This window comes from Passer domesticus, chromosome Z (genome assembly GCF_036417665.1).
Source record: "Passer domesticus isolate bPasDom1 chromosome Z, bPasDom1.hap1, whole genome shotgun sequence".
Lineage (NCBI taxonomy): Eukaryota > Metazoa > Chordata > Aves > Passeriformes > Passeridae > Passer > Passer domesticus.
In genome coordinates, this window is record NC_087512.1 from 20,676,063 (window position 1) to 20,810,756 (window position 134,694).

At 39.2% G+C, this 134,694-nt stretch overlaps 1 protein-coding gene and 1 long non-coding RNA gene across 8 annotated transcripts; one reads left to right on the plus strand and one right to left on the minus strand.

The window, feature by feature from the left end:
- The first annotated feature begins 5,533 nt into the window (after positions 1–5,533).
- Positions 5,534–120,458, plus strand: ZSWIM6 (zinc finger SWIM-type containing 6). 7 transcript variants are annotated; one of them, XM_064404160.1, is made up of 14 exons: positions 5,534–5,670; positions 71,682–72,038; positions 81,252–81,400; positions 81,916–82,066; positions 97,268–97,465; positions 99,012–99,188; positions 99,486–99,632; positions 102,426–102,572; positions 104,742–105,002; positions 108,775–108,910; positions 113,353–113,510; positions 114,020–114,183; positions 115,942–116,023; positions 117,852–120,458. In XM_064404160.1, the coding sequence occupies exons 1-14, from the start codon at positions 5,658–5,660 to the stop codon at positions 118,712–118,714; spliced, it is 3,003 nt and encodes a 1,000-aa protein (XP_064260230.1). In that variant the 5' UTR covers positions 5,534–5,657; the 3' UTR covers positions 118,715–120,458. The 7 variants fall into 7 exon arrangements, with proteins under 7 accessions (XP_064260230.1, XP_064260226.1, XP_064260227.1 ...); XM_064404156.1 differs by lacking the exon at positions 5,534–5,670 and adding an exon at positions 12,174–12,850; XM_064404157.1 differs by lacking the exon at positions 5,534–5,670 and adding an exon at positions 12,174–12,850 and having other exon boundaries at positions 97,286–97,465.
- LOC135290263 (uncharacterized) lies at positions 39,484–44,343 on the minus strand. Its single transcript, XR_010352998.1, has 2 exons — positions 44,248–44,343; positions 39,484–40,295 (listed from the first exon to the last, which is right to left on the minus strand). It is a non-coding gene; the product is annotated as an uncharacterized LOC135290263 (long non-coding RNA).
- Positions 120,459–134,694: the final 14,236 nt, after the last annotated feature.

The following is a 134,694-nucleotide window of genomic DNA, read 5'->3' on the forward strand; positions in this document are numbered from 1 at the left end:
AAAACATTACATATTACAGTATTGTCATGTAAACACTATTTGGTGTGTTAGTGAAATTGTAGTCAGATCTGTTTCTCCTACACTCATATTGACAAACACTAGCTCTACTGATTCCTTTAAAAGCTTATATATCAGTTTTAATTTTTTGCCTACATGGATGCTACCCAATAATCATCTGGATTATCCTCTTTACCCTTTTTACTGCTAATTCTTTTAACGAATCTTCTGGATTGTCTTTCCTGGTTTCAAATTTTTTAAAACAGACAGTAGCAATACAGATAGCTGCTTGTTCAGTGTTATTATAAACACTGAATTAAAGTTATCTGAATGTGTTATTTTAAAATTAGTTTTGATGGCTAACACATTCCTGAGTTATTGCTGGAATAGGATGTGTTTTCTCATTTTGTGAAGTGATAAAATTTTGGTATTTCCCCAGATGCTTCAAACACACCAGGGCATTCACAAGCCCTCGTCTTTATGGGGGACTTCAACCACCATAATACTGGTTGGAGGAATAACCAGGAGGTTCCTTGATGTGCTGATAGTAACCTCCTTCCCCAAATGATAGAGGAACCAATGACAGAAGTGCTATGCTGGACCATATTTTTGCTGACAAGAAGAGAATGTGAAGTTCAAGCACAGCCTGGGAAGTAGTGACTATGAAATGGTGGAGTTTGAGTGGGAAGGAGAGGCAAGAAGCTCGCTATGCTGGACTCCAGGAGAGCAGACTTTCGCCTTTTCAGGGGTGTGCTTGGTAGAGTAGTAGGGCATAGAATCCTGGAGGGAAGAGGGGCCCAAGAAAGCTGGTTAATCTTCAAGGGTCAAGGTCCTCCAAGTTAGGAGCAATGTATCCCAACAAAAAGGAAGTCAGACAAAAGTACTGGGAGACCTGCATGGATGAACAACTTGCTCCTGGGCAAACCCAAACACAAAAAGAAGCCTGTTGAGGGTGAAATAAAGGACAGGTGCCCTGGGAAAAACATGAAGAGATTGTCTGAGCAGCCAGGGATCAGGCCAGATTTTTCACTAGCATCATTTCTATCATTTCTATAGATCCATGATTCTGAAGACTAACTTAATGCTTCCTAAATGTACCACATTTACCTATGAGGGTAGCAAGGGACAGGAACGATGCTGTGTTTTTTGCAGATGTGACTGTCATCAGCACTGTCTTACGTTAAGTAGCAACTCCACATAAAGTATTTCATATTTCCAGACTACCTGATATGTCATCCCAAGATGGTGTGCTGTAGCAATAAAGAGCTGTCACTGCTCTGAGCATCTGTTTAGAGGGCAGGGTCAGCTTAAAATCTAGCCAGCTTTCAGAAGTTAGGTCTGCAGTTCTGCATTTTCCCTACACACCTCCTACCTGATCTGTGGAATTTATTACTATAAACATGCCTGTTGTGCTAAGTGACAGATGCACACAAAAGAAGACATAGATTTAAACAGTGATGTTAACCACTGACAAAAGTGCAGGCAGAATAACCACATAACTATTTTTGTTCAGTATTACTTGCAAGAGCTGGCATGACTCAATGACAAAGGTGTACTTATGTTGACTCTGCTTCTTCCAGAAAGCAGTGACCTGTGGAGAAACATGAAGAAGCAAGCTGTAATTCAGTCAACTTTAATTCTGCCAGACCACAACTTCCTGTATAAAGGATTTTTGCAAGGACATCATAACATGCGACAATTAAAAATATTTATTAGACAAAGTTTAACTGGGATAGCAGGGGACCAACTCAGATCTAGAACTTCCTTTTATGTAATTCTCCTTATTTCTCATTCATCCCACAAATTTCTTCTTTATATGCAGGAAGTAGAACCTTCATCTTGTCTAAGAATTGTCATTTACTTTTTTCCCCAAGTGAACTTGGAAAAAAGATTTCAACTTTTATCTTTGTACTAATGTTGATCATAAAAAGCTAGTAGTATTTGTATTTTTAGGTATACTAAAAATATAGCTGTTATGTGGTCTGAATCACCACTGGATATTAGTATTTATACCATTATGCTTTCACCCATCAAAGATCTATACAAATGGTCTCCTGCTGAAATCAGCATAAAGTGAACTGGTAAATTTTGCATAATTTTCATGCTGCAGATATGAAGTGCATTCCTGTATGGACTGTAGTCTGAAACATTCTTTTTCAGTTCTCAAGCTACTTTTAAACAGTTGCCTTCTGAATGCTAATTTCAGAATTGCATTGGCAAATCCTTACAGATCATGTCCTGAATGTTGCCATGGTTATACTCTTCGTTTAGTAAACAATATGGAATAAACCCTCATTCACAGGCAGTAATGCAATTTAGCCCAATCCCCAGGTACTGTTTAAGTGGTTCCTCTTCATTTACACTTCTTAAACTCTGAGTAAGCAGAGATTGCAGGTTTCATATCCAAATAGTGTAGGGGACACCATGCCTCTAAGAAGTGCTCAAACTTAGCAGCAATTTTTCACTCCTAGGACCACCACTGCAGACAAGGCAATACATTCTGAGCAAAAGGAGAAGTTGCCTTCTCCCCCTTAGTAGATGTGGTGACTGCGACTCACGAGTAGCAGGTGGTTGTCACCACAGTATCAATTATTGGAACAGAAAACTGCAGCTTTTGCAAGGCTTAGAGCTATTTTTGGAGGATTTTCCTGATGCTACAATCAGTTCAGGGTGGATCCAATTTCCCTGGTGGTAAATACCATTTAGAGGGTGGAGCTGGTAAGGAATTGTGTCTTTACATTTATCCCCTCAAATCTTACTCTAGTTCTGCTCTTCTCTTCCTCAGTTATTCCACTCCTCATATCCTAGTAATTTCTTGTTTTCTTTTGAAAGAAAAGACCTCTAGCTTTTCTAGTGAGCTTCAAAAGCAGTCATTCATCTGCAGAAAGCAAAATTTTGTTTTAAAAGCATCAAAGACTTTATGCTTGCAGAGATAAATTGACAATCAGAACAGGGTGCAAACCTGGTTATCCAAGTGTGTAAGTGGTCAACTTTTGGTGCCGGGACTGTTGTCCCAAACGTGGTGCAAACCATGCTCAGGCTGTGCTGCTGCTGCTTCTCAGAACCACTGAAATCACAAGAACAAAATTCTTTTGGTGCTGTCTGTAACAAAGCTCTCAGAATCACATATTAAAATTGCTGACTGGGAAAAAATTCTGAGTTAGAATATTCTTCCTTGGGATAGTCTGCTGTTGTCTTAGGCTGGAACAGTAATGCGACACTCGTACTTTTCTACGACTGGAGAATTCAGAGGCTTTGCCCAGGTCTTTGCCCAGAGGCTCCATTTTTGGAACCACTAGAAAATACATTTTATGTGAAACACCAGAAGAGATTTCTACCCCTCCTGCTCATGGATCATAACATCTGCAGGATGACTGACGGAGACATCTGCCTAAGTTTGCAGACACTGACTCAGCATCTCCTGCAGTGTTTGAACCACACCACACACAGTGCCTGCATCTATTCCCCCTGAAGGACCCCAATACAGTCCAGCAGAGGACAGTGTCTAGCAATAGGACAGCTGTCCCATGAGTCCTGCATAATTTATTAAAGCAAAGAAGCATGGGGACATACTAATTACCAAGGGGTCCTTTCCTTTTCAGTGGTAAACCTGCCAGATTCTTGGAACTCCTAATACTCCCCTAGAAGAGGCTCAAAACACTAAGTTTCCAGAAGTGTAAGTCTACGTTGTGCCACTATTATCGTGGAGCAGAAAAGGAAAAAAAAAAAAAAAAAAAGAAAGAAAAAAAAGTTCTCCCTTCCCATTCAAAGCATCTTCAAAAATTACATTTTTTTATTCAGAGCAACTTCAAAAGTTAAATGTTGTTGTCTAGTCACAGACCAGTAGAAAAAACCCTAAATCCCTGCTCTAAGAAAGGGATTCCAGTGAATCCTTTGAGGCTAGTGAAGTAAAAGGAAGTACTGGTTTCTCTGACAAAATTTTACTGCAGGCTCTAACCATAGCTTATCTCTGTCTTCTGAATTTGATTAATTGATCAAGGCTTAGCTTGACATATTAGCTCCAGTACAATTCCAAGATTGCAAGATAGGAAGAATAGGAAGAAGGAAGGCAAGTGGTTGGAAAATTTACCCATTTTGTCTCTTTAATAGGGACAGAGTATACAGTGGACTGGCAACAGCAAAGTACAGTCAAAGGAATATGGGAAAGAAAAAGAAGGGATAGAAACAGGTAACCAGATAATGAGAATACTTTCAGCTGGGATACAAAATACAAGTGGAAGTGTATCAATGTCACCCAAGATATATGTTAGTAAGCTGTGTTTAACCTTCAAAGTTGACTGCCCTGAACAGATGCAGTGCTCCACAGTTCAGTTTTGCAGGGATAGATTGGCAAAACAAGTACACACCACTCTAATTAGCACTTGGACTACAAAATTTCAAATATTTTCTAAAGTTTTGGGACAAAAGCTCAGGTTTTATAAATATAAGATATAATCTGGGTTGAGAAAAAGAAATTTGGAAAACAGCCCCTCAAAATAGAAAACCCTTGATTTGGTCTTTATTAACTATTCCTCAGTGTACAGTCCTTTTTGACCAAATAAATGACAAGACAGCACCGTGTAATTCTTTCGTCAGACATAAAACCTTGGTCTCTTAATTTTAAAGGGTGTCTTAACTCTACAGAAGCCCTTGTACTCAGAGCACTACTTTGTAAGTTTGTCTCTGATACAGCCCAAGAAAAGTTGTCTGTAAATCTTGATTGAGTCTTTCAGTCCCAGCAAAGCTAGAGACAGGTTTGCAATATTGTTCAAATACCTGTAAACTAAGAATTTAAGTATCAGTTGGGACTTAATTTCACACAAAGACCATAAAGAAACAAAATTATAGTCCAGCTCATTTTTTCCAGCTTGCTAAATGCAATCACTAGGGAAACAAGTAAGAGGAAGCAGATATTGTACCTGAGCTTTTTAAAAGAATGACAACTGTTACAACAGGAACTATTAATAGTGTTGCTTAGCCATCTCAGCCTTTTCTTTGCCTCCATACTTTCTGCAAGTCCTCAGTTATAATTCATGAAGGCTGAGAAGTTCGCAGAAAATTGGCACCTGGAGAAATTGCTGTCCAGCTAGCTACATTTTCCTCTTCCTAGGACTGCCTTGGCAGTGCTACTGGAGACAAAGGTACACCAGCACAGCACAGATCCTACTGAAAGGCATCCCATCTCTATAGCATGCAGGAAGGAGCTCCAGGCTTTGGCATATTCAAGCTGTCCCCTTGTATGTTCAGCTCTCTTGCCATCACACCTTAATCTGGACATGGACATCTTAGTCATGGCTAATCAGGGAAATCTGGAGATGTCAGAGATGACTGGAGGCTGGCCAGTGTGACGTCCATCCACGAGATGGGCTGGAACTCGGATCCAGGCAACTACAGCCTGTCAGCCTGACTTCAGCACCCAGCAAGACTATGGAATGGATCATCTTAGATACAATCACATGGCACACACAGAATCACCAAGGGGTCAGGCCCACTCAGAATAGGTTTAGGAAAGGCAGGTCCACCTGACCAAACTCATCTCCATTTACAACCAGTGACCTGCCTAGTGGATGTGGGAAAGGCAGTGGATGTAGCCTACTTGGACTTCAGCAAAGCCTTTGGTTCTGTCTCCCACAGCATTCTCCTGGAAAAGCTGGCAGCCAATGGAGTGGACAGGTACTTTCCTGGATTGCCAGGCCCAGAGAGTGGTGGGGAATGGTGCCAGTGGTGGGGCCAGTTCTGTTTAATATTTTTTTGATGATCTGGATGAGGGGGTTGAGTGCATTCTCAGTAAATTCACGGATAACAAGTTGTGTGCAAGTACTGATCTGCTGGAGGGTAGGATGGCTCTGCACAGGGATATGTACAAGCTGGATCATGGGCTGAGGCTGACGGTGTGAGGCACAACAAGGCCCAGTGCTGGATCCTGCACTTGGGTCACAACAACCCCAGGCAGTGCCACAGGCTGGGACAGAGAGGCTGGAAAGGACCTGGGGATGCTTATTGACAGCAGCTGAACATGAGCCAGGCTGTGCCCAGGTGGCCAAGAAGGCCAATGGCATCCTGGCCTGGATCAGCCATGGTGTGGGCAGCAGGGCCAGGGCAGGGATTGTCAGCACTGGTACTCAGCACTAGTGGGGCTGCACCTCAAATCCTATCCTGGGCCTCTCAGTTCAGGAAACACATTGAGGTGCTGCAGCAGGTCCAGAGAATGGCAACAGAGCTGAGGAAGGATCTGGAGCACAAGTCCTGAGTGGCTGAGGGAGATGGGGTGTTTATCCTGGAGAAAAGGAGGCTCAGGGGTGGCCTTACCACTCCTGACACATGCCTGAAAGGAGATTGCAGCCAGGTGGAGTCGGGCTCCTCCCCCAGCCAACCAGTGGAAGGACAAGAGCACAGTCTCGAGCCGCAGTAGGGGAGGTTTAGGTTGGACATTAGAAAGAATTTCACCACTAAAGGGCTGTCAAATATTGGGATGGACTGCTCAGGAAAGTAGTGGAGTCAACATCCATGGAAGTGTTCAAGAAATGACTGGATCTGGCACTTCGTGCTATAGTCTAGTTGACAAGGTTGATCATTCAAAAGTGTGGACTTCATGACCTTGGAAATCTTTTACAAACGAAATCATTATGATCCTTGAAATGGGAGAAGGAAGAGTTTTGACTTATTTGGGGTTTTCCCTTTTTTTATTTAAAGCCATTTAAAAAATCATTCTACCAGCACTGAGCATGTGGAAAAGCTCTTCTGAAAAATTTTAAGTTTATGTAACTTCTCTTCCTTTGCTACAGGTTAAAATTTAGGTAAGCAATGTCTTTTACTTCAAGACAATATCAAATTGAGGTTTTCATGTCCTTCATGCAGAGTTTCTGCCCAAGAATTACTGGGCCTGACACTGCATAGTTCCTTGGTCCACTGCAAGGAAGTCTAAAGTGCAGCTAAAAGGGAGAAAGCCCAAGAAGATAAAAAGGGGGAGTTGTTAATGTAGGACGCTTATCCACAACAAGGCAGTGCCCTAATGTTCCTTTTTAAATCACCAGCCTATTCCACCTTCTATAATATTTGTATTCCTACATGTGCTGGTAGACCAAACAATTGCACCTGATAACTTCTAGACCCGCCTATCCCATTTTTGGTGGAGAATAACCAGAAGAAGATGAAGTTTTGAGGAACTTTTTTTAAAAATCACTGAATCACAATTAATTGTATGTATTTGCACTAAAAAGAGAGAATAAATGAAGAAAGATGTTTTAATATCCAATATTTTCATAAAATTATTTTATTTTTATATTAGAAAAAAATAGTACTTTAAAAATAACATTTACAAAGACCTGTGAGGGTAATATATTGCTTTTACTTTGAGTATTTATACATTTTGTAACTCAGATCTAAATAAGGTCACAACAAACCCAGAGAGACATTAAATCTAGAGTTCCCTCTGAGACAAGACTTTCTCCTTTTGACTTTATGCAAATGCTAAATCTGAAGAAAGGTGAGACACTCTTATTCCTCTAGTCTTCCGAGACCTCAATATTCTGAGCCATCTAAATGACTGCAACACATTTAATTTTAAGGCATTTCTTGCACACTATCATTTTACTTGTAACAGTGATGCTTTTATCCCTAGTGACTTAGTGAGCTAAACTGCCCCAACAGATATCTCAACACAAGGCTCCTTATAAGGAAGAAATAATTCATTCCCAGGATCTATTCTCAATAAATGTAAACTGAATGTGCTCAGTCCTTGAGGAAATACAGAGCAGCATTAACTCACACAGCACTGGGACTATGGAACAAACAATGCCTTCCCCTTCAGTCCATCTGAGAATGACTTAATACATTAAGTATCGAGCCACAGAAAGGCAGAGGACACAGAAATAAATGCCAAGAGGATTTAGCCCAGTTCTAGATGTTTGTTTCTTTTAATTGTAGAAAACTGGCAAAGTACGCTTAGTATGTTAAGTAAATTTTCCTAAATGCTTTTAGATTGTAGTGTCTGACTCCAGTTTTAGAATTAACAAGAAATTTAATAAAAATAAAAAGCTGTACTTTGAAAGGGCTCATTTGGTGCTGCCAGTTTATTCCACTTCAACAGAGAAACTCTAAAGAGCTGGCAATATTTATCCCAGAGTATTTGATTTAAAGGGCTAGCAAAAGGCAAAAGTTGTTTTTTTTAGGCTTTAAATTAAAAATTGCCTCTGAACATAATGAAAGAAACTGTTTTATGAAAACATTGTAAAATTGAAGGCAGTGACCAACTACATTATTCTCTCCACCAACCAATCTTAAGATGGTAATTTCATCAACACTCATCACTTCTGTCTGCTTTTCCTGTGTTTGAATTCCCAGCTTCACTACATTGCAAAGTACAGTGATATTCACTGCCTTTACATACAGCAGCGTTTTTTAAGCTTTCAGATGATGTTAGAATACATTTGTTATCTGTAAAACCTACAGCCTTCTTCTAAGAAATGAAACCTCTTGTTATCTAAAAAGGCACACAGAAACAGGTTAAAAAAGATTTGGTTTAGCACTGTAAATCCAGTTGTTTCAGTAGGCCTATCATTCTTTCTTGTTTTCATTATTTTAGTCCTGTCTATTCAATTTTTCTTGTTTTTTTTTCCTCACAGCTTTAGCTCCAACAACCCTCCATCCTCCATTCCCAAGTCCCCTTCTCTGTCTTTGACCACCTACCCTCTGAGAGTTTAGAAATATTTTATGCCGTGCATGAATCCAGACCCTTGTTCAGCTTTAGTGCAGGAATGCCAGGACTCATCTTTCCTGATAAGATTTAACCACTGGGGTGACTTATGTTGGCCAGCATTATGTCGCCTGCCATCATTTTTCTACATTTAGACCTTGGTCTAAATGTAGAAAAATGTTTCACACAAAGACAACTGTGCAGCTGTATGTGACTTCCTTTTAGATCAGCACAACTGGTGGAATGCTCAAGCCTTTTATACTTTACTGGAATGAGCAAAACTGACTGCAACTGGCCTAATGCTCTGAAAAGATTATTAGGAAGGAATTTCACTGCATAGTGGCCAAGGGTGCTTTTCCAAGCAGCTCACAGAACAGCCTTCTATTACATGCAGGAAGTTAGCCAAGTTAAGTTTTGCAGCCATTCCTGCCTCTCTGTGTTGCTCTGGAATAGAAAGATCCCAAAATGGTTAAATGGAAACACAGGCAAGAAATGCTCAGCTCGGTAAGGTCTTCCCTCAAGAACATCCACTGAAAGAAAAACTAACTAGCAATTAAAATAGCTTAGATATGCCTTTAACACTTCCTAATTTCTTTTCTGGAGTTAACACATCTTCCCACTTGATTTCAGAAAGTGGAGGGAACTTGGGGCAAACCTGGCAGGACAAAAGTTCAGCCTCAGATGAAAATTTGCAAGTTGTTCAAGTGCTATGCCAGTGCAGCTGGAGTGGAGCCTAAAGTGGAGCACATCTGGTGCCTGTGGCAGCATGACAAGAGCAAGGATGCCTCTTGCTTCCTTGTCTGCTTCCTAGCCCAGAAACCAAAAAGATTCACCAGCATTCTGTGTATTTGTTAATATACACAGACTCAATAGGAAGTAGATACTCCAGATGAGGGATAGAGAGATGAAAGAGGTGGATCCATGAACTCCTCCTGCTTGTCTCTGGGATTTCTTTAGTGAATTTAAAAATTTCTGCCCAGATCTGTAAAGAAAGAAGAAAGACTAAGTTCAGATAACTGACACATAGGTTAACTTATTATGATGATTTGTTGTTTATTGTCACTCTTCTCACTCTTTTTGGTTTTTACTGTAAAGTTTCTCAACTATGACATGAAGAATTCTTCCAGTGGCATTAGTGTTATTTTTATTGCAGCAGGTGGCTAAGACATGGTAAAGAACAGCCATTACCCCATTTGGAAGAGTATTTCTACTGACTTGCTAGATGCTTATTTAAAGCAGAAATAGTGGTAGAACAGAGAATAAAAATTGCTTTGACATGTGAACAATCATTACTCGTGAATAAGTGATGGAATGAAGAATAATTTTCTTTTTCTCTCACACACATGCAATCATGAAGTTCTTTTTTCTTTCCTTTTTCCTACTGTCTACATATTTAATATCTCTGCTCTCAGAAATGTTGAGATGAAAACCACTACTAACAGTAAAAGAAAGTACTACAAGCTCATCTCTGGTCTGCAGCATTCAGGCTTCCTAACACTTCCAAAATTCTGTTAGAGTTAAGTTTATAAATCCAGCAGAACATTTGTAAATCATGCCTAAAATGAGAAGACAGTTAATATTACAGCAAGCTATCTATGAATTTATGAAATTGGCATCTCAAGAGTAACTATTTTGTGAAGTCCATAGCCAGAAACACAAGCATCAGTTTAAACTCATTTCTTACACAGAAGGTAGGTTTCATGATCCCAAAGAAAAAACCCCAAATTTATAGTATGTACAAAAGAAAAAAAACCAAAAACCCCACCAAACTCTGCAGAAAATATTTCTGCAGTTTAAACTACTTGGTTAAAAATAATCTGTAATTTTCTTAGCATCAGCAGCTGGCAGCAGAAAAATAATAATAAAAAAACCCAACAAAACCCAAACCAGAAAAAAACCCCCAAACAAACACAAAAGCAAAATACCAGCCCTAGCCCCCCCCCCACACCAAAATCTCAGGTCTATACCTAGATGTAAAAAAATTCTCTACACGTGAAATTTCCAAGTACTGTTACTGTTTAGAAGTTTAAAAGCATTCACTTCCCCCCTTCCCCAATATGTGCAAATTCCAAACCACCTCAAGGTTTCTGCCAAGCTTTCTTTAAAAATCAGTCAGCGAGTCTGATAAGTTTCATTCAATTTCCCACCTACTTTTAAGGGGAAATGCAGTTTCTGCAGCGCTTTTCAGTCGCTTGACTACAAAATAAGCTCCTGTTCCAGTCGGAGGTGGAGGATGGGGGTTGGTGCAAACAAAAAGGAGACGACAAAGTTTCGAGCCAAGGCGATGTTGTTTGCACCTCTCAGATTTTATGCCGGGCACGCTTGACATTCCTCCGCCGCATTCCCTGACGGAGCCGCCTCCCCGCTGGGGGCGGCTTGCGCTGCATCATGGAAAATGTAGTCCGTCTGGGAAAACCAGCCTGCCGCAGGGAAGCCGCTCCAATTCCGGCTTCTGCAGGGCACGGCGTGCGAGCTAAGGGCTGCTCGCCGGGCGAGTAAGTGCTGTGTGCAACTGCAAGCCGCCAAAAAAATGCCTCTTACAAGCCATAGATCCAAAATATTTTAATTAATAACAACAACAACAACAAAAAAGTTTTAAATTCCGTTAATAAAAAATGGCGACTGCTCTACCACGAAGCATCAAGGGGTAATCCCATTTCCGAGACAGAATGCAGAAAGTATTTGTTTTAAAACTGAATTAGCGGAGCAGGAGCCAGGCGCAGCTGCCAATCCCACTGGCCGCGCGCCACTTCCATGCGCTCCCACCTCGGCGCCCTCAGCGTGCGCACACATCTGGCTATCCCCACGTACGTGCTGGAGGCGCCGGCACGGACCAACGGCACGGTTTTTGGGGATCACGGAAAACGCCGTGACGCTCCGCTGTGTCGCGACCCACCTGGGTACACACGGCGCCTTCACCGCCTCCCACAGACTCGCCGCCGCTCCGCGCCGCCCTGGCCCGCGCCTCGGCTCTCCCGGAGCGCTCCCAGGCCCTCTGCAGCGCCAGCCGGGCGCTGGCACCGGGATGACGACCTTTACCGTACTACGGCTAATAGGAGGAAAGTGAAACTTCCCACAAAACTCAGCACCAACACATCTTGGAGCGCGCCTCACTCATGCAGCTCAAGAGCTTGCTATACGCATTCATCGGGGCTCCTGATCCAGGGGCGGACGGAAAGGGCTTCGCCCGCCGGTGCCGCACTTCCCGTCGGCGCGGCGCGGCCCGCCCCCGCGGCTTTCCCGGCAGGGGTGACCGGGTTCAGGCCGCGGCGGCGGCCCCGCCCCCGCATTCCATTCCCTACATGGCGGCAGAGCGGGGGGCGCCGCCGGCCACGCCCCCCTTTCCCACCACGCGCGCGAGGGCGCGCCCGGGCTGGCGCGCGTGACATCAGCGGGAGCAGAGGCCGGCGAGGCGCGGGGGGGAAGCGCGCGCCTCCCCCCGCGCCGCCGTTCTATTTACGTTGTGACGCCGATTTGCATAAGGCCCCGCCCCCCGCGGCCGGCGAGGCCGCGCGGCCCCACCCTCTTCGCCACATAAGGGCAGAGGGGGGCGTGTCCCCGGGGGCTCGCGGGCCCTCGCTGCCTTCCTGGAGCCGTTTATAGGGTACAGCCACTTCCGCTGTCGGCTTAGAAGCGGCGCGATCATGGCGGAGCGCGGTCAGCTCCCCCACCCCGCCAAGCGCCTCTGCTGCAGACCCGGCTATGGCTCGGGCTGCAGGCCGGGGCAGCGGGCGGGCGGCTCTGGGCCCGGCGGCGGCGCGCTCTGCGCCGGACCCTCCTCCGCAGCTGCCGCCGCCGCCCTGGGGCTGCTGCCGCTCGGCAAGACCCAGAGCCCCGAGTCCCTGCTGGACATTGCGGCTCGCAAGGTGGCGGAGAAGTGGCCCTTCCAGCGGGTGGAGGAGCGGTTCGAACGGATCCCGGAGCCGGTGCAGCGCAGGATCGTCTACTGGTCCTTCCCCCGCAGCGAGAGGGAGATCTGTATGTACTCCTCGTTCAACACCGGCGCCGAGGATCCCGCTGCCGGTCCCGGGGGCGCCGCCGCGCCTGGCGGGGCCATGGACGCCGCCGCCGCCGCTGCCGCCGACGAGAACCGGCTGCCCTTCCGCAGGGGCATCGCTCTGCTCGACGGCGGCTGCGTCGATAACGTCCTGCAAGTCGGTGAGTCACCGGCCGGTTCCGTTCCCGGACCAGGCCGCCGCCGCTCGGGGCCGCGGGTCTCCCCTGCGTGTCACCCGCTTGCCGTGCCTCTCTCTCCGCCGCAGCTCACCGCCTGCGGCCCGGCCCGTGCGGTCCCTTCACTCCCCGGCTGCACCGTGGGCCGGGCAACTTCCTCCGCCGGTCTCCTCCCCCTCGTGCCCGGGACGCGCAGTGGCTCCCTGCCTCCGTGACACGGACGCGGCTCCCGCCTGTCCCTTTAACTTGCAGCCCCGCATCGCGCCGTGCCCGCTCCCGGTAATCCAGCCTGTGTAATCCCGTTTGGCTCTGCCCTCCTACCAGCGTCCACCCCCGGTAATCCGGGTCATCGCTTTTCCTCGAGCCACAATAGCGAGGAGATGCCGCCCCCCCATCCCGAGGGGGACCGCCGGTGGAAATGAATCAGCAGAAGGGCGGCCGGCGGGGGAAGGAGGGGGGGCGGGATGCGCTGCCGTCCAAAATAAAGACATAAAAGCGGTGCGAGACCCCGGCAGCGGGAGTGCGGGGGGGATCCGCGAACAAAGGCATTTCTAGGGCAGCGGCGACGAGCCGGAGGGAGGGGGCGCGATTCGCCCCGCCGGGGGTGGTATGGCTGGGGGCTTGCTTTAGGATGAGCGGCTTCGTGACAAGGGGGGGAGAACGAAGCTCTTCCTCCTACTGGAACAATACCCCCCTCCTCTTCCTCACCCCCAGCCCAGCCGCTGTTCTTCACCCGCTGCTGGCTCCCTTGGTTAACTCCTCCCTGCCAGTGTTTAAAGGGCTGCAGAGGTGGGTATTCCCCCACTTTTGTGGGGGCTGTCTGCCGGGGGCGGCTCCCCTTCCATTCCTTGAATGGAAAAGGAGCCGCCCCCGGCAGATAGTCCCCTCCGCCGGTGGTGATGCTCTTTGTGCGACCCGGCCACTTTGTTCTCATTTTCATGTTTATTTGCGTCTTTCTTTTTTTTTTTTTTTCTTTTCCTTTTTGTTTCCCCCCTCTCGGTTTTCTGTCGTTTCCCCTCCTCCTCCCCTTAAAAGGGGAAGACAGACAAAAGAGGCTGCTGCTCGCCTTTTGTTGACGGCGGCGGCTCGGGATGTGTGTTTGTGTGCGTGTGGGGCGCTGGGATTCCCTCCTTCGCACTCCCCCAAATTCTCGGTGGTGCCTGCTGCGGGTTTGACTTGGCGGGCACCTTGCAAATGTGCTATCAGATATTTTTTTTTCCGAAGGGAAGATGTGACCCTGCTCTTAGGCTTAATGCTCCTCTCTTCTGCCTACGGGGACTTTCTTTCTTTTTCCATTTTTTTTTAAGTTTATTTTTTTTAATCAACTTTCCTTTAAATTTAATCTTTTGACTTTCTCTTTCCAAGGGGTCTGAGGTGCATCTGTAGTTTCTCAGGACTGACAGAACCAGAAGTAGGGCTTTTTAGTTTGGTTGGCAGTGCTGAGATTTTTTTCCCTTTTGCTTTCACTTGATTCTGTTTGCAAGCGATTAGGAATGACAGGAGTGCACATAGGGAGGGTTTCTTGGCTGATTGCATTTAAGCCAGGAATTCACTGTGAAAATAAAGCCAAGGGGCAATAAATAAAAAATGCAGTCTTTTCTAGGAGGCAGACACCCAACGAGGACTTTGCTTTGCTTGGTTTCAGCAGTGGAATAGGCCTCAGTGAGTAGTTCTGAAAGAAAAAAAGTAACTTTTTGTGTGTCTTCAAATGTGAGGGCATTGAGTAATGTTGGCAAGGGTCAGTAAAGAAAGAAAAAATACGCATGAATGTGACTTAAGTGTTGACTGCTTTTTCTGGAACCTTTAAATGCATTTCAAACAAATACTGTACCTACTGCTGAAAATGCATTTGCTTTGTTATATTTCCCCCCACTCCCCCTCAACCTTATGTGAGCCTCCTTTGAAATTCTTGCAAAAATAGTAGTGGAAATCGGTGATACGAAAGATGTCAGTTGTTTTGACAGAGGCCTTTGGTGAGGGAGTTGTGGAGTACTTGGGTAGGTCCTGCTGTAATTTGGGTAGGTAGCTGTGCAATTAAGAGCAGGGTCTTGCCGACAAGATATTCCTAGTGAAACAGAAAGGTGCAGCTGTGAAAGGCAGTTCCCGTCTAGAGTGAATTATGTTGGGCAGAGAATGGAATTGGTTCCATATAATACAGCTGAATATGTAGCATTGATGAAAACTTAGAATTAAGTTTATGTAAGTGCATGTTTAGTGACCATATAAATGTGAACTTATGTTCTTTGCAGTATGAGTAATGGAAACTCTGTAAATGTTTACTGTTGAACTATGGAAAAGTGCAGTTGGACAAAATGCATTTTATTACATATCAGTTCTAACAGCCCTACTTGTAACCTGAAGTATTACTGTAAACAAGGAATGTGGGACTTGATTTGAGAGACACATAAATTTCAGTTCAGTGGTAGTTAAATGGCACATTTGCTTCTGAATTTTGCATTTTAAGTTTTTCAGTCTAGCTCTGAATAAACATTCTGACTATTTTATCATGGTAAATAATCTTAAGCAGGAAGATTTCCCAAACCTTGTATCTAAGGTTTGCTAAAAATCTTCATGTGATTCTCCTTCATGCCTGCTAACTTAGTCTCTGGTGTGTTACCTTGTTGTAAAGAAAATCCGAAATCTGGTGTGTTACCTTGTTGTAAAGAAAATCCAAAATAAAATGAAGATGATGTATTAGTGATACACAGAAATAACATTCTTGGTAATCAGGCAGTACAGTTGTCTGGTGGCCTATTTTGTAGTTTATTGGTGCTGTCCTAGCATAATAATTAGCATCACTTAATTTTGAAAGGCATTTCTCCAAAGAAGATGGTTTCAGAATTCAATTTGCATCTAACTTATTGATGTATTTATATCTTTTTGATATGCTTCAACTGGACATGAAAGTTTTTATTTTTTTAGTTTATTTCAAAAGAGCCAGAGAATGCAGGTTCCTAAAGCAAACCTTCCCAACAGCACAAAACAACTCTTTTACCATGCATGTGTTTAACTTACTTCAAACCGAGTATTTTTAGTAAAAATTAAAGTCTAAATAAGGAAGCACTTTGTGAGTAAATACAATAATCTGGAAGGAAAATTAGAAATTGACTGTGTTTCATTTGGCCAAATTTTGAAAATGCCAGGAGCCAGCAGACCGTTTTAGATGGTGAAGTGTATATTTGGTTTCTGAGGTTAGTCCTGAATTAGTACACAGTACTGTATTGTCGTCACAGCTGTGGCTGTCAAGGTTAGGAAGAGGTGTGATCCCTCAATAGCACAGCTGACCTGGCGAGAGCCCTTAATGCAGCTATTCTAGGAGAAGAAATAAACCCCTGTGCCTCTGCTGGTATGACTCTTGCTTGGGGAAAGACAGAGGGTTGCCTTGGCTGTAGTGCTGTAAAACTCCGCTTCACTGCTGCAGCCACAGTAGAAGTACTTGAGAATTTTTTGATATGTCAAACAAGGACTCTTACAGTATCCCTGTCTGTTGGTAATTTGAGGTAGGTTTGTCTTTGTTGCATAGACCCTGTTTGCTCATACGGGCCTTTCTTAAAGGGGTTAGAGCCCTTTCCATGGTAGCATAAGGCTCTGTGACTGTGGTAAGTCATGCTTTTAGGTATGAATGGTAAGGGAGTGAGTTGGAGGGAAGGAAAATATAAAGAATTCATTGACTGGCACTCGCCACAGCTCTAGAATATGATGTTAATGTTAGAAAGCTGCCTTGTCTGTAGGAGGAGGTTCATCTGAAGAGCATCATTTGCTTGGAACTGCAGGCTCGTGTTTTGGAAGCCCCTCAGGGGTACCTGGTTGGGGGATGTAACCAAAATGCTTTTTAGAGAAAGCAAAGTAAAATTTCTCCTTCCTTAAATAGTGGTCGAAGGTCACTGATATTTTTTTAATTTGTTCTTAAGTTAAAGACTGGAGATTATTTTGCTTTCAAAACCAGGAGACGCCCTTTTTGTCCACCAGGAGCAAGAGAAGGCTTTAGAAAACCGAATTGGTGGCTGCATGTAATTTTGGTGGTAGTCAGCAGATTTCAGATCCTTTTGGTGGACAATGATTTGAGGCAAATTTTGATTCTTCCTAGCCATCTTTACTGGGAAAAAAAAAACCCAAACCAAAACCAACCCCAAAAACTTCCTGAAATGTCAGAGCAAGTAAAACAAAACTAATTTCTCTTCTTTTGGGACTCAGTTGTTTGAGTGCCAGTGGGATAACATGAAACACTGTTTTTTTCCTTGCAATAAAACCGTACCAAGTATTTTATTCACAAAGGTGACACAAATGTTGTGCTGTGCTGTGAGGTGAACTGAACATTTAGCAGATATGGTGATCTTCACTGGTGCGTGCTATATATATATAGTTGTTGATGAAACCTGTAGGATAGATGGGTTTAGTAAAAGGATTTACTTAATGAAAGTAATACCAAGTTGTGTGACAAACCTAGGCTGTCATTAGCGGCAGTGAAGTCACTGTGTTTAGTGTCAACTTTTATTGACCTGTGATACCAAATTGTTCTGGTACGTGTAGTGAACTTTTTCCAAGGGGAAAAGGTTGTATTAAATTATGCCAATTTAAAGAGGAGAGTTTTGTGTGCTGACATGCTGAAACAACAATCATGTTCAACTTTTTTGGGTTTGGTTAAGAATGTATGAGTAAAACAAGTAATCCAGAATTTGTTAATACAATATTGTGGTATGGGTGTAAACAAATGATGTCTGATTTTTTGCTGGACTTTTTTGACTTAGTTCCAAGCCTAGTAGAGAGTCTTGTGAAAATGCCTTCATTGATTCCAGTTTCAGTTTGCTCTAAGAAATAACTACTGATATTTCTAAGTTTCAGAACAGAAACTAGTAAGCTAATTTTTAAATTATTCTTCCTGAAAGGCAGATATTTAATGCATTCTAGTTTCCTTGTAGGATTTGGAATGCAATGCGTTAATTGGCAAATATGCAAGCCATTTTCTATGTGTCTACTCTAATAGACTATCCTTGACCTTGAATAATTTCTTTGGATACCCTGAAAAAAAACCATAGAGCTAGATAGAAGCAAAAAAAAGCTGTCTTTCAAGACCAGATCACTAAAGGTGGAAAAGCTTTGTAAATCAACTCCTGCATTTAATTCAGGCTTTCTAAAAATATCTATTCTTGATTTCAAGAGAGTGTAAGTATTTTAGAGTGGTTTCAAGATACAAAAATAAAACTTGTATATATTATCTTCCTGTGTAATTATGAATAGTAGGATAGATCTAATTGGACAATGTTAGTACTACTGTAGAATTCATTTATTTTTTAAGGAAAATAATTGCTAATCTCTTGCCATTACAAGTAGACGAAGAAATCTTGTTTTGTACAAGAGTGTTGTATTTGGTTCATGTAAAAAATTTTTTCATTGTGTGTTTTAGGTCAGTTTTCATGTTTCTTATGTTTTATTTTCCTCTTCATTTTAAGGCTTTCCTTACTTCCAAGAAAACAATTTTCATTTTCAAAGCTGCCATTCCTTTTAGAAAGTGATTCCATCTTTGTATATGATCCGATGCTTTGGTATGTAGCAATGTCTGAATTTGAGCCACTTATCATGCCAGCAGTTGATGCCTGCATTTACTTTCTTTCCCTGTGTGCTGACTTTCAGAGGTGAACTATTAATTAAATGGAAAATCTCTGTGTGTGACAGAGGGCTATTTAAAAGGCATTATCACACAAACTAGTTTCCTTAAAAATCATTTGGTAGTTGCTGCATTTTGCTGTATCATTTGCTTTTATAAATGAACCTGTTAAATCATTACTTAAGACTCTGGTCAAGTTCTAATTTTAAAAATTCAAGTGAAAAAATGTGTGAGACTGTCAGGTGTTGAAGGATGAACTGTAGTAGATGGCATGCTCTTAGATATGTGTGTATGAGTTCAATTAAGTGTCACCTGCTGTCTAGGTAATCTCGTGATGTCAAGATAAATTGTGAAGTTCTGTAGTAGTGTAAATATGAGTGCAAAGTTTAGGAAAGCTGCTGACATTCCTTAACTTGCTTTCTCTTTAGCTTATTTTCTTAAGGGGTAAGGTAGGAGAATTCACTGCATCTTTAAAAAAAAAAAAACAAAAGCCAAGTCAGAAAAGGACCACACTATTTTAACTGACAAAAGGTATCCTAATTTATGAATATGCTGTCTGTGACACGAACTAATTTGAAACCTTAAAAAGCTTTCATGTGTAGCTTTACAGATTTAATGTGAATTCTGATTGCCTGGAATGCAGACAGCCTGACAGCACGTGAATACTTGAGTGCTGTCCAACAGCTGCAGTTGTTCTGAGAGATCTGTCTCCTTGAACTTCCAGTTTTTGCTGTTGGTTTACTGTCCAAGACAATGTATGTAAAAAGTTCTCAGCTGGGTATGTGTGCAGTCCTTGACATGGCTTCATAACCTTCTGTGACCGGGATCATTGGCAGTGTTGGCTGGTGCTGTACACTGGTTTGCATTCTCCTTCCAGCTGCATGCCAATTACCATGATTTATGTGATGGCCTTGCGGCACATTACCCTGCTGTCCTCTGAAACAGCAACATGCATCCAGTCTTTGTTGCCTTGGCTGTGCTGTGGAGGGCCAGGAAGTCTGGAAAAGCTGAGATATAAATCACCATCTTAAAATAGATGTTTTCTGACTGAATTCTGCAAATGTGCAAACAGACTGGAGGAGTTGAGCCTTCTAATAGTAACTCCACTGTAGAGGATTCCTTTGTGATTAAGTCAGAACTGATAAAAGGCCTGCTGTAAGAGCTGAGTGGGCATACAAAAGACTTTTTCTGATGTGACACAATTCAGTATACACTTAAGAGTCTCCTAATGTAGAATTTATACCAGCACTTTATTAAACACCTCTGAAAAGTGAAAACCAAATATTCAAAGAGGGCAGATTTCAGCAGTGTTTATATTGTAAAGTAATTGTGATACACATCAGTACATGCTTTAAAAAGGAGAGTGTATTTTTTTATTTGGGGTTTTCAAGGTTATTTATTATTGTTATTTTTTACTGTAAGCCTCCATTCGTCTTTGCAAGTGAGTGTATTTGACAGTTGAAATACCTGGAAGTTTTGCTTTGGAAATGCAAGGGCAGTGGCTGAGAAAGTCTGATGCTAATTGGAAGGATGCAGTTAAAACCTGTCAATAAGTTTAAATTTGCACTAGTAGAGCTAGCTGATCAGATAAATAGGAAGCTCATGTATTGAATTAATGTTCTAAAAATTTAAGTGATTTATCTTTTATCATAGTTTATTTAACAATCCACCTGTTTACATAAGTGATCTTTCATAGTTAATTGGTGTCAGACCTTTAATACATTTTGGCATCGCTGGGAAAGTAATGTGGGAAATGGTGTAGTAAGGTATTTCACAGACTTACATGTTAGAATATATTTTTATTATGTGTTTTTTACTTTATTTTTTCACAAAAGTTAATTGCATTTAAATGATTCTCTTAAAGGCCTGAAAAATCAACTGTTTCGTAGCTGTATGACTTCTAAGAAATGAGACACTTAGTTGTATGTGTGCCAAATTTAACTGCTAACTGGTTACTGACAACCGGTAGTAATGCAGTGGCAGTGTAGGAACTATGCAGGAATTGTGCGGCTGACTACAATATTTAATTTACACTGACTAATGAAATTAAAAACATTAAACCATCAAGGCATTTAAAATTGGATAAACCCTTACAGAATGTTACAAATGTACAGCTTGTAACAGAGTAGAGGATCAAGTTTGCATGTATTCTAAGTATTTAAATGTTTATAAACTTGTGTTAAAAGCTTGGCTTTGGGTTAAAGGCTTCAGCAGTGGCTCTCAGATTTGTTTCTGTGTGTTTAGAGTTTGACTCCTTCTTCTTTTATGCTAGTGTCCTGCATAGCAGTGTTCCACAATGTGTGCAAGGCAGCACAAACTTTTCAAACTCAAACACTTCAGCTTCTAGCTTGCTCTTGTCAAAAGTGGCTCTTAAGCTTTATTTTTAATTTTTAATTTCTGCATTCACCTTTGATATTTTGACTATGCTGATGTGCATGGAGCACTGATCCATATTCAGTGATTGATATGTTTGTCAGTAGTATAAATAAATACAGGTAGTGTGATTTTCAGCGTTTCATATGCTTGATGGTTGGTCCTTTCTTTGACTTACATGCTGCTGTGGCTATGAAAGGATAGCAGTTAAAATCTGTGTTAAGAATTCATTACCAAATACACTTACACTTAATCTTGGGATCTTCTGGAAAATGTGAGGAAATCAGTTCAGTGGAGGACTGTACTGTAAGTTGTTGGTTGCTTCCACAGCAGTTCCATCAGACTTTGCTTCTGCTATTGGTGGAATACAATGCAGTATTTTGGGAGGGTGGAAAGTAGTCTTAGTAAAATACTCATTTGCATATTTACAAAGCTGAATTTAGTGACAATACTTACTGGATTAAACATGGCTTGTTCTTCTTTAGGACAATTCTGCAGAGTCTATTGATTTTAAAAGTTCAAGAACAGGGAAAAATAAATAGTCTGAATTGCTTAATATATTAGCTCAAAAAAAAGAAAAAAATTGAACACTTTTATTCTGAAATGCTGTTATTACTAATGACATCTGGCTGTGCTGCTGCTGTGGTATATGCAAAATGAGTCTCAGTTCTTCCATTGATTTAGATCGTGAACTGAAACCTTGCAAACTGTCTACAGTTAGTGCCTTGGGGATAAAATATCAAGTACATTACATTCTGTTTCTGGATTTAGTGTAGCTATATTATACAGAAGCCCAAAACTTCAATTTTGCTTCCTCCACAGCAGGGGGATGAGGATGACATAAAATGCATGGATCTTTTTTATCTTTTTGTTATTGCAAGCCATGATGTGTGAGTGCACCATCATGCGGCTTTCCTTGTCAGATTCGAATACCCATGAATTAACAGAGGTGACTTCAGCTCAATGTGCTAATTCATGAATGGTAGGCAGCGACTAGGACTGGGACATGATGTAACAGTTGCTGTGAAAGTCTGATGGGATAAGCTGAGAAAAAAATTCCTCAGTCTTGTGTATAAATTTTAGAAGTAGCATACCACTTAGTTTTACTGACAGTTTTGGGTGATCAGTTGTTAAATTGTCATGTATCCTGGCAGTAGTTTACAGGTTTGATTTATAGGTGATTTAGTAGATGATAAATGTAAATTACTGTTTGGTAGCAGGGAGCAAAGATGTGTTTAGGAGTAAACAAGAGTTTGTTTTATTAAATACACTCTTGAAGAGAAGAAAGGTGATAAAATGCTGAGTAAAATGCTTTATAGACGAGAGGCCAAGAGAGAAGTGGGGAAGTGGTACTTCCTGAGATAGTACAGAGGTCAAAGACCTCACTGGATATCTGATGAGGTATATTTAAGGAGGATGTAGTCCAAATGACTGTTCCCTCTATATGATCTGCATTTAATGAGTATTAGCAAATGCATGGAAGCTAATAGACTTTTTGCTATAAAATGAAACACAGCTTTCAAGATGAAAAATAGGTTAGCAAATGGTAACTTAGTTGTTCTGTAGCTTTGGAAATTGTAAAATAGTTTTGAGTTATGAAGTGGTTGTCCTCTCACTCTTTTCAACCTTTTGTTCCAATTTCAGTTTTATAAGTAAGATGTATCAGATGCACAAATGTAATGCTCTGATTTTTCAGATAATGGTGGCTTTCTCTGTGTTTGAAGGGTGTTTGTCAGATTTTACTTTAGCAGAAGCTGCTTCTGTTCAGTCATGATGGAAGCTTGGCCAGTGGTATAACAAAACTATTGACTTTGTTCTTATACTACTGTTTCAAAGAGATTTTTTCATATCATTATCTTTGATAAAATTGTAGACTCTAATTAAGTTTCATTTACTATAAGTTGTTTCCAAATTGTAGCTTAATTTTCCTGAATAGACATTAAATGGCTTGGTTTTAAAACACTGTATATTGCAAAAGGAGACTTGTTTTTGTATTTTGGTCCTCTACCCCCAGTAGTGAATATGTATGGTACCCAGACTTGTGAAAAACAGATCCCCCCCCCACCCCCGCAGAGCCTATATATTGTCCTGACCTGGGACAGGGAGTGCAGACAAGGATCTGATGAAGAGTGATACACAGTTCATTGGACAGTTCTTCAGACAAAAAGTAGGAAGGGGAAAGAGGAAGACAACTGTCAGAGTTGTGGCAGTGGTGATCAGAAGGAGTAGAGATGCTTTTCCTGCTGATAAGAGGTCATATGAAATACAAACTTAACATTTGTAGGGGTATAAGATAAGTGGTAAAGACTAAAAACATAGGACAGATGTGAGCATTGTAATCTCAGTACCAAAGAGATCTAAAGTCTTGTACTTAAGAGGAAGGACTTGTGTGTGCTCAACAGGACAAGGAAGGGTGCTACTGTTGTCAGAAAGCTGAATATTCCTAGTATGTAGCATATGCTTAAGGGAGTAAGATGTCAGTAGGATCAAAGCCGCTCCTTCCTGATACTCAAAGTGTGAAAAGATAGCTAGTGAAATGTTAGAATGGGTGAGTGGAAAGATCTGAATCATGGGTATGTGCTTCAGTGGATCCTGCCTGTTACAAGGTCCATCTTCCCCTCCCTCATTGAATAACAAAAGGAAGTTAAGAAGTAGAGATCAGATGTTGAGAAACATCTGAAAGGCGGAAGCAGAGGAAGATGACTGAGCAATGAGACACTAATCTCTGAAAGGAAGTAAAAGGAGAAGCACAAAAATCTGTAAAAGTTGAAATTTCTGGGAGGGGAATCAACAATTTGTGGAAGTGCTGAAAGGTACAGGAACTTGAATCCAGAGGACATTTTCACTGGGGACTATGGTGAGAGCCATCCCAGTGTGATGCATTGGAGCCAGCAAGGGTCCAATGGCAGAACTACATTCCAGACAAGGGCCTTGGTGTAGTCAGTGACTTCGTTGTGGGATCGAGAGGGTGATGTGGTACAAGATGGTGTGATATAATGGAAGCACCTCAGGCAAAAGTTAATGGGTGAGGTGGGAGAATCAGCAGCATTAGAGTGCAAGGAGTGTCTGTATGTTAGCCTGGCATACATGTAGCTTGATTGGTAGGCATGAGGGGTTTTTATAGCTGTGTTTTGTTCCAGGAGCCCAGGACGTATAGCATGTCGTGCAGCCTTGGTGAAGCAGTGTCATGAGCCTGGGGATTGGGCTGTGTGGTGTTTGTATATTACAAAGTCAAGAGCAGATCCACTTGTATTGCAGTTGATGCTGGTTTGAAGTATCAGAAGCAGAGTGGGGATATTGTATTTGTACAGTGGGATGGAGGTGGGACTGCTGCAGAAGGAGCCTGCAATTTAATCTTCCATCAGTAGTTGGTTACAAATAATGCGAGTCAGCAGCAGCACGTTCAATGCAAGCTGGACGGACCTTTGACCAGCTTATTCTCTGCAGAGCACGCTGCCCTCACACCATACTCTCTGCATTGACCAGCTCTTCTTGCACGGGTAAAAGCAACTTTGGTCAGCTGCTTTCTGACAGGAATGGGTGTATTTGCAAGCAGGGGGCTATAGCGATGTTTGTGGGCTGTCAGTGTCTAACAGCGGTGTCCAGTGTGGTGGTGACAACTCGCAAGCCCTGATGTGGTGCAGCAGCACAGGGCCTTCACTGACTTGAGTGATACATGTCAGCTGTTTGGAGCCTCTTTTGCAATCTGTGCAGATGTGGTGTGCTGAACAAGGTAGGTAGTTTCTGGTCTTTGTAAATATGGATTTCAGGCGCAACTGCAGGCCTGATGTCTGTCTTTTTCTTAAGACTGGTAACCTTAGGTTGCTTGAGAAAGGTTATAAGTGATGAAGGCCTTAAACTCTGACAGAAGTTGTAACTATATTTCCAGTTATTCCTTTTCTTAGGGAGGGGTAATATTTCTGGTTGACCAAGCCTGGTGCCCTAAAGAATGCTGCTGATACGGAAGCACAGTGTGGCTGTGAGCATGGGAATTCTCCAAGAGCTTGTTCCAGCAGGGTTGCAATCTCTTGTCACTCAGTGAACTCCTCCAAGGACAGACTACAAAACAGGCCTATCAAAATAATTGTTTTCCATGATGAAATACTTGTCATGAATATGGTAAATGAAAGAACTGGCTCATTTGCTGAGCTATGACTCATTTACTTCTCTGCGCCTCATTGTGTAACTCTTAGAACAGAAAATGCACATTGCTGTGCTTATAAACTAGTATTTTGGAAAGGTTTTCTATGATTGCCATTTGCAGACTTCACCCACTGTGATGACCACTGTGTTATTAACCCTGAAGTTACATCATTGCTTTAGGCTGGCTTAAATGTGGGCTGCTCTTAAAAGAACACTGCAGTTCTCAAGCTTTCAGCTTGTGCCAGGGCTTGTGGAGCTGCATGGTTAGCCAGACAACTGGCCTGCTTACGAATTCAGCTCTTGCTTGGTGAGTTTTACCTGGTTTATTGGTGAAGAAAATGCTACTCTTGATGCCAGGGAAAGAAGATTGCATGAGGAGGCACTGGGAAAGTCAGGGCTCCTTTTTGTCAGTCACACTTTAGACTGGTCTAAAGGGGACATGAAGCCGTAATTGCTGCCTGGGGAACGGAGGTAGCTGCTGTGTTTGGGAATTAAACTCTGGCAAAAGGCAGCTTGTTTGTTTCAGTGCTATCAGGACAGGCCTTTCCTGAGCTCAGATGCTGTGTTTGACATACATGAGTGAGCCATTTTCCATATCACTTCATCCATGGTGGTGGTTTTTTTTTTTTTGTGGTACAAAATCTCGGCTTAGTGATGAGTACCCCTCCCACACTCCCATCAGTGGTTAAAAAAAGCCAGACAAATGTTTACTTCAGGAGTACAGGAAAGGAGAAGAAAATACCTAACAATTTAGTCCAATTGTGCAAATTCATATCTGTCTGTATTTGCGTAGCTGTTGCAAAAGGTAGTTTTTGCTTTCAAAGTTCATGCATTTCCTCTTCTTTTGTGGCAGTGTTAAACTTCAACATACTTACAGCATAGACTTTTGAAGTAATTTTTCTCCTTATTATGCTGTAGTTTGGTGTACAAATCATGTGTATTGTGTTTATTTTCATCATACCTATTGACCTGTTTATTTTCATCATAGTTGTTGCTATAGTAAGTGTTCACAGCTTTTTGTGTGACTAGACCTGCTGAGCCAACATAACTAAGAATGAGAAATCTCTTCTTTGCTTCTTGAACTCTCATCTGTTGCTACTCAAGAGTCACTGGAGGTTGCAGGGTTGTGGTAGTGTAGCAGAGACTTTGGGTGTCTGGCATGGTCTTTTTTTTCCTACTAGGTAATTCTGGAGAAAGAACTGATGGAGCACAGTGTGGAGATTTCAAACAGAGTTTGTAGGGCTGGCTTATGAGTAAGAAAAAGCCTTACTGCTTGTAAAATAAGTACTTTTGATACGGATTTATTGACAGTCTGAAATAGCTTTGTGGTGTTCCAGTATCATTACTGCTTCCTCAAGTAGAACATAATTGAGCAGAATGGTGCTTTTGTATAACTTCTGTAGCGTGGAAGTTAAATGACAGACAGCTGCTTCAATAAGTGAGGTGTGTTTACTGAAGTGATCTGTTTTCAGCACTCCAAGTCAATGTGTGGTCTATTCCAGATGCACCTAACAAATGCAGAGCTTTGTTTGCCCGTAACTGGTGGAGGGGAGAAGTGCGTAAATGCCTTGTTGCATACTTCATGCTGCAGATGAGGCCATTTTTTAAGGCAGAAATAGCTTTCTTTATCATAAAGACAATTTTTTGTGGAACTTGTCTGTCTGGGAGAGGGTGCTTTGGCTTTCTCAACTGCTTGCACACTGGGAGATCAAAGATTATTACTGGCTTACTTTAACAGTAGCCTGCTTCAGTGAGGAAGAATTCATCGGGGTTGCTTACTTCCTAGAGGCTTCCGACAGTTCTGACTAGGCAGTTGTGGCTGTCAGACTGTTAACGGTGCTCATGAGTGAGACATGGGCTGCTCCTTAAGTTGTGCAAAGCTTAAGCAGGGTTCTTTACCTCTCTGGGTTGTCTCCTGGTGGAAGGGAGACTGCATGACCTCCAACCCTAACTGAAGTGTCTAGATCCTTCCAAACCTCTGCCAGTAGTATTTATTGGATGTGTTTGTCTAGGCTCCTAAGCTAAACATTTCTCATTTGAGGAAAGTGAAGTTACATAGTCTGGTATCTTGCCCTCTCTATAGCTCCACTGCTAATGGTATAAAATTAGATGTTTATAAAATTAGATGTCTACTTTCTGTCATACTTTGTTTTAGGCTCATCAGAGTTGTTTAATGTGATACTTTGGAAGCTGACTATGACTTCTGCAAGCCAGGTTTGTTAAAGAAGTACCAGTTTGAACTCTTGTCTGCTTAGGAAAATGAAAAGCACTGAGGTGTATCAGTCTTACAGTTTTTGTAACCAATTAGTGTGGTTTCATGGTTGTCTTGTTTTTGACCCCTCCCCCTCTATTCCTACTTACGCTTTGCCATTTTGAAGATTAGTACAGTCAGTGCAAATTGGCTCTTCAGAACAGGGCTTTGAGCTATACACAGTGCTATTGCTTAAGTGACACTAACAAATAGGAAAAAGAGCAATCCCCCCTGGGTAGTGCAGGAGGTTCTTTAAACACACTCAAATACAACAAAAGTGTTCAAATTTGAAGCTTGGCTAGGTTATATTCAGTACAATGCCAGGAAGGATGAGACCAGGGTGAGGGAAGAGGAGAAGAGCAGAGCTTGTAGACATCCTTTACCTACATGAAATTCTGAAGTTATTTCCTGCACTTTCATTTCTATATTTGCACAAATGCAAGGTTGTAATTAATGTAATTCTAGAAAAAGTATTTTTAAATTTCACTCATAATTGAGTGTGTTTAATCTGGGGAAACTTATTTTTGCATTTGTTTTCGAAATAGGGTTAAAACCCTGCAATTTTTATGTGCTGCAGTTGAGTGAGTCTCTGTAATGCTATTAAGTGTAAAACTTACTTGGATTGGTGTTTCTTGATGGACCAGGTCCAAGTGGGTGTTCTCATCACAGCACTTGGGTTGAATGAAAAAGAGTCTACCCCTAAATCCCATGTACTTAGGTCTTTGCATACAGATTTGCTCGCAAGTTTAGAATTTTGTAGAACTGGTTCAGGAATCTTGACTGGCACTTGCCGTCCTTGCCAAAGCTCTCCAGAATCATTATGTAAATACCCTCACACCAGCTGTAGGTGAGAATGCTGCCTGTGTGTGCACGGCCAGAAGCTGCTGCATTTCAGCTGCTCGCTGTAATTTTGTTTCTTCAGACCTTTATCTTTCACCTTCCTGAAAGACATCTGACCACTTTCCACCAAGGACTGAAGTCCTGTTGGGAGACAATCCACAGGGCAATTTCCACTGAACAATGAATGTGCCACCAGCTGTGCTTGTGCCTAGTTTCTTTTCTTGCTGCAGTAGGTGTGAAGTTATTTAAGGTTGTTTGACCTAATAGAGAAGTTTAAGACAACTCCTGAATTTTAAATTTGAACATATGAGGAGGGGCTCCTAATGGTTTCAGATTACTGTGATTTCTGAAATTGTTTGTGTAGTTTTGTCCCCTTAGGTGCTGTTTGAATTCAGGGTAAAGGTGCTGCTGGTTATGCTGTGCAGATGGTAGGTTTAGTTCATTTAGTAGTCTCCCTAAATGTATTCATCTTTAAAGACAAAATTTTCTGCAAACTAGGAACCGAGACTCATGAAATTCCTTTTAGCCTGCAATTTCTGTGAAATGCATCCCAAAAAAATTTAGTGTGTACAGTGATTTGATAAACTTCCATCACGATGAATCTGTCACAGAGTCAGGATGCAAGTACTTCATCTGTTCTGACTAACAGTACTTAAGCAGAAACAACAGGCACAAAATTAATCAGTCTGGGTCTCTGGGAGGTGTTCTTTAGTATTATCTTTGCATGAACAGCGCAGCACCAGGTAATAAAGAAAACAGAAAATGTTTCGTGCATAATCATTGAAACCTTTGCTGTTGGGAGGCCTCAGAACATAAAGGTCGTTCCAGTCAAATGTATGAAACTTGGTTTTAGATGGGACTTTCTGTTCTTAACATAGACTGTTATGAACAGTTAGTACATTGAGACATTGAAAGCAGAGCGTCAGTTTTAGAAATACTGGCATCCCTCAATGAGGGAAAAATGTATCTTGAATGATGACTTGTGGTGAGTATACAGGTTCACACGGTGTTTCTTACTGAGCTTCATGATAGTTTCAGCTCATTTCTACACTGAAATCTTTCCCCGTCTCATGTAGTAATGAGGACATGGAAAGAAAAAGATAAACCCAGACCCAAAGCAGTGTATTATGAGAAGACAGCTGCAATTTAAGCCACCCATTTGTAAGTGACACTGGTCTCCAGAGATGCAGTGGTTGTGAATATTTTGAAATCCTTCAATTTTTAATTGCTAAAATCTTGAAATGTATTCCTGATCACTGCAAGCTTTTTTATCTCTTTGCATTCTGGCTGTTATGAATACAATTTGACACATCTTTATTAAGGCTATTTTAATTTGATTCATACAGAGAGAGCAAACTGAATGCAAAGGAAGAACCTCTGCTGAAGGCTGGAGTAGTTTCATTCAGCCTGGTCACTTAGCAAAAAATGTATTTCCTCAGAAGAGTGATTAAAGTATGTGTCCTCTATCTTTGTCATCAGTTGAAGTTATACCTGAAATTATACATCACACTGGAAACTGTACTATAATTGAGAGGTTATTCAAGAGAGAAAAAACATTAGGTGAATGGAATCTGTGACTTCTAACAAGTTCACTGAAAGTTACTAAGTTCTTGAGCATAGCTGAAAAGTAGAAGAACTTACTTCTGTTGACAGTGTTAAGAGTTGATAAATATCTGCCCTGTTAGATTTATATGAGTTCATCTAGTCCACTTAAAACAGGAGCAAGACCTCTAGGAAAACCTTCATTAACCCTATGTGCTGATGATGACTGTGCTGCTCTTCTCATTGTATATTAGCAGTCAGCAGGGAGACTCTCTATAATTTGGCATTCTGAAGCGAATTGCATTTACGGTGCTGTCTGCACAGGCTGATTTTGAAGGCGTATAAGATTAGGTATGACAGGAAGGGGAAAAAGATCTTCCAGCATATATATAGAAATGGTTGTGTTTTGGAGGCTTTATGCATTATAAATATAGAAACTACTTTTCAGCTTTTGTTTTTTGCCAGTAGTAATAAGTTTTTCATACTCTCACAGCTGTTTATTGTATGAACAGCTGACAAAAACTCATGCTCTGAGGTAAGGTGAGCTGGCTTCTAGGTAGAACAAAGACCTTTGTTAGAGTAGGAAAGAGATTCCCCCCCACCCAGAACACAAATGTAAAGGCAGCTGGCAGCATGACTGCAGATCAGAAACATATCTGGAAACTTAATTCTCCCAGTTGTGGTGTTACTGAAGTGCAGAGATTTATTTTTGTTTTACTGTCTTTAAGGATTTTAATATTTAGCAAATAAAACTGTATGTTTTTGTATGCTGGATTTTGGGTTATATAAAAAGCTTTAATACACAGAGAATAATTGCTAAAAAGGAGGAATGGACATGACTGCACACGTGGTGTGATTTTTCTTGTGGTGAGGAATGGGGGAGTCATTTGGGTTAAACTAGATTAAATAAATAAACCCTGTAGGTCCTGGAGCCCTTGGGTTTCCCTGAGTTCAGCATTATGTGGGAGTGTTATGGAAATAGTAATTCAAAATAAGCAACCCCTGATGTTTGTAAACAGGTATCTAATGTGCTTGCTTTTGTCATCTCCTCCCATAGACATGATACCACTTAGTTTGCATATGCGTTTTTACTTAGATAACCTTAACAGAATGCTACTTGCTCCCTCCTTAATTTTTCTGTGAGCCTAAGCCATTACCACAGTCTTGATCTAGCTGTGTGACTACTTTAGCTCCAGTGTTTTGTTTATTCTGCCTTTTCACCCTCCAACTTGGCAACAGTGTTTGGAGAGAATTTCGTGAGGGAGAAATGCTTCTTCTACTTTGAAGGGTAGACACCACTGAGTCAAATCAGGTTCTCCATGCACAAAGAAAAGGAATTTAAATGCAATAGCATGTAAAAAAGAAGGGTGCCCAATTGCACTGTACAGGGTAAATGATGTATAGAAAGTGGTGTCTTCCACAGATGGACCAAGGTAGTGTTGTATTTTCAACTTGTTCATTTGCTGAGAGTAAATTGCTTTTCTTGAAGAACAAAATGAAAGTTTTTATCACAATGTTCAAAATTTTTTGAAGAGCAAAACAAAGTGTTTATCACAGCCTTTGTAACTGGCAAACAGGTTTTTTTTTGTGCTTTGGTTTATAAACTATTATGAATTCACTAGTCTGAAAAATAATAGAATGTAGTTTCTTCTTTAATTTGAAGAGCATTTCTATGATGCCATGTTGCAACTTCTAACACATATGCTATTGAATGTTTTGGGAGTCTTCCTTGAGAAAAAGGTTTAAACTTAGCTGAGTTGTGATCTCTGACAAAATAACTGATACTTAATATTAAAACAAAAACTACTCAAATTCACAAATGAGTATAAGTTCTTATACTGTATTAATTAAACTACACTTTTTATCTTGTTCCATTCTGTCCCAGTCATGAAGTCTTAAAAATGTTATGGCTCCCAGATCTGTCTCGCATATAGAAGACACTGAGCTTAGTTACAGCAGACTTGAGTGTTTGCGCTGCTTTTTTACAGAGGGCAAGTGTGTTCACTGAAAATAGAAATCAGTTTAAAACTGGTTACAGCCACCATTTTCTAAGCCTCTTACACTGTTTTTAAATCACTTTGCTTTGCAATTATTCAACTACATTGACTGTAAAGAACAAAAGCTAGTAAGAATTTAGGATTCTTAAAGGGCATAGCAATTAATTTTTGAAAACTGTTTAGACCAGTTCACTGACATGTACAGGGTTATCAAAGCACAGCAGGCTCAACACTAAATGATACAGTGATTTGTACTATTCAAAATGTTCTGTGTTAGTGAGAAAGCCAAGCTGACTTTTGACATAGGAAGATAATGGACAGCAATCACTGATCACCCCACTAAGTTCAAATGACCTATTGCTAATAGCAGACTTAACACTCTTTTATTTCCTTTTTTTAAAAAATCTTGCTTGTGGCAAAATATGTCAGCTACTTAAGGCACTTTCTGGATTATCTAGAGTAGCATTTCTGGAACTCAAGGATCATTTTGGATTCTCTTTGGCTATATATTGGTATCATAATTTTCCCTTTCCCACTTTTCTCATCCTTTCTTCAGATTATTGGTTTGTACTGTGTTCATCTGCTGCAAATAAATAGTGGGGTGAATTTGCTTGTCCATGACCCTCACTGTTACAGTTTTTCATAACTCGTGTAGTTTGAAAGCTTCTTTTGGTTCCTTTTTAGTTGGATGCTTAGATCAGTTCTTTTTCTTACTGCATTTATTATGGTTTTGTTTTGAAACTTTGTATAAATGGAGGAATCCACTAGTCTTGAAATGTGGTTCATTCAGTGAAGATCTGTATGCAGTAAGGCTTACTAAAAGCAATAGTTTTCTTTTGCAATTTGACTGTCTCTGTAGAAAGACCGCGGCTTGGTTGACCTATGCTGTGTCTGTGTAGTATGTCACTGGACATTCCTGCTACTGACATAGCTTTGGCTGCATCTGCAGTTGAAGAGCATGAAACCTTGCAGTGTTGATGAGTCTTAAATACAATTTGCAAGAATTCCATGTGCTGTAAGGTATATGATACCAGTATGGCACAACCTGAAAGATGATTAATTGCTTGCAAAACTTAAATCTAATTTTCAAAATGGGTGAAGTCAGATTTGTGGAGTATTTTGTACCTGTTTGTACAGAAGTGTATAGTACAGCAGGAGTTATGCAGCTGATAACTTTTTGCATCTTTGTATTCATTTGCACTAAAATGGTTTTTAAAAAACACAACAAAAACAGGTCCTCACTAGTTTCTTTCAAGAAATTAATGCTCCATGAAGAAAGACTCTTCAACAAAAGCACTACCCCTTTTCTTTTGAGCTTTTCAATCTTTTGTCATTAACCGCTTGTCAGTGTGTTTGCTGGCAGTTGAATTTAAGCTTTAGAATTTTTGGGAAGTTATCAAAAGAGCTTAATCCTATTGTCTCCTTGGATTATGTTGAGGTGTGGATGTTTTTGTGTATTTTTTGTTCTGTTTTTTTTTTGTGTGTGTGTGTGTGGTTTTTGTGTGTGTGTTGTTTGGTTGGTTTTGTTTGTTTTTTTTGTCTTTTTTTTCTCTCTTTTTAAGTGACTAGGTGGAAGTTGAAACTCTAGTCTATTTTTAACTTTTTTTTTTTTTTTTTGGCAGGGTTAATCTAGGAAGAAAGATAGTTCTGTTTCTGGGATTTTGGACTCCATCAAGGCTGAAGAGTATTACTAGTATGCTTATGAAACTCTCAGGGCAATAAATGCAAGGTCTTAAGAAGTCAGTAATTCTGTCTGACTCCTTCCCAAGATTTCTGTCTAGTTTAAAGACATGGCATGGCAGAATAGTAAGGAAGCCACTATGACAGTAAAAAGTGTTTCCTTCTGCTCAGGAGGAACTTCCTGTGTTTTACTTTATCTTGTCACTGGGAATCGTGGACAGGAGTGTGGCTCAGTTTGCTTTGTTTTCCCTTTAGGTATTTGTACAAATTGATGAGACCTCCCTGAGCCTTCTCTTGTGCAGGCTGACCAGATCGAGCCGTCACAGCCTTTTTTTTCTGTGTGGGGTGCTTCAGCTCCCACATTACCTTTGTGGCTGTGTGCTGGACTCACTTGAGTGGATCTGTGTCTGTCTTGTAATGGGGAGCCCAGCCCGGGACACAGCACTTCAGGAACGGCTCCATGGTGCTAAGCAGAGGGGAAGGATCACATTCCTTGATCAGCTGGCAGCACTACTCCTCTTACAGCCCAGGATACCACTAGCTGCCTTTGCTTCAAATAACAATCAAAAGAGAGCATTTTAACTGGTTCTGGCTTCAGACTACCCTTAAACCCAAACAAAAGTGGAATAAAAACACTTAAATAGCAATCACAACTCTGCATTTACTCTGCCAGTGTAACTGGGACAGTTTCCTCTTAACAGGAGTTACTTTTCAAGCTTGAATTTTAACACCAGCATTAACACCATTTTCTTAGTGGATGGAGATCAGAATTGCTGCGGCTTTATTTGTGATGAGCTACAAAATAATTGATGAATTGCATATTCTGTTGGCATAATACTTTCTTGCTGTTTCTGTGATTTGCTTGGATTTCTGCTTACAAGAACTTGGTTGCTTTAGTTAACACAGATAAGACTCTTGAGGCATGAGGGTACTCATGTAAGCTTTACCTGGATTGCCTATTTCCCCCACTTCTCTGATTCCCTCAGATTATCTTGAAGAGAACAAAGTGTGGGTAAAGAGGAATTGAAGCTATCTCTTTGAGAAATGTTGGCTGGTTTGTATCTTCTCTATGGCAATAAAAAACCTGCTTTGCTTTTTGTTATGTGCTTTCAATAGAACAAGAAGAAAGCTTTCTCCACCTACACCATTGTTTCCATTTCAGCTGAGGCCAGTAATGAAACTAGAAGGTAAACCACTATAGAGCTATCTGTCAGGATCTGTTCCTTACCCTTCCTTTGCTTCCCCTTTCACCAGCAAATGTCAAGATAGCTCTGACTATTCCAGAATGTACATAAATGTTATGAGGAATCTCCTACAACTGTTTATTACCTAAACTCAAAAATTATAGCTGCAAAATATGAGTGGCTACTTTCTAGCCAAATGCTGAAAAATGTTTCAATGTAGAGCAGAGAATGCTGTGTAAGTAAAATAGTTTTCAAGTCAATGATTATTTGCCCTTAATGAGTATTATTTTTACAGGTGCAGTTTATCACAGAGAAATTGACAAGCAAGGAAAATAGCTGCAAAATTACATTTGAAAACTGAATTTTTTTAAAGTTTCCTTTCTTAACAGCAAATATTTTCTTGAAAGTGGCCCAGAGGCTCTCAGTTTTCAGTCTGTGTGACTTCCGTGTACAGCAAGACTTGCAGCATAAGCAATTCCATGCAGGTGAGGGGATAACTAGATACCAACTGTGTACTAATTCATTTTTTTCCCTTTTATAATGAAAAGCTGGGGTTTCTGTTTGCAGTTCAACCTAGAAACTTGTTTTGAAATGGAGCAGCAGACAGCTAGCTGATCTGTGCTCCCTTCTACTCTTCCTTCTTGTTTGAGAAGTTACTTATGTTTGCAGAAGAAAAATAGTGCAGTAGAGTTTAGAAAAATAGAAAATTAAAATGTGTTTGATTCCTAAAGTTCAGGTTTAGGGTGTGCTATTGTTTCTGTTGTTCTTGTATTAAACAGATTTGTTCTTTCTGGTTTTTGATTACATTTAAGAAATTCAGGGTTGTGTTTCAGAAGTAGAAGTCCAGGAAGTAGGGATTAAATAGATACAGATACCATCTTGTAGTCAAAATTTTAGTCCATGCTCACAGAAGAAAGTGCAGTAATGATACAGCATCACAGATGTTTGCAGGTAATTCCTCCTAAATAAAACAAAAACATGTTTTGGAAGTAAGCAAGCAGTGGATTCATAACTTCAGATTACATGGTTGCACCCATCTCAGAATTTTAATTTATGCAAATCCTCATGTTTTAAAGTGGTCTTCCTTTAGGTGAGCATAGGCCTTATTTTCTGCTCCCTGCCCCAACAATTAAGATCTTCTAATGTCTTTGAATGTTAGTGGAAAGCCTCAAGCATATTATGCCATTACCTCTAAATGTGTAAGGATGAAATCCTAGCCACAACCTAATTGTCAAATACTTGCTGCTTTTTGGGTGTTTTTATTTAGGTGAACCTGAATGTACTTGGAATCTGTAAAGCTGTAGTCTTCCTACATATTCTAGAAGACATATTGAGCAGGTGGAGATAAACTTGAAGGAAAATGTGTTGCTAGAGATGACAGTGCTTTGTGAGTGCTTTAAGTGCTTTGTTTAGAATACACTGCAGAAATACTAATAGAAATAGATGCTGTGTTGATCTTGAATGTAATACAAAGAATATTTAAAAAATACAAAGAATATTTAAAGATAAGTTTATATACTCTGTAGTGAATCACTGAAGATGTGGGACTAGGCAAAAATGTAAAATGCTTAGTATGATGCCAGGCACAGGAAAGTATCTCGAGTACAGCAGAGAACTTATAACTATTGCATTAGTGACAAGTGAGCTTTGTTCCTTCATGTTCCTTTCATGCTGTGAACAGGTTTAATAAAGTACTTGTTTCATCCATCCCATCAATACAAAATTTTGCCTTGCCTCTTCATTAAAATTATTTTAATCCAGTCATCAAAATAGTTAAGAAAATATCTGAGTACAAGGCAGGTAGAGCAAATTAGATTCTTTGAAGTAAGAATTGATTAGGGAGAGTTTGGAGTTCTACAAGTCCACACTGAAATTAAATAGTACTGGAATTTATGGATTGGAGAGCATGTAAATGCGTTTGAAATTAATACCCAACCAAATGAGGCAAATGTATATTCTCAGTCCAAAAGGCAAAGTTATTTAGGTCTAAGAAACTTGGTTTGCCAGGGCTATTTGTACAAGTATGTCTGTAGAGTTTTTGTTTTGTTTTTGTTTCCCCCCCCGCCCCCCCTGACTTATGAGGAAATTATCAATTAATAAAATTAATCTTGGCTGGTTCTGTTCTAGTCCTGTGCCTCTGCAGGACACTACCTTTGTTACTAGAGAACAGTATGATCGAGGCAATATTGGGGTGTTTCTGGTCATCTTTAGAAGTTCTGTGCACTGTATCCAGTTTTGTGTATACAGTTTTGTTTTGTTGTCAACGTGACAAAATGATCTGAAGCATGATAATCCTTTTCTCTAAATAAAAGTGACAGGATGGGCTAACTTCTTGCTTTTTCCTAAAATTTTTGGAAGAAAACATGTAGCTTGGTGAGGTTCACACTCTGTTGAGCAGTTTTGTTTCTGTTCAGCCAGAGCTGAGTCCCTCTCTTTAGTTCAGAGTCTTTAGGTTAATAACTTGTTATTTTGTCCATAGATAGATCATGAGGCAGCTAGGATGAAAACATACTTCTTTCCCAGTTCCCTTGTTCTGCACCAGGCAGTGAAACAGCAGGAGAAAGTGGTTTGTGTACATCAGTAGATTCTACCTAGACAATTTCTTTTGACTGCAGAGTGACACTCTTGTTCTAGCCAACATCCTCCTGGAGAGAGAAGATAAAATAACTCAGAGAAGTATTTGTCACCTTAGAAGTAGATATTACAGCAACCAAGTCTGTAATTTTCACTGCAACCAAATTTGTCACAGCAGTTAAATATTTTGGTTTCATCTGTAAGGCATTAATTTCTTCACCTTCTACCATACTTAACTTGTCTCTTCAATCAAAAGGCTCAGAGCATGAGACATGGAGTGGATTCTCAGTAGGAGTTTTGGCATAGCTTTGGCTATGATGTTATAATTTATGTCCTTACATACTGACTCAAGTATTATACTAGATAAAAGTTGAGGTCACTACCACCTCATAATAAGACTTTTTAGAAAAATGCTTATAAAAAGTTGCATTCTCTGAAGTAAGAGCAGTGAAGGTTTGAAGTAGAGAATTTTGATTATGATGTTGTCCTTGAGAAATATGGTAGTTTAGGAACAGTAAGAAGTAAACTCTTTGTAAATGTTTTTGGTATTTCATTATTGCTAAACCCTTTGTATTAAAATGTAGGATACTCTTCTCCAAGGAGGTTTCCCTAAAGATCTTTGGAGAAGGTGACTTATACAAGGGTGGGTTGGTTTCTAGGTCTCAATTTTGTGTATCCAGTTTCTGGCAATTTGTTTGTTCCGAAGCTTCAAGAGACTTCCCAAGAGTTGCTGTTTTGAAGTGACTAAGAGGGTGGGAGGCAGCTAGTGTGCTTTGAACTTCATTTTCTCAGTGGGGCTGCCCTTTAACAAAGGCATTCTGGATCAAATTCTGAGACCTCCATACTGTTTTCATTAGTTTCGATGGTCCTTTGCTTTTAACGTCCTATCCTTAACTTGGGACAAAATCCTTTAGCGTGTCATGATACTAATGACCATTCTTCCCCACACCCTGCCTCAGCATTTTGTAAATGGAAGTGGAATTCAGTGCTTGGTTATTAACTGAATATTACCTCTGTAGGTGGTGGTGTTGCTATGATGACATTCAGCACGTTTTGGATTTTACTAGTGTCTCTTTTTTTCTGTAATGGTGGCTTTTCTTGGATTGTAAATTTGTTGTCCATATTTTTGGCATTTTTTGGATGGGCTTTGAGTCACTAATGCCTCCTAATTTTGCCATATGAAATGACACCCTTCAATGGTCTTGAAACACTGTTAGTTAATTTTATTTTCTGTTTTGTCTCAGCAATACCATTGTTTTAAAAACTGGCTTTTATATGTTGGTGCAAGGCAGGAATGTTTCAAATTTTTTGAACCATTAAAATGTCATTAAAAAGGGGTAATTGCTTAGAACAGTCTGTTTTAAACAGGTAGTTGTCTAGCAGCCTATGAACTGTGTTTATTTTAAGTATCTGAAATTCCTTCTTTATGTAATGATTTGTGTTGTTCAATACACAATTTTAGGACTGTACTGCTGGAGCATTATATACTGTTTTTTTTAAACCTGTGATGATGACGTCTCTTTGCAAGAGTTACAGTCCTGAGTAGTCTATGATGCTACCTTACAGAATATTACTCTTTATCATGGGCACTATATTATAGGCAGAAAATACAAGGAAGTTTCTAGTTTGAACTAGGACAGCCTTTCGTAAGGGATAGAAGATAGCACAGTAAACTCCATCAGGTGGCATAAGGGGGACTTGTGTCTCTTGTGGATGCTTGACATGTCAAGAAGACAGGTTTAACTCTTGTTAGATATTTAGAAAACTGTTCAGAAAGAGAGTAACTAGCAATATATACCCTGAACTGTGTCATAATGAAATGCAGAGGTTGAAAATTATAGAGTTTTTCACTTGAAATTGCAAGGAGTTGAGGTGCGTATTCAGAATGTCTGTGTTCTGTGGAAGTGTTCCTAACAGTACGTGGTAGTGTCTTGTTAGCTGAAGATAGTCATGAGAGTAAAAATTGTTCAGGGACAGTTTTCTTGTCAGGTGGGTTATTTAACTAACATGTAAGTTCTGGGCCTTTTACTTTGAAATGCAGTAGGGGGAGAATGAATGTTAGTGAGGTGTGTATTTTCACCTACTATCTTTGTACGGAAGCTGTGGCATTTTAGTTTAGCCAGTTTTACTTTGAAATCTACATTTCACACTAGTGAAAACCTTTTAAAATGGCTAATATATAAAAGTTTGCAAGTACACTTTACCATGGGCAGTGGGACTCTGTATATATTTTGTGATTCACACTGTGGTTTTACTTACATTTTTCTCAATGTCTGTATAAGCTTTCTCTTATAAAAAAAAGAGATGTTTTCTTCTGTCTTTGTGCTGTTCCTTTACTTAGGCAGAAGTGTTTTGGTTTGGTTTGGGTTTTTCCAGTGTTTGTCCTGGCATGGTGATGTGGATCAGGGAATGTAACTAGTGAAACATGGTGAGGTTTTTATCATCTTTTTTAATTTGGATGGGGGTTATTTCCCCACCTCCTGTCTGGGTCCATTCATTTATCACATGAATGACCATGTGAAAACACAGAGAAGAGTTTTGGTAAAACTTGATGAGACAGAATAGAAACAAAAATAAGTGTCAGTGGCTGGTACCATCTTCTGCCTTCTCCCTAATGCTGAAAGTAATGCACGAGGTCTCACCTGCAGGTGTGTTAGCCTGAGGTGCTATGGATTTCCCAATCCTAAACCATTAATAAAACATTTTATTACCTTATTTCTTCTAACCTGTGCTTATGCTAAATCTTTGTCCAAGGAGAAGTGGGGTGTCCCCTTTGTGTCTGGCTTACCCAGCTTCTCCTAGCCAGCTTTAAATTACATCAGGCCTGGCTGATGAAACTTTCTGAAAGACAAGATGGAAGGAGGAGAAACTAACCATGTCCTGCCACCCAAAACTAAATACCTGACAGCCAAATTTCCATTCCCTTCAAGTGACTCCTTCAGGGATTTGATTTAGCTGGTGTAGTTCTGCATGTAAAAAACACCATGTAAAAGCCTTACTGGACAAGCTTCTTCCTATTCCTTTGCTGGTAGAAAGAAAATAAAAGGAATGTATGCTGCTTTGCTCCTTCAGATATATTCAAGTTGGCTGGAAAAATGTTCCCTCTGTAGTATCCGTCACTCCTTAGCAGGGTTCATGAAATAGCCTGATGCTTAAAGCTTTGATATGCCACAATGCAAGCTGGTAACACTTCATTGAAATCACTCCATGTTTTCATACTTGACTATCCATTGCAGGATACCTGTAAGGTAGGAAAGGGACAAGGTGTGGTTTTTTCAAATTCCCTTTTTAAACCACTTATGAATGAAAATTGGTTTTGCAGATGTGATCAAGAAGATGATCTTTTGAAAGTGCAGGGCTCACAGTAGAAAAACATGTCTTAGTCTGCAAAAGTGACATGCAAGACTTCACTTGGTTATTAAATAGAACTCAGAGTTGCCAGCTTTAAAAAGGGTGCAGTTTAGCACCGGAGTTTGTCTTCAAAAATATTAGCAAGACTAGTGATTTATATTTAATGGCAATAAAAACAAAAGCTATTTATTGACTATAAGAGCTGCTTTAGTGTTTCTCTTTGGAAGTGAGAATGAAGCTCCTGAATAGATGGTTTTGGAGATTTTAACTATATAATCTTTAAGTTGAATTGTCCTTTTGCTCCCCTTCACTCCCTTGCTCACGTGTTGGGTTTTTTCCTCTCTGGATTTCCTTTTCCATTAGAAGCTTTTTATAATCATTCTTGTTTTAGAAGAATAATTTGTTTAGATTTAGTCATTGTCTTTAGCTGATTGTAGAGGAGATGTCAGTAGATGACTAAAGAGTTTTTTCAGTGCTTGAGTACACTGTCACTCCAGTATTTCTCATTCATCTCCATTACCTACCTGTACTGTAGTCTACAGTATTTATTATTTTGTCAGCTTTGTGCTAGATACTGTGTAAACTCAATGAGTCCTAGCTCTGACAAGTTTATTCTTAAATTATGAGGTAAAAGGTGCACCAAAACAAACAAAAAAAAGTGAATGAGAACAAAGATGTGAACAATGTGGTTTCTTTCAGAGTCTAAATAGGTACATAATTACAGTAGTAACTGGCAACTAAAGTGTTCAAAAATCATGATTAACATCTTCTGAAATCAAAAGGCTTAAAAACTAATTGGTAAAAGCTTTAGAAGGTAATTTTGAAATGTCAGAGTTACTTGCTTCTTGTAATGCTTTAGTTTTTTAAAAAACTTGTTTGAAGTCTTCAGACTGTCCTCTACAGATTAAAATAGAAGCTTAAAACAATCCAAGGGGTAAAAAGCAGACAGAAGTAAAATTTATTGTTTTAAATGAGAGAAATGGCAAGTTGAAAGCTATGATATAATGTAGGAATGTGATTGTTTTAAGAAGACTTCTGTAGATAGCTGCCCATGTTATTATCAAGATGTTCAGCTTTTTTGAATGGTAAACTGGTAGTGAAACACAAACCTGGTGATACTAAATGTGCTAGAATCAATCATTTTCCTGTTTTCAAATCCCAGACAGGAACCAGAAACAACGCATGATGTGGTTGGCTTCTCTGCTGATGACCTTTTTTGAGGGCTACTGAGACAATTAAAATAGTGATACAGTAAAAACCAGCCAAAGGACATAGTTTTCAATGACAGCACTACCTGGAATTACCATGAGGTGGAAATGTTATAAACATGGTGAAAAGTTAAACCTAAATGGATGATGATTGTCCACTACTACATCCAAAAGTAATTGTCACTTCGATTTTGAAACACTCTGTATTGTCTCAGGATGTATTTTATCAGCAAAGATGATTTAGGAACATTACTGTAACAGAAGAAAGGTATTTTTTAAGAGCTCATGCAAGTGTCACAAATGAAAACTTCAAACTAGAAAGATGGAAGCTCAGTGATGGAAATCTTTTCAATGCTGCTGTCAGTTACCCTGTGGACTGTTTTTGTCAGTTTTTGGAGTTGGCATTGTTAGGGCAATTTTAGGAAGATTAATATGTCAGTAAATCTGTGAATTGCATATTCTATCACTGCAGTGATAGAATAGATCAGATACAGCAACAGATCCTGTCCAACTCAGTTACCAAATACATTTACAGGAAGTACAAAGCCCATGTGTAAAGCAGAGACCAAATCTGTAATCATCAAAAGACTTAAAAGTCATGGCCCCAACAGCAAGTGTTAAGTCATCCCTTAGTGTGCTGGAATTTTGTGTTGTATACACTGATAAAAATATTTCCTTCAAATATTTGGCAGTTTAAATAGCTATGGGGAACTCTCCATTCAAATAAGGGCCCTGGTGCTTTGAAGACACTGAACTGATTTATTCCATGCATTTAGACACTGGCGTCAGTTACGCATTCAGATAAAATACTTGTTGTAGTTAGCTCCTCAATTCGTCCAGCTTGCCACCACGTGTAATCTGGGCAAGATTTATAAAACTTAACATAAACAGAATTGCAGAAGAGATAGGTATTTGTTAATATTTTAAATTCTTCATGCCACCAGTTAAAATTGTGTATGCCACATATGTTGTAGTTTAATTATGCTCTTTTGATGGCTGGAGCTTCTACACTTCCTAAAAGAGGTGGTTACAGAAGGCTGAGAAAGGGATTCTTCTTGAAATCATGCTTTAGACTGCATACATGGGGGAGTGTGAGAAAGAGATACCTCTTCTTTTCACCCATCCTACCTGCTCATTCAATTTAGAAGCTCACTATAATCTTTCAAATTAAAATGTAGCATGAAAGTACCATGGCACAGAAGTCAAAGCTTTTTTGTTTTGCTTTAAACTGTCCCTGTGCAATCTTGATCTGAGGAATGCTAGATGAGATGACTATCTCCCTGTTCTGTTTTCTTAAAGTGGGGAACTTTAAAAATCAGAACTTCATTTTCTGGTTAAGAACATGAACATCCATTTTAGGAAATCCAGTTTGTAATTAAAAATAAATTTAACTGTGAGCTTAGGAGTCCTTACCAGTGCTGTACTTGCCTTTCTTCAGGAAGTACATAGATTTTTTTCTTTTTCCTAGGGACACCTGACATGGTTACAAGAATATGATTACTTAGGTTGTAAGTGACACTGGAGAGCTGGAAACAGCTGATGAAAATATCTGTGAAAACGTTTCCTGTTTTTATAAATTTTTTTGGTGTGCATTGTTAGCAATTTATTTGCTGACAGAATTAAAAACTATTGTTTTGTTATAGATTAGTTTAGGTGGGCAGTATCTGTAATGCTATGATACTGAGGTCACGCTGACAGTCAAAGACTTCTATATGATATTTCTTAGGGTGACCACTACTTTAAAATAAGTACCCCTTACTGGGTAAGGTAGTTTGTACTGGATAGATGTTCACCTAAAATGGCAAAACCTCTATATAGTATATAAAAGTATTTTTTCAAGGCATGCTCTCTGAAAACCAGAGCATAACTTGATCGGGTGGAATATGAATCTGAACAGGAGAACATGACAGGATAGTGTATTGTGAGTTCTTTATTCGGGAATGGTGTCATGCTGTTGCTGATACTTGCACTTCTCAGTATTAAACTAGCTTGAGCACTTGTGTTTAACTTAGTCTTAAAACACGTTTTTCAAAAGAGGATCAGGGTAGTGAAGCTTTTTTTTTATTGCTTGTCATTATTCTTGGTCTTACTTGCAACACAACCAGTGTGTGTTTGTAGGGGGCGAGTTTGGGCAGCAATAGTTCGTGGATGTAATGGAGCTACAGTCTGGGACCAGACGTCTAAAAGTGGGTTGTTACCTTCAGAGAGTCCCAAAACTGTGTGGGTGGAGTGGTGGAAGGAATTTACTATACTGTCTTCACAGCTCTGGAATAGGAGCCCTCTCAAAAGTAGTAGGGCTGTGTGAATGGAAGGTGAAAACTACAATGTTGTGACTTTCAGAAAGCTTCCTTAATTTTCTTCAGAATTGTAGAGGTATTTGGAAGACACATTAGATAGAGTAGGCTGTAATAATCACAGCTATTCTTAGTCTTCTTTCCACCTCAGGTTTTAAGACGTTACTCTGAGCCGTCTCTCAGGCCTCCTCCGTGTGACCTGGGCGCATCGTTCACGCTGTGCCCAGTTCTGTGCTCGGGTGAATCAACCTGCGCGACCGGCGGCACCTTCAGGTTTCGTATATGTATCATACATGAGAACGCGATTAAAACCAGAGCTGCTGTAAATACAGTGTCGTACCTGGCTATCAGCATGCGGCCTTGCGTAGAACCGGAGGAAATTACGGCTGTGAGTGTCCTGCCCGGTTTGCATCTGCTGGGCGGTGCTGGGGCTGGCTTTCCTCACTTTCCAACCCGCAGTCACCGGCGACCGGGACGGCGATTCCCCGGTCGGGACAGCCTCCCCGTTCTTCTCCTGGTGTGCCCGCGGAGTGGGGCCGCGACCCCAGCGCCGCAGGGGTTAAGGGCGGCGGGGCCGCGGCGTTATGCAAAGCCGTGAAGTAAAAAGGAAGTGCATTGCAAAATGCTGAGCTCAGTAGCCTGGCTCCCGGCCAAGCCCTCGGCTGCCTCGGCACAGCTGAGGGCTCGGCGCGCGCTCGCTGGCGGCGCGGGCCCGCGGCGCTGTTGAGGAATGCCGCCGCCGGTGACGTCAGCGCGGGCCGGCGGTTCAGCCGGGGGACAGCGGGCGGGCCCGGCCGCGCCCGTCACTGCCGGCTCGGCAGCTTAACGGGAGAAAACGAGGGGCTCGCTCACGCACCCCCTCCGGCCCTTTTGTCTCTGGTGCTCAGTGGTGCAGGTGAGCCCGTGAGGAGCTCTGAGCTCGCGGCGTTCCATGCTGAGGGGTTTTGGGAGGCACTGTTGGCGCTGCTGCCCTGCCTCTGCTGTCCGCCGGGTGAGACCAGTACCACAGCAGCAAAGCACCGTCAGTGGTGCCGTCACGGCCCCTGATTTCGTAAATCAGGGGAGAGCTTGTGTAGGAAGGTACTTTGAGAGTGGCAAGGTCATAAACTTCTTAGTTAAAAATGAATAATACTATCCAGGTTTTGTGTTTGATTGGGTGATGCTTCTTCTGGGTGGTACTCTCTTCAGCTCTTTAATCAGATTTCAGGGTGGATCTGTGCTTTTGGATTATTATTATGAAACAAAAGCAAAAAAAAAACCCTAAACCTGGACAATATCCAAGCTTGTGTAAGAGTGACAGAAAGCATTTTTCACTGTCATCCTTACTGGCAGTGCAGGTAAGTGGAACATTACTTAAATGTTTCCTCTTACTGAAAGGATTTTGGGAGGCTTTACTGGTTGCAGAAACTTCTGGACTGTCTGGATACTTGCTTAGCAGGTCCAGGCAGCTTTTTGGAAGCTGCTCTCTTGTTTTATTTTTTTTTTTAAATTTGTTTTTTTGGGGTCTACGTTTCTCTTCTATAACCAGTCTTGATGCTTGTAGTCTTCACTGTTAAATCTGCAAAACCTCTGGGGCAGTGCTTCTCATCACATGTCCTGCTCAGTGTGCACTTGTCACAGTGGTATAATGCTTTCATGTAAATTAGAGTTACAGGTTGCAGGACTCTCTTCAGAGTTTAAGTAGAAATACATGATGGAATTTTTTAATGAATGGTTCTGTGAAGGAGAGGTGAGGTGGAAAAAAACTTCCAAGAGAAGCCCTTTTCTCTTTCATCACCCATTGTTCCTGTCCTGTTAATGATATTGCAGATATTGGTGACATTGTATAGACCTGTTCCTGATAGAGCAACTTTTTCTTGCAAGGCAGGTCTAGTTCATGAAATTCACTGTCGAATGGTATTGGGGCCAAGTCTTAACCAGAGCCAAAAACCATCAGAAATACTAGTATGGAAAACATATTTTAAATTTGATACATCATCTAGTGGTTGGTGTTTTAGGGGTCAGAAGTAGTAAATTTCATTTGTACCATTGTAGTGCTGCATGACTCTGTGTGAGTCACTCTGCTTTCTCCACTGTCTTGTCTGTTGCAGATTATTATTAAATTTTATGACTGCTGCTGGACACTGCTGCATACCACAGTGGTGCCTCAAGTTCTGTCTGGAGCATCAGGGCAGTAGTGACACAGTGTGACGATGAGGAAGCCTCTGTGTTGTCTCTGTGAATCAGACTAGTTTGTACCTCTCATTCCACTGAGCATGATATGGGATTTCCTCTTAAGCTGTAAAATGACTAAGTCTAGTTAAATGCAGCATAAACCATATAAAACAGGAGTTTGGATCTTTCAATCTTTCTAAATATTGCAAGCTATTTAACAGGAATTGCCTACACTATGCTTGAGCTCTGAGAGACTCATTGTGGTTCTGATTTCTGAAAAAAAAGGCCACCAGATAAAGCTTAACATATTACTTCTGAAATTCACTGTCAGAGGTTTAATTTGATATGTGGAGATGAATTTTGCTAGAATGCTTGCTTTTTTATTAAATCTATGAATTAACATGGCAGAGGCAATATTATTGTGTAGTTGGGGTTTTTTTTTTGGTGTTATGGTAATATGGTTCCTCATATTTGATGTTTGACTTCTCTTCAGAGCCTGTTTTTATGTGCAGTATGCATGTTCCCTGAAGTGTCTTGTCATCATGACTCATAATGAAAGAAACTTAGAAGAAGTTCTGAGAGAGAGACTCTTTTCCTGTAAAGAAGGGAAGTGGACCCAGTCCTGTATCTTCTGAGAAATCCTGTGCATTTACTATCATTTTGGAAAAAAAAACAAACCCAAAAGAAATACCTCTCCCCCAAGCAGAAAATAAACAAAACCCACACAAACAAACACCAAACAAACAAACAACAACAACAAAAAAACCCAAAACAAACAAACAAAACCCCCAAAAAACAAAACAAAACAAAAACAAACAAACAAAAAACCACAATAAAACCAACCAGCTAAAACCCAGAACTACAGAGCCGTGCTGCAGCACTGGTGCCTGAGTGGCACACTTTTCCTTTTCTGCTCTACTGGTTGATGGTGCTGTCCTGTATCAGTTTTTTTCTGTCCATACTGAAGCAGTATTACCAGTTCAGTACAATGTCAGTGTAAGTGTGCAGGAAGAAAATGGCAAAAGACTTAAAAAAAAATCTAATATTATCTAGTAGCAATCCCTTTGCATTATAGGCATTGCATCACTCTGATAATGGGCAGACAATATTAATCAAAAGAGATCAAAGGTGCAGTAAGTGCCTTGTGTGTACTAATTTGAGTTTTCAGGTTCTTTATTTCCCTGAAAGTGTGTGAAGGGCCATGTTGGGTTTTTTTCTGTGTCAGTTATTTTGGCAAAGGGGTGCTTGGGGTGAATTTACATCCTTAAGTTTTAATACCTAAAGATTTGAAACTCAGCATGCTCTTACCTCACTTCTTTTCTAGAGGCATTAACCAGAACGTAACTTCATATACAGCTTCTACAGAAGCTACTTTTGTAAGGGCTGTCATTAAGACACCACATCTTGTTCCCCTGCTTTTCCCCCACTATATCAGTTTTTGGGGGCATCCCATCTGGTGAACTCCTGAATCCAGAGAGCTGAAAGTGGAATACTGTCACAGCTAGCAGATAAATTAGGAATAATAAATTAGGTAGTTATTTGATTAGGTAAGAAAATAACACCCAGCAGAAACCATTTCCTGAGTATTATGAGTAGCCAAAAGTAATTGTTCTTAGGTGCCGAAAACACATTTCTAATGGTTCTGAAAGGAATCCTTTGCAGAAGTTGAGTGTAAAAGTTTTCCAAATGTCTCCTACCTATTGTTCCTCCCCCTTTTTTTTTCATGTGCCGTACTACAAGACTGGCTTTTGTTCTACAGCGTTTTTTTTTTTTTAGTTTGCATGGAGTAGGGATGAAAATGCTGTCTACCTTTAAAATATCAATTGGTTGGTTGGTGGTGTTTCTTTTTTCCCCCCTCACTCTCCTTTCTGGTTTGGTGAATCAGGAGAATGAAAATCTCTCTTGATGATTGCCTTGATGGGATTTGGATATGGTAGTGGTGACAGGTAACTTTTCTTTCTCATCCCATTTGCTGTGTATCGTTTCCTTGTCCCCTTCTCCTTTCCCAGATGTTTGGCAGCTTTCTCTTCAGGTCTGTCTGTCTAGCCTCCCATATTGTGCTTATACCAGAATGTGAGCCATTGTGTGGGACAGAATTATTGGTGCCCTTTTCCAGAACATTGTGGGGGATTGAAGGAGTCTCAACTGAGCAGCAACAAGGAGAAACTGAATGGTAATGTCTGTGGAAACTGTATACAAAACACAGCATGTCGCTCAGAGAACTCCATTGCTCAGCGTAGACTTGATGCAAGTAACTGGTTTGACTGTCATAAATTATGTATATTTTTCTGTAATTATTTGAGTAACAGTAAAATAACTGTCCCCAGGGACCTGTTGCTAAATATGTATAAGGAGCATTTTCTCAAACATTTGTTGAAATCAGTGCCCATTTGTTAACTTTGTGCTATTTTATCTTTTTGATTCAAACCTTGTTGTGAATCTGTATCTTTTTAGTTTTAATTTTGATTTGACTATGTTCTACTCTTATACCTTATTCTATAGAATATAAACTGTGTTTTATGACCTTTAGTATGTAAATGGCACAGGTCATTGTGCTGGGTGTATCTTTTGTGTGCCTACCAAAGCAAGACACCAGTTGGTGTGACTTGGATGTGGTTGGCCTGTGCTAGTAGGAGGCCCGAGGCAGCAGAAGCTGGATCCTGTTCAGTTAGAAAGAATTTGGTTATGCCAGGAAACATAACCTTGTTCTAGCCTTGAGGCATATCACAGAGCTGTTTGGTGATAGCTGGCAAATTCTTGTAACAGTTTGGTACTTGTGTCACAAAGATACTGTAATAGTACATAGAGATACAACAACTCTCAAAGCACTAGTGAAATGCAGACACTGCTGTATCTCTAGGAGCAGACTGCAAGAGTGCAGACAGGGTTTCATGACATTTTGAAAACTTTCTCTTGAGGCTATGCTTTTTGAAGTGACAGTTGCTTATAAATGATATGTTGTAAAGCTAACTGAAATAAAAAATAGTAAGAAAAAATATTCACAGGTTTTGATATAGTTGCTCCTGCCTGTCTGGAATTACATGGTGTTTTAAATAAGAAGCTATTAAAAACCTATTCGCTGCAAATTGGGTAATGTAGAAGTACAGTATCTGGTTTTTTATGTTGATAGTGGCACAAAAAGAATAATTCCTGTCTATTCAGAAACAACTTTTGTGGGTAACTGTGTGATAATAGTCTCTTTTCCATGCACTGGTGTTTCAACAAATAACATAAAAAACAATCACAGAAGAAAAGTGACAAAGCATTTATAAGCAGCTTTATGCAGGCTGAGTTTTCTTCTTTGCTCGCTGTTTTTTCCTGTTTTGGCAAAAAGCAGCAGCAGATACTCTTCACACTCCCACACAGGTGGGAACATGTAGAAAATTTTGCCTTCACCTGCCTGTGTAAGGATCTGTTATGTGAAGTTTTTTGTTGCCTTCAAAACAGCAGCTGTGTTTTGTATTACCAATTTACATTTTTTAATGTGAACTAGCGCCTGGGAGCTTTTGTTCCTATAGGTTACTCTGTCACTGCGTATTTACTGTCTGGTTGTTATGTGAAGCAGCATTGTTAAAGATGCCATGGAGTATCTGGGTTTCTTTGAGTCTTACACTGGCTGGAAGTGAATTGTTATATTTGGTAATTGATATTTGAGCTGTTCTTGAGTCTGAAAAAGTTCAATAGATGGTTCTTTTGTGGTGGTAAGGTTTGGACAATTCTGAATGGTGAATGTTGGCTTGTTGTCCTTAAATAAAAATTACTCGTTAGAGGAAGCATTAAAACCCAATTCCCAGTGAATTCTAGGTGATATTTTTTGGCAGTCAGGGAGGTATCCCAGAGAGATTGCCAGCATAAACACTGTGTGTGCACTACCATATGCTTCTTCTGTTTCCCCCCTCCTCTTTGGTACAACTATGTTGGCATTGACTTCATCAGCCACTATTGTTTAAGCTGCTGGAATTGAACTGGTGCTACCAATTGTTTGGGAATTACCATCTAAAATCAGAGTCTCTTTAGCCAGCAAGACCTCCATGTGGCAGGGAACATTGTTTGCAGGTTGTTGTCTTGCTTCTGTTGCTGGGAAGGGGACATGAATGCAAGGCAGCCAGACAGGTTTTGGACAGCTGGAGAAAACAAATGATGAGGTATACAGTTTGAGCAAAAGCTCATGCGATGGGCATAATTTGAGTTCAGCATGATATTTTTGTGAAGAATATTTATGGCTTTGTGAATGGCTTTTTAGCTTGTAAGTTTTTAATAGAAATGCAGTTCTATAGTTTAGTCGATGCTGATTTTGAAAAGCTGGTGGAAACCACAGATGCTTTCAGAGGTGGAAAGCCTAGTGTTAGAGAACCTGGTCCCAAATACTTCCAGTTACCTAGTTTAAAAGTTCATAGGATTTGTTTATTTCTTTTAAAACCCTCAACACTTACGTAAATAATTGTGTTTGTGTTTTGAGTTATGATGTAGTTTATTAAAATCAGGACTAGGAAGATGAGCAGTATTGTGTCAGTGCAAAGCATTCTCGAAAGCTGTTTCTTCTGGTGGGGATTTCACCTTGTGAATATTGGAGCTTGTCTCTGTGGACAGGAAGGAGAAAGTTGTATATCATATGCAAGAATTATTTAGTAATTAAAAATTAGTTTTATTAGACACCTTTTGAACTATTTGCTTAATTTCTTAGGTGTAATTAAGATATAGTCACCTTGTACTGATATGGATGTAAAGTCAATTCCTAATTTGCCTGAGGAGAAGGTTTTTTCCTTTGGAGATCTGGCTGTGTATTTCCCATTTTCCCTTTACTTCACCCCAAGTTAAAGAAAAAGTCATTATCAATTTAGAGCAAAGAAGTGAATAACCATTTTTAAAATTCATGTCCTCAAATGTTAATTTGATGCTTTGAGGCATAAATGACCTTTTTAACCTGCCCAAACAAAGAAATCATAGACATAACCTCCTTTGTTCTAATACAGCAGGCTGCTTCTCAGGGAAAATTTCCAAACCATTCTGGCTCCCTCTTTTCAACTACATTAAATTAAACTTTGTCCTTTGCTAAATTTGAATTTAGATGTGTATGTGTTGTTGGAGACATAGTAAGGGAGTCTATACAACGTGTGCAAAATTGCTTGTGCATTTCACCTCCTGAAACCCAGGGCAAGTGAATAATGCTTTCATTCACAGCTACCCCAGCTGGTATTGTTTAGCACTGCAAAAGCAGTTAGGTGTGTGTCAGAAGCTGAGGAAAGGATTAAAAGGGGATTTCTTCTTGTTTCAGAACTAAAGAGTGAGGAAGAAAGGGGGGAGGAGAAGAGAAATAAAACAACCACCATTTCTTGAAACTTTTCATTTAACTGTTTGGATTGCTATATACACCTTGGAGGTCAGATTTTAAAACTAAATATAAAGGTTTCCTAACTTCTAGGGATTTCAGTGAGACTGAAACTGTGATTAAATGTATAATGTAGAAACAGTAAAACACTGGGTGCATCAATGGCAATCTGTCATTATCAATTTTACCAGATAAAAGAAATACAGAAAAGGTCAGGGTGGAAGATGTAAGGCAATATTAAAAAAAATAGATGCCTTTATACAAGGTAATGTTTTCTTTTCTACCTCTATCCAAAAAGAAAATAAATGGAATTTGGTACTTGAATAACAGTCTTCTCTGCCAGCTGTGTTTGTAATAATTGAAAGTAATCTCTTGGAAGAGTGACATGTTTCTGAAGCAAACAACACATTACAAGCTTTTCCTGTAGAACATAAGTAGAGTTAGAGTAGTAGTCTGGTGTTACAGTTCTTATAGTTTGTCTCTTTTTGCTTATCCATATTTTTTGCCTTTTGCCAACAGTGATCTGCAACAACAACAAAAAAGTGTATTTAATTATTGAATTTGTTCTGACTTCAGAAATTGAAATATGTCCTTTAATTGTTCACTATTTTTTCCCATTACTTATCTGTTCAGAGGTTTACTTGGCACACTTTGCTGCATAACTTGGATTGGCCTTGTTTATGTACAGCACAAAGCCTGCTGTTAGAGTCACAGACAGATGTGAAAATGCAACACCTGTCATTTTCAAATACTCAGCAGGTAAGCAGTATCATAACATCTCAGGATCACATTGTTACTATTCATTAATATTGTGTTGCTCAAATATTTTATGTGAAGTGTTACTTTATCTTAGGGATGAAAAGCATGTTATGAAAGTATTTGAGGAAAGTTAATGTGGTTCCTTCATTTTTTAAGACCTTCTGAAAGCTGTTTTGTATAAGATGAGAAGAGAATACCTACTTTCTTGCTTTCTGTCTTTGCCTTAGTAGATGGTTCGTGTATAATCCCTAATGATAACTTTCCTGACACTTAGGGATCCATTCGCAAAGATATTTAACTTTGATAGATTCACTGATTTCCATGCATATTGTGTGATCTATCATAAAATTTTGTCATAATGGGTTTTTTTGGTTGCTTGTGGTTCATAGCTCTTTATGGTTTGATCCCTAGCAAGAAGAGTCTGTACTTACAACCTGAAATCTTTTCTGAAGCACTCAAGTCAGATCAGGCTAAAACTTGTCTGGGTGCTGTCCTTGTTTCAGTCAGATTGGACCATGTCACTTCTCAGATAACCTCAGTTCCTGTGATTTGAGAGAAAGAAGAAATAAAGTAAAAGTCTAGCTATTGCTTCAAAAAGACTGATTTTTTTCTAAAACATCAACTTGTAAACAATTTGTAGGTCAAGAAATACTGCTCTCTGGAGGAGAACAAAGACTCTTCTACTAAAGTCTCAGCAAGATCAGCCTGCAGAGTTTTTCTGGGCTGTAAAGTGCTTGATAATCTGCTGTGTTCGTTCAGATGTAGGAACAAGCTGTTACTGCTACAAGGAATGTGTATGCATTTACCAAACCATACAGAGTTCCTGGTGGAACATTTGGGACAAAACTACATAACTCAGCTTATTGCCATAAGTATGAACAACTCTTCTTAATTATCCTATACCTTATTAAGTTTGCTGTTGATTCAGATTGCTGTCAGACAGTATTTTCTTGCATACAATCCCATGTGGTTTTGCTTTAAATTGGTGCAGCTGTTTAACTTCTAGTTATGCATATTTAAAGCAACTGCTAGATTCTCTTATATTTGGTTATTTGGGTACTGAAGTTAATAAGTTTGTGGATGGAGCGTTAGGTGATGTTTTCATCATGGCAGAACTTGGAAAAACACCTTATTGTAATTATACTATCATTGTCTTGTATCCAGACAAAGCTTATCTGCTCTCTGAGGCCATGGCCTTCATTTAAAGATTGAATTCTGCCATACACCTGTAAGATATCTACAAAGTAAATTGCTGAAAATGCTTCTTCACCTGTTCAGCCTTGAGTGTGTTTTGTGCTACCTTGACAATTCAGTCACAAAGAACCTTGGGTTTGTGGCTTCCAGGCCTGATTAATATAATATATTGTAATTAAAAAAACCCCACAGGCTCTTTTCCAATTTAAATATTACTACTGCTTCCAGGACTTCCCCAGCTTTCATTGAGCATTGTTTCAGATTAGTTATAATTAAAATATTTGTTTTGTTTACTATGGCCTGGACTCTGGGAAGAACCCCTGGAATAAACCCATGCCTTCAGTGTGGTGTTGGGGTCTCTTTGAGAAGGCTCTATGATTTGCTGTGTACCCTAAGAATGACCAGAGGTTCTACTGTGACAGAATTTTCATGTTGTATTTCTATAGCACTGATAATTATCCAGAATGGAATTACAGATAATACAAGATACATTTTTCTTATTTGGTCTTCACATGTTCTTCAGTCACTGTTACTTCTGGACTGTGAGAGTGCCAGTGGCAAGTGAGTTGGTGAAGAACATTGAAGCACTGAAATGGAAAATACAGCAAAACAGAAAGCTACCTTTATTTAATTTTTCTAAGTACAATGGTAACTGGCTTGATAAAATAGTTTACACTTTTCCATTTTTTTAATGTGAATTACCAAATGGCATTACTTAATTTTTTTTTACTACAGCTGCTGGAGAAATGTGTGCACAGCTATTGTTTTTGTAAACAGAATCTAGTAGCCAGATGGCAGTAATGTTAAAAAAGTTGAGTGATGTGGTTTAGGAAACATCCAACTGGAATATGCTGTGTTTTGCTAGGTACCATAGATTTAGTATCCCGTGAAAAACTTTTAAATGTTATTGCTGCAGTGGTTTGAAAGAACACATAGACTATTATGTAGAATACAAATAATGCTTATTAAACTTGTAGTTGATTCATTCCGATAGGTGATCCAAACTGCTGTCAGACTGTATTTACTTATACATAAACAAATGTTCTTGTCTTCTGAATAAGTATAACTATTCCAAACCTAGTTATGCATATTTTGAACAACTGTTAAATAGTATTTTTCAAATAATTTCCAGGTTTGTGAAGACTTAAATTATTCAGTATGTCATTTCCTCACCCTTACTCTCTTGCATTTCCCTGATTGAAAGGTTGAGACTTAGTACATTTGGCTAGCTGCTGTATGACTGGAGAACTGCTCGTGAGGGAAGACTATAGGCAGGGCATATGTGCTTAGGGTAGCTTGCTGGTCTTGTATTTTTAATCTGCTGGGTAACTGTTTATCATGATGCATTAAAGCAGTCAGCTTAGTTCCAGACAACTTGTCTGAAACTTCTGACAAGTTTCAGAAACTTGTCTAGTTTCTGAAAGTAAGTTACAGACTGGAAGGTTCTTGGCATCAACTTAGACACAGTCAGACTTATTGGGAGATAATGAATTGGATTCAGTTCTTGGTGACCCATGTATGGAAACATACAATCCTTGATTTATTAAGTAGCAAATCAGCTTTTCTAAGACATGAAGTAAGTATAATGAATAAATGGTGGCAGACTTCTTTCTTTTTAAAAAGTGGAATAGGTCTTCCTGCAAGGCTGCCTGTCTCTTTCCCCTCCCTTCCCCTCCTTTTGATGTGGGAAAAGTCTGCATTGTGGAACAGTCGAAGCAAACAAGCTGCACGCCCCGTGCCCCCATCCTGTCTAGACTGCCTGTTCCTCGTTCACTGCTCTTCTTTGGGGCTGACATTACTCGCAGGTTGTGCTGCTCTCTCCTCCATGAGCAGCAGTGTGGGCTCTTCTCTTCATTAGCAGTTCATCTTCTGCTGTGCTAGGCATCTTCATCTCAAGTGGGTCAGTCTGCCCTGCAGACTATCTCCATACAGACTTCTGCTTGTCAGAGTGCACAAAATAGGGTGTAGTTTTTTGGCATCTGTAGCCTGGTGCCAGTCTGGGCGTAGGGGCACAGGCATTTATTCAGTATAGCTGTCAGCCTGGCCACTCTGGTGTTGAGCCTTCTCACCATCATTTTGCAATGGGATGCTCTGCAGTCCATGATAGAAGAAGAAATGTATCCCTCTGCCTGCCTCACCCTCTGCAGACAATCGTTGTGGATTATGAGTAGAAATAGTACTCTATTGCTGCAAACGTTAGCAAGCTGGCTCTGGTGTGTTAGAAACTTTTTCTCTGCCCTTTGAAATGGTAGTGAGTAGTGGTGTGCAGCATCCAAATGTTGGAATGAGAGGCTTCCTTCCAGCAAAGCCTTTCGAGTTCTGAGGAAAAGAGAGCAAAACAAACTTCATAATGTCATTGAAGGCACAGGTACTTAATGGTATTGCAGTAATTTTCTGTTTCTTCTTTACCATTAAAATACAATAAGAAGGAAAGATGTTTCAAGAAGGATGTTTTCTTACTGGAAAGCTCCAGTCAGGAGCTCTGAATTAAAAACAATGTTCTCTCTTTTTTACTTGCTTAAAGTAATTATAGTAGGGAAAGAAATTGGTTAAGTAGTTTGTTTTCAGCTTAGTGTACTGCTGATTTCAATATGATCTCTGAAAGAATAGCTACAAGTGGTGTAGTGTAGTAGTATTTGTTTCAACGTGGTCAGATTGTAGAGCATTTTTAAAGTATTAATTTCTTTACTTAATTAACCTCCATTTCATTACAGCAGTAGATCCTATGAATGCAAGTTACTTCCTGTGAACAAGTTACTTTTTTTGTTCAGCATATTTCCATAAATTTAAAAGGTGACTTCTTTAGCTGTCTTGTTTTTCATGGTCTAGAAGGTTTGTAATTTGCATTGGCCTCTCAAAACAAAATGTTCAGATGGTGACACGCTTACTCTTAAAAAGAAAATTAATTCTTTTTCTAACCAGTTTTCTCACTGACAGGGATATTTTAAAATCATAGTAAATTTCCCATGCAAAAATGTAACAAATCTATTTTCTCTTCATGAATTTTCTGTAAATGAATTAAAAATACATATATTAGTCTGTTTAGAAGTGTCTTCGTTATGCTTTATTATTTTGGCATTCAAATTGTTTCTCTTCATGTGGACTGCATGGGAGGTTGTCTTTGTTAAATATGCCTGTGGTAGAAGAAATAGGTTTTGGGTTTTTTTGTTTTTTTCTGAATCTGGCATAACTTGAGAAATTACTCTGCTCACCCTCATATGCTTTATAAATGTCAGGCTGTGATGGTGCTTCCTCACTGATAGGAGAACCATTGCCTCCTCTTGTAAGGTATTGGTGGTTGTTTTTAAAGCTTACTGCTTTAAAAAGAGAAACTTTGTATATTCCAGTAGCAGCACACAAAATGAAAATATTTTTATTATTTTGTATAATGTCTGAAGTAAGCCCAAAATGTAGAAGATTAACTGAGAATTTTCTCGTTCTGTGTGCATACAAACGCCATGTGTGTGCATATGTGTGTAAGGAGCAGATGTTGGTCTTTCTTCTGGAGTTCCTTCCAGGTACAGTCTTCTCTGCTGTGCTTATTCTCATCAGCAATGCATCACAGGCAGCAGCCTGTGTTAGCCTGTTTATGCTCTCAAGCATTGGGGTAATGCTTAGTTCTACAAAATTCTCAGGGCAGAGTTTGAGTTGCACATCACAGTAGCCTTTGTGTGTATTGAGTGAGTAGAAAGGCCCAGTCCACTGGAGTCCCTTTTGTCCTTAGGAATGAAGCTTGTCTACTTTGTAAGTAAAGGAGAATTAGGAAAGCCTTGGGCACCCTTTCATATCGAAATAATAGGCTAATTGAGTATTGTATGCTCATAGCAAAAAGGATATGAGTAGACTGAAGCTCTGCTCGGCCCAGTAAGGACTGTCTCTGCTACTCCTTACTCATCTATAGATTTGTTTGTAGCTTATAACAAGGAGAATGGACTGGTTAGAATATTGTTCCTGAAAGTATCCTGTGAGTACACTTAAGTGTTGTGACAGCCCCCAGATCTTTGTAACATCAAAATGGTCTGAAGACCAGTTCTGGAGCAGATGTTTACCTGCATAACTGTAAATGCCGAGTTGAGCTTGCTTCAGTTCAGAATAGTGCAATCTCCTTTGCTTTGAATTTATGTTTGCCTTTCAACAGAGAGCTGTTGAAAGGCAACAGGTTATTGCTTCCTCAAAATCAGATTTAAAGTAACATCTCCTAGACAACATCACTTCAGTTATGCAGAGTAGATTAATTTCCTACACTTTGATTGCTTTGGAGGTATGTAATTCAAGTTGAAATCTGAGCTGGCAACCATAGATACTAGTGCTACTGCCCTCTATACTAGATGAACAATAATTTTGCCACCTGGAATAACTGTGTTCTTAATTACTTTTCCCTGGATTAGGTGTAGGGGAGGATTGATGAGATTGGCTTAAGATAAGCATACTGAAGCCTAGGAGCATATTGAAGTTTTTCCTGTGGGACATGAAACACCTGACATGTTGGTCACACACTTGACTCCTAAACCCTCTAGTCCTCTAGTTTAAAACTTCAGGTTTTGGGGTTTTTTTCCCTCTGAGGTAGTTTGCTCTGTGAACAGAATGAATAGTAACTGCATATGATGGAACTTAATGTTACTTCTTTGAGTGGCTTTCTGTAGGAAGAACAAAATCTGTTGCAAAGGCCACTGCTCTGAGTATTCGTATTCCCAGTGGAGTAGTGTGAGTACATATCACAAGTGTAGTGTGGAGTACATATTTGACCAGTTGTCAAGGCATGATTCCCTTTCCGGTTCCCTTCATATTGGAAAATGTAAAACTCTAGCTGGAGTGAGATCCAGGAAGTAAACTAAATTATATTAGTGCAGGCCAGAAGCTTGTATCAGCCCAAGTCATGGGAGTTTTTGGTCTAGAGTAGTGCACAAGCTTCTTTTTTGGGGCTCTGTTACAAAGAACACCAGGGAGAAAACCTAATAAAAACATACACTTTTTCAAATGGAGTAGTGCTACTTACGAGCATGTAATATCTGAACAAACGGGCAGTGAACAGCATATAATTCTGCACATTATGCAGTGGCATTAAATATACATATTAGTAAGGTAGCAGATGCTATAGTGCAAAATTTCCATGTAAAATAGCAGTCTTTAGCAGCAGGGTGCTGCTCTATGTGAGACTCCTTCACATGTAATGAATAGCTAATTTCGGCTTGATAGTGCATGAGAGACCAGAGGGGATCAGGGAAGGGAAGAGTGTTCCAGCAGCCCTAACCAGCAGGATGTGCTGAGATATGCTTTTAATGGAGCAACATTTCTGAGCTCTTGAGGGTAGATTCATAAAGAGGGACGCTGTCATGCTTTAGCCATAGCTGGCAGCTAAACCCCACACAGACACAGCTACCAGCTCAATTGCTCTCCGTGGGATAGGGGAGAGAATCAGGAGAGTGGAAGTGAGAAAACTTGTGAATTGAGGCACAGACAGTTTAGGTAAAGGAAAAGCCAAACACACAAAGCAAAAGAAGGAATTCATTCACCCCTTCCCATAGGCAGACACATGTTCAGCTATCTCCAGGAAAGCACGACTAAATCACATATAACTGTGACTTGGACAGACAAATGCCATCACTCCAAATGGCTCCTCCTTCCTTCTTCCTATCTCTTTATATGATGAGCATTGTGTCATATGGGATGGAATATCCCTGTACTCAGTGGGAATCAGCTGTCCTGGCTCTCCTTTCACAGCTCCTTGTGCCCTTCAACTTCCTCACTGGTGGGGTGGGGTGAGGAGCAGAAAAGGCCTTGACCCTGTGTGAGCACTGCTCAGCAACAGCTAAAACATCCCTGTGTTATTGACGCTGTTTCCAGTGGTGATCGGAAACAATAGCCCGTGCTAGCCCAGTTCTCTTAGGAAAATTAACTGCCAAAACCAGCACAGATGCTTAGTGGTTTGTATTCAGATTGAGGAATTGTTGCGGCAGAGGGACAAGTGGGCATGTGAAATACTATTGAGTATTTCACATGCCCACTTGCAGTGAGATGGTGATTGATATAGATGTGTCATCAGGGATGGTAGATATCATCTTGTCTTCTGCTTCTTTCCGTGTGTGCAACCAGCAGATCAGCTAAAACCAAGGAAACATACAGGAGGATTGGCATTGAAAAGGTGAGCAGTGAATTCCCTCATCCCTCTTTCAGAGCATATGAGAATGCTTTTTGATCTGATTAATTTTGGTCATAGATTGAAAGATTCCACTGGCGCTTGCACAGCTCATGGGCTCTGTCTTGTGAGAGGTGAGAACTAGGAGTTTTCTGTCTGAAAAACAGGATTTTCTTGTTGAGTAAGCAGAGGCCAACAAACTGGGTATTCCAGGTTCATTGCTGACATTGTTACATGTTCTCAAAGTATTTCAAAAACAGTCAGTCTAATGTTTAAATATTTAGGTAGGAAACTGACCCCATTTAACCTCAAAATATCCACATTGCTTGTTGGGACCAAGCTAGGTCTGTGAATCTTAAATTTAGCTTTTAAGACTTGCTTGGAGAATTTAAAAAGGGAGGAGATACCATATAGAGCATATGGCACATTCTCATCCAGAGATTCAGATGACAGAGAGAAAAGACAGATGTCTAAGGAAGTTGCTGATCATGCTTGTAGCTCCTGATACCAGTCTCACTCCTTATCAGAGGGGGAAGCCTCCACTTTGACTAAGTAAACAGGAAAAGCCAGATGTAGGAAACAGTAATCCCTGCTACATAGTCTGTCGTGGTATAGTGAATGATTTATTTTAACCATTTCTCAACGAATGAAATAACTTAAATCATAACTGTCTTTCTGGAAGCATAGTGCTAGTTAAATAGTTCTTGTCTTTCCTGCTTGTCTGAAGAAGGTAAGGATGAACTTGTTTTGGTCATCATTACAATTTTAAACTCCAAACAATCTGACACAGTACCCAGTTGCGTTCCTTCAAATTACTCTGCTCAGAGAAAGCAGGGGATGTTTGCAGAAAGGGATGGGGATGTTGTTGCAGGGGACAAGATGAGAGCATTCTTTCTAGATACTTCAAATTTCTTTTGAATGATTTCAAGTATAAAGAAAATAAATCTATCTGCTTTTATGTAAGGGACCTGACTTTTGAAGTATTTGAGTTTATTTTGCTAAGACTGGGATACTGATACTCTTAAACCGAGTTTTCAGGTTGTGCTTTTTTTGTCATTGTAAGAGAGGCCAGATACTGAATTTAACTACTCTGGTTTTGTCTCTTATTGTGATGCAGAGCTACTTCAAATAGTAGTAAGTTTCTCAATCCAAGTATATTGAGCAACACTGAAAACTAATTTTTAAGTAATCTTGTTAGTGTCTTGCTATTTAAATGGACTGTGGAGAATACAACCTTAGGTGACAGTGGTGTTGAGTAATAATCCAGTACCTCTCACTGAATTTAGTCCTACTTTAGTCTAAGCTAGAAAACAATCTTTAATTTAGTAATAATATTAATGACTGATGCTAGAGGCCCAATTCCTGTTCAGCTTTTCTGACAGTCTCTGTCATTACTTGGATCTGTTTCACAGTCCACATAGACATGATTTTCTTCAAGAACCTGGAGTGGTCTTTCTTTTTTTCTCCCTTCCAATTATATTTAGGTAGGTTATGGTAAAAGTTAAGAGCATAGACAGAGAGCCATCATTGCAAAAGGTGGCCCTGTAGACATGAGACTTGCATGTAAAAGGATATTTAGTACCTCTCCAAGAGCACTGTCTGGTTTGAGATAAGTAAAATCAACACATACCATTGAGTCACCAAATTATTCAGCAATGTTCTTAGTCTTGTGGTTTGGGTATTGTGTTCATTGTTAAGTCCAGCTCTTCACTACTTTAGTAGGCAACAAAAGTTAACAAAATGAGGCGTTAGCCACACCTCTACAAGTACACCACCTGGCAGCTTATCACAAATGAAAATACTTGTAGTCTACATAGGTTATCAGAAGCTGACGCCCAGGAAAAATTAACACCAAGAAACTGTAGAAGTCTCATGAAAGCAGCTTCTTACTTGGCTTCTTCGTAGAGACACTTGCCATCCTTTCTGTCAGTTTATTTTTATGTCTCCCTGAATTTCACTATAAAAGTGAAATAAGTTGTAGTGGTGATATAATTTTTTTCATTTTTCTCTCTTTGAGAGGTAGTTTTAAGGTGTTCCTTTGCTTGCCAGTGAAAGTTAGAAATGTTCTATGTTACCAGACACGCTTTTTTGATTTTTTTTTTTCAATCTCATAGTTTATGTACTATTAACACCTGATCTGTAGGCTGAAATACAATGTGAAGAATTCCAGTAACTTGTTTAATAAATGACAAATTAAATTGTATTTTGCTGTAAAAATTTGTTCTTCTTTCTTAGACTGCTTTCTTTATCATGGAAGCGTTGCTTTCCTATTCACTTCTGTTTTTTGTTCCTCATCCCCTTTCTTTTCCAGACTTTTCACTATCACGTTGGTGTCTAGACAGTTTTATGATTTTGTGACTGTGGGGCATGAATTAGGAAAAAAAGGTCTTATGTTGTATTTTATTGTTCAACCCTGTGCATGTTATCGGAGGCTTGAATAGTATGCATACATGGTGATGTACTAGAGCAGCTGATTAACAGTCGGAACAAGTGCAACTTTTTAAAATTCTGAGCACCGCAGGTTAGAGTTAAATATTGCTGAATAACTTCTTGGCTTTTGAAAAGAAGAATGGTATGTCTTGCTAATTCAAGGAGAATTAGTGTATGGCTTTAGAGAATGGGGTAGGCTTCTCAATTTTATCTTAAAGAAAATTGCATACTAGTCTTACTTGTGTTGTTTGATGAGCAGCCATATGCTCTGAATGTGCTCATGTTTGCTTAGAATGTACATAGGGCTTTCCCACCTGCACACGTGTACCCTTACTTGTTCCAAGTCCTTGCTGTGCACACAGCTCCCAGAAATCAAAAATGCGAAGGAATTCTGGCCTGGGAACATACTTTTTTCCCCCCTCTTCGAGCCAGCACACATTTCTACTTTATAAATATGAACAGATATGTGAGCTCAAAATTTACACTCAAAATTGTTGCTACCTTTGGAAATCTGTTTTTCTTGCATGAAACCATTCATTCTCTGTCCAATGTCTGGAGAAAGGTGGTGCATGTCAGTATGGAGGAATACTGCTATGGCAAGACTTGCCAGTCACCTTTGGCAATGGGGTGCACTTGCTACTGTATATTGATTTGATTTTATTGAATTATAATTGAAATGGATTCAATTGAGGGAAGTGGATCAGGATCTGACTTTTAGCAACAGTATGGAAAAAGTGTGAACCAAAAGAGCCTGATTTCATGCAGGATGTCGGCTTGTGTGGGTTTAGGCTGTGTGCCAGTGTTATCAAGGATGTTCTGGTTTGTAATACAAGTGACCTTTTCTGACCTTTTCCTTAAAACACTTTTGTTATTATCACAGTAGTAGTTTTGGGATTCCAGTCCTCATTTGTGACTCTACTGCAGTTGGCCTTCGAGAGCTAAAAAAAATGCTTCCACCAGTGTTAGCTTCAGCTGTGGAAGGGTGACTCACTTGTGACATTGGTGGATTTTTAGACTTCAGCTCTGTAACTCTTTCAGCACTGTGGTTTTCATGGCTTTTTCTCTCTTGCTTTTTCAGGAAGTACTCTGTTCTTCATTATTTTTGCTGGAATTCTTTGTAATGCTGTGGTGATCAGAGAAAGTTGCTGAAAACCTTTCTCTTGTCAAATTTGTAGTCCAGAATGAACTGAGCCCTTTTAAAAGTCCTATTTGTGACTGGGTTTTTTTACACTTAAAAGTCTATTTTTCTGTTTTCTCCTCTGCTTTGATTATTGATAAAATAACAGTTCAGTGAACAACCTGACTCATGCAGTGATCATAAACATTTGTTAAAAAAAATAAAGCAATAAAACATTGTCACAATGTTTGTCATTGTGAATATTTAGTATACAATTACAAAAATAGAATAATGGCTGTAAAGAAAGGGTTTCACTTATATTCTGTGACTTTTAGTGCTATTTTTCATTTGGCACAAGTGCAGCATTGAGCTCTTTTTTTTTTCCCCCCTCCCCTTTTTAAACAAAAGAAAATTATTTATTCCACAGTTAGTAATGGAAATGGGAGTGGTAGTTTCCTCTTATAGGCAAAGTATAACATTTCCTGATGGAAGATCAGTTTAGATTCAAAATTACATTGGCTTGCGCTTTTTCACAGCCTAGGTTTGAAATGTTTGAGTGCAGTCTTAAATTACTAAATCAGTTAAATGTTTTCTGTTGTTGAAACAACCTAAGTACCTTAACAAATACAAATTTGATGAAGTCATTACCAAGCAGGTAAGAAAAAAAGCAGTTTTTCTTGATGATTAATCAATGAGTCAAATGGATGTAATTTCCAGTTTTTCCATCTTGCTTTCCTACATCTTATATTGAGGTTTTTGCTGTTCTGTGGCCTCTGTTAGTCAAATTCAATTTGTCCTTGAAAACCATGTAGACAGCTACTGCTAATGCTTTACTAATTAGGATGAACCCTAACTTCAGACAATAAAGTGAAGCTGATACAGCCTGTGTAACATAAACAAAGAACATGTGGTAGCAGCAATAAAGAATGTGGACAGGGCAGAGGGGAATTTTAAAAAAAAGGAAAAGTTGTTATACGGGGTTAAATGAGTAGATCTTGCTGAAGGTTTTCTTCAGTCTCAGGTAATTTAATTTCTCTTTATTTTCTTTTGATGGAGACGGGCAATTTGTAGTTGAAGATAACCTTAAATAGTAACTTTAAAAATCAATCACATTCTATGTATTTGACAGGCAAGGGATCTTCTGAGTCTGATAGTCTCTGAATATTTACCTTTTTGAATGCAGGAGCAGCCTATTTCTTGTATGGCTTTAAGAATATTTTAATGGGAGGTTTAGTCTGCTCGGTTTTGTTGGTCTTAGTCATTTGCAGTCACTTTCTTATACGTGATATTTTACTTGTTCTGTAGCAAGTAATGATAGTTTCTCTCTGCAAATGTGATTAAAATCCAAAGTTGTAATAAAAGCTGAAATGGTATGACCTTGGGAGATGGATATCTTGCGCTGTGGGAGGAATCTCTGCTGCTTGGTGGTTGCAGGAAAGATGTCAGCTTCTTCCCATCACAGCAGCAGTGAATTCCTCCTCGAAAGATAGTAACAAATACCTGTGCACTGATCCTGTGAAGACTGCTTGTGATCAGTCCTTATTCTTAGGCACTCTGTGTTTTCTCAGGGTGCAGCTCCCTGTAGACTACTGTTGGTGCATTCTCCTGTCTCAAGCGTTTTCCTTTGCAATAAACATGGGCTTGTGAAGTTTGGGAGCAGAGTTGAACGTTTATTTATCAAAGTTCAAACGGAGATTAGTAGTCTCTCCTAACCTCTTGTTTCTAGCCTTCATTATGGATAAATGTAAACTTGAGTGTGATGTTGGCATACATTTATATTCTATTAAAATCTGTCTATAAACATTTAAGTGTACATTAGGTAGGTGATCTGGACATCATGACACGTTAAAAGCTCACGCTTCTTGTACCTTTTTTGAGTGTTAGTTACCCTTTTGTTACTCTTGCTTTAATTTTAAATTTATTTCTAGTTTTTATTCAGCATCAGAGTAGTTTTGATGACTGTGATTTCTGTTTTGCTGTAGCAAGCTGCTGTATGGCAAATCCAGGCAGTTCCTCTCACCTCAGCAAGGCTCTTAAGTCTCCCTCAAAAGTTTGAGGATTATTCCATTTATTCTAAATTACAGAGTGTTGGTTTGCCCACTACAAAGATTTTTGTTGATTTGCCATTCTACAGAGATTATGATTTCTTCACATTATTGTTGTAAATTGCTGTCACATGGTCTCTGTGGGTTATATTATTTGAAAAAATGTCATGTATATAAATAAATCCCCTATCTGCTGGTTTCTCACAGTCAACTGTACTTAGCTATCCACCAGCTTTGGGGTTTCCAGGCTCACACAGAGATTTTTTGTGCTCTCAGGATATGTGGTACTGAGGGAGGAGCTGTTCAACTTCTGGTGTAGAGGAGCATAGTTTCTTTCAAACTGATGGCCTTTGAAAAAGAAACAACATTGCAAAACTGGAAAACAAAAACAAACAAGAAACCAACGAAAATGCTTGATTTGCACACCTGAGAGAGGGTGACCTCCAGCCATGGATTGCTAGCCTTGAGACTTGACAAGACTATCAACATTGACAGTTTTAGTGATTCTTGGCACTGTTTAGCCTTTAACAGAAGAAACTTGTCTAGTTCATCTCTGCTTCTGCTCTGTGAGCTGTGTGTGTCATTTTCCACATCCTAGATCACAGTTTGAGCGTCACTGTGCTAGAGGAAAGCTCTGTTACTGTTGTCTGGAAAGGACCATTCTAAATATATCTCTTTCTTATACCAAGATTTTGCTGCTACAAAGCCTAATTCTACAAACACCTAAAATGGGCTTGACTGCATCTGTATAAAGTGAGTTGAAGTGCAGACAACTCAGGTTTTGCAGAGATGTGATATCAGGCTGTGAGCAGTGCTGATGAGAATGGCATTCTGTGGTCTGTGTGGTGTTCCTGTGGGGTGGGTTGCACTTTGTTTAACCACAGGGATAGCAGTGAGACCCTGAGGGGCCCTTCAGGCCATGTTCATTTGGTGCATGTTTTGTTCCAGACAGTGTGAGCTGCTGCAGTCTGCATCTGTCTTAAACTAGTCCGTATCTGAAATAGCTGTTGGGTAGTGGAAGGCATTTGCGTGTGTTACTTGCTGTTTGCACAGCCTTTCCTTCTTTTTAAGGAAGAGTAATCTGGATGGATTTATCTACAGTCATCCATGACTCCTGTTTGGGCTGCAGTGATATGTGTCTGCTTTTGAGCAGCAGAGATATGGTCAGATTTGGCTTGGAGGATTAGTGGAGGCTTTTGACTAAGAGAAATAATTAGTTGACCAGTTGTCAGACTTGGAGGTTTGGGCTGGAAGACCTATAAGATTGATGTTTTTAAATACAACTGTTGAACTCAGTGTTGGGACAAACAAATCTTGTTGTTCAAGTTGCTATGTCTGCTTCTGTTGCAGTGTGGCAGTGTGCGTGTTCTTGGAAGAGTAGTAGTGCTAGTGAACCTTCAAGTTATCGGTGTCCTGTGTGTGTGGACTTAATGCTATTCCTACTGTCTTGCTTGCAAAAGCATTGAAATGCCAAATCCTGATTATTATCTTTATGAAAGGGAGTTGTGGAATCCACGTGGTTAGTTGAGACAGATCCTCTGTTAGTGTTTGGGTGCAAAGATAATGCTAATTTTATTAAAGTGACAGAGATGTCAGAACATAAGTTTGTCCATACCCTATGTATTGATCAGAAATAGTAAGCACCTTATGTATTGCTCTTAATTTCTTTGCCAACTCCTTAATATCTTTGTATTGGCGTGTTTAAAATATGTTGGGTGAATATTTTTCATTTTAAATCAGTGTTTTCTCTGTTTTATGAAAAGGTTGTTAAAATTAGCTTCAGGCTAAGGTGGCATGCAAAGTTTTAATTTCGTAATTTCAAAGTGCATTGTTGATCTGTTCTTAGAGTGTTCCAGTGTTCAGACAGAATTGAATGTAGGATGCTACTTTAGCATTGCAAAGGAAAACCACTTCTACAAAGACAAAATTTGAATAAGCTAAATATGGTTTAGACTTTTGCTTATCTTGGGGAAAAGAAGTGTAACCACTGATGTAAGTATGAAAAAGTAACTAGTGGGCAGGGTTGGAAACTACTTTCCAGGAGCATTTGTATGTTGTTGTCAGGTAGGCAAGATGAAACAGAGGTGTTTACACTTTACGCCATGATTATGCGTTTGCCAAGTAATATAGTAGTCTGAATAAATGTGAGCTGGTTGGCCTGCAAATTATTTTAATGTTGAAGACCGAGTACAATTCTGATAACCAATGTAAAGTTATATACAGGGGAGGCGCCTGTATAAGTCTTGCATGCTGAATTACCCAGCTTCCAGAGCAAGCTCTCCTATTTTTTTTCTCAGTAAGTAACTTAATCTGGTGGCCTCTTCTGTGAAAGTAGAACAGCTCTTGTGTGTTCCTGACCAGCAGACAGTATGTATACTTGGGGAAAGAGTTTGTGGATCAATGTTAAGGAGAGCATTCATTTGCAAATACAGCTGGTAGTATACTTCCTGATTTTAGGTTTGAGTTTGTATATAGTGGATGAGGCATAGACAATGTTGTCAAAAGGCACTTGACAGAAAGCTAATCAAGAGCACAATTTTTAAGCTTTGGGGTATTACTCTAATCCATTTCTGATATTTTTATAATGTCTATTAAAGATAAACAATGCCCAGTGGTGATCTGATATTTTTATAATGTCTGTTAAAGATAAACAATGCCCAGTGGTGATCTATGGATGTGTTTCAATCAAATCCCTCATTTGCAAGTATAAACTTATACTTGCAAAAGTAATTTTTCTGGGTGTTTTTTGTTGTTTTGGGTTTGCTTTTTTTAGCCACTGGAATTATTGACTGAACAGGCACAGAGACATAGACCACACCACCCCCAGTATTTTACATGGCTACTTAGGATAGTTGTTCATTTTGGTCGGTATGTTTTCAAAATGTCATTTTGGACTTGGGCCTGTTAAGCATGATGCTTTTTAACTCTGACATTAGAGATGAATTAAGCTCATGAGATGTCATTAATGATGCTTATTTGGTGCACTGACTTTGCTACTTATCCTATGAGGTAGTGAAACTGCCTATGTCAAACTTTGCTTCTGGCTTGAGTAACTCAAAGCCTACCTGCTGCTGCTTCTCTGCATGCCACTGTTTTTTTCTACTCCTTAGTGTGTTATAATTTGAACTAGCTTTTGTTCTACTCTAAAGTGGTGGGTGTTTTTGTTATGACAAGCATATATCCTTGTGCTGGCAAGTACTACATTGTAATAGTGTGAATTTCCAATTATCAGGTGGTTTTAAAGTCCCAGAATATTTTTAGTCAACAGAATGCTGTCTAGCAGATTTTGGCAAAAGTTGTTTTGTAAAAATCACAGACTTGTAAATGCTTTCTTCTTAATGGCACTTTGGCACAGTTCCCTTCCAGAAGTATGACAGTTGAGAACACTATTTTATTGGCTGTTAAATAATACTGAGGTGTTTTTAAAGTGAGTGTCCAACAGAAGCAAAATTGTTTTATAAAAAGAGCTTTAGTTTGTACATTGTCTTAGTGCTTCAGCTGCTTTTCTAAATACATTTTTGCAGAATGCAAAGCCTCTGTGCATTCTATGCATCGGACATGTTAGTTGAGCTTGAGTTACTGATCACAGGCTGGTTTGAGAACAGTGAAATGTTTCAAACTGCCACTGCTAAAGGAAAAGGTGAAATGTGCATGTTCTATAAATAGCTTCTGTAGTGAACACACTTTTCTGCCTGCAACGCTTTTGTTGTCTTTAGCTAATAATGAATGAGCTCTCTAACCAAAAAGTGAAATATCATTGTTCTTGGAGTTGTTTGGAATGGATAAATATTTCTAGCAAAGGTTCTGTAACTTTGGGTAAAAGACAAATTTTCGCTTTGAAGGGAAGTACTTGTTTAGGGTGAGGGCTTGCAAGTTTTAGCTGAAAAGACCTTTTCTGCTCCTTTGGACCTTTTAGTGAAATGTCATTTTCTTCAAATCCCCGCAATTACATAGGTAATTCCTTTTGTCTTTTTCCAGGAGCATGTTGCTTCTTGACAGGCTGTAAATTACTGACAGATAAGAGAATATTAGATGGTTAGGCTAAAAAAAAATTTAAAGCTGTGTGTTCAGTACTCTGCAATGTTGAGGGTCAGTGGTGAAGGTGTTTGATTTCTGGTGGGTTAAATGACAACAACCTTACCAGTGCTTCTGAGGTGAAATTTCCTAAAGTGGTTTTTCTGATATGGTTAAAACTTTTTAAAGGTCATATTTACTGACAACAATTTCTTTCTTTAAAAATGCAAACAGATAAAGAGGAGCAAAACAGTGTTTCATAATTAGGATGCATATCCTGCAGTAGCTAATACAGAGCTTCTATGTCTTTAGCCTGCAACAACAGCAGGTGTTTATTTTGTTTAAACTCCCAGTAGGTTAAGAAGGGTAAGTTAAGTAACGTGACTGTTTTAGTGCTGTCATTGTTTAGACCAGTATCTGTGTTTCTAAATTTTGGTGCTTGTAACATGAATGCTTAATAAAAAGCTCCCAGTGGAGAGGGAGCCATGACCTGTATTTGTATCTAAGCAGTGCAGGGATTTAAGAGCAGGCCTGCTCTTAACTGAGTATTTCTGGAGGCCTTCATGTTTCCAGGAGAGTTTTAACTTTCTTGAATGCTTGAACAGTATACTGATGAATTGAAAGTGGTAATATTGTTAGAGTAGCTGGTTGGTCTATTTTATTATTACTTTCCATCAGTTTAACAGAAAAGCTTTCATTTTGCATTTTTCTATTGTGTTTAATTGAAGTCCAGGTTTTTACAAAGAGTAGGAAGAAGTGGGATTCAGGCTCTTTCTGTGTTCAAGTGTTAGACTTTTCCTCAGCTCATGGATTATAGATGGGTTTTTTTATGTATGCTTCACAGGAAAGTGGAATTAAAATAATCTTGCATGTAGTTTCTTTGGGACCACCAATCCAACTTCCACTTGCTGAGAATGAACCAGAAATAAATAGAGCTGGTTAAACTTTAACAAAGACTTTCTTTTCGAGAGTAGGCACTTAAAGAAACATGTTGTGACTACTTAAAAACCAAAAGGAAAGACACAGGAAGGAGCTCATGGTGTGAGGGGCACTTCCACTCCCTTTCTCTCAGTAAGGGGTGAGTGGGAGCAAGAATACCACTTGATCCTGGTCTTGTTCATCCACTGCCTTTCTTCTCTGTGCACTTTACACTGACTGCCTCTTCAGCCTTGACTCCTAACTACCTGGGAAACATCTCATGGCAAAATCAATGTTAGTGTATGCATATGACTTTTTTCAGGGTACAGTATGAGAGTACTGCAGTGATGATGGCTACATAATCTCCTCATACAGGATAAACAAGTGGAAAAAAACTCCTGATTTTCCTTTTTGTTTCCTATGAAATTCAGAGCTTTTTAAAAATGGTTTGGGATACAGCATTTTGGATTAGAGCTATGTATATATTGCTTCCCCCTCTCTTCCCATGTCTGATCTTCATGTAATAATGCTTCCTGCAGTACATTTCTTTGGTATTTCAAGAATATTAGATCAGTCTTTTGACATTGGGGAAGTGTGGGTTTGTATTGTTTCCTTTGTAAGTATTTGTTATATAGCACCTTACTTGTATCTATCGCAGATTGTATATGTACTTTCCAAATCTAGTGCTGGTACAGTGAAATTCAGTTTCATTACCCTGTGTCTGTGTCTCTGATTTAATGCTTGAGCTGAAATCAATGTCACGCTTACGTAAAATCAAAAAGAAATCCCTTATTCTGGTATTCAGTGATAAAGCATTGACAGCCAAGCCTGGGCTTTCATGTTGGACAGGCAGGTGGGTTTAGGTTGAATCTTCAGCATTTGAGATCTCGTGCTGTGCTGGCATGTGGTATATTTGCCGAAGGAAACATCTTGCTTAGGATAGACCATGTCTTCTTACAGTACACATAGACCTAGCTCTTTTGGCTTGTACTTTATTATACTGATGGAAAAATAGGAACATAATGCAGACTGCAAATGCACCTGGAACAGTGCATATGTGTCTCACTCAGTGTTACAAGTCTGACATGCTGTGTATTAGTAACTGCAGCAGTTTCCATGTCCAAAATGCTGCACAAACATAGCTGTTCTACTGGATCACTTGGGTGACGGTGAGCGTTAGCGCAAGTTCAGTGGTTGGAAAAGTGAAAGCAAAGAGGATATGTGACTTGTCAGTGAGTCAGCTGGTACCAGAACCTGAGTTCATGCCACTAGAGTGCACTACTTCCTTCTCACTTATTGAGAGAATGCTTAAATTTGCTTGTAGGTGCTGCAGGCTCCCCCGTGGGAGAGGGGTTGGAAAATTGCTGCCAATTTGCTGTGTAGTTTCGTATTTTGATGGGATGTTGGTCTGTTTCTGCAGCTGTCATTTACCAAATAAATAGTTCTCTTGCTGTCAAACTTCTATGAATGTTGTGATGGTAGAGGGCTTGTAAACTAACTTCTTACTCCCCTTTTGATTTATTGGAGATGAAAGAGGTATGTATGGAAAAAAAATTAATCATATTTGTAAATAAAGCAAGTTCTTTGAGATGTATAATTTTTCATTAACAAAACTTCCTTGATAATGCGATATATAATATTTTACATGTATCATTAAGTTTTCTTTTTCCCCGCACAGGTTTCCACTTGAGTGGCACAGTAACAGAGCCTGCAATGCAGTCGGAGCCAGAAACTGTTTGCAATGTAGCTATCAGCTTTGATCGTTGCAAGATTACCTCAGTGACCTGTAGCTGTGGAAACAAGGACATATTTTACTGTGCCCACGTTGTGGCACTCTCTTTATACCGGATCCGCAAGCCAGATCAGGTCAAACTGCATCTTCCCATTTCAGAGACACTCTTTCAAATGAACAGAGACCAACTACAAAAATTTGTGCAGTATTTGATCACAGTACACCACACAGAAGTTTTGCCAACTGCTCAAAAATTAGCAGATGAAATTCTTTCTCAGAATTCAGAAATCAATCAAGTCCATGGTGAGTTTGATACTTGTTCTTCCTTTTATTTCATTCCCTCATAGGTTTTGAGGGTTTTTTGTACATTCAGGAGTGTGACGAACTGCCTAGTTTTCTTCCACGTAAAATTATTCTGTGATTCAATGGTGTTAACTAAAGAGGATTGTTCTATTGAACCTTAAAATTAAGATATTTAGAAAATGGTGCTCTTTGGAATAGAGGAAAGAACTCGCAAGCAATGAGCTTGATGTTTTCAGCAGTTCAGTTAATAAGTGACCTGCTCTGCTTCATGCTTTTGTTTTCCAGCTAGTGAAAACCGAGTAGTGATATTCTTTGTTTCTATAGCCATATTGCTTAAAGGAACTCTTATCAACTTACTAGTGGTGTCTTGTTATTTTGTTCTTTGTACTAGTTTTCTGACACTTTGATTGTGGAATTTTGTTTTAACAATGAAGCATAAAAGCAAGTAGATGTTACTGTTACTTCATTCATTACATATAGTTCTACTAAGTTTTGGGATTTGGTTTATATATGATGTCAGAAGAAACATAACTGCATTTCGATGCCTTTTTCCTATTGGTGCAGCAGCAGTTAAAGCATAGCCAAGGTCTTGATCTTTCCTGTTCTTTCTGGTACACATGATTTTAGTGCCTGTCTTTTGCTGTGGACGACTTGTGTTTGTTAAAGGGTGCTGAGTTTGACTTGAGGTTTCTGACATAGCTTTGTTGTGGACCCTGCTGAACTGAGAGTGGGTAGTTGTGGGTTTGAGGTGACCCAGTTTATTAGAATCCTGTGTTCCTGTAAGGTCACCTGATAGAAACGTCCTCTAAGGTGGCCAGAGCTGTAAGTATAAGGGCAACTTAGCGGGGAAGAATAAGTTACCTGATATCTAAAAATACCTTCTTTTATTTTTTTTTTCATTGACAGGAGCAGGTCTTGTGTTAAATATTTGAGGTGTGACCATTACTCAAAAGAACTTGCAATACAAACAGAACCAAGATGCTTAATATTAAGATAAAGAAAACCAAGTGTATGTTACAGTGTAGGCAGAAAAACCTTCAGTCTTTTTAATAACAGGATTCATCTGCAGCTTAAAATTTCTCCTTGTGCTTCTGTGACCCTAACAGGTGCAGACAGGTGATGCTGCAAGAAAGTGAATTTCAGGACCAGTGGTATGGCTATGGAGATAGGGCCAGAGGCAAGGCAGTTTCTGTAGCTGTTGAATGGTGACAGTGGAAAGGAGGTGGAACTAAAGGAGAGACAGGACATTAAGCAGTAGAGGAACATGCTCGGATGTTATGAGCTTAAAAGCATGCATCATATGAGAGTTGTTAACAACCTCCACATTAGTGAGCTAATGGGTAAGGAAGAATTAGGGTAAGAGAGGGGTACAGAAGATTCAGTCAATGGTGATTAGAAAAGGGGAAGGCAGGGATTGGACGTAAAGGACAGGTGTTACAAATGTCTGTATTAGCTATACTATGGATAATGTGAGAGAAATGACAAGCTGTTACAGACTTGATAAATATGAAGTCCGTAAATTAGACTAATCATAGGCATGTTAGTCTTTGTCAACAATTGTCAGAATATCTCATTGCTCCTTATTATATTAAGTAGTTTTGGAGAAAGATTTGAGATTTGTATCATAGAAAATAGCAAAACGTTTCCTTATTTCCTATTCTAAGTTGGTGATCAGTTATGACATTTCACAAAGGATTTGAGTAGGTTACTTTAAAATTATCCAAAAAACTGAATTGTTTCTTCAATATGTTGCTGTCTTCCTAGTAAGTGAGATTGCAGCATGTCTTTATTGACTGTTTTCTACTGAAATGCCAAAAGCCAAAGTACAAAATCCAAGAACCATAAGAAAATGAACTGCTATTACTAAAGGAGACTAGGTTATAAAATATGTTATATGGTTTCTTGCTTTCCCTTTGTAAAACCGTGGTCTGAATTTTTTTTTGTGTTCACAATGCTAAAAATTACATAGTTTTTGTAAGGAAAAGGTGAGTTCTTCTGTAGAGAAGTGTTCTTCTGGGATTCACACCATAATTATTTTCTTTTGATCTTCAGTCAAATTCCTTAGATTAAAAATAATACAGTTGACAAAAAAACTCTATGAAAAATAACAAAAAAATGTTTCTTATTCTAATATCATAGGGTGATAAATATTATATCACCATTTACTGTCTCATATTTCCTGTACTGCAGATGTTGAGTTGGTAACACAGAACTTGTAGACCTGTCTTGCTTTGAACAGTCTGACCTCACTGAACTGGCGTTTGAAGAGAAGTTATATTAAATTCTACTTGACGGCATAGATAAGTGAGATGAAAAACTTGGAAAAACTTGTTTATTGCAAGTAGAGGAGACCTGGCACAGAAACACCTGAAACAACTTTGATTAAGAGAAATTCTGAATCTGATGTTGGATGGGAAAATAATCTAAATTATTTTCAGTCTTGCCTAGAGGTAGTTTAATTTCAGTGTTGTTCTGTATAATCTTCCATTCTTTTGCTTTTGTTTTTCTCTGTGCTCACTGTAGTAGCTCTAATTTTCATATATTTTCAATGATATGTGAGAAAAGTCAACTCTTGAATAATATTTATTTGTATGTTTGAATGGTCTGGGACTTGGGAGAGCTTTGACGACAGTTGTCTTGTTTTCCTTATGAGCTGGCTCTTGAGAGAGATGATTAGATGGAAAAACATCAGTTCTCTCCTTTAAACAAAAAGCTAATTGGATAATGTTTCACCTGCTCAAAACTGTGTTATGCAGCATTCAATGACTGTCTTTGGCCACCTTTCAGGAGATTACTGGGGGAATTAATGAAGTGACTTATGACACAGGTTTATAATAACCCATCCCTTTGAGTTTCTTTGTGGACACAAGTGATGCAATATCCTTTCTTGCTTTATGACTGAGCCTCACTGCAGGGAGAAATAAGAGGATGCTGTCAAAATCACACAACTATTTTGGCTAGTTGCTAACTTCTTCAGGAGAGAAGTGATTTAGTGGGAATATTTTTCTGTATTTGCCATGCTGTTTTCACTTGGTGATGGTTGAAAGAGTGTTCTGCATATTTTTAGAGCACAAAAGCACCTCTTAATTTTGAGAAGATACTGTGTTCTGATTTTTTCATGTGACACTGTTAGAGCTGTTCATGTTCCTGATGATCTCAAAACTGGAGTTTCGTGGTGTGTAATCCATACTGAAGACAACTGCATGTATATTAATACTGATACCCTCCCTGGTGTTTGTACTGCAGAACTGCTGGCTTTGCATTGGATTTTGGTTTGGGTATGCTGTCACAGGAAGCCAGATACAGCTTTGGGTCTTGCTTACTGAGGCTTTTTTCCTCCCTTTTAATTTTTGTACCATTGTAGGAGAGAATATGTAGTTTAGGAGGGGAGCAGTTAGGATGGCAACAGATTGTTGGCTGGATTTGTCATCTTAGATCTGCCTTTTCATAGGTCTGAAACCTCTCCCTTCAGTAAATTGGTTGAAAGGCCAAACTGTGATCATGAGAATTTGAGTAGAAATAGCAAAGTAACTGTGGCATGGGTGGAGGGACAGAGGGAAGGTCTGTTTTTATATTAGCCTTCTATTACCATTGGTTTTTTGTTGTGTGCATAGTGAAAAAGGTTCTGCTGGTTTTGGTATAAGAACAGCCTGGAAAACCTACCTAATTTTTACTTTTTAAGCTGTACTCTTTCTTTTGCTCAGTGTTTACTGCTGCTGTTGCAATCTCTGCTCTTGGAGGAACTATATGGATTTCTCTAGACTTCCTGCCATTCTCTGATTCTCCATCTCATAGTTAAAGTCACTTGCCAGTACAGATCCACATACCAGGTTAACTCAAATTTAGGAGGGAGGGTGTGGGAGGAAGCAGCTGAAGTATATTGATATTCTGAGAAGGACGGGCACCTTGTTTCTCTACTTTTTTCTGCATTTGTCCAGACAAGTGTGAGTACATCCTCAGCAAATGTTAATTTGTAATGGATATTAGCGGTGCTGCGGGAGGCATTCAAGAAGAAAATAGCTACCAAAAAAAAAGCTTTAGAAGAAAATTTCAGAATATCTGATATTGTTCCTATAACTATTAGGTTCAAAGGGGCAATCTGGACGTACAGGTTAATACATGTTTAGATGTACTTATTGTATTTAATAATATTTATGGGGGTTTTAATAGAAAATTATGGGGTAGGATAGGGCTGGATAAAATGTATTGCTGATCTGCTAGTAAAAAGACAGTGTAATGTTAAAGAAAATAAATTATTTTTAAAGTTATGGAATCTTTCACATAGCCCTGCCTAAAGTGCAAAATTGATTGAGAGTCTAGCTGCAAAAGAAGAAAGCAGGAAATGGCAGGTGAATTTCCTTTCCAGAAGAATGAAAATGCCTAGTATGAGAAGTGTTTGGTGAGCCAGATCTGGGGAGGAAGTAAAAGTAAGAGTAGCCAAAACTAAAGAAATTCAAGAAACCTAACTAAACGTAAATAAGTAGTAGAATATAAATATAAAAAGAAAAGACTGGTAGCTGCAAAGTAATATGAAAATTAATTTATGAAACTAATATTTTTAGGAAAGGTTTTTTCAGCTACATTAAACATGAAACTTGTTGCATAGAAAATAGTGAGATTTTGCTAAAAGACATGGAAGATAAATAATTAAAATAAAATATGCTTACCTATACTGATAAAATTATTCTATCTGCCATGCACAGGTAAGTTTTGAAATGTGTTGGTATGTGACAATATGGATTTTTGTGAGATACAGATTTTAGCAGGAGAGGTTAGATATTATTAGTAGATAATACAGCAGGTTTGGTTTTATATACAGAGGGAATGCAGAATTTTTTGAACTTAGCTTTTTGAGATTTAATTAACTTTCATCAGCAACTTAGCACAGTCTTCATGTTTTGTTTTGTTATCACTGACAGCTTCATAGCATGTGCTGTTTTCCCTTGATACTGTGAGCTGCTGAACAGGTGTTAAGTAGTGCATACAGAAGTCCTGAAGTTATGTGACTTACATCTAAACTTGGAATCATTTGGGGAATAAAAAACATTATAATATTTCTGAATCATTATTTTAATTATATTTGGTTTTATGTAATTATTGTTTAGAATAATTTGAGTATACTGTGTTTTTAAAATCAATCACTATTCCTTTGTGAATCGGCATATAGCAGCATTGGTTTCTAGCTGGGTTTCTTTCATTCTGTCTTCACATAATACTCATTAAGTCATGCTTTTTATTTGTAATAATTTTTCCATATCTTGTCCTTAATGCTGCAATGGGATGATATTTAATAAAATGTAACTGATCTACAGTTCATTTGTATACTTAAATTAATGACATTTTTATTAGAAAGTTCAAGAAAATATCAGTGTGAATAGCTACAAGTGAATAATTTGGCATGGCTTTATTTGAAATCAGTTCTTCTGGCACTTCAGAAATAAGGATCAGGGAAGCAGTTTGCCTTGTTTATCCAAATCTCCTGTTGATCTGCCCTGAGTAGTTGGCAATATAAGAACTTCCTATTCCATTTTTAGTCATTGCTCCCTACCTGCTTCTAATTTGTGAGGTTCTCCAAGTACAGCATCAGTTCTTAAACATGGTTGCTCATTTTGAAAGCAGTTGCTTTTAAATGCTATGTAAATGAACAAAATGTTTATTTTTCAAATGCTTCTGCTTCTTAGAACTTGGGAGTTGGTTATATTCAACATGCAACCTCCTATGACCCTAAATGTAAAAGGCCACTACCCTGTTTTCAAATGGTATTAGGTGTTCGGTGTCCCAAACAGTTGTGCACAATATTCCTGCTTTGACTGCTGAGATTGCAATTTAGTAATTATAGTAAAGAGCATGAATAGGTATATATGGCTGTGTCTGTATACTGGTTATGAAGACTTTATTTATTGTGTTTAAATGTATGTACATGATGTACAGTGTATTTCAAAGACCAGTCATAGCAGAAGTTTAAAAAGCCAGAGGCTGGGGAGGAGGAGATTAATATGTTCGTTTAGTATCTATAAACTGACACACTTTAATTACAGGTTTTAATATTAGTATAATTATACAGTACTTCTCACTTTCATAGTTAAATGTGAACTCATGTATCCTCATGACATCTCTCTAAAGCACGAGTAACACTTATCCCCAGGTTACAAGTGGGAAAAGGAGTTTAGCCTTGGTACCAAACTGCCCTGCATAGTTTAAATTCAGGGCTGCTCATGTTCCTCTTTCCTCTCTGCAGCCAAGTTGTCCTTCTGCCAAAGCCTTGCCAGTGCCCGTCCAGGGCCATTCCACGACCTGAGCAAAGCTGCTGCCTTTGGGTTGAGCCTTTAGCTCTCCCTATTCAACCTGGGCCTGAGCCTTCCTGACAGCTATTGCTAGGGCTTCTCACAGCCCCTAAGGCAGCTTCCTCCTGTTGCTCGCTCAGATAGTTACTTACCTGTTCACCCAGTCCTGTGTTTTCAGAAGAGAAATGCCAGTGTAGAAATCCCATCCATGATCTGTTTAAGTGGGAGAGGAAACAGGCTACTACATGAGTCACCTGGATGTGGGTGAACCTAGTGAACTTCAAAAGTGCCTAGTTGAGAGACGTGGAAGATGGTCATGTCTTGACCCCAAAACAAGAATGATAAGCAGCAGAAGCTGAGGCCTCTCCAGCAGCATCTGTAGAATGCCTGTCTGCTGCCGTGGTGGGAAGGTGGCTGGACTTGTGCCTGATCAGACACAGTGTCCCCATGCCACAGCTATTGCTGAAGACTGACAGCAGGGTTGAAAGATGAGTGAATTGCAACTGTAGCTGGTGCTGGTTATATGTTCACTGAAATTTCTTTAGAATTAAAAATTTTGATATAATTGAATGTTGCCTATGTAAGATCTTCTAAGAAAGAAAATAATCTGAGTCTGAGTATCTGTACACTGTGCTGAAGAGCACTGTAGTGCAGACTCTTGGCATCTTCAGCTTTTACAGTCGTCTGGCCTAATGACTTGCAAGTAACACTGGTGTGAGTATAGTGATACTGTGCTCCTGGTTAAGATATGTTTGGGATTGTACTGGCAGGAGTAGCCTTGGTGGAGGAAGTGCTGGTAGCCCTGGGTAGCGGGCACACTTATTTTTGTAAAGGAAACCTGTTGTTAAAGAATCCTGGTAGCTGTACTGCTATTCTAACCTTGTAACACAAAGTGACAGGTGAGCTTTTGATAAAGTGTAAATAGTTGCAGAAGGATTTTTTTTCACCCCCTAAATAGGGAAGCTTAGCTGGGGAATACTGGGCTATTTTTAATTCAGTCTGAAAGTAATCATACCAAGATTATTTAAAGATAAATCTCTATTGAAGTAAGGAACAAATTTAAGTATATCTTGTATACTGTTGCTTTTATAATTTCCTCTTCACCCTCTTTGTGTTTTAGAGCAATGAAATATTTAAACTATTTGCAAGGTGATACTGCAAACCTGGTCTGTGCAACAGCTGCATTGCTTATTCTTGTGTAACTTGATTTTCCTTTTTATCTTGTTCTGTGCAACCAAAGAGTTATCAGTATGTGTTTCATGTAGCTGACAGAATTGAAAGCCCTTTAAAACTAATACATTGAAGATGCAAGCATTTGCAGAAGAGCAAGTTTTTGATTCCTTGGTTTTTATGCCGTCTTGGGCTTGATTCCTGTCTTGAGACATTTTTGTGTTCCTGTGGAAAGTAGGAGAGTTTATTTACATCTCCAAAGACAAAATTTCATATTAATTAAACACATATTGTGTATATATACAGCAGTGCAGTGTTCCCAGCTTCAGGCTGTGAAATTGAGGCAGTTTAGGAAGTTGCTGAGTTGGAACATTGTTTTGTTTGCTGTCTCAGCAGTTTCTACATAAGACATCCCTCTGACCCTCTAAATCTTCTGTTTGTATTTTCATTGAATAAAGAGTTCAGCATTTCCTGACCACTTAAAAGCTTCACCTTCATGGTAGAGCTGCAGTTGTGAAACGAAGGCTTAAATCAATAGAATCAATGGGGTTTTTTTCCTGTACATCATAGAGTTCTAGCTATTTTGGTTTTTTAAGTTTTTAGGATTTCTATAAAAAAATCCCAGCTTTTTAGAAATTTGTCGCTTTCCTTCCCTGGCAGTATTTTCTTTTTTTCTACAGAGGTAACATGGACACTCATTTCAATGATTGTTGAATGTGATTCAATTTCTATAATATCTTCGCAAAACATAATAGAGATTATGCACCTGTGATAAGTTCAGAATTAAAATGTGCAGTCAACTTGAGTCCCAGCCATGCTTAAAATAACTGATATGTGGTATGGTGATGCCCAACATTGAGCTGAGTCCAACACTCTAGATAAGTACTTTTCAGCCTGTTCTGTTTGAAAACCTTTTAAAAAAAGTCCAGTGGAGTTGCAGGGCTCTTCAGAAAAATATAGTTTATTCGATGGTGCAAGAACTTGTTTTAGTTAAGTTTGTCATTCTTTAAGAGAAGGAACATCACTGGTCTGATCTGCAAAAGCTGTGTTATAGTCCTCTGTGGCCAAAGCACTGCTGGATGTGAATCTAATAATTTCAGTTGATATTGAGCTAATGCAAGTAGAGTTGCTCTAAATTGACTCTGTGCAGATGACATTGTCTTTGTAAAAATGTTTCCTTTGAAAGCAGGTAGTCTTAAGTATCTGTAGCTCTTATTTATGATGGAAATGCCTTTAGTGCTTTAAGACTTTGGATTTGTTTGGGGATTTTTTTTACTCTTTGTTTAGCTTTGCAGAGCCATCACAGCTCAGAGGCACCAAGGTGATGATTCTCCTCATGTTCATCAATAGCAGCGCTCACTAGCAGTCACTTAAACCTGAGCAAGATTGCTGAAGGTACAGGAATTACACAGGTGTTTTGGGGAGAGTGGTTTTCACATCACAGTGGTAGAAATATAATTCAAAGTCTTAATTTTCCTTGTAAAATCATTCTAGTGTAGCTGCTGAGATGGGAGGAAACACCCTTACCTTGATTCTAATTTTTTGCTAGAGAAGAGAATATTACGTATTTAAATGCCTTTTCATAGGTATAATTTCTAAGTACTTAAGACTCCTGAGAAGAAATTTAGATTAAAATCAAGGCATCCAAAACAGGAGAAGATGCAAAAAAACCAAACCTCTGCAGCAGTCCTTTCCCCTGGACTCAAGAAACTCTCTTCTTCATATAGAATATAATGATTTCTTTTCTTGCTGTTTGCAGGTGCTCCTGACCCAACAGCAGGTGCTAGCATAGATGATGAAAATTGCTGGCATTTGGATGAGGAACAAGTCCAAGAACAGGTTAAACTCTTCCTTTCCCAGGGTGGATACCATGGATCAGGGAAGCAGCTCAATTTGCTTTTTGCGAAGGTGTGTTGAGTACTCTGAACCTTTTTTCTTTCCCCTGTTCTCCAAGCCAGTCTGTACTTGCTTGCATCTTACTGAAAGTTCTAGATTCTGCTGTTCTAAAATAACACAAAACCTTGGGAATACAATGGCAACTTGACAATGAGTTTTACAGCAGTGGACTACAATCTGATGTGTCTTGATCAGTGTAAAGATGTAACGTTTCAAGCTTCTACAGCTTTGCTGTTCTCTTCTTCCTTCCCACCCCCAAAAGGTTGGAAAACCTTACAGCAGTTTGTATAATACACCTGTGGATTGCTTGTGGAAAAATTCTCTGAAGAGTTGCAATTGGATACTGAGCCCAAAATTTTTTCAAAAATTGGGAAGGCAGACTGTTTTTTCTACGTAAACATTTCCCATCACACATATGAATTGAATTTCTAACATAGCAAAAGTGGGATATTTAACACTGCAGCATATTGTCTGTACTGCGATTTCTTTGCTTTTTTCAAGTTTGTATTAAAAGACTCGTTTCCTAGGTGCGAGAGATGCTAAAAATGAGAGATTCAAATGGAGCTCGCATGTTGACGTTGATAACAGAACAGTTCATGGCTGACCCCCGTCTGTCGCTTTGGAGACAACAAGGAACTACAATGACTGACAAGTATAGGCAGCTCTGGGATGAACTGGGTAAATTCACAGACTCATTTAGGTGTTCATATGTATAATAAAGAAACAGTTGCATATTTGGATTTGAGAAAAACTTCTATTGTGGTTCTAGACTAAGCAGATAAGAGTTTTCTGCAGTTTTCTTTTATTCAGTTAAGTTTGGGTAAAATTTAATTTCTGACCTACAGCATGAGACAGTTGCATTTGAAGGAGAGGGAGCATGGTGTAAAAGAAGTACAATTCCAACACTTTTAAGGATTTAGAAAGAATAAAGCAAAAAGTGGATATATGGCCACAGAGTTGAGGTGAAATACATAAGCCTCTAGTGCTAAGCTGGAAAGGTTGAGGAAGAAACTGATTCACAATTACAGAAGTCAATTACTGAGCAAGAAAGGAGACAAAATACAGAAGACTTAACAATTAACATTGCTTTACAGAAGAGGTTACCTAATACATGACTTTATTGGTCAATTAGGAGAATAACACAGGCTGAAATGGGAAAGGTATATTTGAACTGGTGTCCAGGACCTCACTAACACAGTTTTGAACTACTACAACTTCAGAAGTTTTCCAAATCTGTAAGAATCTCATCACAAATGAGATTCATAAAATGGTTTGGGTTGGAAAGGACATTAGACATCACCTAGTTCCAGCTCCCTTGCCATGGGCAGGCACAGTTTTTCACTAGACGAGTTTGCTCAGAGCTTCATCCAGCCTGGCTTTGAAATGCTTCAAGGGATGGGGCATCCACAGCTGCTCTGAGCAAATGGTTCCAGTGCCTCACCACCCTCACAGTAAAGAATTTTTTGCTAATACCAAATCTAAACTTTACAGCTTTCACTATACAGCCATTCCCCTTTGTCTGTTCACTACGTGCCTTGTAAAAAGTCCCTCTTCAGCCTTCTTGTAGGTCCCGTTTAGGTACTGGAAGGTGCTCTAAGCTATCCTCAGAACCTTCTGCAGGCTGAGTAGACCTGAACTCTCTCAGCCTTTCCTTTCATGGCCAGTGCTTTGTCTGTCTTCTTGTCTCTGTGGCCCTTCTCTGGACCTCCTCCAGGTGGGTCCATGTCCTTCCTGTGCTGGGGCCCCAGAGCTGCTGCAGCCCTGCAGGTGGGGTCTCAGCAGAGCAGAGGGGCAGAATCCCCTCCCTGGCCCTGCTGTCCAGCCTCTTATCCACTAGTAACACCAAGTCCTTCACTGCAGGGCTGCCCTCAATCGCTCCCAGCCTCAGCCTCTATTGATACAGGGTGTTATCTGAAGGGAAAATCAACACAACTTGAATGTGAACTCAATACTGTGAATCAACAGTATTTCAAGATGGCGTAGTGAGAGGAAAGATAGAAAGTAACTGCAAGCATTGCTTTCCTAGAATAAAGTACTGTAACAAACTACTAACTAGTAGATATGCAAGTGTGTGGGAGATCAAAGACAACGTGGTTTAAAATACAGTGGTAAATCTAACTCATTCCTCTGAAAAGTAATTCACTGAATATATGAGTAAACGTATTAGCATGTCTGTCTTAGCATTCCAAACCTTACTGCAGGTGTCTTGGAAGCTTTCTTAAAGCAAACTGAAGACACGCATGGCCTAAATGGAACTGTGTTGTGATTCATGGAACGTGGAGTTGAAATCTGTGCTCTCATTCTGGAAAGGCTTTTCAAGTCTAGACTTAAAGAAGTCTGTTTTGATGTGCTCTGGTCAATATGGCTATGCATGACTTATGTGGCAGAAGACATAAAAAACATTTAATAACAAAGAAGCAAAAGTTTACAGATTATGTCCTATGAGACATTATGTAAGTAATGTAAAGAAGTGAGCAAATATCATAATGCTCTTAATGTAATTTAAAGGTCCAAAATCAAGCTAAATGAAATCAAATTCAAGAGTTATATGCTTAATTTAGGAAGGAAATCTCAAATGCAAAACTTAACTTTTGCACTCTTAGAGGTCAAAAGTGATCACGATTGAATCAGATACCAACTGGTGGGATAAGATTGGATGTAGTCTGTATAGCAAAAATTATGTTCAATCTAATTGAAGCACTAGGCGAATAAACTGCTAACTGTCTATACTTCTGTGATCAAAATCCTTAATACCATAGCAGGCAAAGTTCTGTTGGAGTCTAGAAACAGCTGTGAGTTTAGCCACCATTTTTATGATTCCTTGTCTTGTTTTTGCCAAAAATAACAGTTTTTGCCAAGCAAGGCACATGCCTAGCTGGACATACATGGAACAAAATTGTATCGCATGACACTGAAACCTGGAGGGTCTTATGCTTCATTGCTTATGTGGGTTGAGTTGGTGGGAGAGGCAGAAATGTGTTCTCCATCTGTTACCTGTAGCAGTCTTGCCACATGCTGTCAATAAACAAAGAAGTTGTTTTTAAATTTTTGTAGTGGCTCCTCTTGTTTCATCAGTCTTCTTTAACATCATTTTCCTGACAACACCGGTCTGAAGGTAGAGGAGGATGGAATCTGTGTGTGTGCAGGATCAAATAACAAATTATTTTGTATTGAATTTACCTCTATTTAATCAGAATTCTAGATGTCACTTCCAAAAAGCAGCCTTACCACTGCCTGAGCTGCTGTATTTGCAGTCTGATGCAGACCCTATTGTTTCAGTTCTGGACTGCTCTGACACCTCTTCAGGGAATCAAAATATGCTGATCTTGTACCATGGTTTCAGTTGCACATACACTTCAGTCACACCAGGTGGGCAGTAGGCAAAGGGTAGAACTTAACTTGGTTCTTCCATCTCTGGAGAGTGTCTGTGATTCTAAACTGTCTATTTCTTCTCCCCGCTGATAGGAAATCTTGGTTCCTTCCACTGGTGTGTAGCAAGTTGCCTCCAAAATACTGTTAACTGTGTGAATTTCTTCACATTAACTTCTACCTGATGTGAAGGCTACAAGCTTCTGCAGTTTTTTTGCTAGGATCTTACTTTGCTTGAGTGTCCCAGTTTTCACATTAAACATCGCTGTTTCCATGTGAAACTTGCATCTCAAAAGAAAAAAAAAAGAAGAAAAAGTGAATGTACAAAAAATTCAAGTTTAAGGGAGACAGGAGTCACAATAGCAGACTGCTGAGGGAAAATCAGGATGGCCTTGGCAACATATGATCTATTCCAGTAGAAGAGTTAATTCAGACACTGAGTTTAAAGGAGTCATGCTATCATGATGCTACAAAGTAATGTTGGCTTGTTATCTTACGGAGTGTCAGAGAATCAAAATATCGATGGAGGGTGTGAGACGCAGGCCTCAGTATATTTAATGTTTTTATTACCCATTCGGAGTAATCTGAGAGAGTCTTTTTAAAAAATCTTTTAGCTGTTCTCACATGTATGTCACAGGTAGGTAGTTAGGGAGAATTTTAGGGCATACAAAGTATGTAAATATAGACTCTGCTTAATAAAGGGTCTCTTGCTTGCCTTGGTATGCTGTCTGCCAGCTGCTAGGCATATAGCCACTTTGGCAGTTCCATCCTGGCATAGATTTTTAAGCATACTTAAATGATTTTCAGCTTTGCTCCTTGACTGGGTCATTTGAACCTTTCATTAGAATTTAAGTGATGCTTCCTGCCTGGCATTGGGTGTTGCAAAAGTACTGGAAGGACACACTGAGCTTTGATCATATTTCCTCTTCAAGTTTGTGGTAAATTATTGATTTCAGTAAAAGTAATTTTGGGTTTGAATGAAGGTGCTAATGTAACAACAGCAGTGAAACCCTGCCCACCTAAAATAAAAATGAAAAGCCCCCTAAAAATCACCGAAACGTCCACTGAGGACCCCCAGATGGAATACTTTAAGTCTAAGTATGAATCTGGCAATTTTTTTAATACAAAATCATAATTTCTTGAGCAACTCATGATTCAAAAGCATCATGTTAACAAAAAAAGGCCTTCCACATAACTAGGCGGTTGTTTTTTAAAACCCTAGATAGGGAGTAAGAATATAATAATGGCCTCACAGATTTCCCTACTCTCCATCAAGAAATGGGATGAGCTGTATGCTACTTATGGATTGTCAGAGGTATACTCTTGGAAAGGTTACAGGTCAGAGCTCTAAGGCTTGCTGAGGTACTTCTCAAACTAGGAGAATTTAGATGCAATTTCAGTGGCGCACTGGTGATTACTTCCAACTCACCACAGTAATACATGAATTCAACTTTGCAGAGTTTAAAGCAGCATTGGAATTCTTCATGTTGCTGTTTAAATGGTATCCCAGTATATAAATTTCACATGCTGATCTTCAGGTGTTTGACTCATGGTGACCATGGCTGAGGAGTTTAGGATAATGACTAATTATCTGAAGCCCCTTGGTTTGCCTTTTAATTAAATTGCATTGGTAAAATGGAGTATGGAAATGCACAGTGAATACCTGCTGATGCCTGTTGAGCTGAGATCTCTGATTTGAAGGAAAGCTTTCTTTGTAGTCTAGAGAGAAAAAAAAATGGACTGTGTAATCTTAGTAGATGGTTAAGTCATTAATACTCATCCATGAAAAATAAAGTAAAAGTTGCTTGTTCTCACAAAAAATTAAAATATTTCTCTGAAAAGCAGAGGAAATTGACTTGGTGCTCCAGCCCAGGTATCATGATGGCTGTGAGGCTCTGCTTTGGAATTAAACATTGAGCACTGCCAGACACTGGGAAGAGACTGTTTTGTTGGCAAATGGGATATGCAAGTTAATTGGTGTTTTCTGCAGGCTTCTGGCTGTGAAATAAAATTGGAAGCCCTTTAGCCACATGGATAATACAGGACCTGAATGCAGAAGTCACATGTCACCATCAGGCCTCACTGTGAAACAATAGCGTTCTCACTTGAGCACTGTGCCATTACAGATCATTAAAATATGGGGATTGCATTTAAACTAAAAGCCCCATTTGCCTCTTACTGCCATTTAACAGTCCTCTTAGCAAAAGCTAAGTGACAAATTAAATGAAAAAAGTGTCCACATTTTTAAAGCTGTAATGCAAAACAACTTTCTATTGCTTCTCATGTGCCATGAATGAATCATTGTACTTATCAACCCTAAACCAGGCCATAATTAGACCAGCTACTGTTATCAGAATAGGGCTGCTCTTGTGACAGCTTAATAAAGCTGAAACTCTTAAAATAGATCCCAGATGCTTAATCTGATGAAAGCAGTCAAGTAGAAGAATCTAAGACAAGGAGCTACTGCTTGATGGAGTGATGGAGCCCAACACCATGTCAACATGTAGATTACAGAATCAGTTTTTTCTTGTGAACTACCATTTTCAGTATCTTCATATCCTATTGCTTACCTTCAAGGTGAAGAAACTTTGCATAATTTGCATGTTCCAAACCAAACATTTCTAGTAGATTTCCTCCTTTTTTATATTTAAGAACTTCTAAAGGGAGAAGAGAGTTGAGTTTTTTAAAAGTCAAGGATTAGTTTCTTGTGAACTAGAAATTTGATGGCATTGTCATGGGGAAGAGGTTGTGTCCAAAGGGGTCCATGGCAAGGCAGGGCAGTGAATAGAATTGGTGAATGTGTTCTGGTTTTGGTTCATGCTGATCCAGGTCTCTCTTGGTCGACTTATTTTATGATGTTGATGAGAACTTAAATGATACTCTCTGTGTTCAGCTGAGTACTTTCCATATTTATTGCATAATCTCTCTACCTCAACCACCTATTGGAATCTTAAGTATTTAAGTGTAGGAACCTCTTATGGTATTGAAATGAGCCTCATTCATGTCATAAAGCTCTTCCCAGTGACATTCTTGCAATCCTTTCTTTTATATACCAAATATATACTAGCATATTAAATGGACTATTTCTATAAAGGAGTTTCTCGGGTGGATAACATGGCTTTGCTGCAGTAGTTCTTAGTAGGTTTTTACTAGTACTTTGCTGTGTTGTATACCACTTTTTAATGTTGGGTCAGACTGCTTGTCTATTCTGATTTCACACTTACTGGTATTTTGACCATTTTCTGGATTAGAATGATAACAGTTTTATGTTAAAAGTTAAAGTACCATTTTACAAGGTCATGTGATACAGAGAAATAGTACAATATATTTCCTGATGGATCATGCCTAGACCTTTATTAGTAACACTTTGCTCCTCATCTAAAGCTTAATTGTAAATGTTGAGGTTAGGAAAGGAATTATAGACTAATTAAGAGAGAATTAATTATAATTTAGCCATAAGCAAACTAATGATCATGTGTTAAATAATGTTGTGGTTTTTTGGTTTTTTTTTGTTGTTTTCTTTTCTTTTAATTTGGAAACAACTCTTGAATTTTTTCCTGATAAAATTTATAGTCATCTCTAGAAAACAGGAAGTTATATTCTTTTAACCTTAATGACTGAAGCTATTTTCTGTCTATATTTCTGTCTCAGGCATTCCTTCCCTTTGCAGCTAGAGACAAACATATATGAATGGGACAAGCCAGCTGTTCTGAACAGATTATCTGTGCTTAGTGCTTGAGTGGAGGAGGAAAGAGGAAAAAAGCAGCTATGGCTGTAGCCAGTATGCCTCTAGAGAAATTCCTTCCTGGTGCCAGACTTAATGATTATTCCAGGGCTGGCATGAAAAAGAATGGATAAAGTTAAGCATTCATTACAGTTTTGGTGTTCTAGTATCATTTTTCTCGACCTGCATACTTCATGCAATCCCTTGTAGCAGAGATATTTACTTCTCCTTGTATCTTATGGTTTTTATAAAACAGTACAGCAAGACTCTGAGTTTGAAATTTGACAGCCAAGATTATATGCATATTGTCTTTATGTTGTTGAATATACCCACTTCTAATTGCCTCATGTATTGTCTTAAAGCTAAAGAAAGTACCCATGCCCTGCAGTTATTGAAAGTATAGTTATCTTGAGATTTCTACGTATAGATTAATCAGTTGCACATAGGGCATTTCTGGCCTTGAAATGAAAGCTGTAGGAAGTCCTGGTTTTGAAGCATGGTTGGATGCACCATTTTCCTTGGTCTTTCATTGTTTGACTTTCTAGGTAGAGTGATATCTTACATATATTTGTATCTTAAACTATATCACATCCAGTAGGCTGTCTTTGTTTAAGTAGTGGTTACATTAATACTGTTTAGTCTCAGCTGTCATGGTCTTATGAAACACATGTAACCTCAGGTCATACACTTAGGGTGACACCTGCTTTTTCACAGAACAAGTTGTTGATTTATGTCAGTATCTTTGAATGATTGCTGTTGTTGGAGGTGCTAAATTAACAGTAGGTCAGAATTAGCATCACAACACAGTTTTGCTGTTCTAAGACCTGAGTTATGGATGACAACTTAAATTGCTGTCATGGCCCTACAGTGTCTTGGTTGATGCTGTCACCTTCATTTCCTCAGTGAATGAAGCATGGCTGCTGTTCTGCAAAGATGGATTTCGTCCACCTTCTCTGGTGATCATTTCCTTCTTCCTCCATTACTGACATTGCCATAATAGTATTTGAAAAGAGGGTTTGTGTGAGGCCAGAGTATGACAGTAAAAATGGGATTTTTTAGGTAATTTCACAGAATATTCTGAGTTGGAAGGGACCCAAGAGGATCATTGAATCCAGCTCATAAGTGAATGGCCCATATGGGGATCAAACCCACAACCTTGTGTTATTGGAACCATGCTCTAACCAGCTGAGCTAATCCTGTGGCATTTATCAGATTTCAGAAATAATGGTCACAGTAATTACCTTTAGTGTGTAACCATAGCTTGAAGGATTTGTTTTTAATTTTCTTAATACAGAAAGTTGCATTTCCATTCTGTTTAGTTGGATGGAAGGTACTTCAGATTTTTTGTAAGTACCCGCAGTAAAGCAGTTGTTTTTTTAATTCCTGTGATGTTGAACTGATATACTTACAAATGTCCTAAAAAATATTGTGTATTGAAGCTGGTGCACAATTCATTGCAACCCTAACTGTGGAATCATGTCTGCAAAAATTAAGGATAGAGTTTTGCTCTAAGCCAAGCTGATAACTAGTGTTATTTTCCCCTAGTGTTATTTTTCATACTTCAGTAACATTAGGCTGCCATTCAGTTTTCCAATGCCACTTCTAGTAAATACCAGAGCTAGGCAGAAGTAATAGATTCATGGGGAGGAATTACTGAGTCTTCACTGACTTCTGAGCTTTATGTGTGGTTCAGCCATCCAGCCTTTTGCTATTTCTCTTTTTTTTTTTTTAAATGAATACTGGAAAAAAATCTCAAAAATTGGAAGTGAGAGGTGCAAGAATATCAATCCACTTGGGTGTGTCAAGTCAAGACAAAGGAAATCCTTTATAATTTATCTATTATATAGACTAAAAATTCTATAGGGAAGACAGCTCTTTTAAAGCCACAGAAGGTAGCTGGAAAATTGGAGCTGGATAAATTTAACTAAAAAACTAGAAATAACCTTAGAATTTTGCATTGTGGTAAGTAGTCAGTAAGCTGTCTAGCCAGCTACTGTGCTGGACTCTTGTATTAGAAGTTGTAATTGAAGTGTGCTGTTTTTGTAAGAACTCAACAGTCATGTTTGGACTGGAAGATGAATGTGACGTGGGAAACAAAAGTGCAGGGACGAATTCATACTAGACATCAGAATGTATTTCTTTGGTCAGTTACAGTGCATTATTTATGTTCTGTGAGAATAGTTGTGGTAATTATAATTCCAAGTATGCATGGGAGTGTTTGCACTTGCTCCATGTTTTCACTGTTTTTTGGTTTTTTTGTTTGTTTTGTTTTGTTTTATTTTTGGGTGGGGTTTTTTTGTTTGGTTGGTTTTGGTTTTTTGTTTGGTTTTTCTTTTGTAAAGGAGAGGTTTTTCATCTCTCTGCTTTATTAGTAGCTTATTTTGTTGGACCAGCATCTCCTCTTCTGCCTCTTCTTTAAAAATTAACTGTGAGAGGAATTCATTCATCTCAAGGATAAATTTATATGGAAGTACCATAATGCATTTATAGTTACAGTCACATCAACTTTCTGAAAATTCTTGAAGTCTCTGAAGATAGACTGTTACTACTGAAAGTATATTGCTAGATAAAGTAATTGGTAAGATATCGGATACATATTTTGGTCAGGAGCATACTTTGTGTTCACTACCTAGCTGTAAATATTGGCAGCTAGTTAAAATTGTGAAGAGTTATAGTAAGGTAAAGGACCATTTCTGTACTATATACGTTAGTATTAGCAGTGCTTTTGCCTTCACTTGATTGATGGTAAACAAAATACTAAATAGTTTTCTAAATATGAGGAAAGTTAATCAGTGAGGTTCAATTGCAGGTTCTTTATATTTTTCTTTAGCTTTGTAGACTATTAGCTGCTGTCTGGCTACAGTATTTAGGTAATAGAGCACTATAGATGCATACAGGGTTATCTAATGAACATGTGGCTGATCCTTATTGTTCTCTTGGGGAGAACAGTAGTCCACTGATGCACTGTAAACTGCACCTTTCAAGCAAATTCCTGCTCTTTGAAAACTTTTGAAACCCTTTGGTCAAATGGCAGAGTGTCTGCAAAGATGCAGGAATTTTTAAAATATTCTTGAAAGGTCGTAACCCAGAACAACAGGCTCATGCAAAATGTCTGAAGTGTGTGGTTAGTTCCTTATTCCATTGTGTTAAAAGTTGAAAACACAGAAAGAGAAAGCAGAAGTTTGTAGTTACCTGACACAGAAATCAGATCATGTGGTTGCTGATAGCTTAGAATAGAATCTGAAGATGTAAATACCGGTTTCAGCCAAATGCACATGTGCCTTTAACCCTTACAGCAGCAGCAGGCAGCAAGAAAGAGAAACTTAAGGAATTAGGCATTTTATTTTGTCTCTGTTTTACACTTCCCCTCTCTGAAATGCATGCTTGGAGGTTAGCCTGCAGAAGGGCAGTGATTCCCTCATGCCGTCAGTGCTGCAGATAATCTATTGCATTAATCAGCCAGCTAGTGTGAAATGCAAGGGGAGTGATTATGCTGTCATACACAATACAGTCAGCATGAGGCACTTGTCAGGGCCAATACATCAAAGTTTAATTCAGTAATAGAATGAATTAGTGCAAAATGAAACTCTGTTCTCCAAGAAATACAACACCCAAAGAAAACCCTTTTTTTCTGAAGGCTAAATACTGAAACCAGAATGCATTAAGGAATTTTTGTGAATAAAATTGCAATTTGGGTGCAACTGAATGCTGAGAGTAGTTTTCCTTGATGTTCTGATTGAAAAGAGAACAGTCCTGAAGCACCTTCCCTATCTTTACTGTCCTATAAAAGCAACTGTTTAATTGGAGCAGTCTCCAGTGGGACTTGTGATTATGCTTTGTTCTGGTGGAGGTCCCTCCATGGCTGGAGAAACGCAACAGCTTTGCCAGTTATTGGCACTTGTCCTTCTCATTCAGAAGCAATAAACACCTACAGTACCTTCTTTGAGGTTTCCAAGTGGCTGTCCTAGTGAAAGTGGGTATGTGTTTAAAGTACAGATGTAAACCACTTTAAATTCCTTTGCTGACACTTATACTTCAAAGTGTTCATAGGTTCTGTCTGCCAGTATTGTTTTTCTTCTGGAACTTTCAATGCTGAAAGATTATGCTTTTGTAATACAATTGATTAGTCTTAAGCAGGGCACAGTGGCAAGTGTGCAGCAGGTGCTGAAGCGGTCTTGTCTCTTGGGCTGAGGGAATGGTCTTGATTACCCGATTCCATTTTCTTTGAAATTCAAATACTACTCCTGTAGCTTATTTCTTAAGATAAAGCTGTGCATTAATGGAAAGGGCAGAAAAGTGTTACAGCACCTGTTTCTTGAATATTTTAATTTTGGAAATGCACTGTTTGATCTAAAGTGTATGTAATGTATAAATCCAAAGCAAAGGCCAAGTCTCAGCAATTGATTACACAGGTGTTGTGAATGAGGAAATGCTGACCCAAGCTCAGCTGTACAGCAGCCCTGACAAAGACAGCATGGTGTTTTTAAGAAAAGTGGAGTGTAATCAAACAGATGAACTGAAGTGTATGCTGGGTCCTCAGGAATGATCAGTTTCCTAGGACCCCCCTAAAATTGTTTCCATCACCACGATCCCACTTACTGGGGCAAGATTAAAATATAATGGGGTTTATGAACAATGAGCCATGCTTAATCTCTTGGGAGAGTCTATACACATCCCTTGCACTACCTTTAGCTTCATGGTTATGTGTGTACACAGGATGTGTACTTATCCTACTGTTCTATACTACATCTGCTTTTACAGTGACTTAATGCTCTTAACGTTTTTCAGTTGCATATTTAAATCCTGATCAATGTAAATGCACGCTGTCTCATCAATTCCAAGGTATGGATGTCTCCAGAGAAACATAAAAGTACTGAAATTCATTTGTATGTGCAAGGAAGGCCTGCATGTAAAATTTTTCCCTTTTTTTTTTTTCCTTTTGTGTTTTTTTTTTGTGTGGTTTTTTTTTGGGGGGGGGGGTGTTTTGGGTGGGTTTTTTGTTTGTTTGTTTGCTTTGGTTTTTTTTGTGGTGTGACAAACACTGAAGATGAGTGATAATTCTGCATTTTCAAAAGGAGGTCTGTCTGAACCAAAGGTCTGTTCTGGGAAAGTTGCCTTTTTTCAGGTCAGGAGATAGATTAGTGTTGAATCAAAATAGGCAGTTCCTCACTGCTGTATGGCAGCTCTAATACCCTTGTGAAATAAGTATCAAATTGCAGTTGCAACTTGTCATATTTTCCAAATATTTTCTGGAGAAGACTTCTTGTATATGGAATGGTGATTGTTTTGGCAGTGTGCTGTGAAGAGTTTTGTACTGAAAAGACGTAAGTTAGAGTCCAGGAATTTAAACAAGAACTTCAGTTGTGTTCTCGTAGCATGCAGTTTGGGGTGGGGGGAAGATGTGTCAGCCTGATGTGTCAGCCTGTTGAGAACCAGTATGGAAAAAAATCTGGGGAAAAGGAGATAGTAATGAGAGAGAAAGGCAATCTGTAAACACAAATACTTTCTCTGGGGTTTTGGTGTCTCTTTTTAAAAAGTGTTACTTTTTAATGAGACTTTTGTTCATATTGTAGTTTGAATTGGTGACATCATTAAATGTAATCAAACATGTGAACTTAAGAATGGTAGGAATGTATTTTGGAATGTGTTCCAATTTCTTTGGAGCATGAGCTGTTGCCAACAGCAGTTTTAAGGCTGAAGTCACTGGAAGTTGATTCCAGTACCTTTCTTGCAAATTATGAGTACCTTTCCTTCATTTTGTCCATAGGCCATTTCTATAGTAAAGGTAAACATGATCAGCAGTTTCCCCCAGTGGGAGCCATCAGGCAGAAATAGAAACTCTCCTGTTTAAGACTAGGGCACACCTTCAGGTTGTACCATGTTGACATATAAGGGCTAGTTCGAGGGCGCTTCCACTGAGCAGCATCAGAGTAAAATAAGAATATCCTTCAGGCTCCTGCCACTTGATAAAGGCTGAGCACAAGTGAGCATTTTCGTCAGACTTTCCAGCGTGAGGAGCAGGGCAGGAATCAGTGAATTGAAACAGCCAGAATGGAGCACATGTCAGGGGAGGCAGAAGGTGTTTAGGGAGCAAAAGTAGGAAGAGATATGAATAGAGATAAATGCATACAATTGAAGCAGGGACAGGGAGAGGGGAGAAGGAAAAAATTTACACCAAAAAAAACCTCACTAAAACCCAAACTAACCAAAAAGACCTAGAAATCGAAATAGATTGAAGAGTGTGGGGTCATTGGCATTATGCGTCCTTCTTCCAGGTAGTACACTTCGTATCACTACAGAAGCTCTTTCTGTTCCCTTTTTTTCTTCTGGTGTAGGAGTTTAGTCTCACACTCCTCTTCCTGCAGGGAATCAACAGCCTTCAAAGCTGTTTGAGATCTCAAATATTGCCTGCAGCTTTCTCTGAACTCACAGGGAGCAGGGTGCAGCTGTGGGTTCTAGAGAAATTTTAAGCGGGTTGTGAGGGCTTTATTGGAAATACACTTTTTCTTTACGTGAAAGTTGCCTGAGTTTCAGAGACAGTGACTACTAAAAACGTAGTTAGCTTTGACATAGTTTCCCACATGAAACTACAGATGTTTTTAAAGAACTTTAGTAGTTTGGGTTATCGTGCCCTCTCCTGCCTTATAGATGTACCAAATGTGTAGTGGAGCTTCCTTAGGAGGCTGGTGAATAGTCATGCCTCTAGTGGTGTTCCTCAGATGTAGAGGGCAAAAAAAAAGGCCACTTATTCTATAGGGTTATGGTGCAGCACGGCAATGTGTGTTCTGCCTTGATGGATGATTGAAATACTTACCAAGTGGGTTTAAGATATTCCACTTTGCTTTTGCTTCAGTCTGCCTACACTGGGAATCTGCTTACAAAGTATTATATGGGTACGTTGTTGGGGGTTTTGGTTTTGGTTTTTTTTGGTTTTGGGTTTTTTTTTGTTTTGGTTTGGTTTGGTTTTTTTTGTTTTGGTTTGTTTTTTTGGGGTTTTTTTTTGTTTTGGTTTTTGTTTTTGTTTTGGTTTGGTTTTTTTGGTCTTATGGGGTTTGTTTTGGTTTGGTTTTGGTTGGTTTTTCTTTGGTTTTTGTTGCTCTTGTTTTTTGTTTTGTTGGGGTTTTTTTGTTGTTATTTTGTTTTGCTTGGGATTTTTTGTTAGACGCTGGGAGGTACAGTGTAATGCCTTCGAGTGATATTTGATTTTGAAATAAATAAGCAAGCCCACAACTGTTCTCCAAGGCTTTCCGATGTGCTGCATCTTATGTTTTGTTTTGCAGATTGCAAGAAATGCAGACATTCTGTCTTGGGCAGTACTGAATCATTGATGCTTAATAATAAGAACCAGTTGTAATTTGACTCCTTTTGGAGAGTGAAGTGTGCTGGCAAGTGCATCTAAAGAAAGTAATATATTAAAATAAGAAAATAAGTTTTTAAAAGTTGTATTGGCCTTATTCATCCCCATGGCAAGTTTCAGAAACTTCCTTGAACCCAGAGCACTTGCAGTAGTCTAATCTACAGTGCAGTAATAAACTGCAGTAATTTAGTGTCTCTCTGGTGTTCTGAATAGTAACATACTGTATTTTGGTTTGGTTTTTGGATTTCTTGGATATTAATTTCCCTAATATGTTAGTGTTGAACAGCAGGAGACTTAACCTTAATAATCATGCTGTTTTTCCACTGGCTTCTGTGCTGTGGTCAACCTGAGTTACTTTAGGAATGAATGTAATGTGATGCCCTGTACCCTGGGTATCAATATTGCATTTTTAGTTAGCAAAAGAATCACAGAATGGGAGACATTTATTATCCTAGAAGAACCAACTGCATTTTATTCTTTGGCTTTTTTTCCAGCCTGTCATGAACATTGTATAGTCTAAGCATATTCTTGTGGTCTCTTTTAGTGTCTAAGGCACATCCTTAATGAGCAAATGAGCTGTTGCTAAACAGTATTTTCAGATGTGTTCGTGCTTCTATCAAAATTCAAGCTGGTGAAGGGACAGCTGACTTAGAGAAAAACCTGTCAATTTGAAAATTGCCTCTAGACACCCAGATGTATTTATGCCTGCTGTGCTAGATACAGTCTCAGGGAGCAGTTTATGAAGTGGTGGTGTGTGATATGTCAGCACAAATTAGCCTTACCTTAGAACTCCCTAAACAGAAAATGTAAAACAAATTTTCTAGAGTAACTAAATTACTGAAGTAATTGCTATAAAAATGTCTTATTCCTGTCACACTGCACAAAACTGATGTGTACTGGTTATCTGAGACTCAGATGCATTTGGGAATGAATTACATGAGTACTTCTGATGGGTTCTGTGTGTGAAAGTATATGTTTACAACATGCTTGTCTTACTAATGTGTGTCTTTGGTTTCTGTAATGTGAAGCTGAAAGATACATAGGTGTCATTAATATAAAACAACATTAACTTCTGAGAAAAGAATTAAAAGAAAAACTTGGTTAATGTAACTTCTGTAATTTTATGTGAACTCTTTCTTGCCTTTGACTGATGTTCCTATCTGATGAGCCATACACTGGGAACTCTGGATTTCTAATACAAAAGACCTACTAATGCCTTTTAATTGAGAAGGCTGGCTTGGAACCATATTTCAGCTGTTACAGATTGGCCACGCCAGCCCAAGTGCCTGTGTCAGGAGTTCAGCCCTGTGTGGTGTTGAGCGTAGCTGGGAAGCAAGGAGTGTAGCCTTTGAGTGGAGAAAAAGTATATGCTGTAGAAGTTTGCAATTAGTTAATGGCTGCTGAATTTTTAATAGAAAACATAATTTAGCAATTTTTTTAAAATCAGGTGCTCTGTGGATGTGTATAGTCTTAAATCCCCACTGCAAGTTGGAGCAGAAGTCCAGTTGGCTAAAACAGCTGAAAAAATGGAACAGTGTGGATGTTTGTCCCTGGGAAGATGGAAACCATGGAAACGAGCTGCCCAATTTAACCAATGCTTTGCCTCAGGGTGCAAATGCTAACCAAGGTGAGCCTAAACGTATGCACTGATTGCAACATATAATATAACTTCTATCTTACACACTATAGCCTTGCAGAATTCAGCACTCTTTCCTGGGACAAGTAACTTTCTTGTTGAGGACTGACCAGTGAAAATCAGTTGTACTAATGCTATCTTTGCAGAAGAACAAATGTGGTTTTTTGTTATACTGGGGCTGTAACACTTTCAGAGCAGGTATTTGTGTTTTATTAGATCTTCTAACTCTTCACTTGGTGCTTCTAAATATTGTTGCATGAAAATTGGATGTCCTTGAAGTGTGTTGTGTAAAAGCCCGTTGTTTTTTGCTTGACTATACTCTAGTATTACTTCTGCTTCTGGGATTTTTATTTTGTTTGCAGTTACAAAGGCTTGATAGCTGTTTAAAGAGGGATTTTTTAAACAGTTTCTCACATGGAACGTGTGAGAAACTGAAGCATCTGTCTGTAGGATGTGCTCTGTATGTGCCTTCTGCATTACTAGATGTGTGGAGGGCGCAACTGCAGTGTTACCGTCTTGGAGGATGTGTCTTTGTACTCAATATCATGCTTTCTAGTCTAAAATGTGATTGTCAAATCTGACAGAAGCTTTGTAGAGTCATCTTCAAACGAGACTGCTAATAACTAGGCAAAGTGCAGCGTGTTTTTGCAGGTAAAACTGCTCGCAGTCCTCAAACCATCAGTAATAATACACACTGCATACAATTGCAATAAAATTGAAATTAAGTTTCTTGGTAGGTGTCAGATCTGCACTTAGGCAGGTGTGTTGTTGTTTCTTTTCCTTGGAAGATGACTTGTGAAGGAAAAAGCTTGGTTCATTATTAAATTTCACAGCTAGACAGGAAGATAAGTTTTCAGCAAATGACCCCTTAGAGAGGTGTTTTGCTTGCTCATCATGTTCAGACCAACCTGGACACACTGTTGATAACTTTGACATGGCTTCTGGGCATTGATAGATGCAGTGCTATGTCACTACAGAAATTTTGCCGTAGGAAGATGTCCAGTGAGGATTATGTCAGTCCTATGGCTCCAGGACCTCACTTTATTAATAGTATTTGTTTATGTTTGTGACAAGCAAAGTTATACAAGTAGTCAAAGTTAGTGTCAAAAGTTAGTGTCACTTCTCAGAAAGAAAAACTACAAATCTTTTATGCAGTTTGCCCCTCCTTTATTCTGACAGTTGTGAATCTAAGGACACACTGGGGAAGCTTGAGTGCCATGTACATTGTAGTTTGTACTTGCTGTAGAATGTCCTTCGCCTCTAGCAGTTCTCTCTGCAGAGTCCTGTCTGCATCAGCTGTGCTGGTTTTTAGATCTCTCTCTGAATGCAAGACGAATGGCACACACGTTGTCTGAGCTCTTGGGTAATAATTGGATGTGGAATGTCATCTGCGGGCTGCTAGGTGGAGAAAGGGCAAGGCAGACTGCCATTGACTGCCGGTTGGTGAATAGGCAGAAGACAAGAATACTGTGAATGACTGATTCATGTATGAATGAGTAAAAGCTGATGCAGTATTCTAAACCTGTGAAAATGACAGATTCATCGAACAGGCCACATCGGACAGTGTTTACTCGAGCCATTGAGGCGTGCGATCTGCACTGGCAGGACAGCCACTTACAGCACATTATCAGCAGTGACCTATACACCAACTACTGTTACCATGACGACACTGAAAACTTGCTCTTTGACTCTCAGGGGTGGCCCCTCTGGCATGGTAAGTGGCTAAACCGGAAAGATGTTTCCATGACTTGGTGCTTTGTTAATTTTCTATGGCATTATTTTGAGGGGGGAGGTGGTGGGGAGATGGATGAAGAGCCTGGCAAAAAGAACAGAGGCTCTCTTGAAATGTTGGCTCAGAAGTAGTCCTTTAAGTCTCTCTTGCACAGTTTTAGAAACAAAATAAAACAGAAAAAAATTGAAACAAAAAAAAACCCCTTTTGAGTAACCTAGGAAAAAGGGCCATTGCATTTATGGAGGCATTGCTATTCTTCAGTTACTGTTTCTGTTTTAGAACACGTTCCTACAGCCTGCGCAAGGGTGGATGCATTACGATCTCATGGATACCCACGAGAAGCACTGAGGCTAGCAATAGCTATTGTTAATACACTAAGGAGGCAGCAGCAGAAACAGCTGGAAATGTTCCGGGCTCAGAAGAAAGGTAAATGTGGGGAAGAGGAGGGCAAAGGGCATGCAAGTTGACAGTAACACCAGGAAGGTTGCATGAGGAAACTGGTTTTGAAACTAAAGTGAAGGAGATGGATAGTGGTAATGTCACATTCTGGATGACAGAGGTTTTCTGTGAACTGTCTTGTGAGCTGTGCAGGGCTCTTATCAGCCTTCCCCAATATATATGTCATGATAGGGCCTTTATTCCAATCAGAGGTTTTGGTTACACAATGAAAATAGTCACCCTGTTTACAGGGTGACTTCTCATTTGCCATGTCAGGTGTTTAATTTTTTTTTTCTCTGATCTATAATTTTGCTGAGCTTTATATTCTGAAATGTATGTCTAGAGGCTACAATGAGGCAAAGTCTGAAGTACAAAAATTCATCAAATGTGGCAGGTGGCAGTGTGTTCCAAGAGAATCTCTTATAACGCTTAAAATTTTAGTTTCTCTATAGAGAGGGATTGAGTTTTTGTGTGGGGGTTTTTTTGGTTGTTTGATTGGCTGGGGGTTTTTTTGTTTGTTTGGTATTTTTTTTAATGCCATTTTTTATAAAATATTTTGTGGTGTTTCACTGAGCACTACCTTTTTTTTTTTAAGGGGTGTTCTCTTCTAGATATAGTTTCTGTGGCACGTGATCCTTGCAAAATAATTCTGCTCTGAACCTATGTGGTTTGAAGAGGCAGTGGATGAAGGGGTGGCTTTGTGGTAGAAGAGTATGTAGAAAAACTGGAATTACTTTCTCAGCTGCTACACTAATCCTTTCATTCAAATTTCATTTTAGATCTTCTCTGTTATTGTAAACTGTGTGTATCCTCATGCATTGTAGTCAAAAATACCAGTGTGAAATCATATGTGTAAATTTTTCAAGTGTGTTCAGATGTTTTCCCAGAAATGAGCATTTAGAAGATAAGATATGCACCTAGCTGATAAAAATTCAGCTGCAGTTCCTATGTGCCTCTGTATTTTTTTCACACTGAAAAAAGGAGTAAGTGTTTTTTGTTAGGTGTCTGTGTCAGTGTGTGTGTTCATACCACTGGCAGGTGTGAGAAATCTGCTGCAAGTGTGCTGGTTGTAATAGTGCTCCTTTTCATTCCCAGTTGCTACTGCAGCATATAGACATTCCGTACCTCTGTTAAATTCCTTTCCTTGTGAGCAGTTTCTGTAGCTATCACCTAATAGTCTATTATAATTTTTAAAAAGTGCATGAAATGTGATCCATCCTGCCCTGAAACAAAGTAGTTTGTTGTTTCTGTGTTGTCACTTACTGCTTTTTTATTTTTGAATTTCATGGGGAATTTTTAAGACTCTTTTAATAACATACAGTGTGCTGGTCTCTACAAGCATAGGGAAACTGCAGCTACAGCCCAGCTTTAGGCTTTTTGTTCAGTAAAAGCCCCATGCTTCTGCTTAGCTTTTATTCATGTGGCTAATCTGATGTCCGTGGAGCCCCTTGTGTGATTTTAAGTTAAATGCCTCTGATGATATGATTGAAGCCTTTAGTTGGCATGACACAAGAGAAGCTCATAAGTAGGCACAACAGAAAAAAATAGAACAAAGTGAATCAGTAAGAAGTCACCCTGATGAATCCTTCTTGGTAATATTCCTTACTTCTGCCTATTGTCTTTATTGTTTGTTAGGAATGGAATTATTTACTTAGGTTTTTTCATATTACACACCAATGGATTGTTTCAAAAAACCTCAGCCATCCTGACAGTGTGTCTGTGTTTCATTCTCATTCATTTAAATAGGAGAAAGCAGGACTTAAAAGTTTAATGCCTATGGTTACTCAGATATATGATGCTTTGTGAACAAGAGTGAAGGGAGGTACAAGTTAATGTGTGACAGGCAGAGAAGCAGAGCAGCCATAATGGCTTGTATACAGTTTTTAGAGGGTAGTCAATAATGCATCTAATCTCTCATCGTTTACTTGTATCTGTATGTCTGGGAGGAAAAAAGCTATGAGTGTCAAAGGGTAGTTGTTACCATATGACGTGGATTTGGGGATCGATATGACGTGGATTTGGGGAATAGCTAATACCTGTTACCACAACCACACTTCCTCCAATTCATTGCACTCAATATTTTTTCTGTGTTTTAACCAAGTAATGGGTATGGGCTACAGAAAAATATTGACGAAGGTATTGTGGACTAAAATCTTAAAATGACCAAAAATACACTTGATCCTATGAAAAGACAATTTTTTCTTGTGTGCCTCATTTAAACACTTGTTGTTTTTTTTAAAGTAACTATCATCCTGACTTTAGTGCAGAGAGAGAGAGGTGCTGTATAAGCTCATAATTTATGAAATTGGAACATATTTTAGAATATTTTTTATTATTTCAGTTCTATCAGATTAACTTAAAAATGTAAAAAAGGTACTGTGTCTTTTTGAGTGAGCAAATTGTTGTAAATATACAATATTTACAACAAAAAAGTCCTTGTTGTAATTCTTCAAGCAGTCATTTTCAGAAGAGTTCTAGTAGTAGCAAGGAAGAGATTTAAAAGACATTGCCATTGAAATTTTTGACCCATAATATGCTTTGTTGGTGCTCAAAAAGTTTGGCTTCCATTTTTTCTCTTTTATTATTCCTCATTTACATATTCACCAAGGGCAATGAATTTACCCTGAAAGATACTATTTTCTCTTTCTATGCAGAAACTACTGGAAATGCTTTGAATTCTGTACTTGAGGGCATTTTAAGCAGTTTCACTTGTGTAATTGTTTTGATGGGCTTACATGAGCTCTTTTTCCCTCCGTCCCTTCTCTGTGTTTTTTGCCACAGAACTTCTCCACAGGGGAGTAACCTCAATAACGAATCTTGAAGGCTGGGTGGGACACCCTCTGGACCCCATTGGCACCCTTTTTGGTAGCCTGATGGAAGCCTGCAGGGTAGATGATGACAGCTTCCATGGATTCTCCGATTTCACGGGTAAGACCAAGCAAATGCAGCAGTCTGGTACATTTCTTCATTTACTGGAGGTATTTTTCTGTCTTGCCTTTTTGAATCAGTTTCAAAGTCACTGCTTCTATAGTATTAAGAATCCACATTTGCATACCTTAGGAAAACACAAGGGGGAGAAAAATGTTTAAACCAAGAAAGCACTGAAAAGTTACCAGTTACTCATTCTTGAAGAAAATTCTGTATTTCATATTTAAAATAAAACCCAATATGACTTCATAGCAGCAGTCTTCTCCACATACATTGCACTCTCCTCATTCTGAGAAATTGCAGGAAATCACAGGATCACAGTTAAGTTTGGAAGGCACTCCTGGGCATCATCTATTCCACTTGGTCTACTTTGTAGCAGGGTCACCTAGAGCAGCACATTGCTCAGGTCTGTGTCCATTTGGGTTTTGAATAACTTCAAGTATGAAGACTAAACAACCTTCCAGGGCAACCTCCTGCAGTGTTCAACCACCCTCATAGTTAAAACGTGTTTTCTTATGCTCAGATGGAATTTCCTGTATTTCAGTTTGTGCCCATTGCCTCTTGTCCTGTCACAGGATACCACTGAGAAGAGTCTGGCACTGTCTTCTTTACATTCTCCCATCAGATATTTATACATTTTGGTAAGATCCTCCTGAGCCCTCTCTTTTCCAGGCTAAATAATCCCACCTCTCTCACTTTCATTATATGAGAGATGCTGCAGTCCCTTAATCATCTTTGTGTTCCCACACTAGATCTCCTACAGCATGCCCATGTGCTGGGGAGCCCACAGCTGGACACAGCACTCCAGATGTGGGCTCACCAGTGCTGAGCAGATGGGCAAGATCACCTACCTCAGCCTGCTGGCAACACTCCTAAATTCAGCCCTGGATGTTACTGGATTTCTTAGCTACAGTGAACATAATACTCCAAAACAATGACAAAACACTTGAAATTGGTAACATATATAGTCTATAAATGGTAGGAGTTGGAAAGTAGTGTTGCTATATCAATACATGATTTAGGATAGGGATAGGATACATTACAGCCGTTTCGATTTCAGTATTTGTTCCCCAGGATTTTAACTGAGTAATTCCTTAATTCTCAGTCTCTTTCCACCTTAACTTCTTAACACCACTATGTGGACAGAAACTGGATTCATGACTTTATCTGAAGCTCTTTTATATACACATCCACAATCTTCTTGCCTCAAAAGTCCTTTTATTCAATTAGATTTTCTTCAATAAACTTCTGCTCTCTTACCCACTAGTTCTGGAAAAACTTCCAATTAAAAAATTTGGAAATCAGATTTCTGCTGTTACTAAAAAACCAAAACAAACCCATGAAATAAAAATACCGTGTGCTGAAAAGTAACTTCTTTTGTACACAAACATGCAATCTTGCAAGTGCATTCAGCCTTTCCATTTGTTGCAGTTGCCCATCTCCATATATCTGGCAACTACAACTTTCTGTTCCCAAATTAGATTGTAAAATGCTACAAGCTGAAATAGTATTTTGTCATATGTTGTGTCTGTGAAGTGCCAAATGAAATGATAGCACTCTTTAAAACAGTTTGTGGCTTGGCCTGTGTGGGATTTGCTTGTAATTGTTACTAAAAGTAGGACTTCTAATGTTAACAGTATGTATTTTTATCACAAGTGTAACAAATTAAAATCCTGAAAAGAGTGCTAGCAAACAGAGCATATATTAAAGGTGAGGAGTTCCCAGGCCTTTTGTATTTGCACAATTATAATAATTTCAACTTACATCTACGTAGGTGTAAAAGCATTTTTCCCTTCCTCTTGCACATCAGGGCTTTAAGGAAATACAGAAATGGGTGGGGAAAGAAATTGGAATGGATCTTGCAATTTTGGCCTCATTAACACAAAGCTGGAGGAGCTGCCTTTTTAAAATTGTGCTGTTTAAAAATGAAAACCTTTATTTTTACTTGAGTGGATTATTTAAAACCAAATTATTTTTGTGTATTTCTGCTATGTGGAATCAGATGGTGTATTTTAGATTGGAGTGTTGAATTTTGAGACTAGCTAATAATTTAAATAATTCTGAAATAGTATACTAACAGTGGAAGCTTTTGTGTTTGTGGCATTGTAGACAGATTGTGGGTTAAAATTATTTGCTGATGTGTCTTCCTTTCTGTGTCACCCCTTACAGAGAACCTGGGGCAATGCAAATCACTGGAGTACCAGCACCTACCTGCACACAAGTTCCTAGAAGAAGGGGAATCTTACTTAACGCTGGCTGTGGAAGTAGCATTGATAGGGCTGGGACAGCAGCGAATAATGCCAGATGGCTTGTATGCACAAGAGAAGGTTTGTCGAAATGAGGAGCAGCTCATTTCTAAGCTACAAGAAATTGAATTGGATGATACTCTGGTGAAGATTTTTCGAAAACAAGCAGTCTTCCTATTAGAAGGTAGCTGAATATAGATGCTAACTGCTTCTCTAAACTGTCTGCACTTACACAAGTACACAGAACTAGTGTTGCTGCAGAAAGTGCCTTATGTGCTTCAGATGTTTTTTTTGCGTAGAACTCCATGAAAGTTTTTATCAAATCTTATGAAAATTGCCATACTTTGGATATCATATGACTGTAGAGATGACTCATATACTGACCTATAAACCTTTTATTTTAATTTTGAATACACTTTGTTCTTTACATTTGTTGCATGTCATAATCTCAGTAACCTGATTATATACTCCAGGCTAACTATTATATAGTACAGACACCAGTTATCAACAGTTTCCAGATACCAAAATTCTAAGTATTCCTTGTATTCTACAAAAGGAACTATACTGGCAGCTTTATAAATGTATTAAGATTTTAACCACTGTGCCAAAGTGAAGAGCTCAGAAAATTCATGTATAATTGCTGAGGCAGAAATGCAACACTTTATTTCTGAAAATAAAGAAGATTACTTGCCTTTGAAGTTTATGTCATAGGTGGAAAAGTATTTGGTCAAATATCATGGCTTCAGGTCTGGTCTTGCGCCTAAGTTATGACCATGACACACCGTTTGTGTTTTAGAATTAGGCAGTGTTGGAATAACATCTGTACTTTTGCCTTAACTTTGATAAGGCTTAACATGTAGCACTTAAGCATCATATTCAGAGTGTGATGTCATGGGTTCCAAGGTTGTCTTTCTGGTTTTGTTCTCTTTGAATGGAAGAGAAAACCTCTGGGGAAAAAATTATCCAAAGGCATAATCCAGGTTTTTGAAGGCTGGGTGGGACACCCAGGTTTTGAGTGCATGCACATGGCACGAAGGGGAGGGTGGTAATGTCCTAGGTAAGTTGAGAGATGGTTGCATAACAATAAGTTTTTACTCTATTTTTGTGACACATTAGTCTTTTAAAACTTTGTCTTTTATGAAAGAGGTACAATATGTTGCTTAGGGTTCCCAACTTTAAGTCACTGTTTTTGCCTAGATTTGAAACTGCAGATAAGTTGTAACACAGTGAAAGTTTCCATCATGGTGTGTCTGTACTGCTGCTTTATGGCCTTAGGATGAGAAAAGCTACTGTCTTGATCTAGCTATTAGCATGTAGGGTTCCTCTGCATTATAAAATCTGTTTACTGGTAAGGATGCTTTATGAGGAAAAGGCAGAATTTCTCTGACATACTCTCCAATAATTCACTTTACTACTTTGATCACTGAAATTCTTCTAATGTTTTCTTAGAGTAGTAAAGAATTGATCATAGCAGAAAGTCTGCTAATAAAACTGCCTAAAAAATTGTCGTTGTGAGCAATGTGCAGCAGTTGTCTTGCATTAGTGTGTGATGAGAAATCTGTTTTTTCTGCAGTAGTTTCAGTTTACTCCACGTTAGGCAGAAACTGCCAGTTGACATGGAGGAAAACCTGAGCAGTGATTTAAGGTGCTGATCATACCAATTGTGAAATTCGAAGTTTGTGAAGTTGGAAGTTGAAATTCGGTAGATATGATAAAGAAAACTTACTCCAATATTAAGCTGATTTCTGCGCTGTTAATGCAGATTAGTGCATGCTGTGTGTAGCTACCATTTGAGTTTGTGAGAAAGCAGAACATAAGACTGTTTTGCAAGAACTGTTCCGATTTTTTGCTTGACTGCTAAGTTAATGGCAAAATATATTTTCATATAAATCCTTTGTCATGTGTTCTTTGTGTCCTGACTGAGTTTCTCACTGGACCACCAACTGGCAAACATACATGAAATTGCTTTTTTCATTCAAGCAATGCCAGCTAGATTTGAATGGCTTTCAGCTTCATTTCAAATGGTTATGAGACACACTGTTACTTACTAAATCTTCTTTGACATTTCATGTGCAATCAGCCCTGGTCTTTAGAAATGCCCACCTATGGAGCTCAGAATTTTTTCATGCCTAGCAATAAACAGAAGTGCACTCACACAGCCAGCCATCCATCCATCCATCCATCCATCCATCCATCCATCCATCCATCCATCCATTGTGTGATGAGTTAGAGTTTTAGTAGAAGTCATAGTAGCTTCTGGGACTGCTAAGTGCTACCTGTGCAATAATTGTCCAGTAATATTTAATACAAGATTATTATTCTGTATCTCGCAGCATTTAATGCCTGAACCTCTTGTCATTGAAGTCAGAAGTTATTTGACATAGTTTTCCTATTAACAGGAATAACAGTCTTAAGTGCGCAGGAAAAAATGTCGAAATAGGATTCATATGCACTGTGAACGTTTGAAACTCAACAAGTAAATAGTTTCATTTAACTTTGTTGTTGTCTGTATGCTGTTACCAAATTGAAATCTGCACCTTACGGAGAGAGAAAAATCCTTTGCCCCAATAATAGTGATAGTTTTCACATACATAAAATAGAATTTTTAAGATCATATGGGTATATTGGACTAATACCTAGCTTTGGTGCTTGATCTGATCTTGTGTTCATCATCATAGAATTGTTCAGGTTGGAAAAGACTAATAGTATTGTTGAGTCCAGCCATTAAGCCAGCCACTATCTTCACCACTAAACCAGGCTCCTAAGTGACAAATCCAAACTTAATCTGAACAAACTTAATCAATGATGGTGATTCCACCACTGCCCTGGGCAACCTGTTCCAATGTCTGACCATCCTTTCAGTTAAGAAGTTTTTCCTGATATCGAGTCTAAACCTTGCCTGGCACAATCTGAAGCTATTTCCTTTCATTGTGTCTCTGGTTGACTGGGGCTTTTCAGGCAAGGGTAGAGAATCATAAGGTCACCCCTGAGCCTCCTTTTCTCCAAGATAAACACCCCCAGCTCCCAGCTGCTCCTCACAGGACTTGTGCTCCAGACCCTGCCCCAGCTCCACTGCCCTTCTCTGCACTCTCTCCAGTTCCTCAGTGTCTTTCTTGCACTGAGGGCCCAGCACTGGACACAGCACTGGAGCTGTGGCCTCAGCAGTGCCCAGTACAGGGGACAATCCCTGCCCTGGCCCTGCTGGCCACACCATGGCTGATCCAGGCCAGGATGCCATTGGCCTTCTTGGCCACCTGGGCACAGCCTGGCTCATGTCACCATCACCCTGAGGTCCTTTTCCACTGAGCAGCTTTCTAGTAACTCTGTTCCCAGCCTGTGGAGTTGCCTGGGGTTGTTGTGACCCAAGGGCGGGACCTGGGATTTGAGTCATGACTGCATCCAGTAAGTAACCAAAGGGTTACTTAAATGCCAGTGTCAAGTGAGATATTTGAGGGATCGGGTGCTGCTGTGGTGATTGGTCATGTAATTTCAATTAAAGATACACATTTTTCTATGGTCATCATTCTTTTTTCCTAGTGAATTTGTGATGAAGCAGTGGCACACCAACACGATGCATGGGTATTGATGTGCATAATACAACTGTGAGGGGGCAGAGCTAGGATTATGACTTTTTGCTTTCACTTACCAGGCTTGCTGAATGTGTCCATGAAATACTGTAATCATTCTGTCATTCATATAAGCACTGGCAGTGTTTTTAGTATGATAACATTTGCAGTGTGTGTTGTTTTCCTAAATAATATGTGGTATTTAATATAACTGTAACAGGTTGTGTATGTATGATGTGTTACATATTTCAGTGAAATACCACCTTTTGTGCAGGAGGGTATGTCTTTGAATACCACTTCTAGCTGAAGGTGTACTGAACGCTTTTTAAGGTTCAGAAGTTGGGGTCTAGCAGGTTGTAAAGACTGACATTCTGTTTCTCTTTCCTGCAGGTGGACCATATAGTGGCTTAGGTGAAGTCATCCATCGAGAGAGTGTTCCAATGCACACATTTGCCAAGTATCTCTTCACCTCTCTCCTACCTCATGATGCTGAATTGGCATACAAAACTGCACTGAGAGCCATGCGGTACGTATTCATGAGTTGTCTAAAAAAAGCACACTGTAGTAGATGTAGTCTCTTCCTCTAAAATATGCATTCTTCCATTCAAGGAGTCAAGGAGGTACTGTTTTGGTTGTGTCCTCTATAAAAGTAAATTTGTAGTAACTGTATTATAATAATTTATAAATGTCCAATTAGTGTCTATTTAGACTTGTAAAACGGGATTTTCTGTTTCAGATACTTGTAAAATCCCACACCTGGGATGCAGGATTTTGTGTTATAAAGCCACTTTAGCATATGGATCCTCCCACCCATGTGGTTGTGTGTGCATGATGATATTGGTAATGAAATAAGGAAAGAGATATTTTACCATAAGTCTCAGGACTGCTTAGTCTGTTCAGCAGGACAATTTGTTTCACTCACCTTCTTTATAAATTGACTCTCAACAGTAGATTTGAGTGGTGTGGTCAGAGCTTGTGCATTATTTAGTGCTTCATAACATCTTAGCCTCTTCTGGGTGAATATTGGGATCTAAATGGAGTACACTCAATGTCAGCAAAATGTCTGGTTTCATCACATTTGTCTTCAGTAACCAGGAAAAAGATGTTTCTCAGGCAGTGTTCAGTGTGTGCTGTCTCAGGACAGGTTAGATTGGTAATGATATCTAAGAAAAGACTTCTGAATGAGTTTTCAAGGACCTAAATGATCAGTGATAAAACTGTTGTCCACATAGAGTGCAGGAATTGTCCTATCTGATTTGTCTGCTCACTATCAAGAACCTAGTAGTTGATGGTTGGCAAAGAATAGCCACAGCTGAATACTAAGAGCAGTCAAGTCTTAGATTATAAAAAAGAAAAGAGGTTGAGTTTTCCTGGTCATTATCACCAAGCATGATTGCACAGTGATTCATCCTACCCACATGAAGAGTATTTAGCTTCATCAAACAGGTTGTGTCTGTGTGGTTTGGAGGTGTTTATTTTGGCGCTACTCTCTCCAAAAAGCTAAATAGGGAGAAATAACTCCTGTGTTTGAAGGACTAAATGGGAGGTCCTGCATAAGAGCAAAATATAGCTGTCAGTTTAAGCCAAAGGTCTGCTTTGCCTGTTGGGTATTTTTCTGCCTCCAAGAGTGTCTAGTAATGGATGTTATAGGAAGAGTCTAAAAAATGTGAAGAGTGACCATGCATACTTGCTGGTTACAAGTTAGCATTTTAGGAAATAGATTGAGAAGACAACAGTACATTACTGATGAACTATTGAGTACATTCAAATGTGTGCTCAGAAAGCTACCTGGGCCACTTAAGTTTGCTGGTCTTCTTTTATCTCAAGGTAAGTGCATAAATTAGTGATTATATCAGAACAGGAAGATAGTACAAAATTTGGTACGTGGGGGTTTTTTGGTTGGTTTTGTTTTGTTTCATTGTTTGTTGTTTCTTTAGTTGGTTTGATTTTGTTTGGTATGGTTTGGGGTTTTTTTTAAGGAAAAAAGTTAATTGTTTTATAAAACATACTTGTCTTGTATTTATTTTCAGTTACTACCTTAAAGTATGTCTCAAGAGGTGGTTTGTATGCATTTTTTTTTACTCCTTAAACTAAGCTATTGAAATGATCCTCCAAGGCTGGAATAGTCATCCATCAGCAGCTTTCCTGACTGCCTCAGTGAGCATGGAGTCAATATGCAGTTTGGTTTGAACAAGGATTTGCCCAGGAAACCAGTCATAACTGAAAACTTCTTTTTTTGAAAGTTTCCTTTCCCAACTAAAAAAACAAACAAGACATTGAAAGATCCAAATGATGAAATCTCCAGTTAGTCTTGGGTAGCTCCAGCCCTCATTTGCTATAAAGCTGTCATCTCAACCAAAGAAATTACTTCTTAAATAGACCAGTGTAACAAAGAATTGTCTTTTTGTTTCCATCTGGTAAAATCACAGGAGATGTCAGTGCAGTCAGGGCTGTTTTCCCTCCATAGCTATTTTTTTCATCACTTTATAAGACAGATGAAGGTTCACCCCTAGAGAGTAATCTTTTTTTTGCAATTTGATATTTGGCACTCTTCAGAAATGTGGACTGCTATCTTGAACGATAGTGGTGGCAGATTTAGACACTTTCTATTCCATATCTGTCTGCATTCTTCTGCACTTCTTAAATTCTCCTGAAGAAGGATGATTATTCTTTCCATTCACACCAAAATGTTAGTTCAGAGAATAAAGGACTCCCAATACAAACCAAATGAAAAAGTAATGTAATACTGCCTTGAGGGGACAAGAATAAAGCAAACATGAAGATTGAATGTCTGTCTCATGGCTGAGAAGTTGAATGGGTCAGAAGATAAAAACTTGAGCATCTTGTCTTCTATGGGAGGGAGGAAGTGGCTGTGGCAAGGACAGAAATCCCATGTGGAAGTTTGTAAAGGTGTTGCATGAAAATATCTACAGCTGCTCATGTTTTTAGAAGTAAAGCATATTTCTTTTCTCACGTTTATTAAATAAATAAATTTCCTAAGACCCCAGGTAGTTGCTCTTCAGGTAGAAGTGTTCAGTGTCAGTCTGCACAGAAGTCTATGGATCAATTACCCATGGCAGCTCAGGAGTATTTAACCTTTCTGTATTCAAAAATACCTGTTACTGTTTAATTTTTTCAGTCCTATTTCGTGTATGGAACACTTAATATGAAATAAATAGAAACTGAGACCAGAAAGCCTTTAATGTATGCACCTCAGGTCTGCAAGGACAGGGCTGTGCAGTTCTTGACAGTCACTTCTATCTAGTTTTCTGCTTGCAGGACTGAAACATATGGAGCATAGCCTTGGAGATGTGGATCTGCAGTTGACTGCTCACTTGTAATCTGTGAATGTTTGGCTTAGTTTGGTTTGATCCTTTGTTAAGCCTGAATTTCAGCCAGGCTTTGGGATCCAGACTTTAATGGTGATGTTTATTCACAAGGTAGCTTTGCTAGAACCTAACTAAATAATTGATGTTTCAAGGGGGGGAAAAAAAAGTTAAGAATGCTAAATCTACATGTGCTTTTCTGGTGTTCCCTACCCTTGCCAAAATTGTGTGAAAGCTACCAATTCACAGCAGCCCATCTTTTCACAGCAATAGAGCACAGAAGCTGGCAGTGATATGCGAAGTGACAGAAGATTTCTCCAAAACAGCCTTTCTTTCATGCTTTTTTGGCTGTTTACTCTTACTCATAACCTACTAATCCCTTTCTTAATTTAATAGTTAGGATCTTTTCTGTTCATTGAAGCTATCTTATAATGAACCTCCGCAACATCACTCTATGCTTGGAAAAAATCAGCTTTAGAATATGTTCATGAAGAGGTGTCTTTGTGCTGCTGGAGAATAGATTTGACTGATACAAGGGTTTTTTTGCTATTTTCATGCACTTATATGTGTGTGATAGTTATTTGGGTGGCGTGGCGTATTTTAAAGGGCCTGGTAGATGCCTTTCCATATATTCAAAGTTACCTTTCTCAGTGAATTCTTAAATTTATTATTATACTGTATTATTGTTTTACTAGTATATCATATGCTTCAGGAATCTGAAAAAAAAACTTGATGGAACTCAAATCCATCTTAATGCAAAAAATAAAAAATTAACATACTCCACAGCTGCTTACAGAACTTTGGTATTTTTTAATTATAAGAAATTGTAACTTTTATTTAAATGGGCTTATTCTGTAAGAAATAGTCTATCACTGAAAACCACAATACATTGGATTTTCAATGTTCAGTAGTTGCAGCTTTGTGGACAAAAGAGATGCAACTTCCTTGATCCTCACACATCACTTCCTTCTAGAAAATCACATGCGTATGAAAGCTGGTGGAAACAGACCTCAGACACTAAGAGACATCAAGAAGCTAAGCACTGGAAAAGCTTTTCTTCTGGCCATGACATTATTACTATTTCTTTAACCATTCATATGCTGAAACTGTGCTTAACTGTATTGAAAATAAGCCTATTTTTGTTCACTCCTATTTTTTGTACTGATTTATAGAGTAGCTCTTGTACTGTCAGTATTTAGTATATTGCAAGGGCAGTAAGGTTATAGCTTTGCTGTGGGCTGTCATTTGGATTGTAGTAGTCAACAACACTTTAATTTGAATTTTTGAAGTATGAATGTTCTTTGTTGGGTAAGACTGTTTTTGATTTATGAATACTTGATGAGAAAATGCAGTCTGAAAATCATATTAAAGGAAACTTCTGTCACTGCTGTTTGGGACCCTAACATCTGACTAGAGAACATTATAAAATACTGGTAGGTTAAAAATGCCTATTGATATAGGAAAGTTTGGCAAATGAACTTTTGAGTTTCCCCAAGGAGAGAAGTGGTTTTCCAGGTTTTTTTTCCTGAAACTGAAAAAGCATATTTCATACACAATACCAAGTATTTTTGCAGCTTTAGTTTAGCTCATGAGCAGCGAAATGTAATAGTGGTTTAATGAAAGGATTTCTTTATTATTTCAGGTTGCTGGTACTGGAATCCACAGCTCCTTCAGGTGACCTGTCCCGCCCGCACCACATCGCTTCTGTTGTTCCAAACCGGTATCCCCGCTGGTTCACCCTAAGTCATATTGAATCCCAGCAGTGTGAGCTGGCATCAACCATGCTAACAGCAGCCAAAGGTACATTGCTGTCAGTTATGTGTGCTTTTAATATTGCATGGGTAAACAGATTATAAAACTCATGCTTAGGAGTCCAGATCACAATCTGGCAGTAGTTTGACATGGGCACAACAAACTGAACCAGTTTAAATCTCTCATGTAACTTTCTAGCATAGTAGTTAGTTAGTTAGTTGGTGGCTAGATGAGATTGGTATGAGGCTGATGAGACAGCTTTTTTATTTTCCTGACACATGACATTGACAATGAGACACAGAAGTGACAAGTCAGTTCTAAAATTCACAAATCAGTGTGACTTTTGGCCCTGTGCTGCACTAACACCTTCAGAGAGAGAAGTCTGTGGTCTCTTATATCTTTCATTCATATGCAGTTTAATTATAGAAGGTTTCTAAAAATAGTGTGTGTAATTGAAACATTATACTATTGCATAGCAATGTCAGGCTCAGATATAATGGAACGCTTGGTGTTTTGGGAGTTTGTTCCATTTTGGTGATTCTGTTTACACCTTGCAGGTGATGTTCGGAGACTGGAAACAGTATTAGAATCCATCCAGAAAAACATCCACTCCTCATCACACATCTTCAAACTTGCCCAGGATGCATTTAAAATAGCAACACTCATGGACAGCTTGCCAGACATAACTCTTCTGAAAGTTTCTCTGGAGTTGGGTCTTCAGGTATTTCCCTCATTTACTGTTATTATAATAGAAGAAAGAAATTTGATGCAGTGTTGATGCTTGTAGCTTTTAAGCACAGGAAAGGATACTGTCTTTGGGCTCTGTCTGGACTTGGTTTTAAGTTCTGTTTTCTACTACAAGGCTTAATGTAAACACAGACCAAGAATCTGCACAGTCCCATTTGTGCCATTCAAGTGGAAGGTAGAACTGGCACTTGTTGGCTGCACTCTTCTGTTCAGGGGTGAGAGAGGACCAGTGTGGTGGGTTCAGGATTATATGTAGGACTGGCTAGAAAGTAAAATTACTCTGCTTGCTGGAAATGCACTGTATTTCCTGCATGGTCTTCAGGTTTTTTTCCCTTTTCTTTATCTTCCTTTCCCCTAAATGAGAACTGGTACATGCTTGTTGAAAGCCAAGGTCAGCCATAATGACTGGTTGCTAAGGCAGAGCATGTTGACAACAGCCTTCTCACTTCCATCAACATCCTGTACTCCACAAGCTGTGGTATAGTCAGATGCATCTGAGTGTGCTTGAGATGTACAAGTACTGCAGATCAGTTTTCAGGCTCTGAGGAGAGACTTTGCAAATTAAAAGGAGACAGCCAAGTAGTAAATATTACTTTTGAATCTTAAAGTTTATGCAGTTCATTTCAACAAAAACAAATATCTCCATCCCTCTTCAGGGAATTCTTAAAAAAAAAACAAAACATGCAAAGATCAGAAAACCATTTATTACTTTAGTTCAGTAAAAAAATCTCCAAAGAATTCTGGAGAAAGTATATTTTCCCAGTTGCTTCTTATGCTGAAGAAAGGTATTAAAATCTTTAATCAAAAAGCTGAGGGTTCTGTGTGCTTTGTTAGGCTTTCATATTTCCATGGTCACTGTGGAAATCTGTTTGTTTTTCATTTGCCTTAAATGTTTATTTGAGAGAGAGAAAAATCCTTACAATTGACCTGTGTTTCACCTCAAGCTTTCACCAAGTGTCATCCAATGGAAACAGCACACTTTGGGTATTCATGTATTCATGGATACTCTTCTGTGGTTGACAGTGTCATCAGAATATCTTCAGCATGATCTAATGAAAGTAATGTCACAAACCTAACAAACTGGAACTGTTGTAGAATTTGCCCACTGTTATGTTCCAGGCTTACCAAATGTATTTTAAGGATCTTAAAGATTTGTTTTCCAGAAGATGTAATTTCCAGCTGTGTAGTTTCTTACAGTAAGGCTTTTCCTGCAAGAAACAATGTCAGCACTGTCTCTAGTGGCCTATAGATGATTCTCCTTTCCTTTCTCCTCCACTTAATTGTAATTAGGTTGTCTGTGTTCAGTATCTAGTACCTGACTACTTGCAACAATTATATGCCCTGGAATATCACACAATAATTGCAAATATACTTGTGCATAGAGGGAGGAGATGTTACATAATTTGATTTCAATAACTGGTAATTGATTGTTGTTTTTTGTTGCTTGGAAGAAGGCTTTTTTATGGATAGGGTTTTTTCCTTGTCCCCAGATAAAACAGTCTCTGTCTTCTATCCTTTAAGGGTCTGTAGTTGGAATTACTCTCTGCATGCTGTTCAAAAATATCTGAACAGTGTTTTTCAAATTGTTTGATATATCAGCTGAAAAAGAGGAAATGGAGTGGAGAGGGCAAGAGGCTGCCATTTTTAACTCCAGTGTATTTGAACAGTTTAAAATTCCTTTCTATTTGTCTATGGCCTTTTAATTTTTATTTTGTTTGTGTTCTTTTAACAGGTGATGCGGATGACACTGTCAACGCTGAATTGGCGACGGCGGGAAATGGTGAGGTGGTTGGTAACATGTGCAACAGAAGTAGGTATGTTCTGAAATATTTCTCTTGTCAGCTACTCTTACAGGGCTTGATCTTCTTTGTCAACACCCAAATTCTCCCACTTCATGTTCATCTCTAAAATTCCTTTGGTGAGCACACATTATGGCAGTGATTAGTGGGTGTTTTTAGGCAAAAAGCAAGTGAGACGATAGTTGAGTAATGCAGTGTGACTTCTTCAGCCCATAAGGTGGAGGTGTGCATAACCTATGGGAAGCACCCAAATGCAAATACTCAATACCCAAAATACTCAATGTGGAAGTGGGAAATCAGTGCTCTCTCAAGTAGCATGTTTGGATAATTTTGGGTTTTGCTATAGATTTCCTTCATGTCTTCATGAGGTATCTCATAAACCTTGTGTGTTAAGGTTTACCATCTTCAAAATGAGAATGCAGGCTCGGAAAACAAAGATGACTGCATTAAAAGCTATATAGCTGTTAAAAAAAAACAAACCAAAAATCAGCAGCAATGGTAATGGGAACAATCTAAGTACTTATGATAATGGAGCCATTTTAATTTTCAGTAAAGGTATTTCTGGAGAGCTTGTTTTTCTGTTGTATTTCTTCCTTTTTAATATATCTGAGTTGGGTTGTATTGCACAGATGCTTCTTGAATTTCAGAACTTAGGGAGATTGCTTCTGCTTATTCTTTGGATTAATTCATTCTTTGCTTTATGATTAGCTGGCCATATATTGTTGTCAATAGCATGGGGAAATAGAGCTTGCCTTTCTATGCTCTAAGCCAGAAAGTGGTTTGTGTCTGCAAATTTTCATGCAATGCTCTTGTTTTATTGTTTTTATATCTTTGCTAAGGTAAATTTTGCTGAGGTTATCTTACAGATATTAGTGCCTGGGTATTATTTTGTGCAGCTGCATCTCAGCAAATAAAATACTGGATTTAAAATTGCTTTACATTGGTTTACATATTCTAATAGATGTGTCCTGTAAAGAGCCTAAAATGTCATGCAAAGTACTCTTGAGAGTTAATCAACACAGTAAAGAATCAATATGGTAATGCTAGGAATCTGTTTATTTAACTGAAGATACTGTATTCTCTGGTTATGCAAATGAGTGGTGGGCTGCATGGGAAGCATTAGAGTTCTGCAGAGAAAATAAAGACCACTGTGTGTGGTTTAGGTGGGCTCACAAATGTGTGTAAACTGCCTCTAACAGTAAGGCACTCCAGTTAATTCCAAGTTCAATTTATGGAACCCGTCAGTCAGTGTTTCCTCCGTCTGGGAAACATGCTGGGAATATAGCAGCACTGAGAAATATAATATCCAGTAGTTTATATTCCTCATTGTATTTCTCTAGTAAGGGTCTTGATGATCATGTACTTAAGAATTTGATTGCTTTAAGTTGTGCTTAATTAGTTCTGCTAAGGTATGCCATGGTGCTCTCTTAATAAAGCCATTTTGCGTACTTTTCACATGTGCTGTGCCTTGAGATTTACAGTGGGAAAAAGAGGTTGCAATTGCCTTGGTGTGCAAGGTGAGGGCTGCTTTTGAGATGATGAGATAAAATAAGCCAGAATGTTTTACCCATATTGTCTTAAGCAAAACAGCTCAGCTGTCACAACAGGAGATTAAAGCTTATCTTGCAGGCTATTTTTGTTATTTTCTGGGTTTATATGATTGCTGCAGAGTTTGTACAGTAGTCTTAGTTTTAATGTTTCTTTTCTAGCCACGCTGTTTGTGAGCCCTTCTTGCTGGGATGTACTGGTAACCTCTTAGACTCTGTGGGAAGTGTAATCTGCGGAATATCTTTGTCTGCTGGGTTTTATCAGTTGTGGCTGATCCTTTCTTTCTCTCCCCCAGGTGTTTATGCACTGGATAGTATAATGCAAAACTGGTTTACACTTTTCACTCCAACGGAAGCCACTAGTATTGTTGCTACAACAGTGATGTCCAACAGCACCATTGTCCGCCTGCATCTGGACTGCCATCAGCAGGAGAAGCTGGCCGGCAGTGCTAGGACGCTTGCTCTACAGTGTGCCATGAAGGATCCTCAAAACTGTGCCCTTTCTGCACTGACCCTATGTGAAAAGGATCACATAGCTTTTGAGACCGCTTACCAAATTGTTCTAGATGCTGCTACAGCTGGCATGAGCTACTCGCAGCTTTTTACCATAGCACGATACATGGAGCACCGTGGTTACCCCATGCGGGCCTACAAGCTGGCCACTTTGGCCATGACACATCTCAACCTGAGTTACAATCAGGACACACACCCTGCCATTAATGACGTTCTGTGGGCATGTGCGCTCAGCCACTCCCTTGGGAAAAATGAGCTAGCAGCTATAATACCTCTGGTGGTCAAAAGTGTCAAGTGTGCAACAGTACTGTCAGACATTTTGCGTAGGTGTACTTTGACCACTCCTGGCATGGTGGGACTTCATGGAAGGAGGAACTCTGGTAAGCTTATGTCACTGGACAAAGCCCCTTTACGGCAACTCTTGGATGCCACAATCGGAGCCTACATTAATACAACTCATTCACGTCTCACTCACATCAGCCCACGACACTATAGTGAGTTTATAGAGTTCCTCAGCAAGGCACGAGAGACCTTCCTAATGGCTCATGATGGTCACATCCAGTTTACACAGTTCATTGACAACCTAAAACAAATCTACAAAGGCAAAAAGAAACTGATGATGCTGGTTCGTGAACGGTTTGGTTGATGAAGATGAGTGATTGGGGGACTGGGGGGGGAGGGGTGGTTTGTTTTTACTTGAGCCTGCCTTTGTATCCTTTTTAACTTAAAGAAACAGAGCCACACCGGTATTATATGTGTATAGTTATATTGAGTTTGCAAACTAAACTGTCATGTTGTGAAAGTTTGTGTGTTTAATTTTCTTTTCTTTTTTCTGTTTTGTATGAGAGAGAGGTTAAAAAAGGTTTGGTTTACACTGAGTATATGTTGTCAAGTGGCAAAAGCCCACATTGCTCTCCTGTTCTTTCTGTATACGTTCACAGCCTCAAAAACAAACATATATTGCAATGGCTTTAAAAACCAAACAAAACACCTCCATCCTGTGATAAGTACCTCGAAAGGATTCAGCTTTACTCCTTTGTAACTCATCCTTACATTTCAGCATATTTAAACAAACCAACAAATGAAATACTAATAGTTAAAAGGCTGACCACGTGGCTTTGCAGTGCTGTTCATCCAGAAGCATGGCACACAATGCTTGTGCATGTGGAAACTTAGCGACTGTCAACATACATTCTCAGGGATTTAGCAAAAAAATTAAAAAAAGAATGAGAGCATTTATTGTACTGTATATATATTATAGTATATGTCTGAATATTGAAAAATATAACATTAACTAATTTATAAAAAAAATCTATGTAATGCAAAATACTTGAAGCTGCAGTAGCTTGGTTTTAAACAAAAAAAAACCTATCAGAAGGACTAAAGTGCGCCTTGCTTCAGGGTTGGCTCAGGTGGTGAACTATATGCTGGGCATCTATGCAGAGCCACCTTTTGGGTTGCATGGTTGGACTGATACCTATTGGGGAAAATTTTATATATATATATATTTATACAACCTGTGTATACATATATATGTATACACACATACACACATGCTTGTAACAGGCACTATAGTAAAGAGGGACAACAAAAAAATACACAGCCAGAGCAGCAAGCCTTAGCATTAAGAATACAGTATGCCAGAATTGGGGTTTGTGCCTCCTAGCCTAGAAGACTTAAAGAATATCCTTTTTGACACAAAACGCAAAATGTTTTCCAAAATTATTGACATGATACGTTACGCCTTTGCAGTGAGCTAATAATAAGCTAACCTTTGTGCACAAATAACATATATATATATATTATATATATATATTCTGCATAGGTATTTTGACTTTGTGCAGGACAGAAAGTTGTGTAGGTATGACTGTTCTACTTTTCAGTTTGTTTTTTTAATATATTTTATTTTCTCTAGAATTATTCAAAAAGAAGCAGCCTTCTATCTTGCCTTGTCTTAATGCTTTAAAATAACCAAACTGGAGATCTAACTACCAAACTGTTCATTATATTATTAAATACCAACTTTGGTTACAGTATAGTGTCTTTACTTTAGCTGATGGTTCTGTATCCTTGTGCTTTTTAAAGCAGTTCTTATGTTTTGGTGCAAAAGTTGTCCAGTGTCTCTTGTTCCCTTCATTAGAGAACATGCTAGAGGTATGTTTGTAGGTATTTTTGTTTAGAAAAACTATTTCATGCTCTCCATTTTATTTATTATAATAGGTAAAAAGGTTGTACTTCATCACCCATGTAAACATGCTCATGAAGTTGAAAGTAATTAAGATTTGATACACTGATATCAATTTATTTATGTAACTAAATCACTGTTTTATAAACTTGTTAATGATCAACAATTTTTTTGTTTTGATTAAAATTAGTTTTTTGAAAGTTGATTCTGCCTCCTTTAATGGTGTCTGTTACTGGAATTGAATTGTGTTCATAGATCGTGAATGCCCATCTAACGATTTCACTGCAGTGTGGTGGTATGCAATACAGCCACCAAGTCCAGGAAATAAATGCTGTGTTCCTCAAAAGTTCTGCTGAGCAATCGTAGTATTCACAGCTGCTGGTGGAAGAAGACCTGGTAAGGAGAGAAGGGGCCAAATGTTGCCTGTGTCTGAAGAGGTGTGTTCTGTACATCAAACAGTAAGCCTTGATGTACCATCCTGGTAGGATTCTGGAATGTGTGTGGGTGTGTTTCCACTCTGGATTATTTGAGTGGCCATGAGAGTTGAGATGTGCTGTGGATGTATTCAAGGACAATTATTTCTGTTCATCTGTTGGCTTTTCTAAAGTGTTTTGTTTATTTTGAGTCATGCAGCTCTTTTCACACAGTGTGAAGTTCTTGCTCATCAGCTGATAGGTGATATTTTTATTTTTTGGAACCCTTACTCCATAGTAATTGTGTGAATTTTCTAGCCCTTGGAGAATGATGGAATATGACATTGTTGCAAATTGATTAAAGCTTTCTGCTTTACCACTATTTAATTATCTTAGGAATGTTACTTGATGTCATGTTTGATCTGATAATTTTCAATTCCTTTTTTTTTAGTATCTTCAGCTGAAAAGAAAATTAGTATGCAGCACCAACTAACAGAGATCCCAGTGTAACCATGAATTCTGACAGTGAGGCTTGCATCACTGAAGATTAAGAAGGAAAAGGTCTGAATTTTTGTATAACTTGTCATGTAAAATACGAGTCCTTTACCAAGTCTTGCTAACAGCTGAGGTGTCCTGACCTAATAGTGCTAGCATTCTGTGACATTCTGTGACTTCAATTCCTTCCAAGTATTGAATTCTCATTACATTTTTGGTTCATTACTTGGTCCTAGATGAATTATCTGTCATGGGCAGTAGCACAGGAAGGAAAAGAGGACTTATCACTTCATTTTGTAATAGGGTTTGCATGGTTGCTTTTTTTTGTGGTTTTTTTAGTTGTTTTGGTTTTTTCTCTGATTTTACAAATAATGCCACAGTAAGGATAATTCTGGATTATGTAGATTGCAAAACTGAAGCCTTTTTGAAGACCAGGTGTTACAATTAAATGCAGTCGTGGTAGTTGTCACCTGGTTTGGACAAACACATTGCCGCTTCTTGCAAAACTGATGGAATTCTATTTGACTTATTTTTATGACTGAGTAAAATCTCTTCTGTGCCTGCACTGGCGCTGTGCAGTGCAGTTCACACCACATTACAAGCCCTCAAGGACTAGCAGAGACTTGGCCAATCTCTATAGTAAACATGTCTCAATATGTCCTGCCCTTGGTTTGTGGAGGTAGGAGGAATCCACCGAAAAAAGAAAGGCCTGAGGGCTTTTGCTAGAGGCTTTCAGAAGTCTGAAAGTCACTCTTTGATATTTCTTTAGTGTTCTTTCAAATTAATTTGAGTTTTTCCTTTCAGTTTTGTTTTTTGTTTTATTTTTAGCAATTCACATTTTCATGTAAGTGGGCTTAAGTTACAAGTGCAGCAAAACTGGAGTGCTGATTACACAGAAATTTTTTCTTCTGAGGTGTAGTTAGAATTTGCAGTAATTTGTTTTCATTGAGATGCCTTCATGTCAGTGATTTTGTAAGAATTAGGGTTTTTTTTTTAACTGAAAAATCATACAGCTTTCCATTTCTGCTTTAAAAGCAAAAGTTTGAGGAATTTATCTAATTTTAATGGAGAATATTATTTGGAAAAATAGCAGTATAGCTGATACCTTTACCTGAATTCAGAAGCATGATGCCCTCAGGTGTCCTCTTGCTCTGCAGTTTTGACTAGAGATAAAGTATGCAGAGACAAATATTTTTCAACTATTTTAAATGTTTGTCCCATGTAAATATGCACTTTGTGCAAGTATATGTGGGGAAACAAGCAACATAAACCACAAGGTGTTTTGCCAGCCCTTGCATTGCAACAGGCAAGACTATACTGAATGTGAAATGAAAAGCTTTGTAAGAATCTTAATTGGAGACACAACAAATTGTCAGATACAGAGATACAGCTTTACTTGTGAGAAGAGGTTGCTGGGATCTGCCTCCTGTGGAGAAGTGTATGCTCCATATTGCACATGGGGAGGTAAGTCTTGCCTCTGCTAACACCTGGGCAATCAGCATCCAGTAGCACCTACCTATCAGCTGAAATGTTTGCAGTCCATCTTTATGGTGTTATCTGTGTCCCTGCTTTTACTAAAAGTAGAGAATTGTGTGCCATGAGAAAAAGAATCTGTCTTAAAAAGAAAATCACATCAGCTGCTGCATTTGCAGACAACTCCAAGGTCATAGGACCTAAGACTTCTATTAACATATATTGACTACAAAGCAGAACTTATTTCTAAAGGCAACTTTGACTAATTTCTATAGCTTTTTAGGTAGAGAGCAGTAATGACTAGGAAGTACAACAATTATGAAGCCAGCCAATGAGTCATCTTTTGTTGAGTTTTGTGACAAATGCATTTAATTGTTGGGATTTTTTTCTTCCTCTTCAGCCTTTGTCCTTTGGCATATGTAATTTAAAGAGCTTTGTATTTGGAAAAATGTTCACATGAAAGGTGATGTACTTGTGGTTTGATGATGTGAAATGAGCAACAGAGCTACTAGTAACCGTGATCCGTGGTGTTGGAAGAATCTGTGGAGCAGTGAATGGGAAGGGTGAGCTGATGCAGAGGCTAGTGACCTCAGTGAGGCATAAGGGAGCAGCCACAGCTGACGTGCAAAACCAGCACTGTCTGTCTTTCCACCACTCTGACCTTGGAATTGTTTGTCTGACCACAGGGAAATCTTGGTTTGGTGTCTCAGGCATCAAAGGCACATCACTGTTCACAGAAGGATTCTGCCAAGTCAAAAAGTGGATGAGGGTGATTAAGGACAGAGCTAAATATTCCTCTGGTGAACCTGCTGGAATTACATCAAGGCTAATGTTGGCAGACACTTTTGAGAAGACTGTTATAAGAAAAAAAGTAGCAAGAGAAGTAGTGCCAAATTCTGCCTGGTCAGTGGGCAGGAAAAATCATTTGGGGTTTGTGGCCTTCATTTCCAGATGAGCTATATTGCATTAAGCAGCATAATGTCTGCTTGTAACAGTGCAGTAACAGTGCCTGGCTTTTCCAATGCCCAGGCAAGAGTCAGGCAGATAACAGCTCATCTCTTAGCAGATGGTGTCCCTGAAGCCTGCCGTCACCTCTGAGAAGGCAGGGTGTGGGACAAAGGCTGGCCTTGCTTGGGCTGTCTTGCCAGTATCTTAGGGATACCGGAGCAGCACAACCAAACTATTTCAGGAGGCCAAGGCTGCAACAGGGAAAATTACATTAAATGCTTTCCCAGCAAGATCCCATTTGTAAAACACTGAACAGCAGTTGGTCACTTAAATGAATGGAAATTGTGGGTTCTGAAGAAAACATGATTTACTTTGTGCCTCTGATTGATGCTTCAAACATGTTTAGTAGGTCAGTATATTAATTTAAAATACCCCAAATAAACACCAAACTAGAAGACATGTTAACTTGTTCCTGAAATGAGCAAATGTACTTGGAGGGGAATTTCATCACACTCATACTCTGCCTGTTGCACTATGAACACAGAGGTGTGAAAGGCAGTTTTAACTTAACACTGTTCTGACAACCATTACCCCTCTCCAGCTGGTTTTGGTGGGAGAGAGCTAAGGAAGTATTTTTGGGTGGTGTTTTCTTTCCTTAGTTTAAAATCTTTTTCTCTCTAGACACCTGATGACTGATTCCAGGTATGGCATAGATGCAGCATGGGAAGACTCGGCCTCATAACTCAAGATGTATTTGCCCCACCAATTCTCTGTGTCAATACAAATGTCTGACCTAGTGCATACTTTTTTTCTCCAGCAGTCTGCAATTTTTACATCTTTCAGGAGGTTGTCTCCACTTCTGTCATGCTGCCAGTTCTGGGACTTTTAGTTTTGAAAAATGAGCCTCTCCAACCATTCTTGCAAATCTGGAATCCAATTTAAAACCACTGTGTGCTACAAGGCCTTTGGCTTGGCTGCTTGTTTAGCAATTTAGGAGGTCTTTCATATTCTTTGTCTAAATTGTTTAATGGGAAACTGAGAAGCCTAATAGACATGTTTGGAAATTTGAATGTGAGATGATAACAAATACTGAAAAAGAAATTTAAGTATTGCCTTATGGAGTGGTGATTGTAGAGGGAGATTGTACTCAAGAGTTTTTATCTGCTCTGAACCTCTCAGTATTTCATGTGAAGGAAAGTCCATGTGAGGAAGACAACTATTGCGTGGTGGCTTTGGTTTCACAGCCTGCATTTTCCCAGGTATCACTGTATTCTCCATCTGAAATGATCCAGAACTTTTTCCATATCCCAGCAATTTTTTATTTAGTCTCACCATTCACATGGTATATAGAATGTTATACCATGTTTCTCTTAACTGCTGGACTGCATTACCTTAGTGGAGCAAGTAGAGTTTGTCCAGACTGGGTTCCCTTTGACTTTGCATGGAAACCTTGAACCTAACACTGGTAAGTTACTGCACCTCACAGGTAATTAGGGGCTGTATGTGCTATCCTCATTTGTGGAAGTGACCTATCCTCATTTGTGGAAGAAGTGACCATTGCACATGAGGAAGCAATAAGGCACTAATCAAAGTTTGATGTCACTTATTTTGTGAGCATTTGGACTTCATTGCACAGCAAATGCAAGCAATAAAAGCCAGAAGCTAAAAAACAATTTTTTTTGATGGCAATAATTCACAAGATTTTGTCTTTCATCAGAAAGAATAAAGTCAAGAAAGCAGTAATTACTGGCAAGAGTTGGAAGTGCATCCATCATTAAGCATATGCACCACCAAGGCACAAATTCTCCACTCCTAGAAAAGTTCAGGCAAACCAGACAGGATAATTTTGTCTTTTAGTTGCCAGTTTTTTAGCACCCAAATGGTCTGTATACAGTTTGTGAGTATGTGTGGGAGACCCAATTGGATGACCTAAAATGGCACTGACTCTGTTGAGACCAGTATGAAAACACTAGTTGATGCATTTATTTGTGCTGCTGAATTGGAGGACAATGTGTTTCTGGCACACTTGCCACACTGACAATCACACTGGGCTATCTCTTTGCTCACCCTGCATTACTTACAATACATCTAGGTTATCTATTACCAGCAGCAATCCCAAATCTCTGTATTTCCTCTCTGGTGAGAGGAAATAAAATAAAAGACATTTTTAGCATTTGGACAGGTGGTTGAGAAGTGCAGCTGCATTGAGAACTTTGAGCAGAAGCTTGAGCTTTAGTATCTGCTGAGTTCAGGACCCAAATGTGCTACTTAATTTCACAGTGGTTTTGTTTTTGCTGCCACTCAAGTGTGCACTTACAGGTGAGCATGTTCAGTAGAGACAAATGTAGACTCACCGTATGGTATGGGGACAATATGTATGTGTGTGTGTGGGTGTCCAAGCCCAAACACAACTATTATCCATGGGCCAGAACTTTTCTTCACATGTTGCAGCTGGGTGAAGCATTTGTGGAACAGTGCGTGGACCATCTGAGGTGGAGTGCTTATACCCATATCCATGAACATTCTGCAAGGGTATACTATGTCCAGGCCAGAGGGCAGCAAGGGGAACAAAACAATGAGTCAGCATGTTTGTTTCTGTCCTTTAAGTCCATGTCTTGATAAGCCATGGGCATAGGTAGCCCTGGAGAAAATGCTTCTTCCTTCTTTTCACTGGTGCTAATTGCTTCTGTGCTGTACAAATGGTGGTAAAGATTCGGGCAGCAGGTTGATGATCCCTGTGCATGGCATGTGACTGAGAGAGATCACAGATCTTCCTTGCAGCCTCGCTGTGTTGGGTCCTCCCATCCCATCCATGAGCCTGACTGACTGCTGTCTTTGTTTGAAGTCAATGCTCTTCTGTGCAGCTCTTGGCTTTCTGCAGATCTTGCAACTTGCCAGTAGTTCTGGCAAGTTTCTGTAGGTGAGAATTGGGAGTAATTAATATAGTCACTGAATTGCAACACTCTGGATTTGTAGTTAAATTCAGAAAGTACAGAGTTTTGGAATTCTGCTGTAAAGAATACTCCTTGCCTATTGGAATGAATCCTTGATGTCTGGCTTTTCCAAACGGTGGTTTTCAGCTTGCTACATTTATTTAATGTTCAGCAGCATAACTGCAGAGCCCTTTTCATGTTACAGAACGCACATACAAGACACAGATCTCTGGAAGCTGTAATTCAAGAAGACTAAATATATATATTTTTGGGGGGGCTTTTTCCCACAAATTCTTATGCTATATAATAGAAGTTAGAAGTCCTATGGCAGGGATCCTTAACATGATGACCAGATCTAAGTCTGGAATTGCCTTTGGATTTAGCTCTGTTTTAGTAAGATACAGAATTTTACAGCTGAGCTTCTGTGTGTGAATAGTCAGCGAGGTCGATGGTTAACTTCCATAAACTACTCCACTTCTAAACTACAAGAGCGTTTAGAAGCCCAGTGGAGGGCACAGCCTGTTCCTTCAGCAGCTGGTGGGAGCCTGTGCAAAGGGTGTCACCCCAGGGGACATCTGCCCAGAGCTGCTGGGGTGATCCCCACTTTCACTCCTTTCTGCAAAGCTCCATTGATGGAACCTGGGAGAAGCCTGTCCTGCTCTGCCTGGAGGGATCCGTGCCCATGTGAGACCCAGCACATCTCAGAAACGGGCTGCAGGGAGTGTACCAGGGAACCTCCAGGCCTTCTTAAATGAAGAAACTTTTCAATTAATTTCCTTTGTTTTCATTATAAAAGCTTAAAATAAAAGCAGAATAGGAATGAAAAATAAAACTTAAACAAATTGCTTATTGGCAGCTCTGTTTCATTCACAGATGTTCTGCAAATGTATCAAAGCTCTTTTCAGCCAAGTGCTTAAAAAACTCACCTATTTAAAGGTAGCTCTTTTAAGTGCCTGATAAAGTAGGTTTTCAGACTACTGCTTGCTTGCTTACCATATGGCTCAGTACAGGTCTGCTACAGAAATGTGCATGGGGAGAAAAAGGGAGATTGCCTCTTTAGGGGAAGCTCATGCAGCAGTAATATTAGAACCCTCAGAAGAAGTGGTTGTTGTCTAGCAGCAGCTGCTTTTAAAGTTCTTAAAACAAATTATAACTGACTACAGCATGAGAGCAGTGAAAGTAAAGAGCTATGATGTCAGAGGCTGAAGACAATTCATTCTTTTAATTTAGATAATTTGGGGCTACAGAACTGCATTAAAGACTTGGATGCCACCGTTGTTTTAGGTATGTGTGTGTGCATGCACACTTCTTTAAAGTCCTGATATAGAAACAGAAGAGTTGTGTCTGACCCTGCAAGTGCCATATGTTTATAGCTGAGTTAAAAAACACTTCAAAGCAGAGGTTTAAAATGAAAATAGTAACACATCCTTAAGCATGTTGATACTAACAGGCACCACCATAAAAGGGTTTAAAACAGACATCTGTCTTTTTTCTGGAAGAGGATATACTGGCTTTTGCCTGAAGTGAAGCTTGTAATTTCTGTTCTTCAAACCAATTCAATCTTCAATGGCATCTAAGAAACCCTGGGTGTTGTCTGACACTTCCATTGGTGCCAGTATGTAGCAAAGTAATGTGTTTGATATCCAAAAGCTTTTACAATTGCAATATAGAAATGACAGCCACTTTCAGAACATGTAAATTTTCCTATGTGTGTGTGATACAGTGCTTATTTTTTCCAGCTTCTTCCCTTCTTCTTATGTCGTGAAATAAATCCAAATATGTAGCAACTGTTCTAGTTCTTTGTGTTCCGATGCAGCCACTACACCTGCTTTTGTTAAAATTCCTCCCATGATAAACTTAGCTTCTAGACACTAATTCATCTTACTCATTTTCTTACAGATTTTTGTGGGCTTCTGACTTTCTTATAGGCAACAGTAGGCATTTCACATTGGCTGTAGCTAAAATCTTTCACCCAAGCTGTTGTAAGCACTTTTGGAGTGGATCCTTCTCTTTTGCTAGCAAGCTGCAGCCAGCTGCGGACTGGAGCAGGGAAGCTGTGCAGCATTTCACAGCTGCTCAGGAGTGTGAAGCTTGTCTGTCACACTTGAGATGGCAAAGCAGATCTGTAGCCTGGATGAAGTGATGCAGTTCAGACTTGAGCTGTGATCCCAGGGGATAACATACTCACTCTGCAAACAGCACAAGCAGCAAACAGCAGTGTTAAACACAGGAATGCTGCTACTCTGTTGGACATGGCTGAGCCTGGGGTCACTGCCACAGTCTTTCCATTCTTTTGTGTGATATGTAGAAAAAACATACGTTTTTCAGTGGTTGGTTGTTGTGTTTCCTTGTTGTTCCCCACGGAACACGATGTTCTCTGTCACAGTCTCCTGGTGTGTGCCAGCAGCCCACTGCAGCCTGGTGCCCCAAGTGAACCATGTGGGATGAAGCTATGTTGACTATAGGTGAAAAATATGCCTGAAGAGGCTCAAAGACAAGGCAGGGAGTGTTCATGGTCAGCCTCTGGGACCACAGGGAAATAAAAAGGGGACCATGTTGCTTTGGGGGGAGATGCTCAACCAGTTACTGAAGGGAAGGAAGATACTGAAGAAATGCTTTCAAAAAGAAAAAAGTAGTTTTAGATTAGATATTAGAAAAAAATTGTGAGGGTGGTGAGGCACTGGAACAGGCTACGCAGGGAAGTTGTGGATGCCCTATCCCTGGAAGCGTTCAAGACCAGAGTCTGGTTTATTTGAAGGTGTCCTTGCCCACAGCAGGGGGTTGAAACTGTATGATCTTCAAGATCCCCTTCCAAACCAAACAATTTGAAAAAAAAAAAAACAAAAAACCAAACAAACTAAAAAAGAAAATCACAGTGAGAGAAAATAGAGTGACTTGTCTGTATCTTCTGAGCTGTGGTGTGATCAGTAGTTTTTACAACTGGGGCAGTAGAAAACAGTCTGATACGAGATGGACTGCTTTCCCTCTGATGGAGGTGCAGCATCACACAGTTCCTTTCATGTCTTTAGCAAATCTCTCCTGCCAACTTCCCAGAAACTTCCTAATTTTTAGCAGCCCCCAGAAGGCTCAGGGGAGGTGGCTACCGAGTCAGTTGATGGGCAGATTGGAGAACAAAGCCATCTTCAGAACCTCAGGCCAAGGACACAAGATGCAAGCTGGGACAGAAAGCAAGTTCATGACTGTGGCAGCTCTGTCCTTTCAATAAGCCAGGGGCTCAGCTGCAGTACTTCTAGTTATGATTTCGGATCTATGTGCACGAGGAGTGCCTTGGTGCAAACTTTAGATGAGAGCAGTAGTCTGGAACATAACCTAGGCATGCTCTGCGAAGTCATCATCTTCCTGAAAGTCTGCAGTTCATGCATGGAGATCTAGTACTCTTTCTTCTCCAAAAGGGCACCAGAACATTTAATTCAAAATCCCAAAGCTCCATGATCTTATTTATTAAGTTTTGCTTTCAAAGACTCAGGGTTTTTTTAGGTTTCCCTCTAATCTGCCTTCCTTCTGCATCAGTCCCAGTGAGAGATGACTTTGTCAGGTTAGGGTCCTATTCCTCACTCTAATGGTATCCCAAAGGGGACTCACAACATGTAACTCAGGTGGAAACAAGAAGCAAACTCTGTGCAATATATCCAGTCTTTACACATGGCTGTACTTTTGTGAAAGGTGGGAGTTTACTTCACTAAACTTCAGAACTGAAAATAATGATGAGAAACATGGTGTTTTGTTTTAGACTAATCACAAATACAGCAGTGGTGTGTTACCCAAGTAAATCACTCATTGCAAGCTGCTTTGTGGCTTCCTTTGATAATTAATAATACCTGAATTGAAGTTGTCAAGTAAATATTTTTATTACACTAGTGTCTTCTGAAGACCACAGTATGGCCCATGTCTCCTTGAATCACCTATGCCTTTAGAGTAGGTATTGGAACTGGCACAGAAAGAAAAAGATTTATCCTATTTCAAACTATATGGCACTTCCCTGGTGGCTCTTTTTCCTCCTGAGCCTGTTACCTTTTCAAGGAAGGAGAATAGCTTCTGCTGAGCAGTATTTTCTGGCTAATCAGTCTGCGTCTCCATTGCACAGATAGTATCAATGTGGCAGCACATGAACCTCAGATGTGAATTGCAATAACAATGTATGTAGCATTTGGAAGGAAAATTAGATTATACATTTACAATACTTGTGAGTTTGATTACTGGCTTCCAAGGAGCAAAATTGGAGGGATCAAGAGCAGCAGATTGTTAAACATTCTGACACAGCTGGAGAAAATCAACTTTATCTGAATAGCATTGCTGTTAGTACTAGGTTTGCTATCCATGCATTTTGGTTCCTCAACAGTGGGACAATGGATGAGCTGGATCCTATTATTAACTTGTCTCAAAGTACCATGTAAAATTAATAAGTATAGAGAAAAAGTGCTTTCAGATCTTGAGAGAATTAAAGGGTGTCAGAGACAACACGGACTTAAATATGTAATGGGAAGTAAGCTGCATTCAGGGATTTCTGTAATAAAGATAATGCAATCTTGAAATGCAAGAGGGTCAGCAAGCTTTTGTTTTGATCTTATCTGTTCTGTAGAAACTGCTCTAATGATGGATATAGTTACAAAACATTGGTATCCTCCTGTGTTTGCAACACGACTCAGGTAATATTGATAGGAACGACCTTTGCCTCGACCAGATTCCCCAGCTACGGCCCTCTGAGGTCTATTGTTAAAATGCAGTTTGGGAATTCAGTTTAAGCATAGTCTGGGCTCAGTAAGACCAAGTGCTGCTTCTAATTTAGATGTACTGAGTGACTAGCTGGTCTTCTAAACCTCTTTCCACTAGGATGACATTACAATCATCTCAAGTATGGCCTAGCTGAGGTAATTTCTTCAGATGATTTGAACTACTGTTTTCCTCCTGTGTACTTTTCCAGAAAAACCAAGTTTCTCTCATAAACTATGGCAATGTGTGTGCTGCTCTCAGCTCATAGCAGAACTGACTGTGGAAAATAACTGCTATTGAGCAGCATTTTCTGAAAAGACAAAAAAATTCCATGGTTTGCTTTGTAGAGACTTTTTAATAAGCATAATTTAATTAAATGTTTTGTTTCATTTTTCCAGGATAGCCCTCTGTAATCTGCAGGGCACAGCAGAGGACAGCCAGTCAGGGCAGTCTTAAGGTTTAAGCTTTGGGAATTTCCCTGGCTTAAGTGCTGACAGGAATTTTCCAGCTGACAGCAAAATTGAGACATGAGAGAAGCACCTTGATATGGCTTCTAAAGAGGCTGGCTGGAATGGAAATTTTCCTTCATCCTGCACTCTTGGCAAATTTCTTATAGGTAAAGCAAATTCTTACACAATACATTCAGTACTAAATATGGCATTGTAAACCAGAAACCTGGGGCAACTGAGGAATCTTGTCTGTTCACTCAAAATGTTTAAAAGTCTATTGACCTGAAACATGTATTGTCATTCCTGGTTCACATGTTTTCCAGTCGAAGTCATATGCAGAAAATACTGTTCCCAAAGTTATCCACAGAGGAACCAAAAAGCACTACAAGTTTCTCCTGAGGCAGCAGAGGCTGACCTTAGTGATGACTTCCGAGCCAGGTGGTGGCAGATTGGAGGATGCTACAGGTTATTTAATGCCCTTTTTGCTGAAGCATAATCAGTGCTTAGGTGATCCTTTATCAATATCTTTTCTTAAGATAGAGAACCATCAGTGTGACCTTCAGCTCATAAGAGTTCCCAGGATGAGACAAATGGGTGTCTCTGTCACCTGTGGGTGTTATGCTCGCCCACACATGACCCAACAGCCAAGATCTTACAGGGAAAGGAGGCTGATTGCACCCAAGAGATTCCTCCCACAGCAGGAAGTCAACAGAAGAGCCATGTCCAAAGACCCCTAGGCTGTGTACTGGGACAATGTGTAGTTTTGCTTTGTTACACTGATTCATGAGTGATGTGAACTGTGCTCAGAAAGACCAAAGTCAACACAGGCTGCTGAAACTTGTATTAGGACTGGGGCAGTCTTACTGGCTTACTAACTCATTTTTGCATGATAGCCTCCATTGAGTGCAAGAGAAGGAATAGCTTCTCTCTTTGATTATATTGTTGTATGTCTCCAGTTATTCCAGCCAGTCCTACCCAAAATGCAAGGAGCTACTCCACTGATGTTCTTTTAATATGCAGCATGAGTAAAAATATTTAATTTATAATTGCCACAAACATAGCTTGCAACTTTTTTGAATGGTTGAATATTTGCACATGGTTTATTTACCTCGGGATAGGGTGAAATCACAGTCTTCAACACGAACTACCAACAAAGTGATCTTGCTCCATGTTTACTCACATGATTACTTTGGTGCCTAAGTTCAACAGAACAATGAATAATTATTTCCATATAATGTTTCCCTTATCTTCAAATATTTTTGTATATTCAAATGGGAAAGAAAAACCACTACATTCACAACTAGAGTAAATGAGCAGAATACAGTATGTGGGGCACTGAAACAGAATGGTCTTCATACATGAAATCTGAGAGATTCGTGGTCATTGTGCAGGACACATGCAGAAAACCAGACCAAATGCAGCAACTGGAGTCACTGGAGAGCTGCATAGGAATTTGGAGTGGGGAAAAAAAGTAAACAATGAGTATTATTCATCATTTGTCATTTGCAGTCAAGGAAATGGAATGCCTCTGACACATCTGAAGAAGTTCATGATTTATTTGAAGTGAAAGAACTATGAAGCCAAATAGTAATATAAACCCCTGGGGATGTGTTTCTACAGTCTTTTACATAGCATTAGAGCCACTATAAAAAGTTGTACTAAGATAAAAATCCTGGCAAATATTTGGCATTATATTCTTGAGATTGAAACTCTTCATTCTTTGACGTCAAGAGATGTTAGTCCTGTCCAGCACCATAATACTAAGAACTTCTACCTTTGTGTGAAAACCATTCCAATTCTCTTTCACCCTATACCCATTCTCTTTTTACTGGAGATGTCCTAGATGATAAAGTAGTATTAGCCACAGCACCTCAGCTTTGTGGACCTGTTGTTGCAGCATGAGAGCCCCTTGAATTTACAGTAGGCATTGTGAGGTTTGCTTTTGACCTGGGAGAATACTATCATCATTCACTTTCAGTAGCTACTACAAAGAGAAGTGTTCCATAGAAACTGGCCAGATGGAACAGAGTACTCTATAGCTTAGAAAAAGTTATCATCTATATTCAGTAGTCATTGTAGAAATGTAGTAAGCCTATTTGAGTAGTTATTTTCCAAATATTACCTATTGACTTCATTTCTGCATGCAAGCCTAAATAAGCAAATGTGTACCTTCCTGAACTGGAAATGGCAAATACTCCTGAGAGGCAGCATCACTTCAACAAATTATAAGTATGCAGCCATTCATGCCTGGACTTGATCCTGTTCAACCTGACATTCGTGGCATAAACACTCATGTTTGCTTCCTCCTGCTGCATTGCAGGTCACTTGCTTTGTGTTGTAGACCAGGAATGCCATGTGTTAGAGCATGGATAGAAAAAAGAGCATGAGGGTTTAGAGGAAACTAAACCAAGATTTCACCTGTCATGGTCTAAACCCCAGAAAGCACATGCTCTGCAAGTATGCTTGCTATGGCCTTTTAAATAGCACTCAATCCACTGAGAATAGCTGGGCTCAGACAAAAGTAGGCGTCACTGGACAGGTAGTTTGGGGCTGTATGTTATGTAACTACTCCAAAATTCAGTTCAGTCAAGAAAGAGCACACAGCAAGTAATATGGAATTGTGCTGTGAGGAACCACATGTTAGTGTGACCAGGATTAAACTCAGGTTTTGTTTTTTTATTCTCTTGCAGTTTTAACAGGAAGTTCCTTTATCTTTTAAATGTCTGCTTCTCAGATGTACAAGCATATGTCATTATTAATATTAGACCTTGCCATGGTACCCATCATTATTTTTCTTCCTGTACCAGATGTTTTTAGCAGCTAGCTTCAAGAATGAGGGTGTACACTTCACCTGGCTTAGACACAACAGTTCCAAATTCCTGCACAGTTCATGGTGCTGGGTTCCCACTCTGGCAGTTTGGCCATACAAATCACCAGCCATTTCAGCAGAGTTCAAACACAGCTTGCCAGTACTGCTTATGGCTTAGAGTGAGCACAGC

Bases quoted from the DNA above. Each gene is read 5' to 3' on its own strand.
- ZSWIM6 (XM_064404156.1), top strand. From the start codon at position 12,337: ATGGCGGAGCGCGGTCAGCTCCCCCACCCCGCCAAGCGCCTCTGCTGC. The intron at 12,851-71,681 runs GTGAGTCACCGG...TTCCCCGCACAG, and splicing joins CGATAACGTCCTGCAAGTCG to GTTTCCACTTGAGTGGCACA. The intron at 102,573-104,741 runs GTAAGACCAAGC...CACCCCTTACAG, and splicing joins TGGATTCTCCGATTTCACGG to AGAACCTGGGGCAATGCAAA.